Below are 144179 nucleotides of genomic sequence, written 5' to 3'. Positions count from 1 at the left end.
GCTTATACTCAAGAATATGTGGTACATTTATTATTTTTCTCTATTATTATTGGTATTATTACATTTATTATTTTTCTCTATTATTGTTGCTACTATTACATTTATTTTACTCTATTTTTATTATTATTATTTCACTCTGATCTTATTATTATTGCATTTATTATTTTACTCTATTTATTATTACATGTATTATTTTACTCTATTTATTATTATTATTATTATTACATGTATTATTTTACTCTATTATTATTAAAAGGATACATAAGCACATTTACATTGAAGAAGATGAGACTAATGATTTACTATTAATACATTTATTATTTCACTTTGATATTATTATTGCATTTATTATTTTACTCTATTTATTATTACATGTATTATTTTCCTGTATTTATTATTATTATTATTATTACATGTATTATTTTACTCTATTATTATTAAAAGGATACATAAGGGCATTTACATTGAAGAAGATGAGAATAATGATTTGATCAGAGTTGGACAGTCTTATCTTAAATTTGAGCTTTATGTAAATATTCAAAAACAATACCAATAATAATAGAGAAAAATAATAAATATACCATATAGACTTGAATATAAACCCACCAGGACCCTCACCCGAGTATAAGCTGAGGAGGTTTTTTTTCAGTCCTAAAAGAGGCTGAAAAACTAGGCTTATACTTGAGTATATACAGTAAGCAAAATACAATAAAATCAAGTATGAATACAAATGCAATGAAATAACAGTAAAAAAAAAACAATTTAAAACATGAAATAATGAGATAAAAGACCACCAATTTGTTGGAAGGGGCTTCAATCCAGTTCAATGCAGTTTATTCTGGATTATATGAGTCTACAGTGACTTTATAATCCAGTTCGATCTGCATTATATGGCAGCGTCGATAAGGCCTAAGAGTAGCTTTATTGACCTTAAGACATATTCCAAAGTCTGTATTATTTATTTATTATTTATTTGCGACATTTATATACCGCCCTTCTCACCCCGAAGGGGACTCAGGGCGGTTTACAAGTATATATATATACAATATATTATATTATACAACTATATCACAATATTATTAGTAATATTGCATGTAATATAAATATACAATTATAATAGTGAATAGTGAATTATAATAGTGAATATTATGGTAGTACCTTTATTAGGTCAACTCAAAAAAGGACAAAATCTCTTTTAAGATTACCTTATGTTATCTATATTATAGCTTCTGTGTATTATTTTATTGATATTGTAGTCCAGGATGCTAGGGTTCGATGAATAAGAGGACAACAAAACTCAATTGACTTTTGTTGGCCAGATGTCTTGTATCTCAGCAAGTTGTGAGAAGATTGGTTGAACTTCTTGTTGAAGTGGGAATGATTGTATATAGAGTTGTTTAAATGTAATTGAGTTATAGTGTTGCAATGTGAGCTGGAGATTGCATCATGCACTGTCTGCTGTCCACTATGCGAGTGTGTAAAGAGTTAACTGTGTATTGCATCAGACAGCAGAGGTGGTTATAAATAGCTACTTGTGTTATCTCTCTGCTCTCTGCTCTCTGCACTCTGTCTGTATATATCGTCTTGAGAGTTATCCGTTTGTTAGTAAATCTTTTGTAGATAGCCAAACAGGCTTCAGCCTCTTTATTAGTGCCAGTGATTCTTCGTTGATCTTCCGCTGCATGTGTGTTTATCCAAACCGCGCGCTCTGACACTTCTCTCATCTGACAGTCTCTAGTGTAAGTAAGGATTTATGAGAATTGTATGTTTAGAAAAATATAATTTTTCAAATTTGGGTCAACATGATCTGATTCAGATTTTCAGAGTCTTTAAATAGGGAAAAGTTATTGGGGAACATTATCTGAGGTTTACCAATGGTTAGATTTCCCACCGTTTGGGGTCGATCTGCATTAATTCTACAGTGTAGGCAAACTTGGGCCCTCCAGGTGTTTTGGACTGCAACTCCCACAATTCCTAACCGCCTACCGGCGGTTAGGAATTGTGGGAGTTGCAGTCCAAAACACCTGGAGGGCCCAAGTTTGCCCATGCCTGGTGTAGACACACCCTGGGAATCTCTAGTTCTCCAAGACATCTCTATAGTCAACATCCAGCAGAAGCGGAGAACCTAGAGATTGCTAAAGAGAGCGCCTTAATCAAATCCGTCAAAGTTAAACCCACAAATATGGGAATGCCAACCTTATCTCCACGATCGCCATGGCAAAGCAGCCCGGTCCCTCTCGAGGGCTGGCCGGACCCGAAGGCCTTGGTCTGAATGGCCAGGAGGATATTTGTACACACTTTCTCCGGTCTCTCCTAGCAGCGGCGGCCTCTTTCTCTCTCTCGACCGAGTGTCACATAACTCCAGATTTGGCCATCTCTTAAAAGGGGATTTGTTTGCAAAGCCCACTACACTTTAATAGGGCTTAAGCTGTTTCTGTCGAGGCTGTAAATCCTTCTTAGTTTATGTATTATTGACCCAATAGGCGCCAAGGGGGGCAAGTGGTGGCCCTTCTCTAACTCAGTGCATCAATCTCAAAGCTATCCAGCTCAGGGGAAAAGGTACTGTTCAACTACAACTCCCAGAAACCCTCTCCTCCTTAAAGGTTTTGTGAAATGTGAAGAAATGTGAAGTGAAATGTAAGAAACTGGTATTTATACTGGGTCAGATAATTAGTCCATGTGACACAGGGTTCATCTATGGCAGTGGTTCTCAACTTGTGGAACCCCAGATAATAATAATAATAATAATAATAATAATAATAATAATAATAATAACCCTCCCCCCCCTGCAGGTGCCGCTGTAAGAAAATCGCACAGACTGACTACAAACAGAGGCACAACTATGTGGCCCAAATGATTCATTGGAACTTATGCCTCAAGTACCACCTCCCAGCAGCAAAGAACTGGTGGGATCACAAACCTGCAAAAGTATTGGAAAATGAGCACGCAAAGATACTATGGGACTTCCGAATCCAGACTGACAAAGTTCTGGAACACAACACACCAGACATCACAGTTGTGGAAAAGAAAAAGGTTTGGATCATTGATGTCGCCATCCCAGGTGGCAGTCGCATTGACGAAAAACAACAGGAAAAACTCAGCCGCTATCAGGACCTCAAGATTGAACTTCAAAGACTCTGGCAGAAACCAGTACAGGTGGTCCCGGTGGTGATCGGCACATTGGGTGCCGTGCCAAAAGATCTCAGCCAGCATTTGGAAACAATAGACATTGACAAAATTACGATCTGCCAACTGCAAAAGGCCACCCGACTGGGATCTGCACGCATCATCTGAAAATACATCACACAGTCCTAGACATTTGGGAAGTGTTCGACTTGTGATTTTGTGATATGAAATCCAGCATATCTATCTTGTTTGCTGTGTCATAATAAAATAATAATAATAATAATAATAATAATAATAATAATAATAATAATAATAATAATAAAGTGTTACCAACCAGAGGCCTATAAATATCTGGGCATATTACAGCTGGACAACATTAAGCATGAACATGTGAAGACTATGGTCAGCAAAGAATACACACAAAGGGTCAGAAAAATTCTCAAAAGCAAGCTCAATGGAGGCAACACCATCAAGGCCATAAACACCTGGGCCATACCTGTCATCTATATATATATAAGAGTGATGGAATCACGGCACCAGACAAAACAACAAAACTACAGACCCCCAACCTCGAAATTTGACAACACAACCCATCATCCACGCCTCTAGGTTGGTACAACAAAAAGAAAAGAAAAATAAAGTCCTAATTAGAGGGAGAGGGATAATTGCTTTTATCCAATTGCTGCCAGTTAGAAGGCTAAGCTCCTCCAACTTGGTCTCCTAGCAACCCAATCAAAAATAATAAAAAACACTAAAAAATAATTTAAAACACTAAAAAATTAATACAATAAAATACTATAATAACAGAAAATAACTAAAAATAATACAAGAAAATAATAAAATATAATAAATAAAAAGATAACTTACAATAAAATTAATTAAAAAATACAAATAACATCAAATAAAAATTACACAACAATTTTTAACCAATATCACCACCACTTTGCCACAGCAATGCGTGGCCGGGCACAGCTAGTAAGATATATTATGATGCTGGTATCATAAACTGGACACAGGCACAACTGAACAATTTGGACAGAAAAACAAGAAAACTCATGACCATTCATCATTCACTGCACCTTCGCAGTGATGTTGACCGGCTATATCTGCCTAGAAGATCAGGTGGCAGAGGACTCTTGCAAGTAAAACAAGCAGTCAAAGAAGAAGAACATGCCCTGGCAGAATATGTAAAGCAAAGTGAAGAACCTGCTTTGATTGAAGTCAAAAATCAGAAACTCCTCAAAAAACAGCAGACAAAAAAAACAGTACAAGAAAACCGCACTACAAACTAGAGCTGAGAGCTGGCACAACAAAACATTGCATGGAAAGTTCCTTGACAAAATTGAAGGAAAAGCTGATAAGGAGAAGACCTGGCTCTGGCTCACGAATGGGACCCTGAAGAAGGAGACAGAAGGCCTGATCTTTGCAGCCCAGGAGCAAGCCATCAGAACAAAGGCAATTCAGGCCAAGATCGAAAAATCAGCTGATGACCCAAAATGCAGACTGTGCAAGGAAGCTGACAAAACCATGGATCATATCTTCAGCTGCTGTAAGAAAATTGCACAGACAGACTACAAACAGAGGCACAACTATGTGGCCCAAATGATCCATTAGAACTTAGGCCTCAAGTACCACCTCCCAGTAGTAAAGAACTGGTGGGACCACAAACCTGCAAAAGTATTGGAAAATGAGCACGCAAAGATACTGTGGGACTTCCGAATCCAGACTGACAAAGTTCTGGAACACAACACACCAGACATCACAGTTGTGGAAAAGAAGAAGGTTTGGATCATTGATGTCGCCATCCCAGGTGACAGTCGCATTGACGAAAAACAACAGGAAAAACTTAGCCGCTATCAGGACCTCAAGATTGAACTTCAAAGATTCTGGCAGAAACCAGTGCAGGTGGTCCCGGTGGTGATCGGCACATTGGGTGCCATGCCAAAAGATCTCAGCTGGCATTTGGAAACAATAGACATTGACAAAATTACGATCTGCCAACTGCAAAGGCCACCCTACTGGGATCTGCACGCATCATCCGAAAATACATCACACAGTCCTAGACACATGGGAAGTGTTCGACTTGTGATTTTGTGATACGAAATCCAGCATATCTATCTTGTTTGCTGTGTCATACAATGTCGTTGTGTCAATAATAATAATAATAATAATAATAATAATAATAATAACAATAACAACAACTTCATATACCACGCCATCTTCTCGAGAGGGCGGTTTCCAACATGAACATAAAAAACATTCAATACACCATACAACAAAGTTAAACTTGGTAAACATAATAAACAACATCATAAGACAGAACCAAAACAATTCTATTAAAAACAGACATAAAATTACAAATCCAAATCAATGCACTCCTTCAAGGATTCAAATACCAGTAAACAGGACTTCAAGGTAGACATGGTCCATTATAAGGGATAGGTAAAACTTGTGCGTAAATGTAATATATAATATACAATTATTACAGTGTATTATTATTAGTATTATATTGTATTACTTGATTGTATATTGTATTATTGATTAATAGTATTATATTGTTGGCTTTCTTTTGCTTGGATTCTGGGCACGTCATGTTGTAGCCATTAGGATCTCATCTGGCCAGATCCCGAGCTTTCAAATAAAACTTCTCGACCTTGTAGGATCAAGCATGGGCCAAACTGTAAAGTCACTCTTCTGTCGAATTGTTGTCAGATGTTTTGGCCTTCAACGTCCAGAAATCCTAACAGTTGGTAAACGGGCTGGGATTTCTGGGAGTTGGAGTCCAAAACACCTTGGTATCCACAGGTTGAGAACCACTGATCTACAGTATAGAATGAATGAGGTTTGACACCACTTTAACTGCCCAGATTCGTAAGATGTGTTGTCGAAGGCTTTCATGGCCGCAATGACTGGATTGCTGTGAGTTTTGTGAGGTCTGTTGGAATCTATAAACTATAAACCCCACTTGCCTAGTTTCCAACAGACCTCACAACCTCTGAGGATGCCTGCCATAGATGTGGGTGAAACATCAGTAGAGAATGCTTCTAGAACAATGATGGGCAACCTTTTGCACTTGGTGTGTCAAAATTCACCAAAAAACCTAGCATGACTTGGGTGGTGTGTCACTTTGAGAGAAAAAAACCCCATAATTTCGCAATATGTATAGTTTAAATAACAAAAAATGTATAATTGCAATGTATAACTGTATTTAATAAATCAAAAACTATTTACTACCATTATTTCCATGTACAACAATCTATGGTACCTCTTGCAGTTTGCACGCTGATTTCCCGGGCTGTGGCGCAGGCTGGAGATCAAGTCAGCTGCAAGCAGCTGCAATGAATCACTCTGACCAGGAGGTCATGAGTTCGAGGCCCGCTCGGAGCCTATGTTTGTCTTGTCTTTGTTCTATGTTAAAAAGGCATTGAATGTTTGCCTATATGTGTAATGTGATCCGCCCTGAGTCTCCTTCGGGGTGAGAAGGGTGGAATATAAATAAATAATAAATATTCTAGTTTCAATGTAGTCATGAGTAATGAATAATATAATAATAATATAATGGTAATAATATGATAATATACTACAACAATAATAATAGAATAATAATAGAATGATATAGTATATATATAAATGTAATGTGCATAATTCCCATGGAGTAAACAACAAAACCACTGGACCAAATCACACCAAATTTGGCCACAAAAGACATAGTCATCCAATCAATCTGCATGCGGCAGCGCGTCAGCAAAAATGGCTAGGCGTGTCAGTGCTAACACGCGTGTCATAGGTTGACCATCACTGTTCTAGAACATGGTCAGACAGCCTGGAAAATTCTTGGAAACCCAATAGTAATTTGGTGAGGCACCGGCACTTTTCAGCAGAGCAGACTACTGATCTTGTAAACTACAACTCCGTAGCATTGAATCATGATAGTTCAAGTGGTGCCAAACTAAATTTGTTCTACAGTGGAGCTGCGCCCAAAATCAACCTTATTGGAGTTATTCAATGTGTTTAACCTACTTTAGGGATACAGGAAAGGTGGTTTTGCTTTCCTTTTGCTACACATGGAATTTTTAGATTGGTATTTCCTACCAAATAATCCCAAACGCATGGCTACCAAAATGCAAGTTTAGGGCACATAATCCAGAATATCAAGGCAGAGAATCCACAATATCTGCTTTGAACTGGATGATCTGAATCCACAATGCCATACAATCCAGTTCAATGTGGATTTTATATAACGGTGTGGAAGGGGCCTTAGAAACCTGTGGCTTCATATGAATCAGTTCCTCTGTGGAAGCAGCTACATAGCGTTTGTTCCATTTGCATTCAAGGCAAGGAAGGCTGTGGAAGTGGAGTTACATACGTGTTGAGAGGGGACCTGATGGCCATGTTTAAATATTTGAAAGGATGTCCCATTGAGAAGATGACACAAGCTTGTTTCTGCTGCTTTAGAGACAAGGACACAGCAATGGATTCAAGTTGCAGGAAAAGAGTGTTAATGTGGGATTTGTGTATTGATAGTGTTTAAATGGAATTTGTGACATGCTTGTATTGCAGCTGATTGCATCATCCAGAATGCACCATAGTGTGGAAAGAGTTAATTGCCAAGAAGCTATGATGACCTTGGTGTGTGGCTGGGACTAGGGAGTATCCAGACACAAGTGTTTGTGCATAACGATTGCATCAGTGCAGTTCTGTTCAGTTGAGTTCTGTCTGCCTAGAGTTGGAGTCAAGTTCTGTTGGAGAACAGAGCAGTCCTGTGTTCGTCTGTCGTCTGCAAGTCTGTTTGTGTTGATTATTGCTGCATACAGTAAAACTTTGTAAATAGTTTTACCAACGTCTCTGAGTGTCTGCGTTCCACTGCTTCCATCCAACTACTGCTGTGCTGCAAATACTCTGAAAAAGAGATCCTACCTAAACATTAAGAAGAACCTCCTGACATTAAGAGCTTTTTGAAAGTGGAATATGCTGCCTCGGAGTCTAATAGAGTCTCCTTCTCTTGAAACTTTTAAAGCAGAGGATGAATGGATATCTTTCGGGAGGGCTTAGATTGTGTCTTCCTGCATGGCAGAAGGCGATTGGACTCGATGATGTCATAGAATTTGAGACACGAACAATGTATGAAAATAGTATGTAATTGTGCTTTCGGCAGCACATTCAGGTGTGCATTTGTTCACATCAAATTGCTGACCAACATAAGGGTTGTGAAATACAATCAAAAGCCAGTGGTTTGAGTGTTGGGCTACAACTCCGGAGACAAGGGTTTGATTGCCCTCTCGACCATGGGACCCGAGTAGGTGAACTTCAGCAAGTCACACATTCTCTGCCCCTAAAAACTCTGCAATAAGTTTGTACAGTAAAAAGTAACATAGTTGGTTTACTCACAAACTTCATGTATTTAGCATACAGGTACTTATCAATATAGTTACAGATAGGATTTGAAGTAGTTTTTCTGTAAAAATATTACTGTAATAAGTTGGAAGTGACTTGAAGCCACACAACAACAACTACATGATCAATGCATGTTTCCACACATGGAGATTTGTGACACTCAACTCTGATATGAGACCTTGGCCAATATTTGCCTATCTTGATCTATGTTGGTATTGGAATAAATGTTTGAAAATGGTTTTAAAAAATTGAAAAACATGTTCATCAAGCACTGAGAAACTCTGGCTGAATCCCCGTTGCCATGTAATGCAGCTAGAAACTGCATGATATATTCAGTGTGGACTCATATTGTGCAATTTAACGAACTTCATGATATGGGTCTACCCTGACTGTATCATTCAGTTTCAAATTACATTGCATGGCTTTACATTACTTTCTGGAAGCGGTATTTTTTCGCACAAAAATATTTTTGTGTGCAGAATGTATATCTGTGCTGAAAAGGCTGTTTCATCTGCAAAAAATGTACTTTTTCTGTGCAAAATCACACATACAGCACAACATTGCCTGTTCACTTTGCTTCCACAACCATTAACTGAACATAGGCATTGCATCATGGCCAAAAATGTATAGCCACATGAAGAAGAAAACTCTCCTAAAGGTACAAATATAAAACTATATACGAGGGTTGAATGAAAAGTAATGCCTTCACCTTCGTAACTCCTCAACAGATGGTAGCACTGGTCTGCGGCAGGTCCTGGCTTGTTCAGTAGACTCTCTTCTACAGTTCCATTTGGAGGGAAGCCTTAGCATTGAACGGTTGTGTTGTTAAAGTGCAAAGTATGGAACCCTGCGCAGACGGTCGGTCAATGCGACTTAAGCAACGTGCACTCACTGAATTCTTGACAGCAGAAGGTGTCACCCCAAAGGAGATTCATCAGAGAATGCCAGCTGTTTATGGGGATTGTGTTGATGTAAGTCCTGTGCGTTGTTGGGCAAGTAAGTTTAAAGATGTTGAGATGGGAACATCTGACTTGCGTGACAAACAAAGAGTTGGACGTCCTGTGACAACAACCACCATGTTTCACAAGCAAAATGTTGACAGATCGATTCAGGATGATCGTCGTATCACTCAGAGAGAAATTTCAAGCATAATCGGCATTTCACAAGAATGTGTGGGTCACTTTGTTGCTTTGCTTGGCTATCGGAAGATTATTATTATTATTATTATTATTATTATTATTATTATTATTATTATTATCGGAAGATCTGTGCACGATGGGTCCTGTGAGACGTCGGTTGTGGAAACAGAGTATCGACTTCTTCCGTGATGGCTTCAGAAAACTTGTTCAACGTTGGTAGAAATTTATCCAATTGTGTGGTGATTATGTGGAAAAGTGAATAGTGGTAGTTAAAGAGCACGTTCTAAGGATTATTTCTGCGTTTGATTTATTAAAATATTCCCATCCAAACCCAAGTAACGAAGGTGGAGGCATTACTTTTCATTCAACCCTCGTATGTGCCACATGTGTAAATCACTAGCAGGAAGCCTGTTAGGAATGGTGGGAGTTGAAGTCCAAAACACCTGGAAGGCTCAAGTTTGCCCATGTCTGGCATAGACCCATATAATGCAGTTTAACTATATTGGTCTTAATTACAGACCACATAATACAGTTCCAGATTGCATTATAAATCCCGCCTAAATCTATGTCACTTAAAAAATGGTTTAAGATGAAACATTTCTGCACTTGATTTCCCCCCATGTTGACAATGATTTATGAAATAATTAGGGCAGTTTTTTTAAATATACAAAATTGTACGGATGGATTTTATTTCTTAATATATTGTGCTCTATATTTTGTAAACTGCTTTGAGACCATTTTGGGAATTTTCATTCATAGCAATAAGGGTGAACTGAGAAAAAACGGAATGGACTTGCCTATTGTTTTGCAAAATGGAGCCAGTGCTTAGACAATAATGATCATTATTGCATCAAATAAAATATTTTGCAATCACTGCATTGTATATGTATATATAATAACCAGTTTGGACACATATATGCAAAGAACATTTACCTATTTTTTAAAAAATTCTTGTTGAGAAGGTGTGTCTTTTCTGGAAAATCAAACTAAACTTCTCCCAGAGAACAAAAAGACCGGTGATGCTATTTCATTTCTTTTAGAGAGAAGCATTGCATTTTAGTCAAAACATGCCATTTTGCTTCTAAAAGCATTGCATTTCCCTCTTGTGCACAAAAGGATTTCTGTGTGAATAATATCCACAATGTGAACATTACTTCTGTGCAAACCGAATTTTCGCAAAAAAAAAAAAAAAAGGTAGCAAAATATGAAATCCGACCAAAAAAAATGCAAATCCCTTTCACTCAGGAAGAAACCTGAACATGTGCCATTCCTGCTTGAGAGAATCAATTAGGGAGAAAACATTGCAGCACAAAAGACATGTTGTCCTTCAAATACCAACAAAGGTGATCATTGCTGCTGTGCAAATAGAATTTTTGCAAAAATAAAGTCCTGAAAAATGCAAACTGACTGAAAAAGTGCGAAATTTTCCCATAGATGAAGAAACTTTGATATGTTTTCTTCTTGATTGGAAGAAGACTCAATTAGAAAATCAAGGAGTTTTACTCCACACATTCTACAAAGGTGAAGATTGTTTTTGTGCAAACAGAAATTTCGCAAAAAATGTCTTGAAAGACGAAAACATGTTTCAAAATATGAAATATGTAGATTTGGCTTTCTACTTTTTGGGAAAGGTTGGTGTGCTGTGTCATTTTTCAATTCATTAGTATTGTTTATTTAATTTTTGTTCTATTTTTAACATAGTAGACTCTTAGTTCATTGGTACTCTTAAGCAACCATAAAAAAATTAAAGAAGTAATACTTTAAATACAAACCAAAACAAAATGAATTTCACTGTCATTTAACTACAATTGCATACTGCATTTGCACACCTGGTTTTATAATATAGTAAAACTGTATTGCATTCAATTAAGTTTTTCTTTGTCTTTATTTGTTTTTAGTTACTATATTTCAGTATTAATATCAAGTCAAGTGTTCAGTGTTTATATCATTTTTGATCACAAGTCAATACAGAGTTCATGGTATAGTATGAAGTGGTGTATGAGTTAGGCCTATTTTTACAATAACTCTCAAGCAAACAGAAATGACATTTATCCAGTATCTACCAATCCCATGGGTGCAGCTTAACTACGAGTCTACTGTATATGTATTTTTATCGTCCTTTGATCTATGTATTGGAACTATGCATTGTACATTGTGTTGTTCCTAGCATTGTTAGTCACTGTGAGTCTCTTTTAAGAAAAAGCAGGATATAAATTAATGTGATGACGATGATGGCCACGCATATCTTATTTTCAGGTGCTGCACAAGATGAGGAGTGGTGCAGTAGAGTCTACTGTATATATGTATTTTATGGCTCTTTGTTTTATTTTAACTATGTATTGCACATTGTATTGTTTTTAGCCACTTTGAGTCTCTTTTAAGAGAGAAAAAGTGGGATATAAATAAATTTTATGATGATGTACTCCCACCTCAAGCCGTGAAGAGAGGTAGATAACAAAGAAAATTTATTCTTATGAATATTTTTGTGAATACTTTCATGATTACTTTGTGAATTTATTTCAATATTTTTGTGACTAGTTCATGAATATTTTTGTGAATATTTTCATGAATAATTTTCTAAATATCTTCATTAATAGTTTTAAGAATATTTTTGTAAATATTTTCATGATTATTTTGTGAATAGGTTCATGATCATTTTTGTGAATATGTTTTGCAAATATTTTTGTGTATATATTTTATGCAAATATTTTTGTGAATATTTTCATGAATAATTTACTGAATATGTTCATGAAGAGTTCTGAGAATATTTTTGTGAATATGTTTTGTGAATATTTTTGCGAATAGTTTCATGATTAGTTTTGAGAATATTTCTTGTGGATATGTTTTGCGGATATTTTTGTGAGTATATGCGAATATTTTTGCGAATACAGTAGAGTCTCACTTATCCAAGCCTCGCTTATCCAAGGTTCTGGATTATCCAAGCCATTTTTGTAGTCAATGTTTTCAATATATCATGATATTTTGGTGCTAAATTTGTAAATACAGTAATTACTATGTAGCATTACTGCATATTGAACTATTTTTTCTGTCAAATTTGTTGTATAACATGATGTTTTGGTGCTTAATTTGTAAAACCATAACCTAATTTGATGTTTAATAGGCTTTTCCTTAATCCCTCCTTATTATCCAAGATATTCGCTTATCCAAGCTTCTGCCGGCCCGTTTAGCTTGGATAAGTGAGACTCTACTGTAGTTTCATGATTAGTTTTGTGAATATTTCTTGTGAATATGTTTTGCGAATATTTTTGTGAGTACAGTATATGCGAATATCTTTGCGAATAGTTTCATGATTAGTTTTGTGAATATTTCTTGTGGATATGTTTTGCGAATATTTTTGTGTACATAATTTTATGAATATATTTGTGACTATTTTTTGTGAATATTCTTTGCAAATATTGTCGTAATTATTTATGTGAATATTTTCATGAATATTTTTTGTACATTCTTAATTAACAAAATTAATATTAATTCTTATTTTCCATAACCATACAGGACGAAGAGCCGCACCGCTGTCTTTAATGAAACATAGCCTCCAACAACCCCATTCTTTGCTTTTTCCTCTTTTCAGAGAGAAGAAGCGGTATATAAATAAGTGTGATGTTGTTGGTCGTGGTGATGATGTTGTGAATCATGAACCATGTGGAGAGGTGGATAACAAATACAATTTATGCTTCTTTATTATGATTTTCCAGAGCTACGCAAGACAAAGAGCGGCACAGTTATCCGAAATGGAACAAAGCCCGCAACAATCGCATTCCTGCCTCTTGTATGGGAGCCAAACTTCAATGGCTATTCAGTTGACTTTCTAACTCAGAGCGCCGTCTTCAAATACGGCAATCAGACAGTGTTCGGGGTGCCTTTCTTGTATGGCGGATGGAGGGCAAGGTTTAGGGGAATGAAAGGTTTCGGTCCTAACGGTCCCCCGTCCCTCTCCGCCGACGCCGGGACCCCCCTCCCCTGGTAATCTCAGTTGCACTTTGTCAGAACGAAGTAACTGCTAGTTAAGTGAAATACCCTAGATCAAAGGGGGATTAATCACCAACTGAATCCGCGCTGAATAAACCTGCCATTCAAGAAAATTATTTCCAGTGAACTTAGCCGGCAAGGATTGGAGGCATTTGCATAACAGGGGCCCCGGTGCCTGCTCCAGCCAGGTTAAAAGGCTCCGAATCCCATCCATCCAGCGGCTGGACATTCTTCGCCTGCCTTTCTTTCCCCTTTCTGCCTCCCCGTACAATGGGGGGCTGCCTTAATCTGACCCCACGGACCCCCATCTCCGCCGTGTCAGGAAGACCCCGAGTCTTGCCAGGTTGGGGCCAGGGATGGATCAATTTCGGTTTCAGTAACTCCTAAATCTGATTTGCTGGAATTTAAGATGTAATCCGTCCAAAAAGAAGGAGAAGAAAGCGCTTTAAACTCAAAGGCTGTTTATTAACAACCCCCCCCTTCTTTCCCTTCTTTCTTTTCTCTGTCTGTTTCTTTTCTTCTTCTTCTTCTCCCTCTATTTAACCTTTGTCTTAGAAATAGTGTCACCCAGCCATTCGGCTACGGTCACATTCAAAGCCACATTTTTCAAAGCTAGGATACAAGGACATTTAAGTCGGTACATATATTTTGCGGAAAAAGGAAAAAGAGGAAAAGATCATGAAACCTAATGAAGTGGCCTGATTTTTGGCAAGAGGTCTTTGCATTCAATACGTGTCTCTGTTATGGAACAGCAAAATGTTGTTATGATCGAATGCATGCAAACCAACTGAAAAAAATCTCCTTTTTGGTTCCTATTCTTTCGGATTTTATACTGGGTTGAAATAAACCCACCTTGTGTTGGTATAAAAAGCCTCTGGTTGTCTTGAGAGCTAGCAGAGAATATTCTGTGAGAAGCAAAACATGTATAGACAGCTGCAATATAAAATAAAATATAACCTCTGAAATATAAAATACTGTAGAGTCTCACTTATCCAACATTCTGGATTATCCAACGCATTTTTGTAGTCAATGTTTTCAATGCATTGTGATATTTTGGTGCTAAATTCGTAAATACAGTAATTACTACATAGCATTAATAGTAATAATAATAATAATAATAATAATAATAATAAGAAGAAGAAGAAGAAGAAGAAGAAGCAAGCCATCAGAACAAAGGCAATTAAGGCCAAGATCGAAAAATCAGCTGATGACCCAAAATGCAGACTCTGCAAGGAAACTGACGAAACCATTGATCATATCCTCAGCTGCTGTAAGAAAATTGCACAGACAGACTACAAACAGAGGCACAACTATGTGGCCCAAATGATTCATTGGAACTTATGCCTCAAGTACCACCTCCCTGCAGTAAAGAACTGGTGGGATCACAAACCTGCAAAGGTAATAGAAAATGAGTACACAAAGATACTGTGGGACTTCCGAATCCAGACTGACAAAGTTTTGGAACACAACACATCAGACATCACAGTTGTGGAAAAGAAAAAGGTTTGGATCATTGATGTCGCCATCCCAGGGGACAGTCACATTGATGTAAAACAACAGGAAAAACTCAGCCGCTATCAGGACCTCAAGATCGAACTTCAAAGACTCTGGCAGAAACCAGTGCAAGTGGTCCCGGTGGTGATGGGCACACTGGGTGCCGTGCCAAAAGATCTCAGCCGGCATTTGGAAACAATAGACATTGACAAAGTTACGATCTGCCAACTGCAAAAGGCCACCCTGCTGGGATCTGCATCATCCGAAAATACATCACACAGTCCTAGACACTTGGGAAGTGTTCGATTTGTGATTTTGTGATACGAAATCCAGCATGTCTATCTTGTTTGCTATGTAATAATAATAATAATAATAATAATAATAATAATAATAATAATAATAATAATAATAATAATAATAATATATTCCTTGTTATCCATTTGGCATAAATACCCTAAAATCTGAAATTGTTGACCTGCTTCCTGATGGTTCCATGTGCACCTTCTTTCCAATATATACAGTCACATCTCCATGTTGACTGGGATGAGGAGCACAGGACCCCAGCACTGAAAGCGAAGGCTTTTTATTGCCTTTCTTGTTTGTTGGTATTATATAAATTTCTCTCTATGTATATTTAAAAACTATTCTTTTTTAAACCTTCGACCTTCCAACATGGCTCTGTGGTCAATTCTCACTGAAAGCTGAGCACAGAATTGCATTGGAAAACATTGATTCCTAAAAAGATGTTCTCTCTAGAAATGCCTGGATCAGGTGTGCACAACTCTGCAGTAATAAATGGCCAAAATTTTTAAAAGTAAACTTCTACTGCATACCATGCAGCTGTCGGGACCACCAAACACAGCAACAGAAAGGAGGAAACCATGAAAACGAACAATATCTGGCTAGGTAAAGGTAAAGTTTTCCCCTGACGTTAAGTCCAGTCGTGACCGACTCTGGGGGTTGGTGCTCATCTCCATTTCTAAGCCGAAGAGCTGGCATTGTCCATAGACACCTCCAAGGTTATGTGGCCGGCATGACTGCACGGAGCGTCCTTACTGTCCTGCCGGAGTGGTACCTATTGATCTACTCACACTGGCATGTTTTCGAACTGCTAGGTTGGCAGGAGCTGGGGCTAACAGCGGGCGCTCACTCCGCTCCCGGGATTTGAACCTGGGACCTTTTGGTCCGCAAGTTCAGCAGCTCAGCACTTTAACACACTGTGCCACCAGGGGCCCTAATATCAGGCTACCAGTATCCAAAAACTCTAAAATCAGGACAGTAAATAAAGAACAACACTCAGGGGAACAATAAGGGTCGGCTAACACCTCCCAACAAAGGATTCCCTCAGGTAGAAAGCAGCCAGGCTTTGAAGCTGCAAGGCCAATCAATGCTAATCAAGGTGGCCAACGGCAACATTCACACTTGCCTCCAACAGACCAGAGCTCTTTCTCCCACCCGGGACATTATTTCACCGGTAAATCAACCCTGCTTGCCTAGTTTCTAACAGACCTCACGACCCCTGAGGATGCCTGCCATAGATGTGGGTGAAAAGTCAGGAGAGAATGCTTCTGGAACATGGCCATACAGCAACCCAACCTTCCAAGTATTTGGTTTAGCCTTTACTTTATAAATAAAACGCTGCTGTACAGAATTTCTTTGACCCTCTTTGCCATCATTTAATGGGCAGAGAATTGATGCAGAGAATGGCTTGCAGTCTTCTTCGTGATTCTAGGCTTGGAAAGATGTTAAAATTTGAGAGACGTAGAGGCAGACTTGACGAATCTCTTTGGGACCTTGCTTTTCTGGAGTTCAGTCTTGGCTCGGATTCCCACTGACCCGAGTGTGCCCCTGAATCTGTGTCCTACACTCGTCCTCCTCGGACACAACACACGTCGGTGGGGGCTCAACAAACATCAGAAAGAGTCGGTTTCTTTCGGCGGCAGAAGGATTAGGCCTGCTGTGCTGGGAAGGCCAGTTCTGGTCCAGGGACTGAGCGGTGGACCCGAGATTAGATTCTCTTGGCTGCGGAAAAAGAGAGAGCGCTGGACACCTGTCTGGAAACATGTCAAAATATTTTACAGTGGTTCCTTAACCTATTTCAAGATAACATTTTCTGCATGCTAAGGAAATTCACAATGACTGATTCGGTAAAGGGAGGAATCTTTCCTTCTTTATTTCTTTCCTTCCTTCCTTCCTTCTTTCCTTCTTTATTTCTTTCCTTCCTTCCTTCCTTCTTTTCTTCTTTCTTTCTTTCTTTCTTTCTTTTGTTCTTTCTTTCCTTCCTTCCTTCCTTCCTTCCTTCCTTCCTTCCTTCCTTCCTTCCTTCTTTCTTTCTTTCCTTCCTTCCTTCCTTCCTTCCTTCCCTTCCCTTCCTTCTTTCTTTCCTTCTTTTCTTCCTCCCTCCCTCCCTCCCTTCCTTTCTTCCTTCCTTTCTTTCTTTCCTTCTTTTCATCTTTCCTTCCTTCCTTCCTTCTTTCTTTTTTCTTTCTTTTCTTCCTTCCTTCCTTCCTTCCTTCCTTCCTTCCTTCCTTCTTTCTTTTTTTCTTTTCTTCTTTCTTTCTTTTTTTTCTTTCTTTCTTTCTTTCTTTCCTTCCTTCTTCTTTCTTTCTTTCTTTCCTTCCTTCCCTTTCCTTCCTTCTTTCTTTCCTTCTTTTCTTCCTCCCTCCCTCCCTCCCTCCCTTCCTTTCCTCCTTCCTTTCTTTCTTTCCTTATTTTCATCTTTCCTTCCTTCCTTCCTTCCTTCCTTCTTTCTTTCTTTTTCTTTCTTTTCTTCTTTCTTTCTTTCTTTCTTTCTTTCTTTCTTTCTTTCTTTCTTTCTTTCTTTCTTTCCTTCTTCTTTCTTTCCTTCCTTCCTTCCTTCCTTCCTTCCTTCTTTCCTTCCTTCTTTTCTTCTTTCTTTCTTTCTTTCTTTCTTTCTTTCTTTCTTTCTTTCCTTCCTTCCTTCCTTCTTTCCTTCCTTCCTTCCTTCCTTCCTTCCTTCCTTCCTTCCTTCCTTCCTTCCTTTCTTTCTTTCTGTAAAACATTTGATATGTTGATTTGGTTTCACCGGCTTTCTTCCTCCAAATTTCATGCCCTTCGAAATACCACAAACAAGAATTGGGTAGGTATGCATGTGGCCAAAAATATCTCAGAACCTAGTCAAAATGGAAAGCCCCGGGCTGTGGCGCAGGCTGGTGAGCAGCCAGCTGCAGCCAGCTGCAACAAATCACTCTGACCAAGAGGTCATGAGTTCGAGGCCAGCTCGGAGCCTATGTTTGTCTTGTCTTTGTTCTATGTTAAAGGCATTGAATGTTTGCCTTATATGTGTAATGTGATCCGCCCTGAGTCCCCTTCGGGGTGAGAAGAGCGGAATATAAATACTGCAAATAATAAATAAATAAATAAATAAGATTTATTATTGAAGGAGAATAGGAGAGGCTGCAGCAGTTTGCTTTTGCCTGAGCCTACAAGGCAAGCAAGAGCCCACCTTTACTTCTCTTCTTCTGCTGGGTTACTTTTGCACTTTTGCACTTTGGAATTAGTTTGTAGCACTTGAACCAAGCTGCGAGCACAGAAACAGGGATGCTTTAAAAGTTGTTGAAAAGTGGGATGGAAGAGGATTTTGTCCCTGCCAAATCAGGGCAGTTGGAGCATTTGAAATTTTCTTAACTTGCCAAATTCCAGTTTTCCCAAATTTAGTTTCTGTTCAGTCATCAATTGGTGCCCCCAGTGGTGCAGCATTTTAAAGAGCTGTGCTGCTGAACTTGCAGACCTTTTGGTTCGAATCCGGGGAGTGGAGTGAGCACCCGCTGTTAGCCCCAGCTTCTGCCAACCTAGCAGTTCAAAAACATGCAAATGTGAGTAGATCAATAGGTACCACTCCGGCGGGAAGGTAACAGAGTAGACAAAGGATATGCATCCCATCTGAAATCTTGTGGCTGCCTCCTGCAGAATTCTGGGATTTGTAGATTAGTTAAACTCAGAAACTCTCTGACTGAGCATTTTAAAGGACCCTCCCCTTAACGACAAGCTCCATAATTCTGAAGGAGGCATCCACAGCATTTCAGATGAGGTGCATACTCTTTGCTTGCTCTTTCAGCTCTAGTGTGAAAGCTCTCCAGGTTTCAGGGAGTCCGGGGTCTTGACTCAAGCACTGACGTTGCCGCCAGCAACCAGATAGTAATTTTCAATCCCTCAAATCCTAAATGTTATATCACCTGGAATAATCACATGTCTAGTTTGAGAAAGTTATAGACAACATGGAAGAGGTCCAGAGAAAGGCAAACAAAATGGTCTTAGGTCTGGAAGCCATGAGTCCCTCTGAGGAACGGCTTTGGCTGCTGGAGATGTTTAGCTTGGAGAAGAAAAGGTGAAGAGGGGACATGAGAACCATGTTGACCTATGTCATGATAAAGTCAAGTGCCTAGGCTAGGCATGGGCAAACTTTGGTCCTCCTTCCAGATGTTTTGGACTTCAACTCCCACCATTCCTAAGGGCCTGAGGCTGTTAGGAATGGTGGGAGTTGAAGTCCAAAACATCTGGAAGGAGGGCCAAAGTTTGCCCATGCCTAGCCTAGCGCTACTAACAACAAAAATAGAATTGAAAACATACAATACATGAGCAATATTTTTGTAAAATCTGCCAGACATACTTATGTGATATTTTGGCAAGCTAGAGAAATTGGTTTTCCCATAATTCCTCGTTATGACTACCACACAATCAATTCCTCATTGTGCCTACCACACAATAAAACCACAATGTCAAACACACTTCCATGGCAGTGAATCCAATAGAGAAAAAGAACAAGGGTGGGGGTGGAGACCGAATTCTTATTTCTTGTGCAAATACAGGTTGTAAGTGATACACATTGCACCTAATCTGCATTGTGTATACATATCAGGAATTCAACTTTCCTCGACAGAGTTTCCATTAAATTTTATCACGCTGAATAATTAACACAGTATTAATTGATTAATTACAGCATCTCAAAACGGGTGCTTCTGCGAAGCTATGAAACAATATTTGTTTTTTCCCCTCAGGCAGACTCATATCCAACACCTCCCTAAAATGATGGACATCTTCAGTGTGAGAGCCATGAGGTCTACATTGCAGAATTAATGAAGTTTTGTTGAGTGATTTCAGCTCCATAAAAATTGCATGTTCAGGGCCCCGGCATATCTAACTATTCGAGAAGGCCAAATCAAATACAGAGGGGTAGAAGGCAAAACCAGAGGTTTATTCTCAATGGCCAGAGAGGATGTCAGGGGACAAAGCACTCCAAAAAACTGACATATTGCAATTGTGAATACAGAGCATTTTTACAGGGAGCATTCCCAGCTTAGCCTAGATCAGGGGTCCTCAAACTTTTAAAGCAGAGGGCCAGTCCACAATCCTTGAGACTGTGGAGGGACTGAATTATAATTTGGAAAAAAAATGGACAAATTCCTATGCACACTGCACATGTCTTATTTGTAGTGCAAAACAACAACAATGAAAGAACAATACAATATTTTAAAATGAAAACAATTGTAACCAGCATAAACCTATCAGGATTTCAATGGGAAATGTGGGCCTGCTTCTGGCCAATGAGATAGTCAAATGAATTAGGATTGTTGTTGTTGTGCCTTCAAGTCATTTCAAACTTTGGGCAAGCCTAAGTTTAAAATTATTTATTCATTTACTACATTTATTTATTACATTTATATCCTGCCCTTCTCACCCTGAAGGGGACTCAGAGCAGCTGTATGTACATACAATATATTATATTATTAGCATAGCACAATATATTACTATAAAGAACGATACCACTATACTGTAATATTATATGTAATATATAACATATAATTAATATTATTATATTGTATTATTAATGTTATATTGTATAACATTATAATATTATTATCAATATTATATGTATATACAATATATTATATTATTAAAAATCATATAAAAATATTATATTATAAAACTGAGGGCGGGGCCAGGTAAATGACCTTGGAGGGCTGCATCTGGCCCCCAGGCCATAGTTTGGAGACCCCTGCACTATACTGTAATATTGTATGTAATATATAACATATAATTAATATTATTATATGGTATTAGTATTATATTGTATAACATTATAATATTATTATCAATATTATATGTAAATACACTATATTATTAAAATGCTGTGGCGCAGGCTGGAGAGCAGCTGCAATCAATCACTGCAATGAATCACTCTGACCAGGAGGTCATGAGTTCAAGGCCCAGCTTGGAGCCTATGTTTGTCTTGTCTTTGTTCTATGTTTAAAAAGGCATTGAATGTTTGCCTATATGTGTAATGTGATCCACCCTGAGTCCCCTTTGGGGTGAGAAGGGCGGAATATAAATGCTGTAAATAAATAAATAAATAAAAAATATTATATTATAAAATTGAGGGCGGGGGCCAGGTAAATGACCTTGGAGGGCCGCATCCGGCCCCCGGGCCTTAGTTTGGGGACCCCTGGCCTAGATCATATCATGCCAGATAGATAAAGGAAACTCAAAGGGCTCTGACTCAGATTCCCTCTCTCATTCTTCCTAATTCATTGCATGGAGATATTGCAAGTCCCTTCTGCTGTGAGAGAATCAGCGGTCTACAAAGAAGTTGACCAGGGGACGCCCAGATGTGTTACTGTCCTACAGGGAGGCTTCTCTCGTGTCCCCCAACATGCCAAATCTTAAATCAAGACATAGCTTCCTAAGAGATACAGAGATACTCACAGGAACACCTCAGCAAGCAAGAGTCCAAAAGTGGCAGGTTAAAACCTGGAACCTCAGTCAGTGACTGACACCAGATGAGAAATTCTCTCCTGGGCACACAGAAGGCTAGGTGACTTGGAAGGTGTTGAACAGACTGCGCTCTGGCACCACGAGATGCAGAGCCAACCATAAGAAATGGGGCTACAAAGTGGAGTCCACGACATGCGAGTGTGGAGAAGAGCAAACCACAGACCATTTACTACAATGCAGCCTGATTCCTGTCACATGCACAATGGAAGACCTTCTCGCAGCGACACCAGAGGCACTTGAAGAGGCCAGCTTCTGATCGAAGGAAATTTAGTGTAATGCCAAGTTTTTAACTTTGTTTGTTGTTTTAAAAAATACATTATACAGTAGAGTCTCACTTATCCAACACTCGCTTATCCAACGTTCTGGATTATCCAACACATTTTTGTAGTCAATGTTTTCAATATATCATGATATTTTGGTGCTAAATTCGTAAATACAGTAATTACTACATAGCTTTACTGCGTATTGAACTACTTTTTCTGTCCAATTTGTTGTCTAACATGATGTTTTGGTGCTTAATTTGTGAAATCATAACCTAATTTGATGTTTAATAGGCTTTTCCTTAATCTCTCCTTATTATCCAACATATTCGCTTATCCAACATTCTGCCGGCCCGTTTATGTTGGATAAGTGAGACTCTACTGTAACTGTATTCTCAATTCTCTTCTGACACAATTAGTAAATAAATTGTATGGCGATTATGGTGATTTCCTCGGGGTGAGGGTGAGGCAAGTGCAAGGTGAGTTCATGTTCTGGGGAATTTCTAAGGAATTTCATAGAAAGGTTACTTTTTAGAGCAACTAGGCATGTGGCTGGCTATGGCCCCTTCCACACAGCTGAATAAAATCCCACATTAGCTGCTTTGAAGTGGGATATATGCCAGTGTGGATTCAGATAACCCAGTTCAAAGCAGCTATTGTGGGATTTTCTGCCTTGACATTCTGGGTAAAATGTCTGTGTGGAAGAACCCTATGTTTTCCAATGAAGCCACAGATTAAATCATTCATCATTTGGGATTCAATTTTTCTGTATCAGTTTAAAATCACTTTTACTACCATGGCTCAATGCTATGGAATCATGGGAGCTGTGGTTTGACAAGATCCTTAGCCTTCTCTGGCAAAGAGAGCTGGTAGCCCGGGGCTGTGGCGCAGACAGGAGAGCAATGAGTCACTGACCAGGAGGTCATAAGTTCGAGGCCCGCTCGGAGCTATGTTGTTCGTCTTTGTCCTATGTTAAAAAGGCATTGAATGTTTGCCTAATATGTGTAATGTGATCCGCCCTGAGTCCCCTTCGGGGTGAGAAGGGCGGAATATAAATGATGTAAATAAATAAAATACCTCACAAAACTACAGATCGCAGGATGCCACAGCATTTGGCCATGGCAGTTAAAGGGATGTCAAACTGCATTATTTCTACAGTTGTAGATGCACCATGTGATGCACACATGATTGAAGAGGTTTAAAGGAGGCTAGGAGCAACTAAAGCACTAAATAAAACCAGTTTTATTTATTTAAGAAATGGATGGATAAAGATATTTAGGCTTTTCAGCCCCCAACCTCCAATGACTCCTGGTATATTTTTTGAATTCTAACAGTTCATAGGGTTTACATCTAGACGTTTGGTTAGATCTTGGACACATTTACTTTTGAGGTTACAGCCCCCAGAACCCCCAATCTGTATGGTCATGCTATGGAATCATGGGAGTTGTAGTTTGGTGAGGCCCCAGCATTCTCTGGCAGGGAAAGCTAAAGACTTTGCAAAACTACAACTCTCAGGATTCCATAGCTTCGCGTCATGGCAGTTTAACTCATGGCAAACTGTATTTTTTTAAAATATATTTTTATTGAAGGATTTATTTAACATAAGATAAAAAAGGGGGAAGAATTTTTTTTAAAAAAAGGAAAAAAAAAAGGAAGGGGGTGCGATGGGGGGGGGGGAAGGGTATGGGGATTGGGGGGGGGGGTTCTTGACTTCCACTCTTCTCCTTTTTGTTGTCTTCCATTCTTTTGATTTTAAGTCTTGTCTTGCTTTCTTGTATTGCAGTCTTGCGGTTTTCTTATATTAATATTGGTATCTTTTCTTTCTTCAACCAGTCTTTTACTGGTTTCCAGTTGGTAGGAGTTCTTAATTTATTTTCAACCTTTGATAACAGGTAAGTTAAATGGTCCATGTTCATCATTTCGACTATTTTTGTTATCCATTCGTTTTTGTCTGGGATAATTTTCTGTTTCCATACTTTTGTGTATACTAATCTGGCAGCTGTCGTTAGATATACAAAACGTTTGTCTTCATTTTTTGACCAGTCCAAGTTTACCATTCCCAATAGGAAGAATTCTGGCGCTAGTGATATATTTACTTTTAGGATTTTCTGGTAGGCACTATGTATTGTTTTCCAATAGGTTCTTGTCTTCTCGCACATCCACCACATATGAAAATATGTTCCTTCAGTTTTCCCGCATTTCCAGCACTTATTATTTTTTGAGTATTTTGCTATTCGTTCTGGAGTCAGGTGCCAGCGATACATCATTTTAAGCCAATTTTCCCAGAGATCGTTAGCGTAGGTATATTTCAATTTCTTTTTCCAAATTTGTTCCCATTCACTGAGCATAATTGTTCTGCCTATGTTTTTAGCCCATTTTGTCATACATGGCTTGATGTAATCCATTTCCGTGCTCCATTCTAGTAAAATTTTGTAGAACTGTATTAATCCTTCAGTATAGAACTGTCATGGGCAAACTTGGACCCTCCAGGTGTTTTGGACTTCAACTCCCACAATTCCAAACAACCTACCAGCTGTTAGGTATTGTGGGAGTTGAAGTACAAAACACATGGAGGGTCTAAGTTTATCTATGCCTAATGTAGATGCTGTTAGTGTTTTTTTTGGGATATGGAGTGAAATGTATAATCTATTGTTGCTGTGAAAGTGTGTGCATTCATTCCGGCAAGCATTCCGTTTGTGCTACATGACAGGAAGATACATCACAGGCTGTGGAATGAAGAGGAGGTGCTTTGGTGTGCTGAGAACGGACTCTGAGAGAGACGGACAAACTCCATGTTTGATCTTGAATATGCAACATGTGTCCTGATAGCTTTGGAATTTAACACTGTAAATATTAATGTAAATAAAGCTTCAGTGCCGCTGGGATTCAGCAAATAAAAGCAACCAAGTTGTCGTTCTTGGTTGGTGCCACTTTCACCGTTTGCAGAGTGGTCTGACGGATGAGCAGAGGTGAGACCTGGCTCATCAATCATTCGGGGTCGCTGGTTCCCTGACAGATGCACCCTAGGACAGATGCACCCTAGCTTCAAACTACAGGATAGTAGCTTTTAAACAGTGGCTGGATGAACATCTGTCAGGGGTGTTTTGATTGTGTTTTTCCTGCATGGCAGGGGGTTGGACTACATGGCCCACTTGGTCTCTTCCAACTCTATGATTCTATGAGATGTAGATTAATGAAACTGGTGATACTGGTGTAATTGGATACAGTGGTCATAACATATGTACGAAGCTAGTTCAATTACAAATGAGTTGCAATGACGTGGCACAAAAAGACAGTCCTTGGGCATGTTATGTTTTTTCTGAGTCTGGTTCTAAAAACAGTAGCCTACATTTATTTTAGGGAGCATCTACACTGTAGCATTAATGGGGTTGATGCCACTTTAACAGCCAGTACTCAATTCAATGGAATCATGAGAGTTGTATTTTTATAAGGTCTTTAGCTTTCTCTGCCAGAGAGTGTTGTTGCCTCACTAAAGCACACCTCCCATGATTTTATAGCATCCAGACATGGCAGTTCAAGTGGTGTCAAACTACATTAATCCTACAGTGTAGAGGCATTCTTCAGCTGCTCTTTAAAAGGAGACTTGTTTACTTTCCCTATTTACCTGTTTTGCTATTCAAAGAGTGGAGTAATTCTGTTTTTTTCTTTTCTTTTTTAAATCTATGTATTTATCAATTTTTTCCAGCAATAGAAGAATTGCTATACAATGTATAAAGACAACAATTCTCCCCTATATGACTATTAAAGCCACTATATACATCAATTTAAACTAATCTTCCCACCCTCCCCAATGAAACACAATAATCAGAATGGTCGAATTAAAAGCTTAAAATGGACTTCCCATCTCTCGTCTCCAAGACGCACAATGAAAATATTATTGTAATCCTGCTATTCTATCATCTTAGGCAGTTCCTTCATTCTACCTCATTATCTTAATGTTTTTAGTCCATCTTCAAAACGCACAAGTATTTCTACATATTGTTTTTTTCTCTCTCTTTATAAATGATATAAAAGATACAGTAGAGTCTCACTTATCCAAGCTAAATGGGCCGGCAGAAGCTTGGATAAGTGAATATCTTGGATAATAAGGAGGGATTAAGGAATAGCCTATTAAACATCAAATTAGGTTATGATTTTACAAATTAAGCACCAAAACATCATGTTATACAACAAATTTGACAGAAAAAGTAGTTCAATACGCAGTAATGTTATGTTGTAATTACTGCATTCATGAATTTAGCACCAAAACATCATGATATATTGAAAACATTGACTACAAAAATGGCTTGGATTATCCAGAAGCTTGGATAAGTGAGACTCTACTGTACCAATTTTTAAAGGATCATAGAGTTGGAAGAGATCTCATGGGCCATCCAGTCCAACCTCATTTTGCCAAGAAGCAGAAAATCACATTCAAAGCACCCCCGGCAGATGGCCATCCAGCCTCTGCTTCAAAGCCTCCAAAGGAGCCTCCACACTCCATGGCAGAGTTCCACTGCTGAACAACTCTCACAGTGAGGAAGTTCTTCCTCATGTTCATGTGGAATTCAGGTCTTTTCCCAGAATCACCGCTGTTTGGGTTAGAGAGCCAAAAGGCCATAATACAAGAAGATTATAAATTGCTGTGAGTTTTCTGGGCTGTATGGCCATGTTTCAGCAGCATTCTCTCCTAACATTACGCCTGTATCTGTGGCTAATGGCATCTTCAGAGGGTTTGTTGACAGAGTGGGAGAAATAACCCATGTCTGGTTAAAGCAAATGTGAATGTAGCAATTAGCAAGCTTGAATTAGCATGCGAGTAGCTATGAAGTTTGCAAAGTCAATCAGTGAGGGTATCTGTATAGATGTAGGCTGGCTGTTGTTGCTTGGAGGCACCCTCTGTTTGGGAGGTGTTAACTGGTCCTTGATTGCTTTCTGTATGGAGTTCTCCTGTTTTGAAGCGGTGTTCTTTATTTACTCTCTTGGCTCTGGATTTTTAAAATTACTGGTAACCAGTTTTTGTTCATGTTCATGCTTTCCCCTTTTTATTGATATTGCCCACGTGCTTCTTGTGGATTTCAATGGCTTCTCTGTGTCATTTGACATGATGGTTGTCAGAGTGGTCCAGGATATTGTTTGAGAAAACAGAATTTCTGGACCAGTGATTCCGACTATGAAAGCCCTCAATAATGGATTATGCATTCCTTCATTCGGAATTGGCAACTGTGGTCAGTTTGTTCTTCATGCGGTGACACAATGGGTTAAACCCTTGTGCTGTTGAACTGCTGACCTGAAGGTGGGCAGTTCAAATCCGCGAGATGGGATGAGCTCCCATCTGTAAACTCCAGCTTCTGCCAACCTAGCAGTTTGAAAACATGCAAATGTGAGTAGATGCTTATGTATGTAAATGCCTTAATTCATTCTGAGTCCCCTAGGGAAGAAGGGCAGAATACAAATAAAATGTATTATTATTATTATTATTATTATTATTATTATTATTATTATTATTATTTTATTGTATGACACAGCAAACAAGATAGATATGCTGGATTTCGTTTCACAAAATCACAAGTCAAACACGTCCCAAGTGTCTAGGAATGTGTGATGTATTTTTGGATGATGGGTGCAGATCCCAGTAAGGTGGCCTTTGGCAGTTGACAGATCCTGCTTTTGTCAATATTTATTGTTTCCAAATGTTGGCTGAGATCTTTTGGCACGGCACCCAGTGTGCCCATCACCACCGGGACCACCTTTCCTGGTTTCTGCCAGAGCCTTTGCTGTTCGATTTTGAGGTCCTGATAAAGGCTGAGTTTTTCCTGTTGTTTTTCGTCAATTTGACTGTCACCGGAGATGGCAACATCAATAATCCCAACTTTTTTCTTTTCCACAACTGTGATGTCTGGTGTGTTGTATTCCAGAACTTTGTCAGTCTGGATTTGAAAGTCCCACAGTATTTCTGCGTGCTCATTTTCCCCTACCTTTGCAGATTTGTGATCCCACCCATTCTATTATTATTATTATTATTATTATTATTATTATTATTATTATTGACACAACGACGTTGTATGACACAGCAAACAAGATAGATATGCTGGATTTCGTTTCACAAAACCACAAGTCGAACACTTCCCAAGTGTCTAGGACTGTGTGATGTATTTTCGGATGATGCGTGCAGATCCCAGCAGGGTGGCCTTTTGCAGTTGGCAGATTGTAACTTTGTCAATGTCTCTTGTTTCCAAATGCCGGCTGAGATCTTTTGGCACGGCACCCAGTGTGCCCATCACCACCGGGACCACCTGCACTGGTTTCTGCCAGAGTCTTTGAAATTCAGTCTTGAGGTCCTGATAGCGGTTGAGTTTTTCCTGTTGTTTTTCATCAATGCGACTGTCACCTGGGATGGCAACATCGATGATCCAAACCTTTTTCTTTTCCACAACTGTGATGTCTGGTGTGTTGTGTTCCAGAACTTTGTCAGTCTGGATTCGGAAGTCCCACAGTATCTTTGCCTGCTCATTTTCCACGACCTTTGCTGGTTTGTGATCCCACCAGTTCTTTGTTGCTGGCAGGTGGTACTTGAGGCATAAGTTCCAATGGATCATTTGGGCCACACAGTTGTGCCTCTGTTTATAGTCTGTCTGTGCAATTTTCTTACAGCAGCTGAGGATATTATCCATGGTTTCGTCGGTTTCCTTGCACAGTCTGCATTTTGGGTCATCAGCTGATTTTTCGATCATGGCCTTGATTGCATTTGTTCTGATGGCTTGCTCCTGGGCTGCAAGGATCAGGCCTTCTGTCTCCTTCTTCAGGATCCCATTTGTGAGCCAGAGCCACGTCTTCTCCTTGTCAGCTTTTCCTTCAATTTTGTCAAGGAACTTTCCATGCAATGTTTTGTTTTGCCAGCTGTCAGCTCTAGTTTGTAGTATGGCTTTCTTATACTGGTTTTTTGTCTGCTGTGCTTTGAGGTGTTTCTGATTTTTGACTTCAATCAAAGCAGGTTCTTCACTTTGTTTTACATATTCTGCCAGGGCATGTTCTTCTTCTTTGACTGTTTGTTTTACTTGCAAGAGTCCTCTGCCCCCTGATCTTCTAGGCAGATATAGCCGGTCAACATCACTGCGAGGGTGCAGGGAATGATGAATGGTCATGAGTTTTCTTGTTTTTCTGTCCAAATTGTCCAGTTCCATCTGTGTCCAGTTTATGATGCCAGCAGTATATCTTATGACAGGTATGGCCCAGGTGTTTATGGCCTTGATGGTGTTGCCTCCATTGAGCTTGCTTTTGAGAATTTTTCTGACCCTTTGTGTGTATTCTTTACTGACCACAGTCTTCACATGTTCATGCTTGATGTTGTCCAGCTGTAATATGCCCAGATATTTATAGGCCTCTGGCTGGTGACACTTTATTGTTTGGCCATTAGGCATATTTATGCCCCCACTTTCAATGATTTTTCCCTTCTTCAATGCCACTGTCGAACATTTGTCCAAGCCAAACTCCATGCTGATATCAGTGCTAAAAATTCGGACAGTGTTAGTCAGAGACTGGATTTCAGTTTCCGTTTTCCCATACAGCTTCAGGTCATCCATGTACATCAGTTGCGAAATTTTTTGAGATTTCTTAGATGTTTGATAGCCGAGATTTGTTTTTTGTAAGATTGTTGACAGAGGGATCATGGCAATAATGAAAAGCAGAGGGGACAATGAATCTCCCTGGAAAATTCCTCTTCTGATGTTGACAAGTCCATAGCTTTCATTTCCAACAAACAGTTCAGTTTTCCAGTGCTCCATCATGTTTTCAATAAAGGTGCCAACGTTTTTACTAATCCCGATGGCGTCCAGGCACTTGATGATCCAGCTGTGTGGGAGTGAGTCAAAGTCCTTTTTGTAGTCAATCCACGTCATGTGAAGATTAGCTTTTCGGCTCTTACAGTTCTCCAGAATCATTTTGTCAATCAATAGCTGGTCTTTTGTGCCCCTGCTTTTCCATTTGTTGCCTTTCTGTTCATCTGGCAAGAAGTTTTTTTCTTCAAGATAGTCTTGAATTCTGTCAGCTATAATGCCAGTCAGTAGTTTAAAATTATTATTATTATTATTATTGGTACACACTCTTAAGATATCTTAACTGTTCCTCTACCGTCCATCTCAAAATGGCAACCTTGCATATATTTTTGAGGACTGTAAAGAAAATAGGATATTTGAAGTTGCGTGGGGTTCTAGATTATTTATGGGGAGTGGGCTATTTTATACCTAAACAGCCTTTTAAGATCTGTATCTTTTAGTACACAGTTACACATGTCTGGAAGCCTTTCTGTCCCATTTAGGGTCCAGATTTGTCCTGAAAGTGCATTCATTTTCTATCCTTTTCTCCACAGACTGTGGTTTTGGGGTCACAAAAGGGTGGTGCCAGGCCCGTGTGTGGTCCGCAGGCCACGCTTTGCCTTCCCTTTGCCTTAATTGGTAGAATATATGGGCATTCTTATTTCCGGATTTGACCATGAGGTTCACGCTCAGCCTTCTCCGTCGGGGTCCGGCGTCAAGATTGCCCCCCTTTCCTTCATCTTTTCGGCTCTCCGGCGACACGCCAGGCGATATGGCAGGTGTCCGATTTCCTAATCATCCTTTCTCTTTTTTCTTGACACTAGGTTTCGCTCCTTTCTGTCTCTCGGAGATGCCTGATGATCGTGAAAGTGGGATGGATGCTGGCATAGTTCATACTTGCTGCCAATGCAAAGCATCTCCCGATATATATATATATATATATATATATATATATATATATATATATATATGCAAAAATAAAAAAGCCAAAGAATGGCTATCAAAGAAAATGAATAAAATCCATATTGAGATAATTTTCGCGAAAATGATTGAAGTTTTAACCCAAGAAAGGACTCTAAGAGTTTCTTATAGCTTAGAATAAGAACGTGTCAATCACGCCTAAGCCTCTGGAATTGGAATCCCTTTGAAATGCAGCTGTTTCTTCTTTAATTGTGACAGCGGACGTGGAAGAAAAGAAAGGTCCGGCCTTCGAGATGAGTCAGGAATACAAAATAGCTCCGGATTAGTTGCGGGGTTCAAAGGTCGGTAATTACACTAAGGCGTTCCCAGACACAGAGAAAACATTAAACAGGTCACCTACCAAACGGGAAACAGACTTTTTGTCTTGCCTTCCCCCTCCCGCTCGCTCTTTCTTTTTTGTTGTTTTGTGAAAGAAATTATCTCGGGGAAAAGGATGGGTTCGGAGACGGCATCAAAAGGGACCTAGCCTTGGATGGCAGATCCCTAGAAGAGGCAAAGAAGAGCGCATTTGGCCTCCGAAGAGTTGCAAAAGGTTGCAGCCATTTGGTCATTTGGGTTGCCCTTCTCTGGACAGGACACATTCCAGCTTGTCCATATCCTTCTCTAATTCCGGTGCTCAGACCTAGACACAATACTCTCACTGAAGCAGAATAGGATGGAACTATTACTCCCTTCAGTCTATTAATGCAGCCCAGATACTCACAGGAACACCTCAGCAAGCTAGAGTCCAAAAGTGGCAGGCTAAAACCCGGAACCTTAACCTATGTCTGATTCCAGATGAGAGACTCCCCCCTGGGCACACAGAAGTTGGAGTTGTGGTAATCTCTGAGCGGTTAGACTCAATTTAACCCTCTCTGGGGGAGATTCCACCAAAATGCAGCAGAGTAGCAAAAGCAAAAGCTTTCAAATGCAACAGTTACTTACACGGGGTGAGCAAAGAGAAGCCTTTGTCTATTTAAGATTGCAATGGACTGCAATGGAGTCTCAGTAAAAGTTCAAAAAGTATTTATTCAGGTAAAAAGAACTCCATTGTAGATAGAAAGGCTTGGGAGCTGTCTAGTCTACTCTAGACTAAGGAAAAAAAAATAAGAAAGGAAAAATAACAAACATCTAAATACAGTAGAGTCTCACTTATCCAACACTCGCTTATCCAACGTTCTTGATTATCCAACGCATTTTTGTAGTCAATGTTTTAAATACATCATGATATTTTGGTGCTAAATTCATAAATACAGTAATTACTACATAGCATTACTGCGTATTGAACTACTTTTTTCTGTCCAATTTGTTGTATAACATGATGTTTTGGTGCTTAATTTGTGAAATCATAACCTAATTTGATGTTTAATAGACTTTTCCTTAATGCCTCCTTATTATCCAACATATTCGCTTATCCAACGTTCTGTCGGCCCGTTTATGTTGGATAAGTGAGACTCTACTGTAGTTACATCTTGCCAGGAGAGATGGCAGGACGTGTTGTTAGCTTGAAGAACAAAGAGAGAAGAGAGAACCAAAATGGTTCCAACCTCATGGTCCAGTTTATTGGGGCCATAAAACATTCTGACCAAAGAGAAGTTAGTGTCCTGAATATTCACATTTCTACTAACTTCAAAGTAAGGGATGTGACGTAAACAGGATAGAGGGAAACACAGTAAAGCCTATCTAGGCATGCTTTGTAAATGGGGAAAGGACTCCCTTAATCTAACTCCATCATCTATCTAACTACATTTAGACTTGAGTAGTCCAGGGTGATTCCCAACAGGAGTGACATGGAAAGTGCTGAACAGACTGCACTCTGGCATCATGAGATGCAGAGCCAACCTTAAGAAATGGGGCCACAAAGTGGAGTCCACAACATACGAGTGTGAATCCGCACTGCCATATAATCCAGTTCAATGTGGATTTTATGCAGCTGTGCAGAGGGGGTCCCAGTCTCCGAAGCAGCAGAAAACTAGGGGGCTGGGCTGTGGCGCAGGCTGGTGAGCAGCCTGCTGCAATAAATCACTCTGACCATGCGGTCATGAGATCGAGGCCAGCCCGTGGCGGGGTGAGCACCCGTCAATTAAAAATAAAATAAAAAATAGCCCCTGCTCGTTGCTGACCTAGCAACCTGAAAGATAGTTGCATCTATCAAGTAGGAAATCAGTGTGAAAAACCATGAGATGTAATGAATGTACAATAGTTTGATTCATATGTGCTTAGGTGCTGTATATATTTAAGGAGACAAAATTACATTTAAAGAGGGGGAATTGTTAATGTGGGATTTGTGTATAGATAGTGTTTAAATGAAATTTGTGTCTAGCATGTATTGCATCATCCAGGAAATGCTATAGTATGTAAAGAGTTAATTGGTAAGAAGCTGTATTGACCTTGGATATGTGGCTGGAGCCAGATAGGAGTGTCCAGACTACAAGTGTGTTTGTATCATAGCTGACTGCATCAGATGAGTTCTGTTCTGCCTGCTGAGAAGATCTGTGCTGTTTGTCTAGAGCAAAAGTCCTATGTCTATCATCTGCAAGTCTGTTTGTCTTGTCAAGTAAAACTTTGTAAATACTTTTTAACATCGTCTCCGACGTTCCTTCGTTCTGCGCTCCACTGATGTCATTCATCTGCTGCTACGCTGTGCGCATTACTCTGACAATTAGGTACCACTTATAAAGTGGGGAGGCAAATTTAACTAATTTACAACGTTGGAATGAGGAAGTGCCGTCACAGTGGATGATGAAGCAGCTGCTCCCCCCTGTGGCCAGAATCGAACATCCCCTCAGGAGAAGGTTAAATTACCTCTGCGTCTGTCTGTCTCTGTTCTATGTGTATATGGGCATTGAATGTTTGCCCTATATGTATATAATGTGATCCACCCTGAGTCCCCTTCGGGGTGAGAAGGGCGGAATATAAATACTGTAAATAAAGCTGGCTCCATTTCCAATGTGGCATTCTTTTGAGCATTTAAACCTGTCTGTCATATCTTTTCTCAATCTTGCCTTCTCTAAGCTAATCATCTCCAGCTCCCTAAATCATCCCTCATAGGGATTAATGGTTTCCAGACCTTTGACCATTTTGGTCCTATCTCTCATGCTCTGCCTTGCCATTATCATTCCAGCTTGTCAATTATCAGCATGCCAGCCTTCTTGTGTTGTTTGCCTCTTTTGAATGAGACTCATCACTTGCCATTGTTTTCAGACTGGGTTTCCATCTACACAACAGAGACACTGTGAGGATTTGTAAAAGAGGCACCATGATGTGGTGAGTTAACTGGAAAGGGCGTGTGGCGACAGGTGATTGGCTGAGCCAGTCAGGAGCCAGAATTCTGATTGGCTGCTGTCTCTAGCTTGGTGCTGAGACAAATGGTTTTAACTGCCATTTTCATCTCGGAGAGGGAAGAGAGCAGGGAGGAAATCGCTGCCATACTTTCCGAAGCCTGATTATTTATAAGTCAAATGAGGCATATTTAAAGGCTGTTTAAAGGGACTGTTTATTCTCTATGTTCCCTGTTTGAATTCAAAAAGACTGCTATATATATTGTTGCCCTGTTTGAACTTTTGAACTGAAGTAAAGATACTGTTACTTGTTGCACAAGCCCGAGTGACATTTTATTATACTGCAGGGTTTATCTTGATTCAAAAACTGTGGTGAAGCTTCTATTTATTTATTTCTACAAACCTCAACAGACACATGGTAGGATCTTACCAGATTCAGCCTACAGAAAGGGGACAATTGCATTTGACTGTACCTTGAGAAGGATGAAGTATTTCTCCCACTTATAGAAATCTAGCCCAGATTTCCCCCCAATATACTGACTCCCATCAGGGATTAATGAATCATGGAGAAAGCCAAGCTATGTTTTTATCTATGTCGCATTAAAATGTTCTTGGTCAGTGGTTCTCAACCTGGGGTCCCCAGATGTTTTTGGCCTTCAACTCCCAGAAATCCTAACAGCTGGAAAACGCAGCTGGAATTTCTGAGAGTTGTGGGCCAAAAACATCTGGGGACCCCAGGTTGAGAACCACTTTTCTAGGTTCTTCAGCACAATTCTATGATCAACTTCCATTGGATCTCTCTTCCAGTTGGGCTCTGTAATGGCAAAAGGCCATCATAACGTCACACTGGAGAACCCTGTGATGCCTAGAGATATTTTCATCATATCACCTATAATGTAATTAAATCGGGCCGGGCTGTGCTGTGGCGCAACTTGTTAGTAGCCAGCTGCAAGAAATCAGTACTGACTGAGAGGTCATGAGTTCGAAACCAGCCCGGGTCGGATTGAGTGCCCGACCATTAAAAAAATAGCCCAGCTCGTTGTTGACCTAAGCAACCCGAAAAATAGTTGCCTCTATCAAGTAGGAAATTTAGGTACCGCTTATGCAGGGAGGCTAATTTATTTATTTATTTATAGTATTTATATTCCGCCCTTCTCACCCCAAAGGGAACTCAGGGCGGATCACATTGTACACATATAAGGCAAACATTCAATGCCATATAACATAGAACAGAGACAGAGACAGACACAGAGGCAATTTAAACCTTCTCCAGCTTCCAGCTTCCTGAGGGGATGCTTGATTCCGGCCACAGGGGGAGCAGCCCCTTCATCACCCACTGCGATGGCAACTTCCTCATTCCAACGGCGGCTGGGTGATTTTTATGGTGTCGTAAATTAGCCTCCCCACATATAAGTGGTACCTAAATTTCCTACTTGATAGATGCAACTATCTTTTGGGTTGCTTAGGTCAACAACAAGCAGGGGCTATTTTTTTATTTTAATTGTCGGATGCACACCCCGAACTCATGACCTCTTGGTCAGAGTGATTTATTGCAGCTGGCTGCTAAACAGCCTGTGCCACAGCCTGCCCCCTAATTTACCATAAAAATCGTCCAGCAGTGTGTGGAAAGGAATGAGGAAGTAATCCATCAAGAACTCGGTGTCACAGTGGATGATGAAGCAGCAGTTCCCCCTGTGGCCGGAATCGAGCACGCCCTCATGAAGCCAGAAGCTGGAGAATGTTAAATTGCCTCTGTGTCTCTGTCTCTATGTATAATGGCACTAAATGTTTGCCATGTATATGTACATCATGATCTGCCCTGAGTCCCTTTCGGGGTGAGAAGAATGAAATATAAATACTGTAAATAAATAAATAAATCCGCAAAAGTCAACCCTGCAATTACGGGGGAGGAGCTGCTTCATCACCCACTGCGATGGCAACTTCCTCATTCCAACGGTGGCTGGGTGATTTTTATGGTGTCGTAAATTAGCCTCCCCACATATAAGTGGTACCTAAATTTCCTACTTGATAGATGCAACTATCTTTCGGGTTGCTTAGGTCAACAACAAGCAGGGGCTGGCCTCGAACTCAGGACCTCTTGGTCAGAGTGATTTATTGCAGCTGGCTGCTAACCAGCCTGTGCCACAGCCCGGCCCCTAATTTAACTAATTTACCATAAAAATCGTCTAGCAGCGTGCGGAAAGGAATGAGGAAGTAATCCATCAAGAACTCGGTGTCATAGTGGATGATGAAGCAGCAGTTCCCCCTGTGGCCGGAATCGAGCACGCCCTCATGAAGCCAGAAGCTGGAAAATGTTAAATTGCCTCTGTGTCTCTGTCTGTATGTATAATGGCACTGAATGTTTGCCATGTATATGTACATTGTGATCTGCCCTGAGTCCCTTTTGGGGTGAGAAGAACAGAATATAAATACTGTAAATAAATAAATAAATCTACAAAAGTCATCCCTGCAATTACGGAAACAACTAAATATACAAACACAAACTTTTTTTCTCACTGCCCAACTCTCCTTCACACACCCCTTTCAAACAAGCAACTAACTTCTGCCTATGTGGTATCTTCCAGATAGTATCTTCGGGAAGCAGGGGTTTTTAATTTCCGCACACCCTGGCCGTCTTTTCAGAAGTTGTGCCAAGCAGTTTCGGCTGAACGGCATGGTCCGCGCTAATCAAGGTATTCTTTGTGTGGTTCAACCAGCTATTAGATTACTATCTCCACCTGCTCTCTTTTTCAAATCACACTTAATTTTACTTTTTTAAGGTTCCGCGCCATATCCAGGCATTGATCTGATGCAGCACACAGCATACAGTGGAACAAAAACGTACGCTTTTGCGCCTGATTGTGGAAGATGCCGTTCGTCTTTTCTTTTGTGCTGCCCTCCAGGTGCCTAATGTTTTTGCCACCCACCTCTCATACAGTTGCTCATCTTTTTGTGAAATGGCTAGAAGCCCATTCCCCGTGGGCCGACAGATAAACAGATGAAAGAAACACACAAACCCAAATAGAATGATTGTGTGGCTTCTCCGGGTCCATTGTTCCTTAACATTCAGATCAGCCTGTTTCTTTTGTTTGCAGGCTTGTGTTTGGACGGGTCAGCAACTTTTGCAGGCGTTACGTAGCTTTGGATTTTTTAATATCCCTTAGGCATTAAGAGTTTGTCTTGTTTGCCTCCAAACACTACCATGTGGGGCCATATGGGAGCTTTCAAGGCTCCCATAAGAGGAGGAAACAAAATGCAGGGAACAAAACCAACTTCTGTACATGGCATTCATTGACCTTGCAAAGGCATTCGACACAGTGAATCGCAGCGCTCTCTGGACCATCCTCCAAAAAATCGGGTGCCCTGACAAATTTGTGAACATCCTGCGGCTCCTCCATGATGACATGTAGGCAACAGTCTTGGACAGCAACGGCTCCCAAAGTGACCCATTTAAGGTGGAATCAGGTGTCAAGCAGGGATGTTATTGCCCCTCCCTTATTTTCCATCTTCATCGCTACGATACTTCACCTTGTTGATGGGAAGCTTCCCACTGGAGTGGAAATTATCTATCGGCCAGATGGCAAGCTATTTAACCTCAGCAGACTAAGAGCCAAAACCAAGGTCACCACAACATCTGTTATAGAACTCCAATATGCCGATGACAACGTAGTCTGTGCGCATTCAGAAGAAGACATACAAGCCACTCCAAACACCTTCGCAGAAGCATACGAGAAGCTCGGTCTCTCATTGAACATCGAGAAAACCAAAGTGCTCTTCCAACAGGCACCAGCTAATCCCTCTGCAATGCCAGGAATACAGCTTAACGGTGTCACATTAGAACACGTTGACCATTTCCGGTACCTTGGCAGCCACCTCTCCACAAAAGTCAACATCGACACTGAAATACAACACCGCCTGAGCTCTGCGAGTGCAGCATTTTTCCGTATGAAGCAGAGTGTTCAATCACCCGGACATCCGTAGAGATACCAAGGTGCTTGTTTACAAAGCCATTGTCCTCCCAACCCTGCTCTACGCCTGCGAAACGTGGATGGTCTACAGACATCACACCCAACTCCTGGAGCGTTTCCATCAGCGTCGCCTCAGAAAAATCCTGCAAATCTCTTGGGAAGACAGGCGGACAAATGTCAGCGTGCTGGAAGAAGCAAAGACCACCAGCATTGAAGCGATGCTCTTACGCCATCAACTCCACTGGACTGGCCACGTTGTCTGAATGCCCGATCACCGTCTCCCAAAGCAGCTACTCTACTCTGAACTCAAGAACGGGAAACGGAATGTTGGTGGGCAGGAAAAGAGATTGAAAGATGGGCTTAAAGCCAACCTTAAAAACTGTGGCATAGACACCGAGAACTGGGAAGCCCTGGCCCTTGAGCGCTCTAACTGGAGGTCAGCTGTGACCAGCAGTGCTGAGGAGTTCGAAGAGGCATGAATGGAGGGCTTAAAGGAGAAATGTGCCAAGAGGAAGGTCCGTCAAGCCAACCCTGACCGGGACCGCCTTCCACCTGACCGCCTTCCACCTGGAAACCGATGTCCTCACTGCGGGAGAATATGCAGATCAAGAATAGGTCTCTTCAGCCATCTATGGACCCATCCCCAAGACGGAGGACCATCATCCTCGAACTACGAAGGATCGCCTAAGTAAGTAAGTAAGTATTAAGAGTTTGTCTTGTTTGCCTCCAAACACTACCATGTGGGGCCATATGAAACCTTCAAGGCTCCCATAAGAGTCAACAAGTGATTTTGTTCCAAATGCCCTCTACTAGGGTCTCTTCTACACAGCCATATATATATATCAAAGCAGAGAATCCACATGATCTGCTTGGAACTGGATTATATGAGTCAACATTGTCATAGAATCCAGTTCAAAGCAGATAATCTGGATTTTATATGGAAGTGTAGATGGGACCTAGGACTGTGGTTCCCAAACCTTTTTGGTCATGATCAATTCAGAAAACATTTATTTTCAGTGGAACCCTAACTCTATCCCTGATTTAGCTTAGCTTGAGGTTAGCTTTATATGCCGTCACACCCAGGCACCTTTTAAAGCTTTGAGATGTGCTTCTTCCTTTGCCCAGGTGAACTGCGGGGCCTTACTTAGAAGCTCTGGAAATCCCAGTAACCAAAGGCACTTTAAGTTGAACAATCAAACAAAATTTTATTTTCACAGTCTATGACAGACTTGGCACACGGAGTTAAGGTTGAAAAAATAAAAAAGTCAACTTATAAAACCTTGCAAATGTTCCTTTCTTGCTTTCCCCTTTTGATTGCTGGGTTAACTTCCACCAAAGGCAAAGAGATCCTGAGATCCTCTTTACCCTAGCCCTGAGCTGCTATCCGAAAGGTCTATAACAGGGGTCCCCAAACTAAGGCCCGGGGGCCGGATGTGGCCCTCCAAGGTCATTTACCTGGCCCTCACCTTCAGTTTTATAATATAATATTTTTATATCAGTTTTAATAATATAATATATTGTATATACATATAGTATTGATACTAATATTATGTTACACAATATAATACTAATAATAATCCTATATAATAATATTAATTATATGTTATATATTACATATAATATTACAGTCTACTGGTATAGTTCAATATAGTAATATTTAAGGCTAATATTGTGCTATGCTAATAATATAATATATTGTATGTACATACAGCTGCTCTGAGTCCCCTTTGGGGTGAGAAGGGTGGGATATAAATGTAGTAAATAAATGCAGTAAATAAATAATTAATTTTAGACTTAGACTCGGCCAAAGTTTGAAATGACTTGAAGGCACACAACAACAACAACAACAACAATCTAATTAACTTGACTATCTCATTGGCCAGAAGTAGGCCCACATTTTCCATTGAAATCCTGATAGGTTTATGTTGGTTAAAATTGTTTTCATTTTAAAATACTGTATTGTTCTTTCATTGTTGTTGTTGCTGTTTTGCACTACAAAAAAATAAGACATGTGCAGTGTGCATAGGAATTTGTTCGGTTTTTTTTTTCCAAATGATAATTCGGCCCCTCAACAGTCTGAAGGATTGTGGACCGGCCCTCTGCTTCAAAAGTTTGAGGATCCCTGGTCTATAACTATCGAAGCTCAAAGCTAGTTTTTAAGGCGAAGTTGGTAGGGCTTCTACCAGTGGCAAAGAAATCCGGAGATGTTCTCTGCCCCAGTGCCAAGCTACTATTTTTAGAAAGAACAGGTCTTTCCCTATCTATGCTCGGCACTGGTTTTAAAGGCAGGTCAGTACTTACTATGGCCTTTACAGAGATGGCCTCCCTTGGCCACACAAGCACGTCTAAGTTGTTTCTTCTTCAGTCTAGAAGGCAGAAAAGGCTTCTCAAAATGGAGCCTTCTTTCCCCAGGAAAAGGGGCGGTCTCCAGAACAAACTGATACATTTGCAGGCTGCAAGCAGCGAAGACTTTACTGAGCTGGCTACAAACTCTGCTAATAGCCTAACTATCAGACTGCTGCAGAATCTGCAGCAACCTTGGAGCAAATGCAAACAGGTGCTTTTGTCTACAGCTATGGAAAAATGCAAACCAAACCTCTGGGGGACGGAACACTTTAGCCAACCTCAAAAACTGTGGCATAGACAGCGAGAACTGGGAAACCCTGGGCCATGAGCGCTCTAGCTGGAGGTCAGCTGTGACCGAAAGTGCTGTGGAATTTGAAGAGGCACGAATGGAGGGCGAAAGGGAGAAACGTGCCAAGAGGAAGGCACGTCAAGCCAACCCTGACCAGGACCACTGTGGAAAAACATGCAGGTCAAGAATAGGGCTCCACAGTCACCTACGTATCCCAGGCCTTAGTTTGTCCATGCTTGTTTTATACTAATTAAATTACATTTCCAAATTTGATGTACACCATCTAATTTTTTGTAAATTTTTACTGATATTACAGTAGAGTCTCGCTTATCCAACGTAAACGGGCTGGCAGAACGTTGGATAAGCGAATATGTTGGATAATAAGGAGAAACTAAAGAAAAGCCTATTAAACATCAAATTAGGTTATGATTTTACAAATTAAGCACCAAAACATCACGTTATATAACAAATTTGACAGAAAAAGTAGTACAATATGCAGTAATGCTATGTAGTAATTACTGTATTTACGAATTTAGCACCAAAATATCACGATGTATTGAAAACATTGACTACAAAAATGCGTTGGATAATCCAGAACGTTGGATAAGTGAGACTCTACTGTATATGAATGATACCCCAAACTTCTTTTATCTTAAAAATTGAAGAAAAAAAAGAAAAAAAGAAATGTGGAATCAACATGAAAAACGGACTATGTACGAGTCGCTCTTATAAAATGTTGGAATGTGTAGCCAATAACTACATATGTCATATCAATACTTCTAGTACAAAATAACTATTACATAGTCTATGAATCAAATAGTTAGCCTCATGTTGCTTTATTTCAAAATTTGTTTTTAAATTTGATTTTAATTTTTCTTTATGGAATCCCTAGGATGCTTTTGTGGATCCTTAAGGTTCTGCAGAATATAGCTTGGAAACCACTGCTTTGGGATGCATTTTGTGGGGTTTAGGGAAGCAAGAACTCACAAAAGTGGAAAAACTATAAATAAAAAAATCACACTACAGGCAGTCCACAAGTTATCTACTTATCTACTCATAGTTAAGAACAGGGGTGAGACAACAAGAAGCAAGAGAAACATACCTATCGGAAGGGAAATTCACTCCTGGAAGAATCATTATCATGGGGAAAAGAGGTCTCCACTGAAGCTTTCTCACCAATCCTTGTTTCCACAAGCCACATTTTTCAAAATCCAATTCTCATAGGGACAGATGCTATTCAAACCTTTGGCCAACTCTGGAACATCTCCCATTTTTTCTTAACATGGGCTAAACCAAATTAACCCAGTTTACCCATGATAATCTTAAGAATGTCATGAAGGCAGCTGGGAACAAATGCATGTGAATATGGATTATTTAAGACTAGGAAGATGAGCCCATAGCTAGATCATGTTAGACCTATATACATTTGTGGGTATTTTCTACAAGTTAACAACTCCTTTTGTGTATCTCCATTAGAGGAGATACACCTATACGATTTGCTCCAGTTATTTTTAGTCATCTAATGCTTATATAGTCTTATCCAAAACAGTGAAGAAAACAGACATTTCAAAGAACAATGGAAATGTTTTTTTTTTTATTGAGTGGGTTGTTTTCTGCCTCAGACTGCAAATACAGTATATTGGTTAAAATATTTCAGGAAATTATTATTTTTCTCTTCCTAGTACAAAAATGAAGGAAAATTAGAAAAGTAAGGTTCTGTACACAACTGGTGCCGGAGCTTTGGAATTCCAGATGTAGTAATCCGAGGAAAGCACTTCTCGGGCTGAAATGTTAAAAGAAGGAAAAGAGAAAATGAGCTCACGGTCTTGACTTGAAGTACATGAAAGACACAAAGGAGTCAAATACGTGTATGTTAGCCCATGACACATTTATGGTTCCTTAAGATTTAGGGACTGAAGATGCTTTGTGATTTGTCAGCGAATCTATATCTGTATGAAGACTTCTTCCATCATCTTCTGTTCTCTTGGTTGCCCAACTTGTGACAAGTAATATGCCATTTGAAACAGGTACTGCTATCCCTTTATTCTTTTGTCATTTGTCATCTATTCTACATTGCTTGGAACACATGTGCTTTTCATGTTCTTTTCTATGGCCTTCCTCCAGATGTTGGACTACAACTCCTGTATTCCTCATCATGAGACATGATGACTATTGCTGATGGAAATTGAGATGCAGTTTATTTCATTCAGTCAGAAGATTGGCGTTTGGATTTAGATACAAGAATTGTGGATAGGATGTCCGACTTTAAAATGTCCTTTAATCTTTCCCCAACCTCCAAGTTTCAAGAGCTGTTGGGTTGCAATTCCCATTATCCCCAGATAATAAAAAGGGTTGGGAATTGTCATTTTACCCAATTTGGAGACCCAAACTGGGTAAAAACTAAAGAGCATCGACCAGTATGTAAAAAATTATAATTGGCCCTTTGTATCCATGGACTTCACATCGATGGATTCAATGGCTCCTTGAAGACAACCATAAGAAGGCTAAAGTGGCCCTCGATGACAATGAGTTTGACACCCCTGGATGAGAGGTTCTCTTATTTCACTTCCCAGATCTAGTTCCTCTGTGTGTAAAGGTAGAGATGACTCTTAAGACAAGAGAGAAAGCTTAAGTTCTTATGACAGTGTGATACCTTACCTGCCACATGCTGTATTGTAATGAATGTACAATGATTTTCTTGCAATGTAATGGAATGAAAGCAGTATGCCTAGACATTGAAAAGTAAATGTTTCCTCCTAAGGGAGGTGGTTTGTTTTGTGTCTTCAAATCACTTCTGACTTCTGGTGACCCTAACACAAGAATTCTTAGAATCATTTCTTCAGCAGGGGTGTGCCAATGCTTTCCTTTGAGGCTGAGAGAGTGTGACTTGCTCAGTGGGTTTCTACAACTAAGGCCCTTTCTACACTGCCATATAAAATCAATATTATCTGCTTTGAAGTGAATTATATGGCAGTGAAGACAATATAATACAGTTCAAAGCAGATAATTTGGATGTTATTTGGCAGTGTAGACAGCCCTGAGAGGGGATTCAGAGCCTGGACTCCAGAGTCATAGCTCAATACGCAAATCATTGAAAAGGAATATATGTGTGTATATCTATGACTACATAAATAGCCCACAAGATTAATTGAGAGCATACTAATACTCCCTTAAATGTATTTTGAGATTCCACTACTTAAGAATGTTTAAGCGGTGAGTGAATGCTAACTTTGTTTAGATCAGTAGTTCTCAATCTGTGGGTCCTCAGGTGTTTTGGCCTACAACTCCCAGAAATCCTAACCAGTTTACCAGTGGTTAGGATTTCTGGAACTTGAAGGCCAAAACAACTGGGGACCACCAGGTTGAGAACCACTGGTTTAGATGATACTGTTTGCTATGAGATGTACACCAAGGTAATGAAAATGATGGAAGGGACCTCCAGATTGATACAGATAAGGGGGATAATGGAAGAAGTCCTTTAGTCTCTCACTCAGTAACAGGCATGGGCAAACGTTGGTCCTCCAGGTGTTTTGGACCGGCTATTAGGAATTGTGGGAGTTGAAGTCCAAAACACATGGAGGGCTCAAATTTGCCCAAACCTGCTATACAGAATGGGGAATGACAAGTTTTTAAATCAGAAATATTTCGTTTTTTAAAAACCCCAATATGTTTATATGAGGGATAATAAAATGTTACTTAAAACATTTTATTTTGAAAGGCTTACTGCTAGATATTTCTATTTTTAAAGATACCAAGTGTATGTATGTGTGTGTGTGTACAGTATATGTATGTGTGTGTATATATATACAGTAGAGTCTCACGTATCCAACATTCACTTATCCAATGTTCTAGATTATCCAACACATTTTTGTAGTCAATGTTTTCAATATATCATGATATTTTGGTGCTAAATTCGGAAATACAGTAATTACTACATAGCATTACTGCATATTGAACTACTTTTTCTGTCAAATTTGTTGTCTAACATGATGTTTTGGTGCTTAATTTGTAAAATCATAACCTAATTTGATGTTTAATAGGCTTTTCTTTAGTTTCTCCTTATTATCCAACATATTTGCTTATCCAACATTCTGCCGGCCCGTTTATGTTGGATAAGTGAGACTCTACTGTACATAGAGACTCTACTGTAACTGAGACTCTACTGTTTTTGAGATTTTTTAAAAAGATATTTTAAATATGTTTTTAAATTGTTAGATTTTAGCCTTTCTTGTAAGCTGCTCCGAGCCCTAGGGGAGTGGCGGCATATAAGTTTAAATAATATATATATATATATATACACACACACACACACACACACACACACACACACACACCGTATATACTCGAGTATAAGCTGACCCAAATATAAGCCGAGGCACCTAATTTTACCACAAAAACCCCCGGGAAAACATTGACTCCAGTATAAGCCGAGAGTGATAAATTTCAGGAAAAAAATAGATACAGTAAAACCCCGCTTGTTCGAGCCCCGCTCGTTTGAGCCTCCGTGCAATCCGAGCAGGTGAACCTGCTCCCGTTCACCTGCTTGCTGGCGTGCGTGTTGCTAGGTAGATAGCAAGCTACCTAGCAACATGCACCGGGCGCTCGCCCCTTGGGAGGTGGCCCCTGCGTGTTGCTAGGTAGATAGTAAGCTACCTAGCAACACGCAGGAGGCACTTCCCAAGGGGCGAGCGCCCTGTGCGTGTTGCTAGGTAGCTTGTTATCTACCTAGCAACACGCACGTCCGACTCCTTCACCTCGCCGGGCACCGGTGTTGCCGCCCCGGCGGGACGAAGGAGCCGAGGCACGGGCAAGGGGGTGGGTGGGTGAACGGGGAGGGCTTTTGCGGCCCTCCCCGTTCACCCACCCGCCGAACGAAGGGGCTTTCCTCCTTTGGCGAAGGCTTGGAGCCAGGGAAGCGGGAGTCACTTCCCTGGCTCCAGGCCTCCGCCAAAGGGAGGGAGAGCCCCTTCGTTGCGGGGGTGCTCCCAACCGCGGGGAGGCCTCTCCATGGGGACGAAGGCTGGACTGGGAGGCGTTGCAAACAGCGCCTCCCGGTTCAGTCCTCGTCCCCACGGAGAGGCCTCTCCATGGGGACGAAGGCTGGACTGGGAGGCGTTGCAAACAGCGCCTCCCGGTTCAGTCCTCGTCCCCACGGAGAAGCCTCTCCATGGGGACGAAGGCTGGACTGGGAGGCGTTGCAAACAGCGCCTCCCGGTTCAGTCCTCGTCCCCACGGAGAAGCCTCTCCATGGGGACGAGGACTGAACCGGGAGGCGTTTGCAGCCCCTCCCAGTCCAGCCTTCGTCCCGCCTGGTAATCCGAGTTATCCGGTTGACCGAGTTGCGGTCCGCCGGTTTAACTCGGAGTACCGGGGTTCTACTGTACCAATAAAATTACATTAATTGAGGCATCAGTAGGTTAAATGTTTTTGAATATTTACATAAAGTTCAAATTTAAAATAAGACTGTCCAACTCTGATCAAATCATTATTCTCATCTTCTTCAATGTAAATGTGCTTACGTATCCTTTTAATAATAATAGAGTAAAATTATAGAGTAATAATAATAATAATAATAATAATAATAATAATAATAATAATAAATACAGGAAAATAATACATGTAATAATAAATAGAGTAAAATAATAAATGCAATAGTAGCAACAATAATTGAGAAAAATAATAAATGTACCATATATTTTCGAATATAGGCTGACCCAAATATAAGCCAACCAGGACCCTCACCCGGGTATAAGCCAAGGGGGGCTTTTTCAGTCTTAAAAAGAGGGCTGAAAACTAGGCTTATACTTGAGTATATAATGTCATTTTGGTCAAAACATGACACCATCCTCTTACCTGTGCTGATCTTTGGCTTTCCTGAGGAAAAGACCTGGATGGAATGCTGGTCTGTGTAACATCCAGTTAACGTGAAATCCAGGATCCTAAAATACAGCTAAAGATGCCAAAGAAGAAGAAAAAATAGAGAAAGAGAGATGAACTCTCAATGCTAGACTGGGAAATTTACGTGTGATTTTTAAACAAGAAAAAAGAAGAAACGAGAACCACACCAAAAGTTCCTGTAAAGTGGAGTGATAAGGTCCAGATTCCCCAGTCTGCTTAACAGAGCAACCCAACATGTTTACTCAGAATTATGTTCCTCTGTGCTCACTGAACTTTTCTTGGCAGTTAGTGTGTTTCCCCGAAAATAAGACAGTGTCTTATATTAATTTTTGCTCCCAAAGATGCTCTAAGTCTTATTTTCAGGGATGTCTTATTTTTCCATGAAGAAGAATTCACATTTATTGTTGAACAAAAAAAATGAACATTTATTATATACTAGCTTTGTCCGGCCATGCGTTGCTGTGGCTTATGGGAATCCTTTGTTGGCCAGGTGGAATAGTCTTGCAGTCTCAAAGCCTGGCCGTTTTCTGGAGCAGCTGGAGCTGTTTATTGTATGAACGTAGAGGCATGGATGAGGGGTTGTGCTGCCAAGTTTAGTGTTTCTGGGATATGTAGTTTTGTTGTTTTGTCCTAGGCTGAAATTTCATTACCCTTATATATATATAGACTGTACAGTAGTTGCCATCACAAACCAACATAACCAAACAAACTGAATCCTATCAAGAATTTCTTGTTACTACCATTATTTCCATGTAAAACACTCTATGGTACGTACATTTGCCGATCCTGCATGCTCTGATGTTCTGTTCGTTGGGCATGCTTCCAAACAAAAACTTTGCTAGGTCTTACTTTCAGGGGAGGCCTTATATTTAGCAATTCAGCAAAACCTCTACTAGGTCTTATTTTCTGGGGATGTCTTATTTTAGGGGAAACAGGGTACACTAGTGGAAATACCAGGATGTATTCATTACACAATGCTTTCTTCTCATTTGGACAATGGCAGCCATACAGGTCTGGACCCCTGGCCATTCATTGTTTATTGGGGTGCACCAGGATGCAATGAGGCTACTAATTTTCATTGAAACGAAAAGAAGCAGAGTTCATCTTTCTGGGCCTCCAAAATAAGGAAACTTGCAGTAGAACCTCTGGCCTCATCTAGAATGCCATATAATACTGTTTGAAACTGCATTATATGATCAGTGTAGACTAATATAATGCAGTCCAATGCATTGTATAAGTGTGGACCAGGCATGGGCAACTTTGGCCCTCCAGGTGTTTTGGACTTCAACTCCCACAATTCCTAACAGCCTATCGGCTGTTAGGAATTGTGAGAGTTGTAGTCCAAAACACCTGGAGGGTCAAAGTTTGCCCATGCCTGGTGTAGATTCATACAATGCATTATATGGCAGTGTTGATAAGGCCTTGGCCGAAGCTTGGCCAGGTCAGTTTTTCTGGAGCAGCTTAAGTTGTAGTCAATGTAAGAACTTCCTCTCCCTTCTTGTAAATGCTGGCCTGAACTTTCTGCTGCAGTGTACATTACATACAATATGGTACCCATATCTATGGGAGAATCCATTCCTGAACTATCTAAGTTCTGCTTTTGCTCAGGCCATAAATGAGTAGAAGAAAAGTAGGTACCGCTCCATAATTGCCTGGACCAAAGAGCAGAATAAAGCCCTCCCTCTATCCCAACTGCCACTACCCTAGCCTTGGAAGGAAGAGAAGACACAGACACCACTAAAGAAAACCAGAAAGAGATGAAAGGCCTTCCTGCCTTCTCAATTGCCACTGCCCTGGCCTCAGAGAGAAAGAACTGGCTGTATCTGCTGGACTTAATCCTTTCCTACACATCCAGACCCTTCTCCTTGTGCATCTTGTGTTATTTCGATTGTAAGCCTCAGGGCAGGGAACTGTTAAATTGACAATTTGTAAGCTGCTCTGAGAGCCTTTGTAGACTAAATACTCTAAATAAATATATACTGACAAAACCATGCTGGGCTTTCTCTATAATAAAGCAGCCATGGGTTGACCACTGAGGCATTTCTAGTGGATGTTTTCCATTTTTGTTTTCGTCTCTTATGGTTACTTCTTAGAGCCTGATGAAAGCTAGACACTGGAAAAGCCACTTCCATGATTGAAGACAACAGCTCTCAGGGCGCTTCCAGACAGCGCCAAAATGTGGGACAAATAATGGGGCAAAAAAAAAAATCACAGGAACTGACAGCAAGTACAAACACAGATCTGTCAGACCCAGTCAATGGTCCCCTGCCACCCTGACACCTTTGTTTGTAGCGGATTTTAGAAATCCACATGATGGATGGGGAAACATTCAGCTGAAGTTTTTTTTTTTTTAATTGATGCTCTGAGACCTCATAAGCACTGATGCGGATATTTAAATGTACACACAAGCAGGCTTCTTATTATCTCTCATCACCATCTTGTAAATTCAAGCTCTGTTTAGTTTCATAAACATCAAAACAAAGGTCTGATTGCAGAGAGTTCTCATTGTAATTGCTTTCCAATTGTGCTTCTGTTTAGCCACCTGTGTGTCCATGGCTCCATTTGTTTACAAAGTGTGATTTTAATTGATGTTCTAATGTTTATGTTTTAATTGGTTTGGATTTTAATGCATTTGTTTATTTATCGAGATATATATTGCAGCATATATATATATATATTGCAGTGCAGCACTGAATTGTTGCCTTTGTAAAGCTGCCCTGAATCCCTTTCGGGGTGAGAAGGGCAGGGTACAAGTGTAGTAAATAAATAAATACAGCCCTCATCAGCTGTTTTGGGATTATAAAATATGCACATGCACTGGAGCAGTCCACACCAGCATATAGGAACAAAGTCACGTGTTTTTCTTGACTTAAGGGATATACTGTCATGCGACAATGCACTTTTTTTTGTGGCTGCAATCGGGTTTTCAGTGTACCTTTTTAACATGTGTTTTTTGGCTGTTAATGCCAATCAGTGCACATTTTCCTTAAATGTCATTTAGCTACACTCCCCTTTTATCCCGATTTCTTCCGCATTTCAGGGCCTGTGTAGAGGAGTCCTCAGATCCCTGCAGTCAGTATGATCAAAAACATTCATGAATAGGGAACAACCCACTTCCCAGGGCCTGCCACAGCTAGACAGCTAAGATTTATCTCATCCGGCTCCTTTTGGAGACTATGGCTTACTTTGACATAGGCAGTGCTTCCTGCACACACAGGATCAACAGGCTGCTCCTGGCTCGCTGGACCAAAAGCAACAGTCCCAGTGAGGGAAACTTCCAATGATTTGGGAAACTTTTGCCCTTTGGGAGAGACAAAGAGAGATTTCACGTCAATATGGAATAATTACAGTTGTGGTATAGTGGCTTGAACATTTGGACTACAACTCTGAAGACCAGAGTTGAATTGCCTACTTGACCATGGAAACCCATTTGATGACTTTGGCTTGAGACACACATTCTCAGCCCTCAAAAAACCCTGTGATATGGCCATCATACTACGGAAAATACTTGAAGGCACACATCAGTAATCAATCCAATTGCTTTTATCAACTAGGGAAAGCATTAGCAAATTTCACCCTTCCAGGTGTTTTGGATTTCAACTCCCACAATTTCTAACAGCCTACCGGCAGTTAGGAATTATGGGAGTGGAATCATAGAATCATAGAATAGTAGAGTTGGAAGAGACCTCATGGGCCATCCAGTCCAACCCCCTGCTAAGAAGCAGGAAATCGCATTCAAAGCACCCCCGACAGATGGCCATCCAGCCTCTGCTTAAAAGCCTCCAAAGAAGAAGCCTCCACCACGGCCCCGGGGAGAGAGTTCCACTGTCGAACAGCCCTTCTCACAGTGAGGAAGTTCTTCCTGATGTTCAGGTGGAATCTCCTTTCCTGTAGTTTGAAGCCATTGTTCCGTGTCCTAGTCTGCAGGGCAGCAGAAAACAAGTTTGCTCCCTCCTCCCTATGGCTTCCCCTCACATATTTGTACATGGCTATCATGTCTCCTCTCAGCCTTCTTTTCTGCAGGCTAAACATGCCAAGCTCTCCTCATAGGGCTTGTTCTCCAGACCTTTGATCATTTTAGTTGCTCTCCTCTGGACGCTTTCCAGCTTGTCAACATCTCCCTTCATCTGCGGTGCCCAGAATTGGACACAGTATTCCAGGTGTGGTCTGACCAAGGCAGAATAGAGGGGGAGCATAACTTCCCTGGATCTAGACACTATTCCCCTATTGATGCAGGCCAGAATCCCATTGGCTTTTTTAGCTGCCGCATCACATTGTTGGCTCATGTTTAATTTGTTGTCCACGAGGACTCCAAGGTCTTTTTCACATGTACTGCTGTCTAGCCAGGCGTCCCCCATTCTGTATCTTTGATTTCCATTTTTCCAAATGGAAGTCCAAAACACCTGGAGGGCTGAAGTTTTCCCATGTCTGAACTAGAGTAACCCCATTGGCTCCATGGGAACACAGTGAACCAACACTTATATAAGTCTCAAGAACTTTTAGGACAGCTCTAGGTAAAGGATAAAGGTTTCCCCTGACGTTAAGTCCAGTCGTATCCGACTCTGGGGGTTGGTGCTCATCTTCATTTCTAAGCCGAAGAGCCAGCGTTGTCCATAGACACCTCCAAGGTCATGTGGCCGGCATGACTGCATGGAGCGCCGTTACCTTCCCGCTGGAGCGGTACCTATTGATCTACTCACATTTGCATGTTTTCGAACTGCTAGGTTGGCAGAAGCTGGAGCTAACAGCGGGTGCTCACTCCGCTCCCCGGGTTTGAACCTGGGACCTTTCCGTCTGCAAGTTCAGCAGCTCAGCGCTTTAACACACTGAGCCACCGGAGGCTCCAGGACAGCTCTAAATGGGGCTAAAGACTGAATTAAGTGATGCAATTGTGTTGTCCAAGACCACCAACAGAGTCAAAAGCTTCAGAGCCAAATGTTCCAAAAGCCCAATGCAAGTGGCATAGAATAGGGATTTTAGGGATGGCTTGGGACTCTTCTGAACCCAAATGAGACTTGATGACAGTTGAAAGAAGAAAGGTGGTTAAGCAACACTATAAGAAGTGGGTTAAGAAGTCCTGCTTCCTGTAATTAATTGGCTAGGATCAGAATTTCCTGAAAATCTCCAGTTAAATTCCTTTATGCCAATTCCCCAGTCAGCAACTATTTGCTTGAAAAGATGATACTGGAAAAGATGTAAAGTTGAGTGTGAGTCCTTATGCAATAAACTTAGGTTTTGTGTGTAGAGAGAATAAATGATAGCATCAGGAACTGCTTTAGCAATTGGGTTCACCCTTCTCAGACAGACAGATAGATATTAAGAGCAAGGAAAGTGAGAGAAAGAAATTGAGGTGATTTTTTTTCCCGTGTCAGGAGCGACTTGAGAAACTGCAAGTCGCTCCTGGTGTGAGAGAATTGGCCGTCTGTAAGGAACTTGCCCAGGGGACACCTAGATGTTTTGATGTTTTTACCATCCTTGTGGGAGGTTTCTCTCATGTCCCCGCATGGAGCTGGAGCTGATAGAGGGAGCTCATCCGCGCTGTCCCTGGGTTGGATTCGAACCTGGCAGCCTTCAGGTCAGCAACTCAACCTTCAAGTCACAAGACTTTTATCCACTGAGCCACCGGGGGCTCCAATTGAGGTGATAAAGTGAAGGTGGTAAGGAGGAAGAAACAGCAATGGGCTGACAGGAGGGAGAATAACAACACAATTACCTGTAGTCCTTTTCAAGTTAGCTAATCCTTCCTTGCTATATTCTTTTGAAGATGATCAGTATTATTATCTACATGAGAACTGAGGACCTGGCTTATCTCTGAGCCCTTCCACATTGAATTGGATTATATGGCAGTGTGGATTCAGATAACCCATTTCAAAGCAGATATGGTGGATTATTTGCCTTGATATTCTGGGTTATATGGCTGTGTGGAAGGGCCCCCAGTGACACTGCTTTGAGCTAATGTTTCACATTCACAGGAATGTTTGGTGGTTCACAAACTGATGAAATAAGTGAATAAATAGATCCTCCTGGTCAACTGGGTCTTCCCAAGGAAGCTCTGATATCAGTCCTCCATCGGCCTAGAAAAGATAAAGAAAAGGAGACTTGGCTTACCTATAATCCAAACCAGTAGGCTTTTCTCTTTCGACACCTCAAGTTGGCCATAGCTGACTTTGTATTCCAGGTGTATGATGGGTCCCCTATCACCAAGAAAAGGACAAAGAATCATGAGAAAGTCAGTGTAGTCCAGGCATGGGGAAACTTGGGCCCTCCAGGTGTTTTGGACTTCAACTCCCACCATTCCTAACAGCCGAGAAACTCCATCAGTACTTAAAGTTTGTTATGTTGGGCAAGTTTGCACTAGATGCATCATGGGTGGGGTTCAGTGTGCTCTCTGGTTGTAGAGTAAACTACAACTCCCACTATGGTGAGTCAGTCCCCTCAAACCTCTCTAGTAGGTTGAGTCAGTCATGGGGGTTTTGTGTGATGGTCCAGTGTTTGGTTTCACAATGCTCTCTGGATGTAGGTGAACTACAACTCCCCCAAAGACCTCCGGTATATTTTTGCTGATCATGGGGGCTCTGCTTCGAACTTCGCTAATATGCTCAGTTGGTGACAAATTCCTCTGTGTGCTGTGTGCAATAGAAAAGAATAGGAAAGGGCTATGGGAGAGGCAGTAGGCAGGGCCATGCAAATTCCAGACCAATGGAGAGAGTAAGAAACACTGGGATGCCTGTGGTGGAGGAAAAACAGAAAATATAGGATGAAATTGTCCCTGTATGAAAGCCTTCAATTGGGCGGTTGGGCAGTATGGTGTTTGTGGAGGACATTGGCAGGGCTCTTGGACATGTTCGTGGTGCTCACTATAAACTGCAATTTCATTGGAGGGAGGGCCTTTGGTGTCTCCTGAGTAGTGTGAGCTAGAGCTATGAGGGTTGAATGAAAAGTAATGCCTCCACCTTCGTAACTCCTCAGCAAGTGGCAGCACTGGTCTGCGACAGGTACTGGCTTGTTCAGTAGACTGTCCTCTACAGTCCCATTTGGAGGGAAGCCTTGGCATTGAACAGTTGTGTTGTTAAAGTGCAAAGTATGGAACCCTGTGCAGCACCTTCTGCTGTCAAGAATTCAGTGACTGTTGCTTAAGTCGCATTGACCGACCGTCTGCGCAGGGTTCCATACTTCGCACTTTAACAACACAACCGTTCAATGCTAAGGCTTCCTGCCAAATGGAACTGTAGAGGAGAGTCTACTGAACAAGCCAGTACCTGCTGCATACTAGTAATAATAATAATATAATAATATAATAATTTTATTCTTGTATCCCACCCCATCTCCCCGAAGGGACTCGGGGCGCCTCACATGGGGCCTTGCCCAAACATCACAATATAAAAACAAAACAAAAAACACAAGTTTACAACAATAAATCAACAATATTGGTAAAACAATCATAAAAGACAATCTTACAGGATAGTACTGACATCTGTTGAGGAGTTACGAAGGTGGAGGCATTACTTTTCATTCAAGCCTCATATTTGTGAAAGTGGGAGCTTGTCTGTGTAAGTGGACACCCCAACCACACACACATACATACATATTTTCAATTATGTGTGTATAGATTTTCAAGAAAATCATGGGAACCATTGTCAAAGGCCTTACTAAAGTCAAGGTATGCTACCGTGTTTCCCTAAAAATAAGACAGTGTCTTTTATTATTTTTTACTCCCAAAGATGCGCTAGGTCTTATTTTCAGGGGATGTCTTATTTTTCCATGAAGAAGAATTCACATTTATTGTTGAACAAAAAAAAATGAACATTTATTCTATACTGTACAGTAGTTGTCATCACAAACCAACATAACCAAACCAGACAAACTGTGACTTCTGTCAAGAATTTCTTGTTACTCCCATTATTTCCATATACAACTGGTATGTACATTTACCAATCCTGCATGCTATGGTGTTTTGTGTGGTGGGCGCCGGGCATGCTTCCAAACAAAATCTTTGCTAGGTCTTACTTTCGGAGGAGGCCTTATATTTAGCAATTCAGCAAAACCTCTGCTAGGTCTTATTTTTTGGGGATGTCTTATTTTAGGGGAAACAGGATATATCTGCAGCGTTCCCTTCTCTCTTTGTTAGCCTTTGCTATTGAGAACCGGTTTTTGCAAAGGTAGATCTTCTAGATTATCTGCAACAGCTTTCATCTACACCTAGAGAAACACCCGTGATGTGGTGATCCTTGAAAGCCTACTCACAGGGAGACGTGGAGGATGGTGTTATTCTCACCTGTTGAAAAAGGGAACCCGGGCTTCGCAGAATTCAAAAGCATTTTTCACGCTCTCGTGCAGCTTCAGGTGAACGGAGAACTTCCAATGCGACTCTTCTTCTTTCAGCTGGTAAAACCCCAGAATGGGAGGAACGGGGACCTAGGAAGGAAGTGGATTTTGTTTTTTCATATTACTGTTTTAAGATCACTTTCGTATGTTTTTAATCCAGGGTTCGTTTCTGGGTTTGTCTCCCCCCCCCTTTTTTTGGAATGTGGTAAGCTACCCCAGGGCTTCTTTGGAGGTGTGTGATAAGAGTGCCAATTCCAAAACGAAATAAATTAAAATGGGACGGCAGCTTCCAGATGTCAGATATCAACTCTCCGATTGCTAAACGGAGAGATAATTAGGCGGCGAGTGCTTAATTCTGATGGAAAATAGGAATTAACAACTCATTTGCAAGCTAGATTCTCTAAACCCCTGATCAGCAGGGCGCTGTAAACATTTCCAGGATGGAGGCCAAAAACTCGCCCAATGCCACACGCAACGCATATAATGACCGGGAGGACCATTGCTCACATAAAGAGATGCCTATCAGCATCCCGGAATTGCGGAGAGATCCTTTCATTGTTGTGAGAAGCCTAATGATTTTACAGGCAGGTATGGTGGCCATTTTGCCTTTCGTCCACAAAAAAAAAAAAATCTAGAAAAGATGAGCGCCTGTGTGTGCAAATTCCATATCAATTTCCTACTTCTTTTCAAACAATTGTTTTGACACAAAGAGGCAGGCATCTCTTTGTGGACTGATCCGCCATGAGCCTGCTAAGCGTGCGCCGCCTTAAATAATTCCAACTTCCGTCTGGACGCCATGTAATTTACGCCCCTCTACGAGTTTTCAGCTTGGTTTTATTTTAAGAATCTTCCGCAAGCCTCTTTGGGAGCCTCCAGGGACTCGGATGTAAGTATTCTAAATTAAATAAAAATAAAAATGTGTAACAAAAATCCCCTGTTCATTCTTCCTATCAACATCCCTTTCCTCCTTGCTTTATAGTAAGTAGGTCATGCCATCCAAGCCGAGCAGTGGGCAGTGGCTCCTTAGGTGACCCTTTTAAGGTGATCTAAATGCCCTCCTCGATGGTGCATCGGGTTACATTGAGCTGCTGAACTTGCTGACTTGCTGACTTGAACTTGCTGAAAATTTGGTGGTTCGAATCCAGGGAGCGGAGTGAGCTCCCGCTGTTGGCCCCAGCTTCTGCCAACCTACCAGTTCGAAAACATGCAAATGTGGGTAGATCAATAGGTACTGCTGTGGTGGAAAGGTAACGGCACTCCATGAAGTCATGCCAGCCACATGCCCTTGGAGGTGTCTGCGGACAACGCTGGCTCTTTGGCTTAGAAATGGAGATGAGCACCAATCCCCAGAGTTGGACATGACCGCACTTAATGTCAGGGGAAAACCTTTACCTTTACTTAAACGCCTTCCTAAAGACTAAGAGTAGGCACAAGGCCTTGAAAATGCTCTCTCAACTCCCTACAATGGAGGTGGGAGAGAAGATAAGCATTCTAATATGTTAAATAATTTAATAGTGTGTTTAGTTTTATACTGTTTTAATTTTGGGTGCATCCACATTGTAGAATGAATGCAGTTTGATTGATACCACTTTCACTGCCATGGCTCAATGCTATCGGATCTTGGGAGTTAGAATCATAGAGTCGTAGAGTTGGAAGAGACCTCATGGGCCATCCAGTCCAACCCTATTTTGCCAAGAAGCAGGAAATCGCATTCAAAGCACCCCCGACAGATGGCCATCCAGCCTCTGCTTAAACGCCTCCAAAGAAGGATCCTCCACCACACTCCGAGGCAGAGAGTTCCACTGCTGAACAGCTCTCTCTCACAGTGAGGAAGTTCCTCCTAATGTTCAGGTGGAATCTCCTTTCCTGTAGTTTGATGCCATTGTTCCGCATCCTAGTCTCCAGGACAGCAGAAAACAAGCTTCCTCCCTCCTCCCTATGACTTCTCCTTGTGGTTTTACAAGGCCTTAGCCTTCTCTACCAATGAGTGCTGGTGGCTCATCAAACTACACCTCCCAGAATTCCACAGCATTGACCCATGGCAGTGAAAGTGGTCTCAAACTGCATTCATTGTACTGTGTACACCACTTGGCTTAAGTCACCTTGGATCTCCTGCTGGGTGAAGAGCAGAATAGAAGTGCCATAAATAAATAAGGAACTCATTCTGCAGGAAAGATTGTGAAGCTAATTAGATTTCATGATTAGTAAACTAATTAGGAAGACTTCAAAATGTTTTTTTGGTACATCTGATTTCATGCAGTGCATCACATGAAATCCCCATCTCAGGTTGGATCTAGACTGCCCTATATCCCAGGATCTGACCCCAGATTATCGGCTTATCCCAGATTATCTGGTAGTGTAGAATCATAGAATCATAGAATCATAGAATAGTAGAGTTGGAAGAGACCTCATGGGCCATCCAGTCCAACCCCCTGCTAAGAAGCAGGAAATTGCATTCAAAGCACCCCCGACAGATGGCCATCCAGCCTCTGCTTAAAAGCTTCCAAAGAAGGAGCCTCCACCACAGTCTGGGGGAGAGAGTTCCACTGTCGAACAGCCCTCACAGTGAGGAAGTTCTTCCTGATGTTCAGGTGGAATCTCCTTTCCTGTAGTTTGAAGCCATTGTTCCGTGTCCTAGTCTGCAGGGCAGCAGAAAACAAGCTTGCTCCCTCCTCCCTATGACTTCCCTTCACGTATTTGTACATGGCTATCATGTCTCCTCTCAGCCTTCTCTTCTGCAGGCTAAACATGCCCAGCTCTTTAAGCCGCTCCTCATAGGGCTTGTTCTCCAGACCCTTAATCATTTTAGTCGCCCTCCTCTGGACGCTTTCCAGCTTGTCAACATCTCCCTTCAACTGTGGTGCCCAAAATTGGACACAGTATTCCAGGTGTGGTCTGACCAAGGCAGAATAGAATAAGGGGGAGCAGGACTTCCCTGGATCTAGATGTTATTCCCCTATTGATGCAGGCCAAAATCCCATTGGCTTTTTTAGCTGCCGCATCACATTGTAGGCTCATGTTTAACTTGTTGTCCACGAGGACTCCAAGATCTTTTTCGCACACACTGCTGTCAAGCCAGGCGTCCCCCATTCTGTATCTTTGATTTCCATTTTTTCTGCCGAAGTGAAGTATCTTGCATTTGTCCCTGTTGAACTTCATTTTGTTAGTTTCGGCCCATCTCTCTAGTCTGTCAAGATAGTTTTGAATTCTGCTCCTGTCTTCTGGAGTGTTAGCTATCCCTCCGAGTTTGGTGTCATCTGCAAACTTGATGATCGTGCCTTCTAACGCACTCCACTCCACTTGTCACTTCTTTCCATGATGAAGACGACGCATTGGTGAGCACCCTTTGGGTTCGTTCGCTTAGCCAATTACAGATCCACCTAACCGTAGTTTTGTCTAGCCCACATTTTACTAGTTTGTTTGCCAGAAGGTCGTGGGGGACTTTGTCGAAGGCCTTACTGAAATCTAGATACGCTACATCCACGGCATTCCCTGTATCGACCTAACTCGTAACTCTATCGAAAAAAGAGATCAGATTAGTCTGGCATGACTTGTTTTTGGTAAATCCGTGTTGACTATTAGCAATGACCGCATTTGTTTCTAAGTGTTTGCAGACCACTTCCTTAATGATCTTTTCCAGAATCTTGCCTGGTATTGATGTGAGGCTGACCGGACGGTAATTGTTTGGGTCGTTCTTTTTTCCCTTCTTGAAGATAGGGACCACATTCGCCCTCCTCCAATCTGCTGGGACTTCTCCTGTTCTCCAAGAACTCTCGAAGATGATTGCCAGTGGTTCTGAAATAACTTCCGCTAGTTCCTTCAATACTCTTGGATGTAGCTGATCTGGCCCTGGCGACTTGAATTCGTTTAGAGTGGCCAGGTGTTCCTGGACAACTTGTTTCCCTATTTGGGGTTGGATTTCCCCCAATCCTTCGTCCATTCCATGTTGCTGAGGTTGAAGATGGCTTTCTTTTTGTGAGAAGACCGAGGCAAAGAAGGCATTAAGCAGTTCTGCCTTTTCCCTATCCCCTGTCACCATCACCCTTTCTTCTCCTTGCAGTGGCCCTATCGCCTCCTTTTTCTTCCTTTTTCTACCAACGTAAGCAAAAAAAACCTTTTTTGTTGTTTTTTATGTCCCTGGCAAGCCTGAGCTCATTTTGCGCTTTGTAGACTCATATAATCCAGTTAAAAGCAGATAATCTGGTATCAGATACTGGGATATAGGGCCATGTAGATCCAGCCTCAGGAGGAGTTTGGATCTTGGTCAGAAAGTAAATTAAAGGTAGCAGAATATTCGGAGCAAGAGAAATGGTTCAACTCTACCTTGACAAGAATAAAAATGTCTCATTTAAAATAATACAAAACAATACAACCTATCTTGTCGAAGGCTTTCATGGCCGGAATCACTGGGTTGCTGTTTATTTTCCGGGCTGTATGACCATGTTCCGGAAGCATTCTCTCCTGACGTTTCACCCACATCTATGGGAAGCATCCTCAGAGGTTGTGAGGTCTGTTGGAAACTAGGCAAGAGAGGTTTTATATATCTATGGAAGGTCCAGGGCGGGAAAAAGTACTCTTGTTGAGGCAAGTATTAATGTTTCAGCAGACTGCACTGATTAGCAATGAAAAACCCTGCAGCTTCAAACCCTGGCTGATTCCTGCCTGGGGAAACATGAAAGGCACTGCAACCAGAGAAGTCAGCCATAACAGAACACTTGATGAACCAACCTGGAAACAGCATATTATTTGAGAACACAGAAATGCTGGACCACTCTCACAACTACCATGTCAGACTACGCAGAGAAGCCAATGAAATCCACAAGCACGTGGAGAATTTAAACAGAAAGGAGAAAACCATGAACATGAACAAAATCTGGCTACCAGTATTATAAAACTCTAAAATCAGGACAACACTCTGAAAATAGGGGAATTCTAGACATGAAACAATCAGATCCAGCTAACAACTCCCAACAAAGGATTCTCCTAAGCAGGAACCAGCTAGGCTTTGAAGCTGCAAGACTTTCCAACACGAACCAAGGTGATTAATTGAAACATTCATACTTGCCTCCAACAGACAAGAGTTCTTTCTCCCACCCTGAACATTATTCCACAGATATATAAACCCCACTTGCCTAGTTTCTAATAGACCTCATAACCCCTGAGGATTCCTGACACAGATGTGGGTGAAACGTCAGGAGAGAACGCTTCTGGAACATGGCCATACAGCCCGGAAAACTCACAGTGATTTCAGCCATGAAAGCCTTCGACAAAACAAAGTTACAGATGCTCACAGCAAATAGGAAATGCATAGCTATCAGATAGGAGAAGAAAAGTTTGGGAAGGTCAGGAAAGATCAGGGATGCTCTTGACCATGCTGGCCCTACCTGGCTAAAATCTCCAACCGTGCCACCTTACCTGGGAAGTATAAAAGCAGAGGTTGAACAGGTCGGGAGGAGGAATGAGAGGGAATTTGTAAGGTCCGCTGAAAGCGGAGTCATCTAAGATGTCCACGCTACTGGAGGTCAGGACGGCCGAGTCGAGGGACGTCACGCAAGGATGGACCAAAATGTCCTGGAGAGGAGAGCCGTTCGCGGGGAGGTTCAAGCCGACCGTCACGTTGGGAGCAGTGCCTTCGATATCACACTTGAAAGAGAACAAGGAAAGAAAGGCCTTCAGTGCCTTTTTGTTTACGCATTTCTATACCTCGTTCCCTCCAATGAGCTTACATAAGTCTCTTCTTCCCTTTTAATAAAACAACAACATTATGAGATAGGTCAAGCTAGGAGGCAGAGAGGACCCATCTACACAGACATATGAAATCCAGATAATCTGCTTTGAAGTGGATTATTATTATTTTTTCGTGTCAGGAGTGACTTGAGAAACTGCAAGTCTCTTCTGGTGTGAGAGAATTGGCTGTCTGCAAGGACGTTGCTCAGGGGACACCTAGATGTTTTGATGTTTTTACCATCCTTGTTGGAGGTTTCTCTCATGTCCCCGCATGGAGCTGGAGCTGATACGGGGAGCTCGTCCGCGCTGTCCCTGGATTGGATTCGAACCTGGCAGCCTTCAGGTCAGCAACTCAACCTTCAAGTCACAAGGCTTTAACCCACTGAGCCACCAGGGGGGCTCCAATTGAGGTGATAAAGTGAAGGTGGTAAGGAGGAAGAAACAGCAATGGGCTGACAGGAGGGAGAATAACAACACAATTACCTGTAGTCCTTTTCAAGTTAGCTAATCCTTCCTTGCAATATTCTTTTGAAGATGATCAGTATTATTATCTACATGAGAACTGAGGACCTGGCTTGGATTATTGGATTATATTGGATTATATGGAGGCTTCCCTCATGTCCCGCATGAAGCTGGAGCTGATAGAAGGAGCTCACCTGCGCTCTCCCTGGATTGGATTCGAACCTGGCAGCCTTCAGGTCAGCAACCCAACCTTCAAGTCACAAGGCTTTACTGTATTCAACATTGGTTATGTTAGTTGGGAATGCTGGGAGCTGCAGTTCAGTCACACCTGGAGGTCTCCACTCTACCCCCCCATCCAATCCTATGTCATACTTCCATGCAGAAAGGTATAATCAAAGCATTCCTGGCAGATGACCATCCAGGCCCTGCTTAAAAACCTCAAAAAAAGAGAGACTCCACCGGACTCTGAGGCAGCAGAATATTCCACTGCTGAACAAATTTCACTCCAGGAAGCGCTTCCTAATGTTTGGATAGAATTCCCCCCCCCCCCCCCCCAGTTTGAATCCAATGCTCCATTGTGTCCCAATCTGTATCTACATTGCCTTATATCCCAGCATCTGATCACAGATGATCTGCTTTGAACTGGATTATGTGAACCTCCACTGCCATATTCTGGAATAAGATCATCTGGGATCAGATCGTGGGATATAAGGACAGTGTAGATGCAGCGTAAATCTACTCAGCTGTGAAACTTCCATTACAGACATAAACACATTCTGCACAATGTATATAGTAGCATTTATTACCAGATCCTAATGGATCTTGAAGCTAAGCAGGGGCAGACCTGGTTAGTACTTGGATTGGAGACTGCTAACAAATCCCTGTGTCTGGAAGTTCTATTTCTGGAGAAGGAATAAGCAAAACTATTTCTGAATATTCCTTGCCTGAGGCCCCTTCTGCACTGCTGTATAAAATCCAAATTATTTGTTTAGAACTGGATTGTAGATCAGTGTAGACATAATTCCATATCAAAGCAGATAATGTGGATTATCTGATGTGATAATCTGGATTATATGGCAGTGTAGAAGAGGCCATAGTAAATAGTAGTTTGCTTTACCTACAATTCTCTAAACTGTATGTTGGGACATCCAAGTTAATGAAGTTTGCAACTACAGTAGAGTCTCACTTATCCAACATAAACGGGCAGGCAGAATGTTGGATAAACGAATATGTTGGATAATAAGGAGGGATTAAGGAAAAGCCTATTAAACATCAAATTAGGTTATGATTTTACAAATTAAGCACCAAAACATCATGTTATACAACACATTTGACAGAAAAAGTAGTTCAATACGCAGTAATGCTATGTAGTAATTACTGTATTTACGAATTTAGCACCAAAATATCACGATGTATTGAAAACATTGACTACAAAAACATTGACTAGTAAAAGGCAGACTGCGTTGGATAATCCAGAACGTTGAATAAGTGAATGTTGGATGAGTGAGACTCTACTGTAGTTGTTTCAACCTGTTTTACCTCTCTTGTCTATCCAGGGCTCTTTGGCAATGGCAACAGCTATAGTTTGATAATTCAAGTCAAATCAGATAGCATAAAGCACAGTTTTCAAACCATGTGTGCTGAAGACAACTAGTAAACACAAGAGCATTTCTATTCAAACACAAAGGCAACACACTGTTAATCTCATTTAACTATGATTTGATGTTATGTCTGCACTGAGCCACGGTCTCTCAGCTTAAACTATCTCACCGAGCTATTATAAGGATAAATAACATGAGGGTTGCTAGTTGGAAACTGTACAGTGAAAAGCGATACAGAAATGATAAATACATTAGCAGAAGCATCTTTCAACTCTGATTTAAGCCGGCAAAGCGAGGAGCAAGGTATGCAAGTGCATCACCGTAAAAAAAAAGAAGCAAAAAAGTGAGATTTTCATTCCAGTTTAATTCACCAATCTAAAAAAAGCAGTATCTCCTCTAAGACATGCTGAAGCATTAGAAAATATTAAGTTCAGCTTCCCGCGCCGTACGCCGAGATAAAAAAAAAATGAGCTGAATTTTTACTTTTCCAAGTGCATTCATGTGTCAAATAGGTTAGAGAGATTTGTCCTGGAAAAATTTGTCTCACCTTGCAAGTTACCGTTCCATAAACCTGCCACATGTCAGCGACGTCCCTTTTGTCGTATTGCACCGACTTGACTTTTTCAGTGATACAGACATTAACGTGAGGCCTTCCCTTGTAGGAGCCGGTTCTCCAAGCTGGCGGCTTCTGATGGTGGGTACTCGGAGTGGTGGGGCTGCTCTCCAACAGCGAAGGGTTCAAGTTTGTGTCGAGCGGGGTCCCCAAAGGACAGGCTTGCATGAGCAAATTTGGGAGCTGGCTGATTTTGGTGCCCCTCTCCGCTTCGGTTTTCTGGCCAGAGCTCATGAAAGCCAGCAGTCCGGACAAGAGGTCAAAAGCCTGAGAGATGCCACTGATGTTGAAAAGAGGTGGAGGAGGGATGATAGACTGCTCCACCAAAGGCAGGGCCACGTAAATTAACCCGCTCTTCTGGAAAGCCAACACGGGCCAGAGGTCTCCTCCTTCGGCTTGCAAAGCATACACGGAGGTCTTGTTGATCCGGGAGCAGCTGTCCCTTCGCTCCACAAAGTGTTGGTCTCCATCCGCCAGGCCCAGCTCAAAGAGTAACGCTTTGAGGAAAGGGCCGTCTTCGGGCACAGGGACGTAACTCGCTCCATTGAAGTCCTTGGCTCGCTTTTCAACAGTGGGATAACGCCTGGCATGCAAAAAGAGGACAGTTGCAATGTTAGAATCTGTCCTGTTTTGTCATTCAAGAACAGTCTCAAAACACTGTGGTAAGTAAATGAAAACTGCTTTACTTCAGCTAAACATAAATTACAGCACACTCACTGGAATAATGCAAAAGGAAGCAAGGAAGTCTTAGGGTAAACACAGTTCTTATTCTCTAATAAATTCCCAAATCAAATAGCAGTCTTACTTCAGACAAAGAAACAGCAATAAATCCTTAGGAGCAGTTTCCCAGATGCAGACTTGAAGCAGGCACAAAGGGAGCGAAGAGCCAGTTTGTTACCAGCAAGAGCTGGCCGCACCTGCTTCTGCTTTATAGCCCTGAGTCCTTTCATAGCTGCTACGGCAGTTCCTAATTACTCAGCTGCATTCCTGGCAGCTATTCTAGCTGAATGACATCTACGCTCTGTTTCTTTTCGTCTCTTTTGAAATGTGGGTACTTGCAAAATCTCCTCCTCAGATTCCAACTGCCCACTGATTCATGAACACTTTCCTGCTCCCCTTCCTCTTCTGAAGAAGAGGAATCCCTAACAGAATCCTAGAGTTGGAAAAGACCCCAAAGGCCACCCAGTTTAACCCCTAATACAATCCAAGCTGGACTGCTGTGAGTTTTTTGGGTGGTATGACCATGTCATAACAGTCAGAACGGACCACGGAACAACAGACTGGTCCAAGATTGGGAAAGGAGTATGGCAGGGCTGTATATTCTCACTCTACCTATTCAACTTGTATGCAGAACACATCATGCGACGTGCGGGGCTTGATGAATCCAAGGCTGGAGTTAAAATTGCTGGAAGAAACATTAACAACCTTAGGTATGCAGATGATACCACTCTGATGGCCGAAAGTGAAGAAGAGCTGAAGAACCTTATCACCAAGGTGAAAGAAGAAAGTGCAAAAGTTGGGTTGCAATTAAACATCAAGAAAACCATGATTATGGCAACCAGACTGATTGATAACTGGCAAATAGAGGGAGAAAACATGGAGGCAGTGACAGGCTTTGTATTTCTAGGCACAAAGAGTACTGCAGACTCAGACTGCAGCTAGGAAATCAGAAGACGTTTCCTTCTTGGGAGGAGAGCAATGGCCAACCTCGATAAAATAGTGAAGAGTAGAGACATCATACTGGTCTGCATAATTAAAGCATTGGTATCCCCCTAGTAACTTATGGATGTGAGAGTTGGACCATAAAGGCTGAGTGAAGGAAGATAGACGCTGCAATAGAATAAGATAGAATAACTGCGGCATTGAAGGAAAATCCTGAGAGTGCCCTGGACCACAAGAAGATCCAACCAGTTCATCCTCCAGGAAATAATGCCCAGCTGATCTTGGAGGTGAAGATGAAGTACTTTGGCCACATCATGAGAAGACAGGAAAACTTGGAGAAGAGCATAATGCTGGGGAAAATGGAAGGAAAAAAGAAGAGGGGCCGACCAAGGATAAGGTGAATGGATTGTATCCTTGAAGTAACTGGCTTGATCTTGAAGGATCTGGGGGCGGCGATGGCCAACAGGGAGCTCTGGCCTGGGATGGTCCATGAGGTCACAATGAGTAGGAAGCGACTGAACGAATAAACAACAAATGACCATGTTCCAGCAGCATTCTTTTGAAACGTTTTTCCGGCAACTGTGGCAGGAATCTTCAGAGGTTCTGTTGGCAGTGAAGCAAGTGGAGTGAATATATGCCTCTGCAATGTCCAGTGTGGAAGAAAGAACGCTTCCCTGTTTAGGATCGGGCTTTAGCACAGCTGGCTAATCAACAGCAGCAATAGATCTCTACCGACTACCGAGCCCAGCTCACTGTCCACCTAAGCAGTTCAAAAGCAGCTGTGAGTAGAGAAATTAGGCACCACTTAAGAGGGGAGTAATTTTACTCCACCATAAAAGAAAATGCCAGAAATGCTGGTGATCAAAGAATAGGAGGAAAGTTTGTGATCAAGAGCTCGTCATCATAGCAATTGGAGCGACACCACCTCCCTGTGGCCAGAATCGAGCACAACCTCCAGGACGCCGAAGTTGGAAAAATGCTGACATAATACCTCTATGTTGTCTGTCCTGTATATCTAACAGCATTGGATGTCTGCTGTGCATATGTTCTGTGATCCGCCTTGAGTCCCCTTTATTTATTTGCAACATTTATATACCGCCCTTCTCAACCCGAAGGGGACTCAGGGCGGTTTACAAGTATATATACATACAATATATTATATTATACAACTATATCGCAATATTATTAGTAATATTGCATGTAATATAAATATACAATTATAATAGTCAATTATAATTATTATTACATTGTATTACATCATAATATTATTATTAATATTACATGTATATACAATGTATTATAATATTAGTATAGTATAATATTATTAAATATCATTATATCATTAAATTGATACAGGAGACATGGTGGAAAGATGTCTTCCCGGCCCCGCCTTCTTCATTCTGCTCCAGATATAAAACTAGCATGGGGTGAGAAGGGCAGAATATAAATGATGTAAAGAAACAAACAAACAAACAAACAAACAAACAAATAATAAAGCAAGTGTGAATGTTGCTCAATTGTGTTTAGTTGTTGTTGTATGTAGTATTGTTATATGTGTTAGGTTACTGAATTTGCTTGATGTTGTTTTGTTGTATGATGTAGTGGCTAGTTAGACATCTCCAAAATAAAAATAACTGAGATCCAAAGTTAATGTTCTTCACCTTTCCATCTAAATCTGAGAAATAATGATAAATACCTGTGGACTTCACAACCTCTGAGGATGCCTGCCATAGATGTGGGCAAATATCAGGAGAGAATGCTTCTGGAACATGGCCAGACAGCCTGGAAAACTCACAGCAACCCAGAGATTCTGGCAATGGAAGCCTTCGACAACACATTAAACAATGACAAATGTTTGCTGAAATCGATGGACTGGACCTGCTTCAGTTCTCTCTCCTTATTAACCACAGTTTTGTGTTTAATTCTCTCCTTTTTCAGAGGTGTAAAAGAACTATCAAACCAACTGGAGAGCAGAATAACAGTAATTTTTTTAAAACAAGTCAATTTAACTACTACGTTATACAGTCTTTATTTTTAAAAGACTTCACTGTCAGAAACCAGATTCTCCCCCCGCCCCAAAATTAATGTAATTCCAAAATGTCAAGTTGACAGTGTTGCCTTAAAGTACAGTAGAAATAAACAAAAGGGGATAATTGGCATTATGTAGAATCGATGTGTGAACCTGGCATGGTGGAAGGTTTCCACTTATTCTCTCTAATTCCCTTTGGGGTTGAAGGATGGCTAAAGTGTTCCTGAACCTACAATGCGAACTGCAATTACTGTGCGCTGTACCTCGACAATCAGCATCACAGTTTGTGTAGAGATTATGGACTCTTTATGTTTTGCTTCTCAGCTCTCCAACATTTGCTGGAGCTCAGTGGAAGAACTCCTGCTTTGCATGGAGAAGGACTCAAGTCTCATTCTCAAATAGGAAAAACTCCTGCCTGAAACCTCACAACCTCTGAGGATGCCTGCTATAGATGTGGGCAAAATGTCAGAAGAGAATGCTTCTGGAACATGGCCATACAGCCCAGAAAACATATGTCGCACCTCAGGCTAAGTTCACCTTGATATAGATACCCAGTCAGACACACAGGTAGTCTTTTGAGGTTTTTATTGAGCAAAGCAGGATATAAATCAAGCAATCAATCAAAAGGTAGTTCAAAGTTGTAGTGAAAGAGTCATTAAGTCCAATAAGATCACAAGGTAAAGAAATGTCCAATAATCCAAAATGCAAGGTCCATGAGTCCAAAGAGCATTGTAAGAGCAATAATCCACAAGGCAAGGTAATAGTCCATAGAGTCCAAAGAACAAGGCCCAAGAATCCAAGAACACTGGCAAGGAAAACATCCACATAGATGAAGCGATGAATTGCTCTGACAAAGAGTGATCTGCAAAACCACACTTTAATAACAACTCAGGAAGGCGTTCCTTTTCCCACAGCTAGACTCCCGTTTGTGCGCTAAATGCTCACTTCTGCGAAACTGGGAACCCATCCAAGACAAACGGTCCTCTCTGGATAACTCATTGCTTGTGCTACCGTTATCTTGCACCTGGCCTGGAGCTAAACCATCTCCCTCATTATTTTCCAAAGCTGAAGTTTCTCCCTCATCATTTCTCAAGGGAAGAATGTCAGCCTGACCGTTATCAATCTCTCCTGGGGTCAGGAGTTCATCCTGCTTAAACTGAAACTGCATCTCTGAGCTGGCTTCAGCCTCAGACTGTTCTTGAATCCCAAAACCAGAATCCCCTTCATCTTCAACCTGAATCTGGCCAGCCTGTGTCTGGGATACAACAACATACAACAACCCTGTGATCCTGGCCATGAAAGTCTTGGCTTCCTTGATTGAATCTATCTGTCTGGAATAGTCTTCCTTTTTTTCTCTACTGCCTTCTACCTTTCCAAGAATTATCATATTTTCTAGTGAGTCCTGCCTTCTCATGTATGTCCAGAGTACGATAGCCTCAGTTTAATCATCTTGTCTTCCAGAACCTAACCATTACTGCCACTCTTATGGGTTTCTGCATGAATAATTTCTTTGGCTTCATTTCTCCATACTCATCCTCCTGCATTGAACATAGCCAAATGAATCAGACACTGCTGAAATGCATGCAGCAGAATTATACCTCTTGGTAGATTGCCAGTTGTGACTTTGCACAAATCCTTACACCCTCCTTCCCCATTCTGCCTGCACCAGGAGATAGTTCTGCTAAACTGAATGATGCATTTGTTTTAGAGCTTTATCTACCTCCGGGGACAAGCCGCTGGCTGTCTTTCTGACTCTGCGCTTGTTTCGTGATATCCAGGACCGGTGACTCATGCAGACACAAGAAGGGAGACTCCATTTATTTCTTTAATTCTTAAACTCGGGAATGACATGTGCATCTGGCTGCACATCAGGAAAAAATGTGCCTCTGCAAACAGAAACCTGGATTTATCACACACACTCATGTACAAATTGACCTCGTGTATAAATCAAGGGTAGGCTTTGGGGTCCAAATTGTGTATTTTGATATGACCCATGGACTAAGCTTTTAAAAATTATTTCTTCATGTCAGGGTTTGCAAAGATACTACAGTAGAATCTCACTTATCCAACATAACGGCAGAATGTTGGATAAGCTAAAATGTTGGATAATAAGGAGGGATAAAGGAAAAGCCTATTAAATGTCAAATGACATTATGATTTTACAAATTAAGCACCAAAACATCATGTTTTTCAATAAATTGACAGAAAAAAGCAGTTCAATACATGGTAACATTATGTAGCAATTACTGTATTTACGAATTTAGCACCAAAACATTGCAATGTATTGAAAACATTGACTACAAAAACATTGACTACTAAAAGGCAGACTGTGTTGGATAATACAGTAGAGTCTCACTTATCCAACACTCGCTTATCCAACGTTCTGGATTATCCAACACATTTTTGTAGTCAATGTTTTCAATACATCGTGATATTTTGGTGCTAAATTTGTAAATACAGTAATTACTACATAGCATTACTGTGTATTGAACTACTTTTTCTGTCAAATTTGTTGTATAACATGATGTTTTGGTGCTTAATTTGTAAAATCATAACCTAATTTGATGTTTAATAGGCTTTTCCTTAATCCCTAATTATTATCCAACATATTCACTTATCCAACGTTCTGCCGGCCCGTTTACGTTGGATAAGCGAGACTCTACTGTATATAATAATTATAACATATTGTATATACATATAATATTCATAATATTATATTGTAATACAATATAATACTAATAATACAATATAATAATATTAGTTATATATTATGTTTTACATGTAATATTACTAATAATATTACAATATATTGATACAGTACAATATAGTAATTTATTACCAGTATTGCACTATGCTAATATAATATTGTATGTAAATTTAATTTGTAAGCCGCTCTGAGTCCCCTTCGTGGTGAGAAGGGCGGCATATAAATGTAGCAAATAAATAAATAATACAGAATGTTGGATGAGCAAAGGTTGGATAAGTCAGATTCTACTGTACATGTGTATTAACTGGAAAAACAAATGCATGAAGCCGATTGGCTGAGTTTGCAAAGACCTGGGGAATTGGTTTGTAACTGTTGCTATCCTGCTGCTGGAGAGCCAGTTTGAACACAATTTTCTCTCTGTGTGTGAGTCTACTGAGTATTGGCTGGAAAGATGACTCTGTACTCAGAGAGGCCTGACTATTCCTGCGGCCTTGTTTGCTGCTGATCTTCACTGAAGCAGATTCATGGACTATTAATAATCTATCCCGTATTTTACTAGGTCCTTTTTTCTATGCACTTTAGCCATCATTTTATCCTGCATTGCTGCTTAGTTTCCCCACCCTTGGAGATGATAGAACTGTGCCTGGTGGTTGATTGATATATTACTAACTATTGTGATAATATTCCAGTTTTATATTATATTGCTGTTTTTATCGTTTATTTTGTGAATTGTGTATTATGCTTTTGTTTATTCTATTTAATTATGTCGTTGGGCCTTGCCCCATTTAAGCTGCCCCGAGTCCCCGCGGGGAGATGGTGGTGGGATATAAATGAAGTTATTATTATTTTATTATGACACAGCAAACAAGATAGATATGCTGGATTTCATATCACAAAATCACAAGTCGAACACTTCCCAAGTGTCTAGGACTGTGTGATGTATTTTCGGATGATGCGCGTAGATCCCAGCAGGGTGGCCTTTTGCAGTTGGCAGATCGTAATTTTGTCAATGTCTATTGTTTCCAAATGCCAGCTGAGATCTTTTGGCACGGCACCCAGTGTGCCCATCACCACCGGGACCACCTGCACTGGTTTCTGCCAGAGTCTTTGAAGTTCAATCTTGAGGTCCTGATAACGGCTGAGTTTTTCCTGTTGTTTTTCGTCAATGCGACTGTCACCTGGGATGGCGACATCAATGATCCAAACCCTTTTCTTTTCCACAACTGTGATGTCTGGTGTGTTGTGTTCCAGAACTTTGTCAGTCTGGATTCGGAAGTCCCACAGTATCTTTGCGTGCTAATTTTCCACGACCTTTGCAGGTTTGTGATCCCACCAGTTCTTTGCTGCTGGGAGGTGGTACTTGAGGCATAAGTTCCAATGTTAATATGTTAAGTTATTATTATTATTATTATTATTATTATTATTATTATTATTACTATTATTGACTATGAAAGGATTGCCTATAACTGCTGATTTCTGCAAGCAATCAGAGGGACTATTGTAAATACCATTGTTCTGTTGAACTTAGTAAAAGTTCCTGTGTTTATTTGTTCTGAAAAGCTGAGTGGTGCATCATTCTACAGGGTGACTCTGGGCTCACGGGCACACATAAGAGCTTCCATCTATCACCTACAATCCCAAATACTCCACTCTATACAGAGAAAGGGATGGTTCCTTCTTTGGTAAGAGTTAAGGTATTGTACTCACACTGATCTATGGATAAGTCGACCCAGTTATTTCAGAACACAGGAATGCTAGATTCTTAAAAACCACCAAGTCAGACTACGCAGAAAAGCCACTGAAATCCACAAGCATGTGGACAATTTCAATAGAAAGGAGGAAACTATGAACATGAACAAAACCTGGCTTCCAGTACGGTAGAGTCTTACTTATCCAAACCTCGCTTATCCAAGGTTCTGGATTATCCAAGCCATTTTTGTAGTCAATGTTTTCAATATTTTGTGATATTTTGGTGCTAAATTCGTAAATATATGAATTACAACATAACATTACTGCGTATTGAACTACTTTTTCTGTCAAATTTGTTGTATAACATGATGTTTTGGTTTTTAATTTGTAAAATCATAACCTAATTTGATGTTTAATAGGCTTTTCCTTAATCCCTCCTTATTATCCAAGATATTGGCTTATCCAAGGTTCTGCCGGCCCGTTTAGCTTGGATAAGTGAGACTTTACTGTATTTAAAAACTCCATAATCTGGACAGTAAATAAATAGCAAAACTCAGAAAATAGGGGAATTCCAGGCAAGAAACAATCATGGCCTGCTAACACCTCCCAACAAAGGATTTCCCCCCCCCCCAAACAGGAAACAGCCAGGCTTTGAAGCTGCAAGGCCATTCAATGCTAATCAAGGTGGCTAATGGCAACATTCACACTTTCCTCCAACAGGCAAGAGTTCTTTCTCCCATCCTGGACCTTCCACAGATATATAAACCCCACTTGCCTAGTTTCCAACAAACCCCACAACCTCTGAGGATGCCTGCCATAGATGTGGGCGAAACGTCAGGAGAGAATGCTTCTGGAACATGACCATACAGCCTGGAAAGCCCACAGCAACCCATCACAGATGGTTTAAAGATGATAGAAGGAAAGTGGGAAGGCTGACAAGTCCCAGGATCCCATAGCACTGAGCCATGGCGGTTAAAGTGGTCTCAAACTGGGTTAATTCCACAGTGTAGATGCACCCATGGATTTACCTGGAAAAGAGCAGGCTGCCCTGTGCTCCTTGTTCCTGGCTAACGAGCCACAGTCCCCTCAAAGCCATGGCAGGCTGATAAATCACTCCAAATCTCTTCAGAAAGACACCATCTTCCTACAGGAAGAGAGAGCGGCCGCTGCAGAGAGAACAGCTGACTGGCTGGTCACGGTATCACTCTATAATTATCGCTCTATGTTTCATGGCGCCTGCACATATGACGCTGGGGCTTGTAGTTTAATGATGCCTAAGCGTTGCCTAGCTGCACGTTCTAAGCGCCCCTCCCCTAAACTTCAAATCCCGGCATTCCAATCGGCGGAACATAGAGCTATAAAGATGTGTTTCTCTAACTCTTCAAATTTGGACTTCAACTCCCAGAAGCTCTTGTTATTGACCAAAGCAGCCGAGGCTTCTGGGAGTTGGAGTCCAAAGAACATGGAGACTCAGGCATACATTGAACAGGGTTATATGGCAGTGTGGACTCAATTAACCCAGTTCAAAGCTGATATTGTGGATGATCCGCCTTGATATATTAAGTTATATGGTTGCCTGGAAGGGCCATGAGAATGAATGGTGCGTAATAGGGTAGGCACTGGCGGAGCTTGACCTGCTGACTGATTGATAGCAAAGATGGACTTCAACTCCCAGAATCCTTATCCTTTAACTAAATTAGCCGAGGCTTCTGGGAGTTGAAGTCCGAAAATGTTGACAGGCTGGGAATCAGTGTTGAGAGGAAAAGGCGGGGCTTGAGCAGCTGATTGACAGGCATAACTTCTGATGGAACGCCGGGACTTGTAGTCTAGTGAGGCCCAAGTGCCGCCTAAGTGAAGGCGCTAAAAGCCACACAATAAACTCTAAATCCCGGCATGCATTTGGCGGAAAACATAGAGCTATGACATTGCAGTGTTAAAAGGGTTCTGACTAACTGACTGACAAGGGCGGAGTCGCCGCAGAGGCCTAGTCGGCGAAGATCCGCCCGGCGGTGGAGTTGTGCTCTCTGTCTGTCTCTGTCAGCGAAGAGGATGGAAGAGGCTTCGGCCTGGCGCCGGGCCCCGGGGAGCGGCCTGAGGGGGCGGCTGAGGGACAAAGACGGTGGCGGCACGGCGGGGCTGCACGGCAACATGGCCGCCGTCACGCCCGATCTCTTCGAGGTAAGCGGAGCAGGAAAGGCCCCGGTCTCGTCTCTGGAGCGACGGAGAGTAGGCCTCACAGGCAGGGACGAGAGGGAGGAGGCATATCTTCATCATCATCATCATCATCATAGGAAGGGTGAATAACAACAACAATAGTAATAATAATATTAATAGCAATAATAGGCAGGGTTATTAATATTAATAGTAATAAAGGAAATTAGTAATAATACTAATAAGTATATTCATAAGAGTAATAATAATTGTACAAGTAATAATAGTAATTGTAATAATAGGGAGGTTGAATATTAATAGTAATAATAATAGTAGTAAAATAATAATGTAATTGTTTTAAGAGTAATAATAGGGAGGGTGAATAATATTAATTTTAATAGTAATAATAGTAGCATCATAATAATAATAGTAATAATAATGTTAGTAGTAATAATAATAACAATACTAATAAGTATATTCATAAGACTAATAATAATTGTACAAGTAATAATAATAATAATATAATTGAGGTTGAATATTAATAGTAATAGTAATAAGAATAATAGTAGCAAAATAATAATAATTGTAATTGTTTTAATAGTAGTAGTAATAATAATAGGGAGGATGAATAATATTAATTTTAATAGTAATAATAGTAGTATCATAAAAATATTAGTCTAATAATAATAACAACAGGAAGGGTGAATAATAATAGTAATAATAATAATATTAATAGTACTAATACAGTAATAGTATTAATACAATTGTGATAATAGTAATAATAATAATAGGAAGGGTGAATAATATTAATAATAATAGTAATACGAATAGGGAAAGTGAATAATAGTAATAATAATATAATTATGGCGGGCTGCCTTAATCCTAAATAGGCAGGCAGGGGGAAAGAGATAATAATAATAATAATAATAATAATAATAATAATAATAATAATAGCCTTGGTTCTAAATAGGAAGGCAGGGGGAAGGATGAATATAATATGGTCCTAAATAGGGAGGCAGTGGGAAGGATAAATATAATAATGATAATGATAATATAATTTATCATGGTGTTTTGCTTTGGCCCTAAATAGGGAGGTGGGGGAAGGATAAATATTATAGGAATAGTAATAATAAAAATAATAATAGCAATAATAGATTATTTTATTATTGGGGCTCTGGTGATGATGTGAGTGGGGTTATAGGGAAGGGGAAAAGAGTGTCTTTCTGGCTGCCTTGGGCCCTCATAGTTTAGATTGGATATTATAATAATAATACAATAATTTATTATTATTATTATTATTATTATTATTATTATTATCCTTCCCCCTGCTTTCCTATTTTGGATTCAAGGCAGGCAGAAAAGCCCTCTCCTTCCTCAAGGTTGCTATGATTCTCTCTTTTTATTTATTATTATTGAGGGGGGCTATAATGATGTAAGTGAGGTTATAGGGAGGGAAAAAAGGTCTCTGGCTGCCTTGGGTCCTGCGTAGGTTAGGCAAGTGGAAAATAATACTATAACAGTAACAATAATATTAATAACAATACAACATTATAAAAATGTGAGGTGAGTTACAGCATCTGTATGGGGAGAGGAAAAGAGTGTTTTTCTTATTACTTTGGATTCTGCATAGGAAGGCATTGGGGACATGATGATGATGATGATGATGATAATACAATTTTAGAGGTTATAGGGTTTGTATGGGGAGAGGAGAAGAGGGTCTTTCTGGCTGCCTTGTGTTCTGCATAATAAGGTGGATGGGGGCGTAATAAGTAATTAAGATGATAATGTGATAGGGAGGCAAGTGGGATGATGATGATGATGATGATAATGGAAACTGAACTGTCATTAGGATATAAATATGATTATAATGATGATGGTGGGAGTTGTCACTAGGCATTGGAAGTATATGGAACAAATGTGGGGAGACACCCCCTTTGCCTCAGGGAGGTGCCTGCTGAATTGGAGTGTACTGTGGGAATTGCACCCCATGGAATAGAAGGCAGGCCAGATGTGAGTGGTGGGTGGGTTACAATATCTAGTTGGTGAGACGGTTTTTCTAACCACTTTTGATCCTGCACAAATGGGATGTACAAGATGAGAATGATACTAATATGGAGATGGAGGTTGTTAAGAGGAGTAGAGGTGAAGGTTAGAATAGAGAATATATAGTGGACCGCCCTTCCACTCAGGGCTGATCCCTTATGGTCAAGTCTAATTGCCTTCCAAGGGTAGAGTCTTGGAGGTGGGTCCGTAAGTGACCTTAGAGACCTGTTCTGGATCCACACGGTCTTTTGCAGTAAGGACTACTGTATATTGGAAGTGGCTGCACCCCACAGAATGGAGGGCTGGCCATTGTCACCAGCGTGATTGAGTTTATAAGGATTGCATAGGCAGAGGATCTTTCTGGCTGCCTTGGATCATGCATAAGGAGAAACAATATACCAACAATAATAATAATAATAGGAAGGGAGCTGTCATTAGGAGTTGTGGCGGTGGAAAGACAGAATACAATATATATGTGGGAAGATTCCCCTGCCTCCCAGTGATGTACCTGCTGAATTGGGCTATATTGAGCTGGGAGGGGACTACACCTATAGAATGGATGTCAGTCTAAATTTGAGGGAAGTGTGCATTCCCATTTGTGTAATGAAGGGGAAGAGAAGATGTTACTAATTTTGTCAATAAATAAATGAGCTCTGGGCCCACTTTTACCTGTGGGGTATAGAAATGGGTTCTGGAGCGCTAAAGCGAACCAGAGCTGCTCTTCTTGAGATCCATATTTATTACATTTCAGAGCTACCAAAGATTTGACATTTCTAAATTCTGTGAACTGTTCATTTGAGGTTTACATTGTTTCCTCCTCCAGTTCTGCATTACAGCTGCATATCAGTCAGAAACTAACTTGGCATGGAAATGGGAATTCATTTTCTGATTTTCTTGCATTGTAGTGATTCAGAGCACAGGAGCTTTACTAGGAAAAATGGCTATCCAAATTATCTATGCATGAATCTGTACAGCTACAATGCATGAATCAGCCAACTCACAACCAGAAAAGAAAACCTGTCAAGAGTCAGACGCCAGTTAACATACAAAACAGAGTTTATTCCGAAGATAAGCCAGAAAATAACATAAACACAGGAAATATCCTTGGAACACTTCACTTTTCAGTGTTTCGAGAGTAGATTGGACAATAATAACTCAAAAACGAGCCACGTTAATTTCCCATGCTGGCATTCAATAAAAAACTAAATAACGCTTCAATTCAGCTTTGGAAAACAAATAGAGTTAATTGCTGGAAAATAAACAAACTAGAAAAGCAATAAAGCTGCTTCCACGGTGCAGATAAGCCGAAAGCCTCAAAGGGATGATGAATAGCTGTCGTCAGAAGAATCCAAGGTCAGGAGGCAGCAGAAATTCCGGTCAGGAGGCAGCAGAAATTCCGAAAGACAAACCAATAGTCAGAAGCCGGGAGTAGCCGTCAGTCAGAGGGTGTAGACAGAAGCCAGGTCAAATTCAATCCAAAGTCCGAAGAGGGTGCAGTCATCCAAAACAGGTCCACGATAAGACACAGCGAGAGCCAAGCTAGGTGATATCAGCAGATACAAATCATAGTCCAAGTCCAGTCTTCACAGAGATCCCAATGGCGCCTCAGCAACACCTTGCCACACGCAAAGTGCAGTGGCCAAACATTCCCATTTTATTCCCCTTCCTCCTGGGTGACCAAACACTCACACCCAAACACCAGGTGTCCCAAATCTACTCGGAGTCTGAACTCCACACAGCTAGAGCTCGTGGATCTGGAGTACCTAGCAATTCGTCAGAGTCCCAATCATCCTGCCCACACTTAGCCCCATGAACACTTAAAGAACCATCCTCCCTTCTCCAAGCATCCCAATTGGGATCAGCTCCTGCAGAAACCCCAGGTTCAGAAGTATCCATAGGCCCCAAATCCCCAGACATCTCCGGTGGCTGTGCCCATTCAGTGCCCGCTTCCCCAGCCACCACCTGTTCCTCAGCATCCATCTCCCCATCTGAATCTTCCTCAGAAGATCCCCCATATAGTTCTCTAAGTCGCTTCCTGCGCAACTCCTCCAGTGAACCCTCATCACGAGGGTTTTTTCTTCCTCTTCGAATTCCATCACCATCAACCATAATCCCCGAAGGCGCAGTCACAACAAAACCACTATACCAAGCAGCCTACTAAAGTTGGGCCATAATTAATATCCAGAGTACAGATCACTGGCAACAGGCTATCCCCCTCTGGCTTGAAAACAGTGTATGTGGAAGGGGTTTAGGAATCTTGGTTGGTCACAAACTGAACATGAGTAAGCAGTGTGGTGCGGCAGCGAAAAAAGCCAATACAATTCTAGGCTGCATCAATGTCTAGATCCAGGGAAATGATGGCCCCACTTTCTTCTGCTTTGGTCAGACCTCACCTGGAATCCAGTCTGGGCACCACGATTCAAGAAGGATATGGACAACCTGGAATGTGTTCAAAGAAGGGCCACCGAAATGATAAAATCTAAACCCTATAAGGAGTAGCTTAAGAATGTTGAGCTTGGAGAAGATAAGTTTGAGAGGGGACATGATAACCATACTTAAATGTTGGTGTCATATTGAGGAGGGAGCAAGCTTGTTTTCTGCTTCTCTAGAGAGTAGGGTACAATGGAGCAATGGGTTCAAATTGAAAGAAAGGAGATTCCACCTAAAAGTTAGGAAGAACTTCCGAGTGGTAAGAGCTCTTTGGCATGGAATATGCTGCCTAGGAGTCCAGTAGAGCCTCTTTCTATAGATGTTTTTAAGCAAGATGCAGGGCCATCTATTGGGAGTGGGTTTTTTTGGGTGTTCTCAAAAGACAGAATGAGGCTGGACTGGATGGTCCTTGTGGTCTAACTCTAGAATTCTATTATCCAAGGCAGGGAGAAAACTGGGCTAGCAGACAAAGCTGGTAGCAGTCCACATAAGCTATTTCTGGGAATGATTCATCCAGGAATACCCCAAGCAACTTGTTTGCTTCTTGGGAGGAAGTGTGGCTTATATGTTCACTGGATTGTAATACCTCACCTGGACAAAGGAGTGAACTACCTGCAAAGCCTTTCTGCATCGGGTCTCATCTGTTCATTACTAAAGCCAGACGCTAGTTCAGCATTTCTGCAGTCAACACTTGCTTGAGCTGAAAAGAAGCAAAGTTGCATGCTGGCGGTACTGGCAGTATTACATTGCAACAGATTTTGCATCCCTTTTCCCTCACCCTTATAAAATGGGTCGGGAGTTCAACAGGTTCCTAAATTATCAGCAGATAATGGTACTTTAAATGTATATACTGTGCCAATTATATCATTGTGATCTCATTTGTCAAAACAGCAGATGGTATAAGTTGCCATTTTCCTGCTTCCTTGACAAGTTTGGAAGGCAAAATAGGGCTTTGAACTTGAGCTGCAGAATGTTATGTTGTCCATCTCTACCTGATTTGATCTTAATATCTTAGAGTCTCATATAATTGCAGTTTGACTAACAGGAATATAAATTAATGACTTAAAGATCAAGATTTGGCTGTTTTCTTTACCAGCCAATCTTGCAATACAACTTTGTGTACTGTAGGCATGAAGGAACTTGTGTATCTGCTGGGTTATGTCTTTCATTGGTAATTTAAAGAACTGAATACTCGTTCTTGCCCTAACCAGTTCTTGCAGTTATGAAATCTCCATGTACATTTATTTCTTCTGTTGAAATAATTTGATATCACTTTAGATGTTTTTAATAACATGTTTAGCCCATTCTTGACAAATTGTACAGCAATATATGGAACTAATTTGGCTAAATTACTTTAATGTGTTTTAGAAATGTAAAAGATATCTTGAAGTTCAAAGATAACACATTTTAAAAAAGGGTTTTGGGCAGTGTCAACAGTACAGTCATGGATGTGTAGAAAGATGAGTCTCTTCCATGGTTTTATCATGTTGGGATATGTATTTTATCAATGTATCGCAGGGAGGAGAGTATGAAAGAATGAGGATGACAATAATGGGGAAACAAGAACGTCAAGTTTGCTAGACAAATATTGATTTTGAGATGGGATTGGAAGAATTGGCTACTGAAGCACTTGGCTCCCCATTCTTAGAAACACTGAAGCATGGATTGTTTGGGCTGTTTATATGCTACATTGAGTTAGAGAAACAGGAGGAGTTTGGTGTGCATACTGTCTTGTATTGAGAGAAAGCATCTGTCTAACTCAGTACTCTTCGAGTTATGGCACCCTCTGAGATCTTGGGACGAGGATATTAGTCCTGCTACTCACCATTTTTTAAATTGGAGATACTAAGGATATAACTTGGACGTGTGTAAACCAAAGCCTGACATTTACAGCATCATTCTGCTCTCCATTCCTAAGGAGCATCAGGTTAAAAGGAACAAAATGAACAAATTGAATGTGGGACAGGCGAGAGCATGAGAAATAATTTTAGCAATTCCTTGTCCAATTTGCATTTTTTGAGCTACTAAATGGGAAGGGATCTGCCTCCAAACCATACTGGTCTTCAGTATGGACTCAGTTATAGTTTTACCATGTTTTTAGTCTTCTCTCTCAAAGAGTGCTAGTGCCTCACTAAACTAAGACCCCTAGAATGCTATGGCATTGAGCCATGACAGTTAAAGTGGTGTCAAAGTACATTACTTCTACTGTGTAGATGCACCTATTGTTGAAGAGAAACACTTTGAGCCTTTACCATGATAGATCTTTGAAGTAAATGATAGGCCCTAGACTATAAAAGGTTGAAAAGCCTTGTTTAAGGTGTTTTCCATTTTAAAAATATCTCATTTTTATACTTTGCGCACAAAAGTGAAATGTACTATTGGATATAAGATGAAGTATGTTTATCTATAGAAGGTATCTTCTGCAGAAAGGTTATGCGTTTTGTAGATTGACCTGTAACCAATATGTCCCTTGCATTTTCCATTGCTATTTGCTGTAAAAGAGCCTCTATGTCTTGTTTGGGCAGGAGCCGTTTGTGGCAGATGAATACATTGAACGCCTGGCATGGAGGACTCCTGGTGGGGGTTCGCGCGGAGGCATGGAAGCCTTTGATCCCAAAAGGTGAAAATAGTATTTTTTACCATCTCTCACATAAAGTACAAGTAGAAATCAAATACATCCCTGTGTTATTCTGGAATATCAGTGGGCATAGGGATTATGTAGCACCTTAGAAACTAATTTAGAGAATGAAATTGGTAGTGTAAGGTTATGTGGACTAAGGACTCATCTATATGGGCTGTGTATCCTGAATGGCAGAAAAGTCACTGTGGCATCTACATGATGCACAGGGCCTTCTCACCCCCAGCATGGAGCAAAGCAACAAGCATGTTATTGATTGATAAAGAGTTTTGCGGAAGAAACTGTTAGCCTTTAATGGCTTTTGAATCTTTGCTCTCTGCCCAGCCAAGGATTCCTTTAGTATAGATGTAGTAATAATCATGCACTTTATAGAAATGGCCCGTGGTCAACTTAAGATATGTGCCTCAGATTTATTTTCTTGTCTGGACAATTGCTAGGATAAGGCAATGCCTAATTATAGGTTATACCATAAAACCTGATGGGGCAAAATTTCTTGCTCTGTTTACATTGGTACAGAGACATGATGACCTTCATTAGTTTAATTCAAGGCCAAATGTTTGCTTAAGAAATGCCCTATAATGGGTCAAAATAAACGTCTTTTCATGTAACTACAGAGTGAAATTCATGACCCGCAGGGAAGGACAGTGACATAAAAATGTTGTTGGTAAAATGATGGTAACCTGTGGAAGTCAGAATTTTTTCAAAGCACATCAATTGTGACCATTTCCATGGTGTACCTATCTTAGACACTTGCGGTATTTGTAACATCTTTGTGATTCTGATATGCTATATTTTGTAATGTCATACTATGATTTTATTGTCACAGATAAGACTTTGTGTAATAAAATCTGTTGTTTCAAACATCTTTTTAAAAAATCAGATTGCAAGAAGAATTTGTAAATCACATAAACGAGCTGAAGTTACTAGATGAACGAATACAGAGAAGAGTGGAAAAGTTAGAGCAACAAGTCCAGAAGGAAGCCAAAGAATTTGCCAAGAAGGTTCAGGAGCTTCAGAAAAGCAATCAGGTATGCAGCTTAATCCATATTTGTCTTGTATTGCTGCTATGTGACCTTGTACAGGAAAACCTCTAGTTCCCTGAGGTTTTTTGGGAGGATTTTTTTTGTCCCCAGAAGGTTTAGTCTAGGAGCACTAAAGTCATAATTCAGTACTTACACAAAAGGCATCCCTTGCATTATGTACACCTAACAATAAACAAAATCTGGAGAAATTGCATCCCTTCTTTTTTTGTGTGAAGTTGTGGTGGCCTGCTTCAGTTAGAGGAATTAAGAGGACACCCACCAATACAGTGGAATAAACTTCTTTCCTCTCAATAGGGAGTAATGAGAGATGAGACACAGTTGCTCAATTTATCTTACTATCTATATAAGTATAATTTTGTGCATATGAGTATCTGTATATGCATGTGGATTTTTCTCCATTTGATTACCTCTCCAACCATGAGTTAGTCCTGCTGCTTGTACATGAGTCTGCACCTGTGGCACTGGAGACTGAAACTAGCAAAATCTGTGATTATGACAGAAAGCCTTGTATATACTGTACCATCGGCTCTCCACCCTTGCAGGTTTATGTTGGTTTGATTATTCATGATTTGATTAAAATGTTTTCTCTAGTTCCTGCGGTGTGACTCTATGACTGACCAAAGGATCATTCTGGAGGTTGTAGAAATTCCCTGAAGAGATGTTCTCTTGTGTAAAAAAACCCAGCAATTTCTTTGTTTTTAGTTTTTCACTTTTAGGGAGATCCTTTGCTCTGAAACCTGCCGAAATTAGAGGGCTGACTATATATAGTTATGTATAAGTTTAGAAGTTTTAGTTAAAAATCAATCTAGTAAACCTAAGTTGATATATCCACAGGTCAGTGTAAATTATGTACCTTAATTCTTATAAAAAAAGGAACCCTCTCCTTTCTGACTAGGTGAAATGCAATAGCTTATTCTATTCCACGAGAACCTAGAAGAAGCACTGATGTCCTCTCCTCGATTCTCTGCTGCTTCTGACCTTTTTTGGATGCCAGTTGGGAAGATGGTGGCTGCGGATCTTTGGCACTTTCAAAGCCGAAAGAGTAGAGGGGGATTGTGCTTCTTTTAGGTTCTACTGGGATGAACTAAGCTCTCAATTTTAGTCACTTTACTCCTTTTACTCAGAGAAGGAGATAGCTCCTTTTATGTTAAGAGTTAATTAATACTGTAACTTAGCACTTATCAAAAAAGGACCATCTGGCCCCTGGAGATAGCACTGGAACATGCTCCTCTCTAGAATGACCTTCAACTTCTATTAAAATAAATATTTTTGTCCTCTAAACCTGCCCTCAACTTGTACATGAATCTAGAGATTCACGTACAACACATTTTTCATCTTAAAGCTAACTGATAAGAAGTGTTTAATAAATGACAGGAAATCTTTTACACATTTCACTAAACTCTTAAAACCAGTTTGCCCAAATAGTTAAGCAGATAGGCACTTGAGGCAAATCATTGTGGCCATCCCTGCCATGCCTTTGATACCACTGGGATCAATTCACTTTGTGTAAATGAAGGCTCTGCTCTCTCATCCACTGAGTTTGGATTTTCATTGATGTTTCTACATTTTTATGTAAAGCTGTTGGCTGCTGTATCTCCCCCTGTATTGACTTTTGTGGGTCTCTTTGTTCTTTGACATGCTGGTTTTATAGGTTGACTTTATTTAATGACTGTAAACACCAACAGCCTTACTTTGCTCACATCCTTCTCCCAGGTTGCCTTCCAGCACTTCCAAGAACTTGATGAGCATGTCAGCTACGTGGCCACTAAAGTCTGTCACCTTGGCGACTTGCTGGAGGGGGTAAACACGCCGAGACAGAGGCTGGTGGAGGCTCACAAACTGATGAAGTACTTTAATGAGTTTCTGGATGGAGAGCTGAAGTCTGACGTTTTCACCAACTCTGAAAAGGTAAGACGCGGCAACCACATTGAACGGCATTGCGTGCAATAAGCTGAGCTGCCCTAATTACAACCCTTTGCAGTAACTTTTCCACAGCCTCGGCTCCCCAGTGAGCAACTTGTCTGAGCACCATTGTTCTGGTGTGCAGATTAACTTCATTTACCTGCAGATTCAGCTGTTTTCAGTGTGTCACATTTTCATTTTGCAAAATCATAAGCGACTTGGAAGAATTGCTGAGAGAGGAACTCTTTAGAATACCTTTAGAAAGCTCTTGTGTTCTTTTCTCTTTTTTCTGAACATCTCATCCTAATTCCTCTCACTTATGAATGAGTCTTTCTGCCCCATATAAACTCCTTGAGAGAGCTGTCTTCATAGAATTAAATATTGTTAGACTATCTTTTAGGCTCCAGAAAAACCTTAATGTGCTACTTTGTTTTTTTTCTGTGGGCATATAATGGAAACTGAGACACAATGTTGAAATAAATCCTGCAGATGTAGGAGTACTTCTTTGTGTGTTTGACTTCATAATTCTGAACCTCTGTTCCTGATACTGTGGTAGATATAATGGTTTGTTCAGCCAGTTTGTCATGATTGTGCATAAAGCAAAATTTCTGAATTCAACCTTCATCAAATAAGCCGGTCATATCAGTTTTCATTTGAGTCTTAAATGTATAGAACACTGGTTTACCTTCCTCAAGATGCAGTTGTGATTGTGAACCTTTCCTCTTAACAAATTCCAAGATTACTCCTCAATTTTAGTACATATGCTGCCTTTTTTGATCTATTTGCCATCATTTATACATATATGACAGTATTTTTGTGTTTTTAAAAGGGTTATTTTATATTGTATAAAGTTTCTCATTCATATATTTTGATTTAAAAGAGTTCCAATTTGAAGTATTGACTGTCATAATTTAAAATAATTATTTTAAGTTGATAACTGAGAGCCAGTGTGGTTTAATGTTTCAGTGTGAAAATAGGACTGTGAGTCTTGGGTCCAAATCCCTATTCAACCATAGAAACTCACTGCATGTCCCTGGGTAAGTCATGCTCTCACAGCCTTAGAGGAAGGCAGTGGCAAACCCCTTCTGAACAAATCTGGCCAGGTGCACTCTGTGATCGGTTCATTTTAAGGTCTTTATAAGTTAGGAACAACTTGAAAGCACACAAGGACAATGCCTCATTTTTTCCCCCTTTGTAATGACAGCATCTCTTCTGCTCTTGCTTTCTTAATTTGAATGGATAAGTTCATACCTTTTTCAGTCAGGTCTGTGTACTTTTTAATTCCAGAAGATGTGCCTATTTTAAGTCATCTGGTCTTCCACAGTCCTTTGAAATTTGGATTGGATGTCAAGGGAGAATTATTTGGAGATAAAACTCATCTAAATTTATCTGCGACATTCAGTAGGAAATTAGAGCTGACTGTTTCCATATTAATTATATCCTGCCTTTTAGATTTTCACTGCAGCACAGTTGGTGATGACATCCTGCTAAAAGTTTTGAAAGCCATATCCTACCCTTTACAAAATTCAATTCAAACAATGTTGTCAATATACAGTATATGTAATTTTATACTGTGCCTTTTTCCTTCCTATTTTACATAGTGGTTTCCAGGAATAGGACATGACGTATTGTGTCCTTCCCTCAGAATACCCTGTGCTTTTTTAAATGCTTGATTTGGGGCTGGTCAACTTTTGGAATTGTGTCACTAGTTGCAGATGGGTGAAGCAGTTGAGAGGACAAACTACTCACTATTTTATAGGAACAAAGAACAACCTAGGATCTAAATCATAACTTTGATGTTGCCTTCCATTTTTTTCTGTTCTCCAAGATCAGGAGCAGGGAAAGTAGGACACAATAGCCACATGGGGCCCCAAGGCTTTTTAAATTTTAATGTTAGTGAAAAGATCTCTTCTGGAGGTAAAACAGCCTAAGGGGACAGTCGGTCTGATACATGTTTTACAAAGATTTTGAGGGGCTAACTCCCAGCAATTACCCACTCTTGTCATAGGTGATGCTAGGGAACATTGGTTGCAAACACTCTTCCCCATTTGTGCAACTGAAACATTAATTTTGTCCATCTCAACTATTTTCTTCATGTTGAAAACAGTCTGTTTATCTAAATCTGATTTTAATTTTTCATCGTATTGAGTTGGAAGAGATCTCACAGACCATCACCTACCATGCAAGAAAAGCACATATTTCTATCTTTGCTGCTGTAACACACCTCACTTTAAATCAGTGGATCCCAACCTTTGGTCCTCCAGGTGTTTTGGACTTCAGCTCCCACAATTCCTCACATCTGCTGGGATTTCTGGGATTTGAAGTCAAAAGTTTGGGACCCACTGATTTAAAGAAATGAACAAAGTGAAATGAATCTTTTTATGTTAATTTAGACTTTTTGATCTGATGTCCTACAGCTGAGATAATACAACTCATAGAATCTTCAGGCAACGGGCACCATGTAGGTTCAGGGTGATGGAGGTTATAGTCCAACACATCTGGAGGACATCAAAATGCGGAATATTACATTCGTTAAACTGAGACATATCTCAAAAGCTGTGATTTTGTTGTATAAGTGGAAATTCCTTTTAGCAAATATTTTGGGTACTTAGGAAATATGAATGGCTTGTTTCCACTCCATGCAGTCAAGTGCTTTCTCTCATAAAGAAGTAGTCATTTTTTTAAATTACAAAAATCAATTTTACACAATATATTCTAATTAACCCAATCTCTGATTACAGCTAACATTCAAACTTCTTTGAATGCTAGGCCTTAGGTAACTCAAATAGCAGCACCAATACACAAATTGAACGTATCAGCTGACTTTGGGCTATTTCAAGGTTTGGAGAAACACAGTAGCATTTAAAGAACAAAACCGCAATGCCAGTTTTACACAGCTGTATAAAATCCAGTTTATCTGCTTTGAACTGTATTATATGGCAGTGTGGACTCAGATAATCCAGTTTAAAGCAGATACTGTGGATTATCTGCCTTGATATTCTGGATGATATGGCAGTGTAGAAGGGCCCTAAGTAGAGGCTGGTGAGTAGAGCAGGAGCAGTCAGAAAGGACTGTTCACATTTGGGTTATTGAATGCTGAGAGTCAAAGTGTGGGGCAGAAGACCAGGGCAACAGAGCATTAAACATTATATTGCAGTTCTGTTCTTTGGTACATAAAAGGCCTGTACTAGAGTGTGAGCCATAAATTTATACAAATGGAATTGGCCTGATAAGATAAGATGTACCTGACCCCTTTCAAGTCTCTGAAAATCTCATATAGAGTGCCAGGTGATGCTGAGATGAAATGTTGTGATGGAGAGGAATATCCCGAATATCATCTTTTCTGATAAGAGTGCAGGTCTCTGAAAGGCAGATACAACCAATTATCTCCATCTTTTAACGGTTGCCAGACACCCATTTTAAGAGTCTTTTCACTGCTTAATCAAAACCCTGCTCCAATACATGTCTACTCGGGAATAATACCACTTGTCTTTTAACACAATTAGTATAGCTGTGCTTAAATATTGGGAAGGATGTGACATTGAAGAGGCGGAAAGTTTGTTTTCTCCTCTCTGGAGACTAGGACACAATGGAGCAATGGTTTCAAAATGTAGGAAAATGTAGGGAGGGCTTTAATGATGTGTTCCTGTATGACAGAGAGCTGGATGGATGGCCTTTGTGTTCTTTTCTTACTGTGATTCTTGCTTTCCAGACAAATTAAAACTGCTGTTGTCTTGCATTTATGATATACTTTTAGCATGATTTCTTTGCACTGTGAATTACTCTTAGCTTTAACATCCCACATCCACAGTTCAATCATTTGCCTCGTGCTTCTTGCATGTAAGCTAGTTGCACAGGTAGTTGAATGAGATTTTACACAGAACAACCTTCTGTATCTTCATCAATCCCTCTCTCTTTGCCTAATCCAAGATGCTTTTGTTCAGGGCAAGGTTGCTAAACTTCCTGAAGTGGAGCTGCCCTGGAAAAATCTTTCTTCTCCATCTCTCCATCCCAGTAGTTTTTCCAAGTTTTTCCTTTTGTGTGAGATCTAGCAAGGATTTTTGTCACTACTTCCTGCAGGATGCCCTCCAGTTTCTTGTCTGCAACAAATGTCTTGTATGTCTCACTATGTTCCCAGGACCACTTTAGACTTCAAAGGGTTTTGATTGCCTACTAATCTTGGCAGTTTTCAAAACTGTAATTTTTGCCTATTTTTAAACCAGCTTTGCAAATCTCGCTCGCCTGGGTGATAAGAGCTGTTCAGCTACCCTTGCCTGTCATGACAAGCAGTCAGGAAAAGACAGATCTTTTCACTTCACTATTGCAGGATGCAAGTTAGAATTTTGGAGAAACTCTTATACATGTAGGGTCTATTGCCGCTACAAATGTGTTTGGGGAACAGTAGAAGACTTCCTTTTCACAGGCTTAAGACTGGTGCTTTAAAAATTGTATCTTTCCACCTAAACCTTAGGAAGAACTTCCTAACGGTATGAGCTGTTTGACAGTGGAATATGCTAATATGGCAGGGTCTTCTTCTCTGGAGGGTTTTATAGAGGGGCTGGATGACCATCTGTTGGAAGTCCATTAATTGTTATGTTCTTCCATGGCAGAAAGGGGTTGGACTGGATGGCCCTTATGGTCTCTTCCAACTCTATGATTCCATGAAAGTGCCAGATATTGCATGAGATCCTACACAGTTGAGCATAGTGTCTGAATTATAGTGGGAAGTAGAAAAAAACTAGAGAAACATCTGGCAATTTCAATGAACATTGCCATTTGTCCTCACCTGATTGTGGAGACATAGGCAGACACTTTTCTGATCCCTTTCACTTTTCATCAGCAACAGGATAGCTATAGGAGGCAAGTTCATATCCCATAACAATGAGTTTGAGCTAGAGAGCTTTGGTTGTTGAAGGTGGAAGAGAACACTAATCTATAAAGACATACACAGGTGGAATTATACCTGCTTATGTCACTAACAGGATTCCTGTTATTGAGTCAGCTCCATCTGGTTCAGCATTGCCAATACTGAATGGCATTCAGTTCTGTCTAGAGTCTTATTTATTTATTGACAACATTTTTATCCTGTCTTTCTTACCCAAAGGGACTCAGGATACATCTACTCTGTAGAATCAATGCAGTTTGACACCACTTGAACTGCCATGGCTCAATGTGGAATCTTGGAAGTTGTAGTTTGATGAAGCACCAGTCCTCTTTGGCAGAGAAGGCTAAGGATTTTGTAGAACTAAACTCTTATGATTCCATAGCATTGAGCCATAGCAGTTCAAATGGCATTGGACTATATTAGTTCTACAGTGTAGATGTACCTTTAGAATAGTCTTTCCTAGCCCCACAGTGCCAGATATTGAACTTGAAACATTATTCATGCAAAATTCTCTTCTCTATTGTTTGTATTGATTTTGGTATTTAAGGAAAGTCATCTTGAATGAAATTCAGTGGCACCACTGTTCTTTTAGTGAACATTATAGTTTACTGTTTTGATTTATCAGATAATGATTATACAGTAGAGTCTCACTTATCCAAGCCGCGCTTATCCAAGTTTCTGGATTATCCAAGCCATTTTTGTAGTCAAGGTTTTCAATATATCGTGATATTTTCGTGCTAAATTCGTAAATACAGTAATTACTACATAACATTACTGCGTATTGAACTGCTTTTTCTGTCAAATTTTTTGTAAAACATGATATTTTGGTGCTTAATTTGTAAAATCATAACCTAATTTGATGTTAATAGGCTTTTCCTTAATCCCTCCTTATTATCCAAGATATTCGCTTATCCAAGCTTCTGCCGGCCCGTTTAGCTTGGATAAGTGAGACTCTACTGTACTAAGTTTTAGCCTGTCTAGGATGATTGAATAAATGAATCAACAGCTGTGTAAAAGGAAGCTCTGTCTCCAGTTTAATAAACTGATAGGTACTTTGCACAAAAGTAGTCTTGTACTTCTCAACTTACCTGATGTGGGGATCAGCAATTGTTTTTCTTCATCTAATGTTCCATGGACACTATATTTGTGTCCATTGGTTATATCTGTTTATTCCTTTCCTGGAAATTTCCCAGAAACTGCCAGCCAATGACTTTGGAACCACCACTGGCACAGGGACAGTCACTTTTGAGAGCACTGGTGTAGTCCAGAAAAGGAGATGATTTCAAGTTTATGAACAGCACCAAGAAGCCAAATTGCAAAATCACAGTTTGCTATTTGGATTTTGAAAATAATCTTATTTTCAAACCATGAATGGTTGAATCCATAGATGTGTGATCTGTGGATATAGAAGACCAATTACACATTCTTTCCAAGCTACAGTCAGCCCTGTTACAGATACAGGGCTGTTTCAGATTGTTATCTGTAGTGAAAACATTATGAAAATATTGCTCAGAAATGTTTCAAATACATCATTTCTGTATATTAAGGAGGGCATTCAGAAATGCTTTTGGTTTGAGGGAGCAAATGATCTACTAAAATAGGTTGTTATTTTTTCACAGTGGATTGTATATCTTTTCCTTCTAGATCGAAGAGGCTGCTGATATTATCCAGAAGCTGCATCTGATAGCACAAGAATTACCTTTTGACAGGTGAAGTGTGACTGACATCTATAAATTATCTTTGATTTCTGTCTCATTCTGCCGGATTTCAGCTGACTTACTGGCTTTCTGGAGAACAAAAATAGTGACTGATAACCTGCAGGATTAAGGACTTGATTCATTTCAAGATGAAACCTTCATTTTCAAAGAACAGATAGCTTAGTCAAGAATCATAAGTCATACCTGACATTATGATGTTTTCAGAGACATGATAGGCGATTTACGGAACAGTCCTATTCCTGTTCACTCATAAGTAAACTCATTCATCCAGTAAAAGGCAGAATATCCCCAAGTTACTTCACATGTAAATATTTTTGTCTGCCTATATTTTTATTTATTTACAACATTTTTGTCTCTTCTAGTTTTTGAAGCTCGGTGGTCAGTACACATTATAAGCTAAACATTAGTGTACACAGATTTAAGACATATGATAATAAAATAAAAAACTATATAAAGCAAGTACAAAAACACACTAGGAAAAAATTGATGGCAGAGGACAACAGAAAGGTTGAATTATCTAGAAACATATCTTGTCAGTTATCATCAAGTCTCAATCAACAGTTACATTATTTGGTCTACTTTAAATTTCCATGAAGTTTTCAAAGGTAGCCTGACATACAAAACACTGTAGTAATCTAACAGAAAACCTTTAAAGCATGGATAGCTATAGCAAGACTGCTGGACTTTATCATACTAGACTTGAATGAATAAGTAAAGAGTGTGCATTCCACTTGAAATCCTGTGACTGCCTCTTGCAGAATTCTGGGGCTTGTAATAATTCCAGCCAATATATACGTGTGTGCAGGGAAGAGTTAAAACCCCTGTGGTGTTCGTTTTGCTGTCTGTGCCCCTGTTCAGGAGATTTTACCTTAATTTCTGTCCCTGTGATAATTGGATTTTGGAAGATGTGGCTTGTGGAAACAAGGATTGGTGATCAATCCTAAGTGGAGACACCTTTTCCGCATGATAACTCTTCCAGAAGTGAATTTCCCTTCCTATGGGTAGATTTCTCTCACTTCCTGTTGTCTAAACCCTATTCTTAACTATGAGTTGTTTGTAAGTTGGATGTTTGTAACTTGAGGGCTGCCTGTATATTCTTATTTCATTTATTTGCGGTATTTATATACCACCTTTCTCAACCCTGAAGGGGACTCCGGGCAGTTCACAGTTATTGCTTCAGTATGTCAAGCTTAGTTTTGATTTGCAGTTGGATTTAGGCTTTCTTTGCCAAATCGAGTGCTGTACCATCTTGAACATGGAAATATTTTCACAGTCAAGAGAAGATATAACTTTGCTAGTCACCTTCAGTCTAGAAGGTTGTTTTTAATAACTTGATTGGGAAGCAGAATTTGCAGGTATGAATTTGGTTGGGAATTGGCCTGGCAATAAATTATTTTTCAGCATCTGGTAGGAGTTTGTCTTGTGCATCTTCTGGTGATGTCTCTGAGCCCGCACCGCTAAAGGCCTCCTTTCACAGAGCTTGAATATAGAGGTTAACAAGTATGAGAATAATTGTAAAGACGAGGAACTGAAGTGATGTTTCCAAGTTCCCTGTTGAGAGTCCACAATATAAGATGCTAATTGAAAGTTGGTCTCCCAGGTCTAGCTCTTTGTTGACATGATTATATTGGTTCACTTGCAACACACCTTGTGCATTTCCTGTACTGGGATGCTACAGTGAAGTATAACTCTACAGGGCATGCCACATAATTATATGTTCGGAGAAGGTGTATGCGTGAGGCATTATTCTGTACATTTGTGGTAGATGTTTAAAATACCTTAAGTTGCAGTAGCTAAAAATGTAATGCTTAAAAAGGCTCTAGGTTGGTTAAAATGGATTGTAACAATATTTTTATTGTTGTTAACAGATTCTCTGAAGTAAAATCCAAAATAGCAAGTAAGTTTTGCTCTTTGTTATTCATATTTTGTTTAATTTACTTGAAAATGGCTCTATTGCCCTTGCTTCACCAATACTAGCATTGTATTTTATTTCATCCACCCTCTGTCTTTTCTCAGGTAAATACCACGATTTAGAGTGCCAATTGATCCAGGAGTTTACCAGTGCACAAAGAAGGGGTCAGATCTACAGGATGAGAGAAGTAGCCGCAGTCTTGCTTCACTTTAAGGTAAAGAAGCCATTCTTTGTAACTTAGCAGGGTGTAAGCCCCAGTGAACACAGTGAGCCTTACATCTGAGGAAACATCCGTACATTTGCAACTGCGCTGGCTACAATTTGAGGCAAGGTTTTTTGACCTGTAAGCATCTGAATGATTGTGGCTCAGAACAGGGCGTTCCGGCGGCTGTGCTTTTCCCTCGGCGACTGTGCAGCCATTGTTAATCCACCCAGATGATTTGGCTCCAGCAGGTTACTTCCTGGCGGAAAAATCAATATATTTTTCTGTTGGAAAAAGTATTTTCTTTTGCCCCTGCAAATTAGACTCTCGTGCTGTTTATTGTGAGGATGATAATTGCACTCATGTTAGCAGGCAACAGTGAATGGCCACTGTCGGTCACATCACCTTCTTATCTGTGCCATTTTGAAAGGGTCTGTATGTTTTTGTATCCCCACCAGCCCAAACTGTTCAAACCCTTGCCATTCTGCCCCCTTCTGAAAACGCCGTTCCCTACGAGCTTGTTTTCACTCTCTATCTTACTGTGATCTCTGCAGTTGATTAAAAACCATCTATTTGAGTCAAACCACTATATGTAAGTTCAGAATGCCAGAACCCTTAAAAAGGAACTATCGGTGGCTGATCTACAATTGTGGATGCCTTTTCTTTTAGACATTTTTCAAGATTCAGAACTGAGCATTGTTCATTGTGCTTGTAAGAGCACAGTTTGCCACGAAACCGAGTACCAAACAAGCCTCGATGTTTAAGGATATGTGTTATGCACTGTATCTCTCTTAAGATCAATTGAGCCTTTCCTAAATGAATATGGATGGATCCCTTGGTATCTGTTTGGTGATGTCTGAAAAGCTGTTCAGTTTATCAAGTTGAATAATCATATATCAATAAATAGTCCTCATGATAAACAGGATAAGTGGGGAACCTGTTGAACAGATGTCAAAGTTATTGAAAAGAAACAAAATCCAGATTTAAACAATACATTTAGATGGTTAAAACATGAGGGCCTGGAGAAGAAGGAAAAAGTCCCCAAATTGGTCATAGTTTCTGTAGACAGATTGACTTACCATATAGAATTGAGTTTTCAGTTTATGTTTTCTGTCTTCTTTGGGCAAAAGCTTGGCGGTAACTTCTGCAGGTGTGTTAGTTGCTGTAGCACAGTGGTTCTCAAGCCATTCAGTTTACCAGCTGTTAGGATTTATGGGAGTTGGAGGCCAAAACATCTGGGGACCCACAGGTTGAGAACCATTGCTGTAGCACAAGCAGAGAGGTTTTCAAATGGCGTAGAGCAAAATCTATTTAACTTACTGTCTACTTTCTTCTTCTGTTACCTTTGCTGGTGGTACAGAGTTTCTGAGAGGCTGGTGAATAACAAAGAGCCAGTGGGAAGGATGTTCCACACCTACTTGTCTTATTAAAATATAATGTGATAAGATTAATTAATAATAATAGCACTGTGACCCTGAGCTGCAATATTTTTTTCCTTTCACAGGGCTATTCCCACTGTGTCGATGTGTACATAAAACAGTGTCAAGAGGTAAGAGTTTGCATGAAAAAAGTGTCGCCTTTGTTTATGAAATAACTGAAAAACATACACAAAATATTATGGTTGCCGTTGTGGTAATATTTATTTATTGAAGATATTTCCTCTATCACCCTCCAATATAAATAAACAAGTAAAAACAATAAAAGCAATGCAAAGATAAAAATGTCTAAAAACATGCCATTAAAGTGCTCTTTAGAAAACTTTTTAAATCTGAAAACAACCCTAAAAGAAAATATTAAAATACTGGTAATTTCAGACATTAAAGGCCACACAGAAGAGCTCTGTTTTGACTTCTCACTAGATACTTAAAAGTGATGGGGCTAGCTTGGGTCCTGCTACCGAAATGAATAATAAACTTAATTTGTATCCTGCCCTGTCTCCCCGTGAACTTTTCCAATATTCAGGGTGCCTACTTGCGAGGCGACATATTTGAAGATACAGCAATTCTCTGCCAGAATGTGAATAAGCAGGTTGGCGATATATTTAGCAGCCCAGAGACAGTCATGGCCAAACTCATCCAGAATATCTTCGAAATCAGACTTCAGGTGATTTGCAACAATTCATACTTTTAAAAAGAGATTTGCTTAGTCCTAAATGTTTTAATTTTTTTTAAAGTGGATTATGGTTTTTAATTTTTTTTGTATATATTTTTGTAGTACATCCTTTGTACTGTGCATTACATGTACAAAAGTGAACATTTGAGGTTGAAAGATGTATTGTGTGATGCTTACCATGAAGTTCTGGAAGCAGTGTGACATCAGCACTGATGGATGCTTTCCATTTTTTAGAACTTGTGAATGTGTACAAGATACATGTATTCTTAAAGGAGATTTTATGTAAAACTGTTGGCCTTCATTTCACAGAGTTATATAAAAGACCAGCTGGAAGAACATAAGAAGTCAGATGCGGAACAGTATCTTCAAAGCCTTTATGAATTGTACACAAGGTAAGTGTTATGTTTTAGTTCTTCGAAAATCAGATTATGAGAGTAGCAGAACCTGTTTTTTTCAATACACTAATTCTTCATTATTGGGGACTGCCTGTACTCTTTTCAGAATGTTAGGCTAGTGTCTGAATGCACAGTTCCTTTCATCAATTGGTTTCTAAAATAAGGGCTGGCATCTTGCTCCTGGTGTACACAGCATTACATCTTACACCAATCGACGTGTTTTTGGCCATTGTGGAGGTTGGTATTCCCTTCTACTCTCCACATGGAGAAACCCAGGCCCTCACATCAATGTTGAGCCACTGTAGCAAATCCACCACATTCCAGCCATTCTGTGGCGGTAACAGATGGAATTGGAGAAGTGTCTGGCTTTGTCCTTGCATCAGATGCAAAAGTGTCACAGCATTCTCTTGGGACCCTTGGAGGACCACAGACAGGTCCACTGGCTGTTAAGTTTGTTTCTGGGTTCAATTTGTTGTTGGTTATGAGCTATCAAGCTTGATATGACTCAGGTCCAGGCTGTTTGGCACTACTGTATCTCTATGAGTCTGCCAGAGCCCAAGATTATCAAGAGAGGCTCTTTTCATATTCTTATCACCATTGGAAGTGTGGTTGGTGAGAATACAAGAGAGGGCTTTCTCGGTGGCTCTCTCTGGATCGATTCAGGAACCCTATTGATAGAAAGGCCAGAATGGCCCCTTCCTAGCAGTCGTTCCATTGACAGTCTAAATCAGACATGAACAAACTTTGGCCCTCCGGGTATTTTGGACTTCAACTCCCACAATTCCCAGTAGGCTGTTAGGAATTATGGGAGTTGAAGTCCAGAACACCTGAAGGGCTGAAGTTTGCATATAACTGGACCCTAAACCGGGCTGTGGCACAGGCTGGTGAGCAGCCTGCTGCAATAAATCACTCTGACCATGAGGCCAGCCCGTGGCGGGGTGAGCACCCGTCAATTAAAAAAAAAATAGCCCCTGCTCGTTGCTGACCTAACAACCCGAAAGATAGTTGCATCTATCAATTAGGAAATAAGGTACCACTTATAAAATGGGGAGGCAAATTTAACTAATTTACGACATTAGAATGAGGAAGTGCTGTCACAGTGGATGATGAAGCAGCTGCTCCCCCCTGCGGCCAGAATCGAACATCCCCCCAGGAGAAAGTTAAATTGCCTCTGTGTCTGTCTCTGTCTCAGTTCTATGTGTATATGGGCATTGAATGTTTGCCCTATATGTATATAATGTGATCCGCCCAGAGTCCCCTTCGGGGTGAGAAGGGTGGAATATAAATACTGTAAATAAATAAATAATAAATAAACTATTTTTATTCTATCACACTTTTTAAATAATGAGATGGGAAGTGCTGTATTGTTTCAGTAAAACTGTTTTTAGCAGCTATTATATGTATTTTTAAATGACTTTTTATTGTTTTAGGTGGCAATGTCTATTTAGTAGTGTAAATAATTTCATTTTAATGTTAACTTTGTATATGTTTTTAATTGTATTGTTCTTTTCAATTGTGAGTCACTTGTGACCCAGAAAGTTGAGAAAAAGTGGGATGAAGATAATGGTGGTTTGAATTTACCATTAGTTTTGTACAAGAAAACAGTAAATGGTTTCGATGCATTATCAAATAGATCTTTTATTTCTTCTTTTGCTAATAATAATTTATAGGTTACTTTTTCTGATAGGGATGTAGCCCATATCTGTTTAATCAATTATTTGACAAATTATCTGGTTTTTCCCAGGTTCTGACTTTTACGAGTCTTGACATGACATGAACAATATATGATTTTTCTTTATCAAATCCTTATTTTTACTTTAAATACTGAAATTATTAGTAGAGCTCCCATGAAGGTATAATGTTTCACCCACTGTTTGGCTTATCCACCAAACAACCAAGAAAGGTTGGAGATGAACAATTAGAAAATATATTTAAATAATTATATGCGAAGGGTGAAATTAGAATAAATAAACTAATAGAACTGATAGTTGTATTTATAATGCCATATGGATAATATTGGAGGGTGGGTGGGGCATGTATACATTTGGGAATAGACAAGGTAACCAGGCAATTGTAATATGTTAAATGTTGTAAAATAAGTAAAGTTTAATTTTAAATTTAAAAAGATGATAATAGTGGAGCAGATGCCTTCACTTTGTCAAGAGGATGGGGCCCTCAGAATTACCATTCTTGCCCTAAGCAAAAAGGAAAAGACTGATTCCCTGAGTGTTTGTAGTAGTCTGAAATCCAGCAGACTGACCTCGTTCACCTTTGTTGAGTTTTGACAATGCCTCTCTCTGAACCCACTAAGAAATGAGCGTCCTCGCAATTGCTTTCTGCCTGTCTTTTACCTCCTACAAGTTCATTGCTTCCTTCTCTCCCTTTGCCTCCTATCTGCCCCCGACAACATAAAGGACTACTAATCTGTCAAGCAAATTGATGGAGTTTAACTTGGGCACTGATAAGCAGACTTTCTTGTCTAAGCTTATCAAATCCATCTTCGCTTCCTACTTGGAGAATTACATTGAGGTGGAAATTGGTTATTTGAGAAGCAGGAGCTCCATGATTTTGCAGCGCTATTATGACTCAAAAAACCACCAGAAGAGAGCCATTGGAAGTGGAGGGTAAGTGGAACCTCTCTCTTTCTCTCTCTCTCGCTCTCTCTCTTTTTTTTTTTGAAAAAAAAATAATCCCACACGTATTCTTACCATTTTAAAAGTGCAGTATTCTTGAATGTACTTTAAGGATACCTCTGTAAAAAAATTAAACTATTAATGGATACCTAGCACATACTGTAAGATTTCCTTGCATATCTAAGATGGATTCTAAAAAATGAAGGCATTCTGTGCACTTATTTCACATATATAATAAATTCTTATAGCTTTAACAAGATATTTAGTCTCTTTTAAATTGTGTATTTAGCAGCCAACTCTGAATATCTCGGAGAGTAGGAATAAAAACAGAAGGCTCATGCATGACAGTATGCATGCCATATACAGGCAGTCCCTGAGTTAGAAACATCTGACTTACAAACTATTCATAGTTAAGAATGGAATGAGACAACAGAAAGTAAGAAAAATCTATCTCTTGAAAGGGAAATTCGCTCCTGAAAGAGTTATCATGGGGAAAAGGGGTCTCCACTGAATCTTTCTTACCAATCCTTGTTTCCACAACAAGCCAAAATTTTCAAAATCTAATGATTACAGGGACAGAAAGTAAGGTGAAATCCTCTGAACAGGTGCATGAAGAGCAAAGCAAACACCACAGGGGTGTTAACCCTTCCCTATGCTATCCAAAGCACCTATCTATCTATCTTTGGATAGCATATATATACCCTGTTTCCCCGAAAATAAGACATCCCCGAAAAATAAGACCTAGTAGAAGTTTTGCTGAATTGCTAAATATAAGACCTCCCCTGAAAGTAAGACCTAGCAAAGTTTTTGTATGGAAGCAGGTCAAGCGCCTGTCAAACAGAACACCAGAGCATGCAGGATTGGTACATGTACATACCATTGAGTGTTGTACATGGAAATAATGGTAGTAAGAAGAAATTCTTGATAGGATTCACAGTTTGTCTGGTTATGCTGGTTTGTGATGACAACTATTGTACAGTATATAATAAATGTTTATTTTTTGTTCAGCAATAAATGTGAATTCTTCTTCATGGAAAAATAAGACATCTCCTGAAAATAAGACCTAGCATATCTTTGGGAGCAAAAATAATATAAGACACTGTCTTATTTTCGGGGAAACACGGTATATATATGGCTGCAGTTACACCTGAAAACGGACTTGTTCTGAGTTACATATAAATCCAGATTAATAACAAACCTACCAAGCCTATCTTGTTTGTAATTTGGGATTTGCCTGTATATGCAGTTCATTTTGTACATCACTAGCATATATACCTGGTATTTCCAGTGTTTGTATTTTCTCTATGGGTTATGTGTGCCAAGTTTGGCCCAGCTTCATCAAGCAATGCAGAAGCCTTTGTAGTACAAACCGACCTACCAACAAATCTACATACATACTTTAACTTCTATAGATAGATAGATAGATAGATAGATAGACAGACAGATTGCTAGTTATGGTCTTTGTATGATTGAAATATGATCCATACTAATCCTTGATTTGGATGAACATTCTTGTTTGGTGAATCTCTTTCTAGCATTCAAGATCTCAAAGAGAGAATACGGCAACGGACAAACTTGCCACTAGGCCCAAGTATTGATACCCATGGAGAAACGTTCCTGTCCCAAGATGTAGTGGTGAATCTCTTACAAGAAACCAAGCAGGCTTTTGAAAGGTGTCACAGGGTATGTATATATATGTACCTACTCAGTTTTACTTTTATCATAGGGGTTGTTGTGGGGGAGTGAAAAATAGCCACCGAACTTCCACATTGCCCACCCCAAGAATATGTGTGCATATAAACTATTTTAGGTTATTGTCTTATTTCAGTGATCTCTCTTTAATCTTCTTCATTTTTAATGATTTTGGTGGGCCACATTGTGAATGAGTTTAGTACCTCCACAGTATGACTATGTTCCCATCCTCTGGAACTATACAAAGGTTGCCATTTCAGAGATCAGCCTTTAAAACTGATTTCTCAGTGTGTTTTCAGAAGTAGTTGAAGGAAAACATGATACTCTTGATCCTAGAAAGGGAAAGAGAAAGATAAAGAGGAGGTAAGAATTTCAGGAGTTAACATAAGTTAGTTGGAAAGAATGTAGTTTTTGAACCTATAGCATAGGAATGATTTTCTAAATGCTGAACGATTATAAATCTCATCTGTCCCCACCCTCCTCTCCTTTAAGAAACAGTTAAGACATATCTATGCACCTTAGCGTATGGCGAGGAGGAGGACGAACATAATTTTCACCCCGTAGCAGTTATAGTCTAAGTGAAACTACAACAAATACTGAACATTTTCTTCAACTTGGTCATTTAATTCGGTCCAGGTCTATGCCTGCTCTGTGCAATAATGTTTTTACTGAGTGTCATATTAAAATTTATTGTTTTTTCTAATTTGGAATTTTTATTATGATTAGTATGTTATCATCATTTTATACTTTTAATATTAAGTGCAGTAGTTGTGGCATTGAATGTTTGCCATTTATATGTATGTTAACCGCCCTGAGTCCCTCTGGGGAGAGAGGGCAGTCTAGAAATAAAGTTGATTATTATTATTATTATTATTATTATTACTACTACTACTACTACTACTGCTACTACTGCTACTACTGCTACTAGTGTAGGGTGCATTTACACAACAGAATGAATACAGTTTGACACCACTTAGGACAATTAAAGTTGCATTTTTACAACATTTGCTGCAGAGTGCCTAACCAAGCTACAAACTGCTGAATTCCATAGCATTCAGGCATGGCAATTAAAGTGGTCAAACTGCATTAATTTGATATTCTACCTCTCTACAGTTAACCTGGCTCATTTGGAAACCATGCAAAACCATCTGTGGTTGGAGGTTCCCATATCTCAGTGCTAATGGACTCTTGTCTTTTCTTTAAAGCTTTCTGATCCTTCAGATTTGCCGAAGAATGCCTTCAGAATTTTCTCTTTGCTTGTGGAATTCTTATGTATTGAGCACATTGATTATGCTCTGGAAACTGGACTGGCTGGTAAGTGCAGTCATGCTGCCTTTGTTTACTATCACAATAAAATAGCTAAGATGTGTGACTGCATTGGAAAGGGATTTCTAAGAGCCGCATTTGTAACTACTGAGCTATATGCTTTGGAAAGAACTTGAAGTATCATTTAGTTTGGACCCAAGCAGTGTTCTAACTTAACACATTTCATTTCTAACTTGTTTCTTTTTTAGCCTTCAAATAGGTAACTGGAGTAACATGTGTTCTTAAAATTTGTTAGTTTAACTTTCAAAGATTTGATCACTAATTTGATTGATATGTTCTCTCAAGGAATATCTAGGTCTTCCAGTGTGTCTGTTGACCATAAAATCATGCTGGAAGACCTAGAAATTTCCAAAGAGATGCTCTCTTAGATTAAAAATAGTGGGGAGGGGGGTTATTCCCATTTTCCCACTTTTGTAGAGGTCCAGCACCCCTAATCGCCACAAAAATGGGAGTGTACTGTAGTAGCATGCTTAATATATTTTGTAAAAATGTTTAATAAAGAGCCTCCAGCCATTCTGAAATCATTTTTCTTACTCTCTTATCTCATTGACAAAGGTTGCTTTGTATTCCTCCTGCTTTGAGGGCAATGCTAAAGTTACTTAGGAATGCTAATACTTTTTGAGATGGATTGTTTTCTCAGTCTTTCAGATATTTTTATCTGTATCCCTTACTTGCTTTTAGGTATTCCTTCTTCAGATGCCAAGAATGCAAATCTTTATTTCCTGGATGTTGTGAACCAAGCTAATACAATTTTCCATCTTTTTGACAAGCAGTTCAATGACCATCTGATGCCATTGGTTAGGTAAGCAATTCCTGGAAAATTCAATTCTCCCCAAAGTGTCTGGTTCTAGGATTAAAAAATGGAATTGGGCAAATTATTGGAACATAAAACTACAAATAGCTATGAGTGGTGATGACTACAGTCATCCCTCCACATTTGTGCTTTTGACTTTTGCAGATTTGATTATTTGTGGATTTGATTAAAAATGCTCATTCTAGGAATCTCTAGAACCTCCAATGCTAGTCTGTGTTCAGCTTCCAGTGGAGAAATCTGATTGGCTGTCAGTTGCAAAAGACAATTGCTGAGATAGATCAGCAGGGCATTTCTTGTGTCTTCGTGGATATGCAAAGCATTTAATGTATATCACTGGGTCCCCACTCAAGGAGAAAGGTGATATATACATTAAAATAACACATAAATAAATAAATATTGATTCCCTGTTATTCAGAATTCCGAAATCTGCAATACTACAAAATCCGAAATTGTCCACTTGGGTATCTGAAATAGAGACTTTCTGGTGGCTCAGTTACCACAAACCTGGTTTAATCCACAAAATGAGTAAAAGTATTGTGTATACAATTACCTTCAGGCTTAGGTAATAAGGTGTACATGAAGCATAAATTAATTTCATGTTTAGACATGAGTCCCATCTCCAAGATATCTCATAAGGAAGTATATGCAAATAGAGGTATTCTAAAATCTCTCCCCCACCTCCCAAAAAAAAACCAACCCCAAATCCACTTGTGGTCCCGGGCATTTTGGATAAAGAATACACAACCAAATAAATAAATAGATTTTAGACTGAATTTTAATTTTATAGGTATGCATGATTTTAATGTGCATTTCAATTTATGGTTTATGCAGTTTTATTTTGTTTGCTTGAAATAGTTTTATGTTTTTAGATATCTGTTGCATTTTAATGTTGTGTTGCACCTTTCCTTAAACCTTGAGGAGAGGTAGGTAAGAAATATAATGGATTCCGATGATGGTAATGTTGTCTTGACTTCTCACAGCTCTTCCCCTAAGCTCTCTGAATGCCTTCAGAAGAAAAAGGATATCACAGAACAAATGGAGGTCAAACTGGACATGGGCATCGACAGGCAAGTGAAGACTTTGCTCCTCCGTTTCTGCTTCTCCTTCCGCTCTATTAATTGGTCTGGTCAAAAAATGACCAAAAAATTGCATGTGCATGTATTTTTTTGTGAGAGGTATAAAGTGTTTATTCTTCCTGATATAAAAGAATCTTTGATTCTCTCCAGTGGTCTGCCATTTCTGGAAGGCCACTTCAGCCCAAGTTAGCTGTCGCTTTGATAAGGGAGGCCATTGGCTGGGGCTCCGCGGTGCGCAGAAATGCTCTCTTTTAAAACAACCACCTGCTATTTTAACTTTGAAGGACGCTGAATTGCATGATTGGGCAGATGAAGCACATCTTGGCGGCAGAACAAAAGAAGACTGATTTCAAACCAGAAGATGAGAACAATGTTCTGATTCAGTACACTAATGTGAGTAACTATATATAGATTAGTCAATGACAAGTGGCACAGCAAGTAATTGGACTGCCGCTGGCACTTTTCCTTGTGGGCTGCCGAATCTGCTTTGTGTATATGTTTTATCGTACGTCTGCCTCATTTAATTGTCAAGTTTTCTTTCAGTCTTATAGGAATTTAGTTGCATTTCTGCTGTGGGGTTTTAGCTGAGGGGAACACTAAGCATCTTTAGTGATTTGTGACCTGTTGAGGGACAGAGATTTTTTTTGTAAAAAATGGGTCACCGTTTCGGGTGAGACTTGCAAAAATGTTGATTTTCTGCAATAAAGCTATATCCTCATCTATTGTAATCACTGCTATGATTTAGCATTTCCATACTATTCATTAACTCCTAGTGCCTTCACTCTAGTGTTCCACTAAACAAAGGGCAGAGCAATTATATTTCCAATCTCAAAAATGAAGGAGGATTGTTCTGATACTGCTCTTAATGTGATATTTTAATCTATAGAGTTGTTACTTTTTTGAGCAATGTATCATTATGCAATTTGTAAAGATAGTAATTTTCCAATATGTCACTTACCGTCTATACTCCTAGTATAAGCCGAGTTTTTCAGCCCTTTTTCAGCCCCCTCGACTTATACCCGAGTGAGGGACCTGGCCGGCTTATGGCTTATACTCGAGTATATAGGTAATCAGAGTTTGACAGTCTTATCTTATAAAAGTCTTATTATTATCTTAAATTACAGTTTTATGTAAATATTCAAACACATTTAACCCATCAATGCCTCAATTAATGTAATTTTATTGATATCTATTTTTATTTTTGAAATTTACCAGTAGCTGTTGCATTTCCCACCCTCATCTTATACTCGAGACTATAAGTTTTCCCAGTTTTTTGTGGTAGAATTAGGTGCCTCGGCTTATATTTGGGTCGGCTTATACTCGAGTATATACGGTATGTCACCAATACACTATTGACATTAACTGCTAGCTACAAGCAATAATCATGAATTAAGCAAGTTAAAATTGACTTCTCAGCTCCCACATTAATGCTATGTGATGGCTACCTTCTTTCTTCTCTTGCCATCATGCTAACTTGTTATCGTGGACAATTTCTTTATTCTACTTTGTTATCTCAATACTTTCCTTAATCTTCAAAACCAGCAAACATGTTTACATTTGCTTTTTTCTTTAGAAATGTTATAAGTGGTTCTCATTCTTTAAAATAAAGCTGTCGGTGGACTTCTCCTTTATCAAACAAGACAACTTGTCTGCTTCTGCCAATTCTAGAACTTTTATAATCCAATTTTCTTTTGATGGCAGTTATTTATTTTTCCATTGTTGTGCCCTTAATGTTCCTTGGTCTTTGTGGTTGTCATTAACTCAGCCACAATATGTTAGGAGAGTGACATTCTGTACAACCTCATAATGAAGCATATATTAAAGCATAAACCTTATATTGCTAAGGGCTATATTTCAGAAGCTGTATTTTTGCCTGTATTTATTTGATTGTTTAATTTCCATCCTGATGTCTAACCTTGTGCATTATGCAGAATAAATATAGTATAGTTTGGGGGTTCTGAATGGATTTTAAAGCAGCTGAAATGTTTGGATAATTGTAGTATATGTCATTTCTTTGTGTAGTGAATAGGAAGGGAGGACACAAAGCAATACTGCAAAATAATACTGGCTCCCAAGTGAAGCCTGAAGTCTTAAACAGAATTATTGAGTATTATAGTCCCTTTGGTACCAGCAGGTTTTACATTTAGGTAAAATTTTTGAGATACCCATGTCAAAGGACTGCAATCCTTTGAGCTACATAGAATGTCTTCTACATTGTGGGAGATCTGTTAAGTTGTTTGTATTTCTTTTGTGCAAATTAGCTGTCAGATCACAAAAAACATTTTTCTACTTTATATATAGTTTATTGCTATGCTAATAAAAGCTCAGTAATTAAATTATGTGAGTTTTGTAACCAACAGAATACCCTGATTTTACTTCCTAGTACAGATTGAGCATCATTTGTCTGGAACTTTGATTTATGCACAAAATTATTTCAAATAGTGTGTATATTACCTATGGCCTCTATTTAGGAGATGTAAATGAAACATTTTTTTCCTTATATATACTTGGGTTTTATCTCCAAGATAGCTCGTTATGTACTCTGCATGCAAATGCAAGTATTCCAAAATCTGAGAACAAAATCCAAAACATGGGACACTCAACCTGTATTGTAATCTAAAATTATTATAATGGTCTTCTCTGGTAACTGGAAAAAGAAGTGGCCCCTAATTTTTGATTCAATATGCAAGTATGTGGATCTGAATTAATCCAATAGAAGGCAATGGTTTACCAGTTGGGCCCTTTTCAGTTTCCTTTCTAGCTTCCAGTGGCTTTGAAGTTCTGTACCTTCTCCATTTTCCCTTCAGGCTTGTGCCAAAGTCTGTGCCTATGTCCGAAAGCAAGTGGAAAAGATCCGGAATTCCATGGACGGCAAGAACGTGGACAGTGTGTTGATGGAGTTTGGGGTCCGTTTCCATCGGCTCATCTATGAGCATCTTCAGCAATATTCGTACAGCTGCATGGGAGGGATGCTGGCCATCTGCGATGTGGCTGAATACAGGAAGTGTGCCAAAGAGTTCAAGGCAAGTGGCAGTTGTACTTAAGCTGGGGGCAGTACGGGACACAGGCCTTGGTTCTGTTTTTAACTGCAGGCCTTTTTGTGAAGCTGCAGTTGTATATTTGTAAAACGGGAGTAAGGAAATGACCTACCGCATATACCAGGAATAGGCAAACTTTGGCCCTCCAGGTGTTTTGGATTTCAATTCACACAATTCCTAACAGCCAGAATTGAAGTCCAAAACACCTGGAGGGCTGAGGTTTGCCCATGCCTGGACTATACTCATGTATAAATCAAGACTAAGTTTGGGGACAAAATTATGAATTTTGATATGACCCCATGGATAGGTCAAGGAAAGGGGAAAGCACTAGCACCATGTTTTCAAACCTGTACGTAAAGTCTTTTCCCCCTCAGATATGTACAGTAGAGTCTCACTTATCCAACATAAACGGGCCAGCAGAACGTTGGATAAGTGAATATGTTGGATAATAAGGAGGGATTAAGGAAAAACCTATTAAACATTAAATTAGGTTATGATTTTACAAATTAAGCACCAAAACATCATGTTATACAACAAAATTGACAGAAAAAGTAGTTCAATACGCAGTAATGCTATGTAGTAATTACTGTATTTACGAATTTAGCACCAAAATACCACGATGTATTGAAAGCATTGACTACAAAAATGTGTTGGATAATCCAGAATGTTGGATAAGTGAGTGTTGGATAAATGAGACTCTACTGTATTGATAAGATTGTTTACATTCTTCTAAGAATGTGTCCAGTGACTTATCATTCAGCAACATTGTTAATTTGTCCATTTCTATTAATTCTATCTCTCTAGCATTTAAAAAAACGTTTTGCTACTCTAATCAGAGAAGGGAATTGTTCCTTTTTTAATAAAGTTTAGATAGAGTATTAAATTTATTCAAATTGTATCAAAAAGAAACTATTTAAAATAGCACTCTACATACTCATATATGAGTCTAGAAAATGCAATTAAAATTGATTTTAAAAAACTGGGTCATCTTATCCACAGGTCAATGTAAATACTGTTCTCTCTTATCAAAAAAAGGAGCCATACCCTTCTCTGAGCAGAGCTGCTAAAATCAAGTGGTTAGTCCGTCTTGGGAGAACCTGAAAGAAGCACCAACCTCCTCTGTTTTTTCCTACTTTCTATTGAGAAGAAGGGTCAAAGAGCCTCCACCATTTAGAGACCTGTATAGGTATATACCAGGCATGGGCGAACCTAGGCCCTTCAGGTGTTTTGGACTTCAACTCTCACAATTCCTAACACCTGGAGGGCTGAAGTTTGCTCATGTCTGGTATATACAGTTCCTCCTAGGTTTTCTGTGTGCATGACCAAAGCAGAGCCCACGACAGAACAGTACTAAGACAGAACTTACTACTGAACATTTTCAGGTTAATCTCAGACATGTGAGAAGCGCTGTGTGATAATTTGCAATCACCTTTCCCCCTTTGCCACAGATCGCATTGGTGCTGCAGCTCTTTGACACACTCCATTCCCTCTGCAACCTCCTTGTCGTAGCTCCAGATAACTTGAAGCAGGTCTGCTCAGGAGAGCAGCTGGCCATTCTGGACAAGAACATCCTCCATTCCTTTGTACAGCTCCGCCTGGACTACCGATCCACTCGTCTGGGCCGCCACTTCAGCTGAGTGGCAGTACCAGAAGCAAGAGCCATGCTTTTGCTGGGACTCAACTCACTAGATGTCACGGTCATGGCTGCTTTTTGAGGGGGAAATGAAATGGAGGTGAGGAGTACTCCGAAACTGAGTTTGTCCTCTTTTTAACTGCCTTGTGACATAAACAGTCTGCAGAGACTGAGCAAAATGGCTTCCAGTTGCTGGTTTGTGATAAGGTGGCAAATAATATGCGGAAACTTTTGTTTGGAATGGAAAAGAAATGAAATTCCCAGCACTTATCCAAATGGAAAGACTTGGACATCTTCGTGGAAACAAAATGAATTCTTGTACTACCATATTTTCACTCTTATGCCACATACTAACATTGTACAGTTATGGAAGTAGGGGTCCAGGGAAACAACACCCTCTCATTGATATTCCTTAAATGGTTTTGTGTGGTTTCACAATGGAATCCACCACATGTAAAAAAAATTGCTTGGGATCTGTTTTGAATGAGGTTGCAATATATTGGGGAGGTTAATGTTCATGGCTTGGCCACATTTGGAGAGCTGTAATTTGCTCATCTTGGTTGTTGAAGCAAACAATTCTCTTCCTATTAGTTTCTGTTCACTTGAAATAATTGAGGTTTTCCCACTCCTGTATCTTATTTGGGATATTGAAGGTTTTTGTTGCCTTATGCTTCTCAACCTGTATTTAGTGGAGCTTCTTATGCCCCCTCCACACTGCCCTATAATGCAGTTTCAAACTGCTCAGTGCAGACTCATATAATGCAGTTTAACAGTATTGTATTGCATTATATGAGTCTACACCAGGCATGGACAAACTTCGGCCCACCAGGTGTTTTGGACTTCAACTCCCACATTTCCTACTGGCTGTTAGGAATTGTGGAGAAAAGTCCAAAACACCTGGAGGGCCGAAGTTTGCCCAGGCCTGCTCTACATAGTTTCAAACTGGGTTATATGGCATTGTAGATGAAGCCTTAGTGTTTCCTTTTGTTTGGGGGGGGGGGGGGGGTTAAGGCTGTTTAAAGTATTGCCCAGCAGATTGTTCATCACGAGCATTCACTTTAAAAAATATTTTGGGATTTAAGGGAATGTATATGACAGGGAATGAATATGTGGCTTTATTTCTTTCCTGATGCATTTTGTTTCTTTTTGCCCCCTCCATTTGCCATTGAGGGCTCGTTCCTTGCAGCCTCCTTTTCCTTGCAGTTTTCTTTCCCTCTGTGCTCCTACCTGACAAATAGATGGTGATGGGGCTTGGTGTCCTGTAAGCATGCGGAGCAGGCGATAACAGGCACGGTTTCTCCTTTTTGTGTGTGTCCCTGGCAGAGTCCTTGTGCCTTTGACAGCTGCATCACGGGCAGAAATTCAACAGCCAAGCCTTTTCCAGACACGGAGACACAGCGGTGGGGCTGGGGGAAGCGTCTCAATACCCATTTAGTGCTTGATATATGAGCATTAAAAGAGATGTGACATTAAGAAGTTAGCTGCAGCAGACGGCAGAGTAGGGCTCCTGTTCCTGAAGTTGGTAACACTGCCTTTTTTTAAAAGGAAAAAAAAACCCCACTGTCTTGTCTAATGTCTGAAGGCTTTGGAGGTCAGAGCAAGAGTGTTTCTGAGCAGAAACTATTTTGTTGGCTTTGTATTGCACGCAGTTCAAGACAGAAGCCTGTTCTGTTTTTAAAAAGGCCTGAAATTGAGCAAAGTTCACGTTTCTTGGTCACTGCATTATTGTAATAGGAGCTGCCCCAAGCAACTGTCACTTTTCTCGAGAGTTGTCAAAAGGGAACTGAACTTGCAGTCCTTTCAGATTGTGGGTCAGGGTAACATCTGTATAGTATCTCCTTTCATTTTTAAAATGGTTCAATGGCATTAAACTAATAAACCTGACTATGTTTTCATTCTTTCCTGTAAGACCAAGAAGTAGCTAATGCAACATTTCTTAAGACCTCTTTCCCTTGATAGGCCTACATTCAGTGTAGGACAAGAAATAACATTGACTTGATTTTTTGGCATCCTGAAGTTCTAAACAGCTCCTTGAAGAGGAGTGCAACTCTTTTGGGACAGGTTGATTACCCAGTTCCTGGACCCCTCGAACCCCCATCGTCCTGGGATTCGGTTCCAGTGTATTGTACTTGTTCAAGCATTTGGCATTGGATGTTTTCAGTCACTTCTCTTTCATAATTGACATAAACCCTCACTCTTATTGGGCTTGAAGAGAGTGGAAAAGTGAAAATATCAGTGGAAGGTATGCTGAAAAAGTGATTGTCTCATGACTCACAGATAGCTTCTGCTTTTGTTTCCAGTGAATTATAAAAGAGTTCCTAAGCAGGCAAAGATGCCAAGCCACGGTGGCTCTAAAGAAATTTCTTGGTATGAATTAGAACTATTATCTCTATGGCAGGAATGAAATGGTGGTGGGCACATTGACATGTGGCATCAATCGGCCTGCAGGGAATAAGGCAGAAGTAGCAGCAACTGACTAAAATCAAACCAAAGGAGATTTTAGTTTGACTCACACACAAGGGAGTACGAAATGTTCACCAAGGCAAAGCTGCAAAGGTTTGCAAAGGGTTTAGGTAGGAATGTTGTGTCATTCCACATGGAATGCATGTACACCAGGCATAGACAAATTCCTACTGGCTGTTAGAAATTGTTGGAAGTCCAAAATACCTGGAGGACCGAAGTTTGCCCATGCCTGATCTGCAGTGTAGACTCAATGCAGTTTGTCTCCATTTTGACTCCTGTAACTCAGTGCAAGGCAATCCTGGGATTTGAGTGAGTCATGAGCTCTCTGGCTAAGAAGGCTTAAGACATTGTAAAGCTATACCTATGATTCTATAGTAGTCATAGCATTTAAAGTGATGTCAAAACGGCATTAATTCTACAGTAGATGCCCCTTTGGATTGTCTCCATGTATTTATTCTGTCATTCAACGGGACTCCTCTCTCGCCACTTTAAGCATCACTCTGCTTTTGACATTTCAACCTTCGTGTTTCCTCCCACAAGCTTTCAGATATCTCCAGGCTTGGCTAAGTAGGAGCATGATTTATAGTGCTATAGATTAATGTTTTTCTTAAAAAGCCAACCATCACCACAAACACCAACAAAATAAGCCCAGTATTATAGTGATAAAACCAGGAAGGGAAAAATGTGCCAGGCTTTCTGGAGCATTCTGGGAAAGCGCCTGCTTTGTTCCGTTGCGCTGCTCTCTTCGTTGGCCATGGCAGGCGCACAAAGGCTTCTGTGGACATTGGAGGAGGCGCTTGCTGTACAGCTGCCATTTTCTAAAGCTGTGATGTGGCTTCCAAGCCTACCTCTCTGATACCTCTGAATCGGAGTGCCAGCGTTTTCAAGACACTGCTTCCCTCACCAGTCCAAATCTTTTGTACCAAGAAGGATGGGGGGAGAGGGGGAGTCCATTTGCAAAGATTTCTAAATAGCAAGCAAGTCACATCTGGCATAACTCCTAAGTTGGCAAATGGCATCAGAAGAACACTTCAAAACTCCTTGTGTTGTGTTTTCTTCTCCCCCCGCAGCTTCCAAAAAGTTTTCCACTTTGTAGATGTTCTTTTACTCTTGTTTCATAAGGGTTATTCTCCAAGCACGTCATCATCCATGCAAAACCAATAATGATACAGTTGAGACATGGATGGTTCCTTTACATTAGTCATATGCCCAGAGTGTCCTCTGGTTATGGTTGGAGAAGGACAACCAGGATGGGAAGAGAGATGGAGAACAAAACATGAGGGGAAGAAAGAGTTGGACATGTTCAACATGGGGAAGTGAAAACAAGAGTATTTCAATGATTCCAAAATGCTAGTCTTCCAGATGTTTTGGACTTCACCTTCATTGTTGACTAAGGCTGGATCTGTGGCGCAAGCTGGTGAGCAGCCAGCTGAGACCAATCACTCTGACCAAGAGGTCATGAGTTCGAGGCCAGCTTGGACCCTGTGTTTGTCTTTGTCTTTGTTCTGTGTCAAGGCATTGAATGTTTGCCTTATATGTGTAATGTGATCCGCCCTGAGTCCCGTTCGGGGTGAGAAAGGCGGAATATAAATACTGTAAATAAATAAATAAATAAATCTATACTGCCATATAATCCAGTTTCAGAGTGCAGATTATCTGCTTTGAACTTGATTATATGTGTCTACAGTTCAAGGAAACTCATCTGCATTCAGAAACTGGATTATATGGCAATGTAGATGGGGGTCTAAGGTGGCTGGAGCTGCTTGGAGCTGATGTCCAAAACATCAGGGAAGCAAAAGTCTGGACACCACTGATCTAAAGGGGTTGTTCTCTGGTCTCCCAATGGATAGGCCCAAGTCTAATGGTTTGAAGTTACTGTAGGGGAGATTTCATGTGAACATCAGAAGGAACTGAGTGATGGTAAGAGCAGCTTCGTAGTGGAGCCAATTGCTTAGAGAGACGAGGTCTCTATCTTGGGAGGCCTTCAAAAGAGCCTTTACAGGGTAGATGCTGGAGAGCCTGCACTGAACAGGAGGTTGGATTCCATGGTCTATGGGCCATTTCTGACATGATTCCATGGTCCAGAGATGACACGTGGCAAGGTCCAAAGTCTGCAGGTTCTACCAAACTGGAAAGTCATGGACTACCATTGTGGCTTGCTTGTTTGCTGTCCAAAGACTGATCTAGTTATGTGCAAGGGCAAGTCTACAGGCAGAAGGGGGGACATCTTGACCTGCAATTTGATCACGTAATAAAAATTAATTATAATTGTAATGCTAAATTTATTTTATCATAATTTTCATGCATTGATCCTTATGGTATGGGACCTAATAGACTAAAGTACAGGTGGAATATCCAAAATGCTTGAGACCAGAAGTTCTTTGGAGTTCCGTCTAAACATATAATTAATTGGTCTTTCTGTATACCTGGAAGCTGTCGTTCTACAAGTTCTTTCACCTTCTTGGCCAAAGAGTGTGGGCACATCTACAAACTACAAATCTCAGGATGCCATAGCACCGAAACATGGCAGTTCAAGTGGTATCAAACTGCAGTAATTCTACAGTGTAGGTGCACCCTATATATTCAAATAATCTCAATGCAATTGTTATAGGGGAGCTGGAATTTCTTGCCAAGAAACCGCTCATTCAAAAGGACCCTGTAATTCCAAGTCAGTTGTTCAGAAGGGCTGAACATTTGGAGGTGTGTCACATGTTCTGTAAAGACTATGCCTCACTTCCTACTTATGCCATCTTACTGTTGAAGCAATAAAAATATTAAGGAGAAACAGCTCAGCAGAGATTTGCATTTTAATGCAACCTTACCTAATTCCACTTTCCTGAATCACTCAAAACTAAAACACAGTTACGCTTCAAGATTGAACTTTCCCTGAATTTTGCTGTGTTTAGGCAGAATATCTTTTCCTGTAGTTTGAATGCATTGCTCTGTTTCTTAAGGTGCATCTACACCAGTCAGAAACAACAATGCTGATCCAGAGTGAGGTACTATACTACATATCCCAGAGCCAGCTCAGGAGCTGGATGATGGCCACACTGTTTGGCTCTGAACCGGCCCAATAGCCAGATACCAGCTGGATGGCCAAATGGCACTGGGACCAGTTTGATACTGCTCAACCACTAGCCTTACTGTTCTCCCCTCAATTTGGCATTTGCAGTTCCCATTGGGAATAAAATGTTGGAAGGGAAGAAGTGACAATACTTGAATATAGATCAATTATGGAGAGAGGGAGCAAGTCTGCTGTCTCTGTTGTCACCTTTGCTAGATCTATGAACTCAAGGTGTTTTGCCTCCTGCCTGTACAGAGAGGTCACAGTCCGTTATTCCCAAAAGTCCTCAGTACTTTATTAACTTTTGTTTGAGAAGGGAGCACTATGAAGCTTCTCTGCTTCAGGATGTTCGAGATGGGAGCACCATGAGATCTCTCTGCTTCAAGATGACAGCCTTAGAATCTCATCCACCTAAGTCAGATAAACTTTCTTTTGTCTACTCAAGCTTTTGCCTTTTTAAAACCAGAGCACCCTACATATTTCCTCTCCTGTTTCTAACCATACTTTCCTATACAGCATTGGCTGCATTACACTCTGAAATAGACACTAAATATTCCTGTGTGAAAATGGCTGCCCAATTCACTCCCTCCATTCAGAGACCTAATACGATATTACGGGAAAACTCCCCATCAGATGAAAGCCAATTCACAAGAAAAATTAACTTTTCCCCTGTTGCTAAGGAACAAACATTGGGATCCAAAACATCTTGGTTTCTTGGGGCCGGGCTGCGGCGCAGGCTGGTGAGCAGCCTGCTGCAATAAATCACTCTGACCATGAGGTCATGAGTTCGAGGCCAGCCCGTGGCGGGGTGAGCACCCGTCAATTAAAAAATAAAAAATAGCCCCTGCTCGTTGCTGACCTAGCAACCCGAAAGATAGTTGCATCTAAAAGTAAAGGTTTCCCCTGACATTAAGTCCAGTCATATCTGACTCTGGGGGTTGGTGCTCATCTCCATTTCTAAGGCGAAGAGCCGGCGTTGTCCGTGGCCGGCATGACTGGATGGAGCGCCGTTACCTTCCCGCCGGAGCGGTACCTATTGATCTACTCACATTGGCATGTTTTTGAACTGCTAGGTTGGCAGGGCAGTTGCATCTATCAAGTAGGAAATAAGGTACCACTTATAAAACGGGGAGGCAAATTTAACTAATTTACGACGTTGGAATGAGGAACTGCCGTCACAGTGGATGATGAAGCAGCTGTTCCCCCCTGTGGCCAGAATCAAATATCCCCTCAGGAGAAGGTTAAATTGCCTCTGCGTCTGTCTCTGTCTCGGTTCTATGTGTATATGGGCATTGAATATTTGCCCTATATGTATATAATGTGATCCGCCCTGAGTCCCCTTCGGGGTGAGAAGGGCAGAATATAAATACTGTAAATAAATAAATCCTTTGTCTCATCTTCAACTGCCTGCACTTCTCTCTGATTTAAGGTCTAAACATACATAGACCCCTTAGTTGAAAACCCATCACCTCCCTTGTAGAATCATAGAGTTGGAAACGACCTTGTGGACCATTCAGTCCAACCCCAATTTGCCAAGAAGCAGGAAAATTGAATTCAAAGCATCACTAACAGATGGCCATCCAGTCTCTGCTTAAAAGCCTCCATCTCAATGAGAAAGGTACAATAAATCAAGGAAGTCAAGATCACAAGCATAAATTCATAAGCATGATGGATTTATGTACCTCATCCTGTGAGAAATCCTCAGCCTCTTGTTGAGCCCTAACAAAGGGGGCCGGGCTGTGGCGCAGCTGGCTAGTAACCAGCTGCAATAAATCACTACTGACCGAGAGGTCATGAGTTCGAAGCCCGGGTCAGTTAAGCCTCCGACCATTAATAGCCCCGGCTTGCTGTTGACCTATGCAGCCCTGAAAGACAGTTGCATCTGTCAATTAGGGAAATTTAGGGACGCTTTATGCGGGGAGGCTAATTTAACTAATTTACAACACCATAAAACTGCCAGCAAAACATGAGGAAAGGAATGAGGAAGTACAGCCACTACTGGACGGTGAAGCAACAGCTCCCCCTGTGGCCGGAATTGTGAAGCTGGAAAAAATGTTAAAAATGCCTCTGAGTCTGTCTACTGTATGTTGTTTGTCTGTTGGCATTGAATGTTTGCCATATATGTGTTCATTGTAATCCGCCCTGAGTCCCCTTTGGGGTGAGAAGGGCAAAATATAAATACTGTAAATAAATAAATAAATATGTTTAAACATTTGGAAGGATGTTACATTGAGGAAGGAGTGAGACTGTTTTCTGCTGCTCTGGAGACTAGGACACAATGGAGCAATGGGTCCCAACTGCGGGAAAAGAGATCCCACCTAAACTTTAGAAAGAACTTTCTGGTGACAAGAGCTGATTGACAGTGAAATACACTGCTAGGGAGTCTGGTAGAGTCTCCTTCTTTGGAGGCTTTTCAACAGAAGTTGGATGGCATGGATACATGGCAGAAGGGGTTGGACTGGATTGCTCTTGTTCTCTCTTCCAACTCTATATACATGAGAAAGGATGGGAATTTTGGGATTCTTTAGCCCAAATCCCATGCCTTTTGTGGATCTCCCTTTCCCTTCTTTTTAGGAGCAAGATGGCCTGCAATACAACAGAAGCCAAGCCACTCTTTCCAAGCATAAACAAAGTTATTTGAAAAATGAAATCTGGGTTTCAGAGATGGGGGCTTTTTCCAGCTGCTGTGCATTGCCGAGTATTATAGCTATTACGGCATGCAATTGAGGCAAATATTTCCAGTAGCACCTCAATATAATTTAAGTACTATCGACCGCTAAATTTTTTAAAAGTGGCTTTTTTTATTCCCAGGTAATGAGTTAAAAGTGCTGCTTTTCTAAGGCTCCTTCTCCTAATAGTGGCTTTTAATGAGCGGCAACCAAGTGAATGCTCGAGAGGGGGAGTTTGTATGGATGTGTAATTATACGCCTCCCAATTGGTTAAAAATGGGAAATTGCCAATAGGGCGGAAAATAACACATGTGATGTTTTTCCCCCTTTACAAGTCCTATAATTTTTTAACACAACTTGATATTTGTATTCAGTTTGCCTTGCAGTCGAAAGGGCAATCATAATGGAAACCCAGATGGGGAGAAGCAGGGAGGTTCGTTTCCACCCCATCATGCAAGTTGCAAAAAAAAAAGAAAAATATATATATTGTGAAAGGGAACGGAGGAGGGTTGCGGGAAAAAGAAAGATATATTTAAATGCTTAGAAACAGGCTGATGGAAAGCCGTGAAGGGTGAAAGCAGCCGTAACATTTTCAGAGTACAATGGAACCGCTTTGATAATTTTCTTGTTTTCCTCCAAACACAAACATATATTTTTTTGGACTTGGGGTGAACTCTGGGTGGGTAGATGGAAAAATGTATTCGCCTTCCTTTAATTTTTCCCTTTTGAAGATGCTTGTTACGGTCATGTCCAGCTGGGATTTGTAGAGCTTGGGGAATGTGTAGATCTCTGGATGGTGAACTACAACTCCATAGTGTCCCATTTGTCAGGAATGGTCCCATTTAATCCTTGGTTTGGCAGCAACAGTCCCAATTAATCCTCCGCTGTCCCATTTTTAGGAGATGCTGTTAGAATGTCCCAGTTTCGTTCTCCTCCCACTTTCTCCCTTTGTTCCTGACTTCCTTCAGCTGCTGCAAAGTGAATTACAAAGTGCAAAAGTAGTTTGCAGAAATGGGGAGAAGAGAGGCGGGGTGAAATCTCTCACTTTTTACTGCAGACTTTCCTGGCTCATCTTGATCATACTCTGATGTTGCTTAGTGCCATGTCTAGGTTTTCACCTGGGAAATATTGGAGGGTATGTAACTCACCCGTGGTGGCACAGTGTGTTAAAGCGCTGAGCTGCTGAACTTGCAGACCGAAAGGTTCGAATCCGGGGAGCGGAATGAGCGCCCGCTGTTAGCCCCAGCTCCTGCCAACCTAGCAGTTTGAAAACATGCAAATGTGAGTAGATCAAAAAGTACCGCTCCGGCGGGAAGGTAACAGCACTCCATGCAGTCATGCCGGCCACATGACCTTGGAGGTGTCTACGGACAACACAGGCTCTTCGGCTTAGAAATGGAGATGAGCCCCAACCCCCAGAGTCGGACACGACTGGACTTAACGTCAGGGGAAAACCTTTACCTTTACCTTTATGTAACTCGCATCTTTCATTTCTATTGGTGATGCTAATTTGGGCTAATGGGGGTAGCAGTCCAATAATATTTGGATGACGAGTCATGTATTTGCCACCACCCCATTGCATTCTACGCCTGCTGACTTCTCAATATGACATCCATTCAACTATTTAAACATGTATTGTCGAAGGCTTTCATGGCCGGAATCATTGGAATATTGTGCGTTTTCCAGGCTGTATGACTGCGTTCTAGCAGCATTTTCTCCTGACATTTCACCATCATCTGTGGCTGGCATCTTCAGAGGATCTGATGGTGGTAGAGCAAGTGGAGTATATTTACTTGTGGATTATATATACGTTTTTAAGGTTTTATAATGTGTTTTAACAATGCTATTAATAGATCTGTTATTGTTTTGTTTTTATGATTGTATTTTGGGCATTAAATTTTGCCAATTTTTGTAAGCCGCCCTGAGTCCCCTCGGGTGAGAAGGGCGGGATATAAATGTTGTAAATAAATAAATAAATAAATACCATGGCTATGCTGTCTTCTCTGAACCTTCTCTTCTCCAAGCTAAACATCTCCAGCTCCCTCAGCCGTTCTTCAGAAGGTTTAGCTTCCAGACTTTTGACCATTTTGGCCACCCTTCTCTGGACACCTTCCAGCTTCTTCATCTCCTTCTTGAATTGCTTGGCCCAGAACTGGACACAGAATTATTCCAGGTGAAGACTGATCAATGCAGGATAGAGTGGCACTATGGCTTCCTTTGCTCTAGATACTATATGCCTATTGATGCAATCCTAGAATCACATTGGCCTTTTTAGTTGCTGCATCACACTCCTGACTCATATTCAGTATGTGACCTACTGAGACTCCCAAATCCCTTTCCCATGGATTGTTTTCAAGTCTGGTGCCACTCATCCTATACCTGTGCATTTCATTTTTATTGCCAAGGTGTCATCTCACGTCATCTCACTCGTTCAGTCGTTTTCGACTCTTTGTGACCTCATGGACCAGTCCACGCCAGAGCTCCCTGTCGGCTGTCACCGCCCCCAGTTCCTTCAAGGTCAAGCCAGTCACTTCAAGGATACCGTCCATCCATCTCGCCCTTGGTCAGCCTCTCTCCCTTTTTCCTTCCATTTTACCCAGCATCATGATCTTTTCCAAACTTTCCTGTCTCCTCATGATGTGGCCAAAATACTTTATCTTTGCCTCTAATATCCTTCCCTCCAATGAGCAGCCATTGGGCATTATTTCCTGGAGGATGGACTGATTGGATCTTCTTGTGGTCCAAGGCACTCTCAGAATTTTCCTCCAACATCACAGTTCAAAAGCATCTCTCTTCCTTCGCTCAGCCTTCCTTATGGTTTTCTGCCAGGGATGGGAGGAAGGTGGCGGTGTGGAGGAGCTCACCATCGCTCCTTTGCCATGGACCGACCATCACCTGATCAGGTTTAGAATCAATGCGCCCCCCAACCTCCGCAGGGGTGGAGGACCCAAAATGGTCCGCCCCAGGAGGCTTATGGATCCGGATGGATTCCTGACGGCTCTTGGGGAATTTCCCGCCACCTCGGCTGGTGACCCTGTCGATGCTCTGGTCGCCCTCTGGAACAAGGAGGCGGCTAGGGCAATAGACATGGTTGCTCCGGAACGTCCCCTCTCAAGTACCCGAGCTAAACCATCTCCTTGGTTCACCGAGGAGTTGGCAGCGATGAAGCGAAAGAAGAGGGGACTAGAGGGTGTGTGGCGTTCGGAGCCGAGCGAGCCAAACCGAACACGGCTGTGTTCCTATCTTAGGGCATATGCCGCGGCAATAGATGCTGCAAAGAACATTTTCTTTGCAGCTAATATTGCGTCTGCAAAGAACCGTCCGGCAGAGCTGTCCCGAGTTGTCAGAGGTTTGTTATATCCCGTCCCTCAAGACGGGATCCCTGACAACTCGGCAGCCTGCTGTGAAGCATTTGCTTGGTTCTTTGCGGACAAAGTCGCTTTGATCCGTTCTGGCTTTGACACCATATTAACGGCAGTCTCCGAGGATATAGCAAGAGCACCTGCTTGTCCTATTTTGATGGATTCGTTTCAATTGGTTCAGCCTGAGGACGTGGACAAGGTGCTTGGAGAGGTGAGGGCTACCACATGCATCCTAGACCCCTGCCCATCCTGGCTGGTGAGAGAAGCCAGAGGGGGATTGGCCGAGTGGGTGAAGGTGGTGGTGAATGCCTCCCTTCGGGAAGGCATATTTCCAGCGAGCCTTAAATTGGCTGTGATCAAACCGCTGTTGAAGAAGCCATCACTGGACCCCACTCAATTGGATAGCTATCGGCCTATTTCCAATCTCCCCTTTTTGGGCAAGGTCGTGGAATGTGTGGTGGCCGCACAACTCCAGGCATTCTTGGTTGACACTGATTTTCTAGATCCGGCGCAGTCTGGTTTCAGGCCGGGGCATGGTACCGAGACAGCCTTGGTCGCCTTAGTCGATGATCTATGCCGGGAACTGGACAGGGGGAGTGTGTCCCTGCTGGTTCTGCTGGACCTCTCAGCAGCCTTCGATACCGTCGATCACGGTATCCTTCTGGGGCGCCTTGCCGGGATGGGTCTCGGAGGTACTGTTTTGCAGTGGCTCCGGTCCTTCCTGGAGGGGCGTTCCCAGATGGTGTCATTGGGGGACACCTGCTCGGCCCCACAACCATTGACTTGTGGGGTCCCGCAGGGTTCAGTACTGTCCCCCATGTTGTTCAACATATACATGAAGCCGCTGGGAGAGATCATCTGGAGTTTCGGGGTCCGGTGTCATCTGTACGCAGATGATGTCCAGCTCTGTCACTCCTTCCCACCTGTCACTAAGGAGGCTGTTCAGGTCCTGAACCGATGTCTGGCCTCTGTGTCGGACTGGATGAGGGCGAACAAATTGAAACTGAATCCAGACAAGACAGAGGTCCTCCTGGTCAGTCGTAGGGTCAAACAGGGAATAGGGTTACAGCCTGTGTTGGACGGGGTCGCACTCCCCCTGAAGACACAGGTTCGCAGTCTGGGGGTTCTCCTGGACTCATCGCTGAGCCTGGAGCCCCAGGTCTCGGCGGTGGCCAGGGGAGCATTCGTACAACTAAGACTTGTGCGCCAGCTGCGCCCGTTCCTTGGGAGGTCTGACTTGGCCACGGTGGTCCACGCTCTGGTTACATCCCGTTTGGACTACTGCAACGCTCTCTACGTGGGGTTGCCTTTGAAGACGGCCCGGAAGCTCCAACTAGTACAAAGGGGCGGCAGCCAGATTAATAACTGGGGCGGCTTATAGGGAGCATACCACCTCCCTACTTAGTCAGCTCCACTGGCTGCCGATATGCTACCGAGCCCAATTCAAAGTGCTGGTTTTGACCTATAAAGCCCTAAACGGTTCTGGCCCAATCTACTTGTCCGAACGTATCTCCTCCTATGAGCCAGGAAGATCCCTAAGGTCATCTGGTGAGGCCCTGCTCTCGGTCCCGCCTGCCTCACAGGCACGGCTGGTGGGGACGAGGGACAGGGCCTTCTCGGTGGTGGGTCCCCAGCTGTGGAACACCCTCTCCAGAGAAATACGGCACGCCCCAACCCTTCTGAGTTTTAGAAAAGCCCTGAAAACATGGCTATGTGCCCAGGCTTTTGAAGATTAAACGATAATGACGACCCGGACTGATTTACGGCTACAGCACGAGGATTTTGGAGGAATGGATTTTAATCATATGTTTTTATATTTTTTATATTGTTTTAATTGTTTTATTGGATTTTTATAGCTGTTTTAATTATGTATAGGCATCGAATTGTTGCCAATTTTGTACGCCGCCCTGAGTCCCTTCGGGTGAGAAGGGCAGGATATAAATGTTGGAAATAAATAAATAAATAAATACTATGGGGAATACCATGGCTTTAACTATGCGGACCTTCGTTGCCAGTGTGATGTCTCTGCTCTTCACTATTTTATCAAGGTTGGCCATTGTTCTCCTCCCAAGAAGGAAACGTCTTCTGATTTCCTGGCTGCAGTCTACATCTGCAGTCATCTTTGTGCCTAGAAATACAAAGTCTGTCACCGCCTCCACGTTTTCTCCCTCTATTTGCCAGTTGTCAATCGGTCTGGTTGCCATGATCCTGGTTTTCTTGATGTTTAACTGCAGCCCGGCTTTTGCACTTTCTTCTTTCACCTTGGTGATAAGGCTCCTCAGCTCCTCCTCGCTTTTGGCCATCAGAGTGGTATCATCTGCATACCTAAGGTTGTTAATGTTTCTTCCAGAAATTTTAACTCCAGCCTTGGATTCATCAAGCCCCGCATGTCGCATGATGTGTTCTGCGTACAAGTTGAATAGGTCGGGTGAAAGTATTCAGCCCTGCCGCACTCCTTTCCCAATCTTGAAACAGTCTGTTGTTCCGTGGTCTGTTCTTACTGTGGCTACTTGGTCTTTATACAGATTTCTCAGGAGACAGACAAGGTGACTTGGTATCCCCATACATGCCAAGGTGTAGGTAAAGGTAAAGGTTTCCCCTGACATTAAGTCCAGTCATTTCTGACTCTGGGGGTTGGTGCTCATCTCCATTTCTAAGCCGAAGAGCCGGCGTTGTCCGTAGACACCTCCAAGGTCATGTGGCCGGCATGACTGCATGGAGCACCGTTACCGTCCCACCAGAGCGGTACCTATTTATCTACTCACATTGGCATGTTTTCGAACTGCTAGGTTGGCAGAAGCTGGAGCTAACAGTAGGCGCTCACTCCGCTCCCGGGATTTGAAACTGCGACCTTTCTATCTGCAAGTTCAGCAGCTCAGCGCTTTAACACACTTCGCCACCAGGGTTGGACCATACATTTCTCCCTGCTGGCAACTCCTTCCCCACAAAACTCTGCCACCTGCATCCTCAACTCAGCGTTTTGGAGACGATGCGCAGCTGGTTGAGGATGCAAGCGGCAGAACTTGGTGGGGGAGGAGTTGCCAAGCTCATTCATCGCTATGATAAGTGCCTAGATTTGAATGGCAACTATGTTGAGAAGTGGTATTTGGGTGTAGCTTTCAACTGCATATGGTAAATGTTTTCTCCTATACTTTGTTCATTTTTTAATTCCAAAACGTAATCTGAAATGTCAGGAGAGAATGCTGCTGGAACATACCCATACAGCCCAAAAAACTCACAGCATCCTAATTACAAGGAATATCTTGTCAGTGAGAAGCATTTGGCAAAGGAGCCAGTCTTCTAGAGAAATGATAGAGCTTTCTTCTCTGGACTGTTCTGAAGAGAGCCCGGTCATCTACAATTTGGAGATTCTCTAGCTGGGGATCCTGCCTTGAGAAGGTAGTTGGACTCAGTGGCCCATGAGGCTCCTTTATGCTTCTAGGATTTTGGCGATAATACTGATGGTAAATACTCTTAGAAGCAGTAGCATTGGGCTTGGGCACCTTGCCCACTGTTCAGTACATTGCCCAAACACTGTGAGATTGGCCAGCCCATCTGGCCATCTTTCTGGAAGGGTTTTTTTTTTGTTATTTATTTTCCTTGCAACAGTCATTTGACTGTAAACAATTCATTAAAATAACTTGCTAAGTCTCACACAAGTGGATTTTTGAAGGTTGCTCAATCTACTTACTTATCCGTCCAAAGTCAATTTGAGTATGAATACGGCGCATTGTGCCCGTAATGGCAAACAGCTTCTCCGAAGAGACATTTATTCCGCCGGAATGGATTCCAACTAGACAGCAATGATGCATTACAAATATATAATTATTTGCACTAATATTTGAGCAGGTGGAATGGATTAGTACACAGTCAACAGTACGGTGCTGATAACATGTATTTTTCTATATTAATATGTACTGTGCAACATGTATTAAAATTGTCAATAATTCATTTCCACGGAGTTAGCATTATTTATATTGCTGTGTTCTGCTGGCAGGAGGGGAGTGTGCAACCAAGGGGGCAACAGAACAAATGGGGCAGAATGTGCAAGGAGGATGAACTTTTTAAAAATATTGAAAGATGGGAAGTTTTCCTACTTTGTGCACAATATTTGCATTCTGGTTTGCTTTGGATATGTTCCCAATCATTTATGCTACTCTTTGAAAGGGGATGGAAATCCAGGAGAAGAAGCTTCTATTTAATAGCATTTATGGGCTCACAATTCTTGGTTGAAGAACCATCTTCCAGGGAAATTTCCATGGTAGTGAGGAGGTGAATGTGTCCAATACTGGGCACCACCATTCAAGAAGGATATCAACAAATTGGAAGTTGTCCGAAGAAGAGCCACCAAAATGAACAAAGATCTGGAAGGCAAGCCCTCTGAGGAACGACCAAGAGAGCTGGGTATGTTTAGCTTTGAGAAAAGAAGATTGATAGTCATGTCTAAATATTTGAAAGGATGTCACATTGAGGAAGGAGCAAGGTTGTGCTCTGCTGCTCTGGAGACTAGGACGCGGAGCAATGGATTCAATCTATAGGGAAAGAGATTCTCCTAAACATTAGGAAGAACTTTCTGATGGTTAGAGTTGTTTCATAGTGTTCCTTCATATGTGATAGAACAAGTATGGGCAAACTTGGGCCCTCCAGGTGTTTTGGACTTCAATTCCTAACAGCCGATATTATTTATTTATTTATTTACAGTATTTATATTCCACCCTTCTCAACCCGAAGGGGACTCAGGGCGGATCGCAATGTACACATACATGGCAAACATTCAGTGCCACATGAACATAGAGACAGAGATGCAGAGACAATTTAACCTTCTCCAGCTGTCAGCTTCCTGAGGGGATGCTCGATTACGGCCACAGGGGGAGCAGCTGCTTCATCATCCACTGTGACGTCTTGATGGATACTTCCTCATTCCAAACGGCTGCTGGATTATTTTTTTGGTGTCGTAAATTAGCCTCCCTGCAAAGCGGTATCTAAATTCCTACTTAATAGAAGCACCTATCATTCGGTTGCTTAGGTCAACAACGAGCAGGAGCTATTTTTTTTAATGGTCGGGTGCTCACACCTACACGGGCTGGCCTCTAACTCATGACCTCTAGGTCAAAGTGATTTGAACAGCCCAGTGCGGGAGAGGATCTACCCTAGCAAACCTTTTGTATCGTTATCCCAATACCCCCATGCATATGGGATATATTGAGCATGGTGATCAGATCATGATATGAATAAACACGTACCACGTGCCACATACCAGTAAGGCCTTCTCGCGGACCACCCTGTGAATGCTCGGCAGCTGGCTATTTAACCAGCTTAACAACCCAGAGTTGTAGTTCTAATATCTAGCTTTCTCTGCCAAAGTGTGTTTGTGCCTCAACAAACTCATAGCAATGAGTCCAGGCAGCTAAAGTGGAGTCAAACTGTTATAACACTGAAGTGTGGATGGTCTCCAAGTTGCCCTTGATTGAACATAGCTGATTAAGTTGGGAGTTAGCAATTAGATTTAGTGAAGAAATGAGAATTTGGGGGTGATGGTTATTAGTTATGTAATTGTGCGAGTTATAGCCTAAAACACCAAGAATAATTCACTGTTACATCATATTAATTCTACAGTGTAGATGCACCCCAAGTGGAATGATTGTTGTTGCTATTAAAGTTGTGTGCCTAAAGTCATTTCTGATTTATGGCAACCCTAAGGCACATTTATCATAGAGTTTTCTTGGCAAGATTTGCTTCCTCTGAGGCTGAGAGTGTGTGACTTGTCCAAGGCCACCAAAAGAGTTTTCGTCGCTGAGCAGAGATTCAAACCTTGGTCTCCAGAGTTGTAGTCTAACGTTTGAATCACCCCACTATAACTAAATAATCAGGCCCACTTAAAAATAATAGAAATGAATCATGTCCTGATATCCCACTGCATTACAAATTTTCTAGGACATATACTTTGTCAGATGTGGCTTCTCCCCTGATCTTGGGAGCTTCATTATGCAAAACCGAGAACAACGTGTTTGAAAAGCTCCCACACAAAAAAAATACAAAAAATATCAGGAATCGAAAATGAGAAAGGAAAAGGTAAAGGTAGCCTGGTATTGCTACCAAACTGTCGTCAGTGTGAAGCAAGAACCCCGTTGAGACCAAAATTAAAGACTTAGCTTCGCCGCTGTGAATTATCTTCCTGAGCCGGCGTTCTTTCCCCTTCCGTTCGAGGAGGGAACGAATAAATAATAATGAAGAACAGGCCACGTTTGCCTGAATTTAAGAAATCACGGAGCAGATTTACAGTTCGGTCTGGGTTCCAGTTTGGATGGGGTTGAAGCCAAACTTTAAAGAAAAGAGATACCAATAAAGTGAACCAAAAACATTTAGGGCGACCATGGGTTTGATAAAGGGCTTGTCAGGACTGTCATAAAGCCCTGGGATTTGGTGGAGATTATTTCTGGAAAACGCAGGTTGACCATCCCTTTTCCAAAATGCTTGGGACCAGAAGTGTCCCGTGTTTCAGATTCTGGAACTCTTGTATTTGCATATATGTACATAATGAGATACGTTGGAGATGGGACCCAAGTCGAAAGGGAAAAAAGATTCGCTCTGGTTGAAGTTGTCTATTTTGCGGATTGATGATGATAAATGGAAGCTATTACATGTGCCTGCAACCCAGAGTCACCCGCAGAACAATGACGTACCACTCAGGTTTGCAGAACAAAAATACAGGAACTTTACAAGAGATCAAAAGAACAGTGGTATTTACAGTGGGCCCTCCCATTGCTTACAGAAGTCCACAGTCAAAAACAGTCCTTTCTCAGTCCACACATCTGCTTCAGAGAAGAATACAGTCCTGGTTCTTCTCCCTCTTTTCTCAGCAGCAAACAGGCCTCAATAATAGCAAGGCCTCTCTTAAAAAATATTTTTAAAAATTTATTTATTTATTTATTTACAGTATTTATATTCTGCCCTTCTCACCCCGAAGGGGACTCAGAGCGGATCACATTATACACACATAGGGCAAACATTCAATGCCCATATACACAGCAAACAGAGACAGACAGACGCAGAGGCAATTTAACCTTCTCCTTTTTCTTTCTCTCTTTCCCTCTTCATGTCTTTTTTCTTTGTTTGTTTTCTTCTTCTTTTTTAATGTCTTGCTTTCCCCTCCCTCTTATTTTCTCTCTCATGCTGGGAGGATACTTTTAATGATTTGTAAAACCAATAAAGATTATTTTATATATATATAAAAAAATAATAGCAAGGCCTCTCTGAGTACACCACTCTCTTCTCCAGCAGTAATCAATCAGCACTGAAAAGAACTTGTCCAAAGTGGTTCTACAGCAGCAGAGCAGAAACAGTGTCAAATCAATTCCCAGGTCTTTGCAGGATCAGCAAATCATTTTCATGCACTTCATTTTCCAGTTAACACACATATAACACAGTGCATTGCAAACCATGACACTCTAGGGAGGACTTAAAGGTTCCTCGGGAGGTGTTGTTTAATACCTATATGAAAAAATATGGAGAGTATATTGTAATAAGATTGGGAACCAGTGATAGCTGGTGACACATATATCAGTGTAGCTATGAATCTACACTAGGGTTTCAACAAAACTTTAAAGGAGATATGGGAGGTATTGAATCCATTTCCAAATAGTTCACCAACTCAAGGGCACAGCTAAAGAGGAGGCAAATTGAGATTGCCAGCCTCCAAAGAATTCCTGGCCCCCAACATGAATTTTCCTTCCGATCCCAAATTTCTAGCATTGAAGGGAGTGAGGCATTGAAATTAATCCAAAACTACTATTTATTTATTCATTCATTTGCAGTATTTATATTCCACCCTTCTCACCCCAAAGGGGACTCAGGGAAAGTCATAATGCTCATATACATGGCAAACATTCAATGCCATTAAACATACAACATATATAGACAGACACAGAGGCAATTTATCATTTCAGCTTCCAGCTTCATGAGATTATGCTCGATTCTGGCCACAGGGGGAGCTGCTGCTTCATCATCCACTGTGACACTGAGTCCTTGATGGATACTTCCTCATTCTTCTGCACGCTGCTGGAAGGTTTTAGCCTGCAGAAGAAAAGGCTAAGAGGAGACATGATATCCATGTACAAATACTTAAAGGGAAGTCATAGGGAGGAGGGAGCAAGCTTATTTTGTGCTGTCCTGCAGACTAGAACGCGGAACAATGGCTTCAAACTACAGGAAAGGAGATTCCACCTGAACATCAGGAAGAACTTCCTCACTGTGACAGCTGTTCGGCAGTGGTGGAGGCTCCTTCTTTGGAGGCTTTTAAGCAGAGGCTGGATGGCCATCTGTTGGGGGTGCTTTGAATGCGATTTCCTGCTTCTTGGCAGGGGGTTGGACTGGATGGCCCAGGAGATCTCTTCCAACTCTACGATTCTATGATTCTATGATTCTATGGTGTTGTAAATTAGTTAAATTAGCCTCCCTGCATAAAGCGGTACCTAAATTTCCTACTCAACAGATGCAACTGTCTTTCGGGCTGCATAAGCTAACAGCAAGCTAGACTATTAATGGTCGGGAGCTTACTCTGACCCTGGTTGGATTCGAACTCATGATCTCTTGGTCAGTAGTGATTTATTGCATCTGGCTATTGACCAGCTGCACCATGGCCTGGTTATTCTATTTATTTGCTGGGTTCCCATTCCCTTGGTCATTTTGGCCAAATGACATTCCTAAAAACTTGACGTTATGGTGTAATACTGGCATCATACCTGTGCATGACCACCTCCCCATTGCAATAGACCAGGCATGGGCAAACTTCGGACTTCCAGGTGTTTTGGACATCAATTCCCACAATTCCTAATAGCTGGAAGTTGACATTCAAAACACCTGGAGGGTCGAGGTTTGCCCATACCTGTACTAGATGAAACATTATGGGGATTGTTACCCAAAAAGTACAGTAGTCTCACTTATCCAACATAAATGGGCCGGCAGAACATTGAATAAGCGAAAATGTTATTTATTTTATTTATTTCCGGTATTTCTATCCGCCCTTCTCCCCTGGGGGACTCAGGGCGGCTTGGATAATAAGGCCTATTAAATGTCAAATTTTGTTATGATTTTACAAATTAAGCACCAAAACATCATGTTTTACAACAAATCGACATAAAAGCAGTTCAATACATGGTAACATTATGTAGTAATTACTGTATTTACGAATTTAGCACCAAAACATCACAATGTATTGAAAACATTGACTACAAAATCACTGGCTACTAACAAATTGACTACAAATAAAGATAGAATTGAATAAAATGAATTTAGAGTAACATTGTCGAAAATTAAATCTGCAAAAAGTTCAGTCCTTGCTGCCTAGAGAAACAGCTGTGGATCCGGGTGGGAGGCAGACTGCATTGGATAATCCAGAACGTTGGATAAGCGAATATTGGATAAGCAAGACTACTGTATTGTTTCCTCGGAAAAAGACAGTACAAACTCCATATTCACAGGGATCTGTTCCTAGACTTCATGTAGACATATTACATGGCAAATAATAGTCAAGCCTATTGAAATGAAAGACTTCCAGACCAAGAATACCATAGGGATGTGCTGAAGGATCTAGAAAACATCTTGAGGACTCATATTTTTTCAGATTTGGATAAATAAAACCATTGGTACATTGGATACCAGGAATACTGGGAGTTGTAGTTCGCCAACTCCCATAAGGCCAGACAGTTCCTAGCCCTGCTTTATGTGCAAAGGCTTTCTTGACAGTACAGTGTTGGAAATATTCACATTTAACCCACAACAGAAACAAACAAACATAATAAACAAAAAGATTCAATGAAATGAATAGTGGAAATCCTAATGCTGTCAGGGTTTCCAACAAATATTGTACATTGCGATGACACATAGACAGAAAGTCTCCATTAGAAGCGGGAAGGTGAGAAACAATTCCAAAGAAGCCCACTGTGAAGAACTATAGAGGAGCAGCATTAATGTCTGGAAAGGACACAGGTTCCTTCTGAGTGATGTCGGAGCAATTTTGATTTATCATTTCTCCAAATTCTAGAGAAGGTTGGAACAAATCACACAGTTAATGCTGGCAAATAACAGCTTTCCATAGGACAGTAACAATTTTTACAACTTAAAGAGCTGGGCATGTTCAGCCTGCAGAAGAGAAGGCTGAGAGGAGACATGAGGAAGGCCATGGATCAAAATGTGAGCGGAAGTCATAGGGAAGAAGGAGCAAGTGTGTTTTCTGCCTCCTTGGAGACTAGGATGTGGAACAATGACTCCAATCTACAGGAAAGGAGATTCCACCCGAACATTAGGAAGAACTTCCTCACTGTGAGTGCTGTTCAGTGGTGGAACTCTCTGCTATGGAATGTGGTGGAGGCTCTTAAGCAGAGACTGGATGGCCATCTGTCAGGGGTGCTGTTGTGACTCAGCCACATCATAGCCAGAGTGAGGATGAAGAAGGGGATTCTGAGTTTCAGATACAAGAGTCAGATGATGGGATGCAGGATGAATTTCAGGATGATGGCATGGGAATAGGAATGATACAGGCTGATTCAGAGGCTTGAGAAATGCAGCTTGAGCAGAATGAACTATTGACCCAGCCGGCCATAGATAACAGCCAGGATGACATTCCCATGGGAATTAATGAGCAAGAGATGTCTCAAGCCCCGGTGTCTTCAGCCCCGGTTCAGGTGCAAGATAACGAGGACCTTAAAGGGGCGCCATGATTATCTAGGGCAGACCGGTTGTTATGGAAGGGAGTTCAGCCTTGTAGGAGTGTAAGATTGGCGGGGAAGAGAGAGGCCTCCACAGGAAAGAGAAATGCATTTCTGGGTTGCTTTTAAAAGTGTGTGTTTTGAGATAGATTTTTGTCAAAACAAATTCTCGCCTCATCTGAGTGGATGTTCCTGCTTCATGCCTAAGAGAAGATTCCTGTTCCTGGATCTTTGAAACCTTTGGACCTTTGTTCTTTGGGATCTATCATCTACTGTACTGGCTTATGGATTATTGGATTGTTATGGCTTATGGACTCATGGATTTTTATGGCTTATGAACTATTGGATTCCTATTGAATCTTTTATTGCAATCTTGAAAACCTTATTACTGCCTGCTTTGATTTATATCTGCTTTTACTCAATAAAACTACAAAAGACTTCCTTCTGTGTGTGACTGGGTGTCTATAGCAAGGTGAACAATTCTGAGGTGCGACAGGTGCTTTGAATGAGATTTTCCTGCTTCTTGGCAGAATGTGGTTGGACTGGATGGCCCACGAGGTCTCTTCCAACTCTAGGATTCTATGATCAGCCATCTTAGAAGCCAGGCCCTAGATTCGGAAACTCTTTTTTTTTTGGGGGGGGGGGGTGTTATCACAAAATGCTTTTGGGTTGTTCTGGTTGTGCTGCTTTGCTCCTCTTGCTCCTTCTCTTCCCTTTTTCTTTTATTTCTTGGAGTCAATTGAGTGCAAGCAAAGGGGGGGAGGGTGTTTGTGTGCATTTGCAAAACACAAGTCAAGAGAGAGTTAAGTCTGTGCAGCTGAGCAAAGCAAAAATGCACATATTAATTAAAGATTCATTTAAAAAATAATAATATTAATGGAACGGGGAAAAATGATTGCTGACATTTTTTCAGAGGGGAGGACAAAAGGCGGCGCAAAAACCGGCTGTTCTAGGTATGCAAAAAATGCTTTTCCCTTTTCATACATATTGACAGCTAGAGGGGGGTTATTATTGAGAATATGGGCAAAGTTGCTGCCAAGGTTCGGCTGGTACTCATGTTTAAAAAGAAACTATGGAAACCAGGGCTAGGAATATTAATTAACTCCAAATTTGGAATTTCTTTGCCAAGTGTGGCGGCTTGAATTCAATGAAGCGACCTGTTGAGCCTGCCATTCACAATGGCGCGAGCAATTTAAACAAGTGCCAAACGTCCCCCCACCATAAATTAACATGTTGTTGAAATAATCAGATTAAAAGGTGAGGTGTTGATAAGATTAGACTTTTTTAAAAATGCACATTCCCCCCACCCCACACTCCTGCCCCTTTGTTTAAACAACTGGAGTGGATTTGCGTTCCTGTAAATCCACCCCCTGACACAAATTAGCCTTTAAGGACCAATATTGTATGAAACATGGGATTGGACTTTTATGCTTTCGAGGCATCAGAAATCACAGGCTGACATTCTGGTGGTGTTGAATATGTGTGTCATTTCACTTACCCATATGCTTGTTTTAACATTTTATCTTGTAAGATTGTCCGTTTCGTTTGTTTTACCGATATTGTTGATTTATTGTTGTAAATTTGTGTTTTTGTTTTGATTTTATATTGTGATGTTGGGCAAGGCTCCATGTGAGCCGCCCCGAGTCCCTTCGGGGAGATGGGGCGGGGTACAAGAATAAATTATTATTATTATTATTATTATTATTATTATTATTATTATTATTATTATTATTATATGCTTGCGCTTTTGGGGCTATTGGGTTTCCACTTGACTCTCTGTATTTATAGGTTTGACTTGAGTCCATCATGTAACAAAATTTGACAATTTTTCTGTTCCTAGTTTGAAAGTGTTGTGTCCTGTTTAACTGTGTAGTCCTTACTTTGAAAGTAGTTGTCCTATTCCAAAAACTTTGTTTTTGTGGCTGCCACAAACTATGTTGTATTGGTTGAGACTCTAGAAGATTATTCATTGAATAACTATAACAAAATATATTGCAGGATATCCTGCAAGGCTAAAGTTTTATAAAAGTTTAATAAACCTTTTCCATGAGTTGCTGTGTTTTTTCAGGCCATGCTCCAGAAGCATTTTCTCCTGACATTTTCCCCACATCTATGGCAGGCATCCTCTGAGGTTGTGAGACATCAGGAGAGAATGCTTCTCGAAAACATGTCCATACAGTCCGGAAAACTCACAGCAACCCAATGATTCCGGCTATGAAAGCTTTCAACAACACAACCTTTTCCATGTTATTATGATAGAAGTAGTTAGGAAATGACATTTATAGGGTTGTTGTGTGTTTTCCGGGCTGTATGGCCATGTTCAAGAAATATTCTCTCCTGACGTTTCACCCACATCTATGGCAGGCATCCTCAGAGGTGAGGTATACCTGCCATAGATGTGGGCGAAATGTCAGGAGAGAATACTTTTGGAACATGGCCATACAGCCCAATCTACTTGTCCGAACGTATCTCCTCCTATGAGCCAGTAAGTTCCCTAAGATCATCTGGTGAGGCCCTGCTCTCGGTCCCACCTGCCTCACAAGCACGGCTGGTGGGAACGAGGGACAGGGCCTTCTCGGTGGTGGCTCCCCAAAGATATTCGACAAGTCCCAAACCTTTTGGGCTTCAGAAGAGCCCTAAAAACATGGCTATGTGCCCAGGCTTTCAAGGAATAAACGACAAAGACGACACGGACTGACTTATGGACATAACATGAGGTTTTTTGGACAAACGGATCTGATCATATGTTTTTAAATTTATACATTGTAATTTTATATTGTATTTAATAGTCTTAATTGATTTTATGCATTGTTCGATATCGAGTTTGTGTAGGTATCAAATTGTTGCCATTGTTGTAAGCCGCCCTGAGTCCCTTTGGGTGAGAAGGGCGGGATATAAATGCTGGAAATAAATAAACAAATTAATAAAACAGTGGATTTGACTCTTAATGAGACATGCCACATTATCACAGGATATCTATGCCCCACACCGCTGGAGAAATTATAATGTTTATCCAGTATTGCACCTCCTGATATCCATCGGGCAGTAGCAGCTAGCAATGAAAGAACCAAGGCATTGACATCTCCAGCCCATCCTCTGTTCAGATATCAGCCAGCAAGCTTCCTAAGATCTACAGAGATACTCGCAGGAACACCTCAGCAAGTGAGAGTCCAAAAGTGGCAGGCTAAAACCTGTGATGGGGCGAGAGGCGCCATCTATATGTGGAACTGTAAGTTGCAAGATTTGAATTGTTGTATCATGCCTGATTTTGCCTTTTTACCCTGTAAATGTAGTTGGACTGATTGCTTATTTATAGCTGTCAATCAATGTTGTTTGCACCAGTTATATTGCTCCCTCAGCTCAATTGATTGGCTCCACCTCTTCCTGGAGTAGGACAGTGTTTCCTTTTTCATTCCACCATCAAGCTCTCTATCAGATGGACGTGAGCGAGGGACTTGGCTCTAAAACCCTTGATTAAGTTACCTCTCAGCACCAATTCTGAGGTTCTTACACTTGAGACTTATGCTTCATGTTCAGGGCCAAACTGAACGACGAGGAGGAGTCTCAAGTGCCTTCAAATCAGTTCTTTGGCACCAGAGGAAGACTGTGTCTTCAAACATAGGCCATTTGGACTGAGGCTGAGGATTGCTCCGGCATTCACAGCCATTGAAAAAGAGGGACCTGGAAAAGCTTCTCAGCTGCAGAGCTCCTTGGACTTAAGACAACCAAAGCCTGTAATGTATATTTTCCTTTACCCCTTTGAAACTTCCAGCTTATTGGGATAAACATTTTGTGAACAATAAGCCCAGTTTTGAGTTATCCACAGTGTTTTGGTCCTTGGGAGTTCTAGTTTCCCTAAAGGAGGGCAAGAAGCAATCCCCTGGGGAAAGATGTCACGTCCATGCCTCTTTCGCTAAGAGTTATAGCCCCAGGCGTGACGTCACAAAACCTGTAACCAAAATCCATTGCTGATACTGGATGAGAAACTCCCCCCTGGGCACATAGAAGACTGAGCGACTTGGAAGGCACTGAACACCACGAAATTCAGAGCCAGAAATGGGGCTACAAAGTGGAGTCCACGACATGCAAGTGTGGAGAAGAGCAAACCACAGACCACTTACTACAATGCGGTCTGAGTCCTGCCACATGCACAATGGAGGACCTTCTTATAGTGACACCAGAGGCGCTCCAAGTGGCCTGCTTCTGATCAAAGGAAGTGTAGCATAACGCTAAGTTTTTAACTTTGTGTTTTTTATACATTATAGTTATATTCTCAATTTGCTTCTGGCACAAGAAATAAATTCATTTTTAACGCAAAGCCAAGAAGAGAGATGGAGAAAAGAAAAAATACTAATTGCAATTCCTTCTTGTGGTAGAAAGGAGGCAGCCTTGACTCAAGCAAGAGGATTTCGGGTCCATGGGTGTACAACATACATATATATAATCCAAAATGCACAGTAGGCAGAAGTTAAAAGGAAGTGTTCTCTCTCCCTCTCTCTCTCTTTTAGGTTTTTAAAAACTATATCCCTTAATCCTGGGCAATGATTGACAATCATGATTTAGAGAGCACAAGGTTTCCCCCTCTCTAATCCAGCAAGTTTGATGTTGTGTGCATATATATATATATATATATATATATATATATATATATATGCCTCCCTCTTGTGTGGTGTTATTCAACTCTGAGCTAAATGCAAGGCCGGCGCAATTGATGCTACGGCGGTGGCGGCGCCGAGATGCTTTTCTGGACCAGGAATCTATTTACAGATTAGTCCACGAACAACAGTATCCATCCGGGAGGGCAGTGGAGGGAAAACAAAAACCAAGCCAATCCCATAGCAGAAGGTGGGGGGCTTGAAAGACCTCCCCCTCCTCTCCACTTACATTCAAAAGGGTCTATAGGGAGAAATATCAGGCTGGGAATGGGAGAGGAAAGGAAGACATTTTGACAATTTCACATCACTAGGGAGAGAGGCAACATCTTAATCCTGATGATATTACGTTACATATACAGTACGCTCTGTATCGTTGCAGAATATGTTGCATGACTCCATGTAGATATAGCAAATCCTATCGAATGAATGTGTGAATAGATCCTCTATTGCAGGCATGCACAACTTTGGGCCCTCCAGGTGTTTTGGACTACAACTCCCACAATTCCTAACAGCCGATAGGCTGTTAGGAATTGTGGGAGTTGCAGTCCAAAACACCTGGAGGGTCCAAGTTTGCCCATGCCTGGTATGGATAGATACCAAGGGCCACCCAGTTCACTCCTTTCTGTCATGCAGGATCATCCAATCAAACCACCCCTGACAGATGGCCATCCAGCCTCTGCCTAAAAGCCTCCAGAGAAGGAGACCAAAATGATAAATGTAAAGATACAGAATAGGGGACGATGCCTGGCTCGACAGCAGTACGTGTGAAAAAGATCTTGGAGTCCTTGTGGACAACAAGTTAAACATGAGCCTACAACGTGATGCGGCGGCGAAAAAAGCCAATGGAATTTTGGCCTGAATAAATAGGGGCATAACATCTAGATCCAGGGAAGTCATGCTCCCCCTCTATTAATAATAATAATAATAATAATAATAATAATAATAATAATAATAATAATATCCTCAGCTGCTGTAAGAAAATTGCACAGACAGACTACAAACAGAGGCACAACTATGTGGCCCAAATGATTCATTGCAACTTATGCCTCAAGTACCACCTCCCAGCAGCAAAGAACTGGTGGGATCACAAACCTGCAAAAGTATTGGAAAATGAGCACGCAAAAATACTGTGAGACTTCCGAATCCAGATTGACAAAGTTCTGGAACACAACACACCAGACATCACAGTTGTGGAAAAGAAAAAGGTTTGATCATTGATGTCGCCATCCCAGGTGACAGTCGCATTGACGAAAAACAACAGGAAAAACTCAGCCGCTATCAGGACCTCAAGACTGAACTTCAAAGACTCTGGCAGAAACCAGTGCAGGTGGTCCCGGTGGTGATCGGCACACTGGGTGCCGTGCCAAAATATCTCAGCCAGCATTTGGAAACAATAGACATTGACAAAATTACGATCTGCCAACTGCAAAAGGCCACCCTGCTGGGATCTGCACGCATCATCCGACAATACATCACACAGTCCTAGACACTTGGGAAGTGTTCGACTTGTGATATGAAATCCAGCATATCTATCTTGTTTGCTGTGTCATAAAATAATAATAATAATAATAATAATAATAATAATAATAATAATAATAATAATAACTTTATTTATACCCCACCACCATCTCCCCACAAGGATTCGGGGTGGGTTACGATGTTACAAAACAACACACATACATTAACACAATATGCACAGGATAAAACACAATATGCTAATAAAATCAAAAGTTAAAACAAAAGTTAATACAACAGTAATAGTATCAAACAACCACCAATACAATTCAATCAAATTCATAGGTGGGGGGTCTGTAGCAGCAATATAAATATAAAAATAGAATCATTAGATTAAAATACCCAAATAAGAGGGACCTAGTAGAATTCAGTATAGAGTTATAGTGAGGCTGGTCATCCAATTGCTATTCTATTCCGCCTTGGTCAGACCACCTGGATTCACACTGTGTCCCATTTTTGGCACCACAATTGAAGGGAGATGTTGACTCTAAGCTGGAAAGTGTCCAGAAGAGGGTGACTAAAAGGATCAAGGGTCTGGAGAACAAGCCCTATGAGGAGCGGCTTAAAGAGCTGGGCATGTTTAGCCTACAGAAGAGAAGGCTGAGAGGAGACATGATAGCCATGTACAAATACGTGAAGGGAAGTCATAGGGAGGAGGGAGCAAGCTTGTTTTCTGCTGCCCTGCAGACTAGGACGCTAAACAACGGCTTCGAACTTCAGGAAAGGAGATTCCACCTGAACATTAGGAAGAACTTCCTCACAGTGTGAGCTGTTCAGCAGTGGAACTCTCTGCCTCGGAGTGTGGTGGAGGCTCCATCTTTGGAGGCTTTTAAGCAGAGGCTGGATGGCCATCTGTCAGGGGTGCTTTGAATGTCATTTTCCTGCTTCTTGGCAGAATGGGGTTGGACTGGATGGCCTGCGAGGTCTCTTCCAACTCTATGATTCTATGATAAAAGAAGTGACCATCTGTTGGGAGGCTTTAGATTGTGTATTCCTGCATGAGAAAATGGTATTGGACTGGATTGCCTTAGAGGGGGTGATGTCTTCCAACTCTAGGATTTGATAAAGCCTCATCCTCACCAGAAATCATAAAGAGAGACAGTGGTTGATTTGTAATGAGTCTGGGGTTTGGGGCTCAGGTAGCCCTTAGCTTCTGGTGCAGGATCTTAGCCACTATTTATTGGAAACACAAATACCAATTATTGTACTTTTTAAAGTGCTATTTTTTTTCACAAATGCTACATGATACTGATCTACAAAGAAACTCTGATTTTGCCACTTTATAGAATTCAAGCAGGGGGCTGAATATATGAACTGGTAGCCCAAAACGGTTTATTCATCATCTGTATAGAAATTTTCCACAGATCCTTTCCTCCCATTTTTCTAGGGGGGAAAAAGCGATACATTAGAGCAAGGGTCCCCAAACTAAGGCCCGGGGGCCGGATGTGGCCCATTGAAGTCAATTATCCGGCCCCCACGGCACAAGGGGCGAAGGGGGTTGGGCTAAATGACCCAAGGGGTCTCTTCTTCTCTTACAACCATTATTATTATTATTATTATTATTATTATTATTATTATTATTATTATTATTACACAGCAAACAAGATAGACATGCTGAATTTCGTATCACAAAATCACAAGTCGAACACTTCCCAAGCATTTAGGACTGTGTGATGTATTTTCGGATGATGCGCGCAGATCCCAGTAGGGTGGCCTTTTGCAGTTGGCAGATCGTAATTTTGTCAACGTCTATTGTTTCCAAATGCCGGCTGAGATCTTTTGGCATGGCACCCAGTGTGCCCATCACCACCGGGTAATAATAATAATAATAATAATAATAATAATAATAATAATAATAATAATAATAATAATAATAATAATATTTATTGAGGCTGGGAGGCCATCTGTCAGGGGTGCTTTGCTTGTGCTTTTGGTGCACAGAGGCAGAAGGGGGTTGGACTCAATGGCCCAAGGGTCTATTATTATTATTATTATTATTATTATTATTATTATTATTATTATTATTTATTAATATTGCTCGGTTGCCAACTATAGTCCGGCCCTCCAACGGTCCAAAGGATCGTGAACTGACCCCCTGTTTAAAAAGTTTGGGGACCCCTGCATTAGAGTCTCACTTATCCAACATTCACTTATCCAACGTTCTGTATTATCCAACACAGTCTGCCTTTTAGTAGTCAATGTTTTCAATACATTGCAATATTTTGGTGCTAAATTTGTAAACACAGTAATTATTACTACATAACATTACTATGTATTGAACTGCTTTTTCTGTCTAAAACACGATGTTTTCGTGCTTAATTTGTAAAAATCATAACGTAATTTGATATTTAATAGTCTTTTCCTCAATCCCTCCTTGTTATCCAACATTTTCACTTATCCAACGTTCTGCCGGCCCGTTTATGTTGGATAAGCGAGACTCTACTGTAGTTGGAATAAGATGGGAAAGATCATATTTTTCTGTTTCCTTCCCGAGCCTTCACATCTGTAGGCAGAGCTCCACTTCCATGTCTTTGAATTGAATGTGGATGCTTCACATTGGGGGAAACCAGCCTACCATTTTCTTGTAGCTTTCTTGGAAGTAACCCATTGCAAATGCTAGTTTCATCCAAGCTCTGTACTTGAGTTGCTTCTATCTGCAGCCCTTTCAAGAACCCCAGCCTCACATCTGCATTTTGGAATGACTTAATGGCAGGAAACCTGATGTGTTTGGAATAAGATCTTCACCAACTTGTTGTCCAAAATGTATTGCCATTGATCGGCTGGACTCGTTGCAAACTTCAGGCAGTATGTACTAGCAGCGTTGTTTGGAAACAAAGAACTGCAAAAGCCTTCCTGGGGTAATTCAATGTCACCAGGAGCTGAACGGCATAAACAACAACACCACGGTGGCTCTGAAATAAATTGGGTATTTGGAAAATGTCCCATTTTTTCTAGTATTACAATGTGTACTAGGGAAGCAGTCCGACTGAAGCTTTACAGCAGTGTGTCATTTGCCAAGTAGTTGTATTTGTAGAAGGGTTGTGCAAGTCCTGTTGCATTGATAAAAAACATTGTGCAGTCCATTGCATTGTCTTGAACAGAAGTGTCAAATGCATTTTCATAAGGGCCGCCTCAGCCTTATGATTGCCTTCAAAGGGCTTTTGAATCCATTAATAGAAAAACAATATATACAGAAGGACAACTGTATATATTTTTACATTGCAACCCAACAGCACTTGTGACTCTTAGGTTGGGGAAAGGTTAAAGGGCATTTTAATGTCAGATGTCACATCCACAAGCCTTGTATCTAAATCCAAATCCCATTCTCTTGACAGATGTCCAGATGTGACTGTATCCCAACTCCCATCAGCTCTAGTCATGATGTATAATGATGGCGAATACAGGAGTGTTAGCCCAGAATCTGGAGGGCCACATAAAAGGACATGGCGGGTCGAATTCGATCCATTGCCCTTAAGTTTGACATATGTGGCCTAGAAAGTTGTGTAATTGTGATCCTTAGCAGGAAACTGTATTGTCTGCTGTACAACACGAGAGCACATAGTTATGTCATCTATTGTGTATTGGTGTGAAGGAAAATAAATTGCTCATGTATTGGATAGCTTGGAAGGAGCACTTGTAAATAAATACCTTGTGGTCTAAGCAGGGGCGGCTGAACCGGTAAGCAAAGTACACAAATGCAGAAGCTGCCAATCCCCTGGGGGCGCTATTGAGGCACCCGGTTCAGTGCCAAGAGAGAGAGAGAGAAGTAGTCAAATAAAGATTCTAGGAAACAGCAACGCGCCTCACATTTCCCTAGGCCGGGCCTTTGCCGGAGGGAGGATCCAAAATCAAAAGAATTGATCCAAATTAAATGAAAAATGATTCTACCTAAGCAGGTTAAATAATTTATTAATATTGGAATAGGCTACCTCAGAGGGTGATGTAATTTCTTTCTCTGGAGATCTTCAAATAAGTGGGATAGTTGCCTCCCAGGATTGCTTCAGTTACTGCTGGTGTTGAGCTAGATCAGTGATTCCCAAAGTGGGCGCTACCCCCCCCCCCCCCGGTGGGCTCTGCAGCGATCCAGGGGGGCGGTGATGGCACCTATTAGGACATGGGGGTGGGGCCAGGGGAGGGGCGTGGCTTCTTCTCAAGAGCCCAAGACAGGGCTGAGCCTCTCTACCTCTTCTGAGGTGCTTGTTGGGACACAGAGGGTGGAGCTAGGGAAGGGGCCTCCTTCCAAGAGACAGGGCTGAGCCTCTATACTTCTCCTGAGAGGCCTTTTAGGACTAAAGGGAGGAGCGGGGGCGGGACCTCTTCCTAAGAGCGCGAGACAGGGCTGAGCCTCTATATACCTCCCTGAGGCACTTGTTACATCATGGGGGTGGGGTATAGATGCTCAGCCCCGTCAGGCACTTGGGAAGAGGCCCCGCCCCTTCTCTAGCTCCGCCCCCTATGTTTTGGCAGGTGCCGCAGGACAGGGATAGAAGCTCAGCCCTGCCTCAGAGCTCATAACTCAGACCATCCCAGTCCTGGCCGCCCATTTGTGGCCCCACCCCCTCCCTCTCACAGCCCTGCATCTTGGACTAGAGGAGAGGCTCAGCCACGCCCTCTTGAGCAGGAGCCACGCCCACCCCTCTAAGCCACGCCCTCCTTTCCAGGGGGTGCTGAGTCATATTTTTTCTGGAAAGGGGGCAGCAGGCCAAATAAGTTTGGGAACCACTGAGCTAGATTGTCCCACTCTGGGAGAAAACTAGCATGCAAATGCAATCAGTAAATACAAAAGAGATGTAAAGACTGAAACATAGAGAAAAGAGTGGAGGAGCTGGGCATGTTCGTCCCAATCAGAAAATCATCCCTAGGAATTTGAAGGGATGGAAAAATTTTATTTTGTATTGCTCCAGGGACTAGAACATGGACCAGTGGTTTAAAATTACAAGGAAAGATAGTCCACCTAAACATCAGTGAAAACAACCAACAAAGAATAAATTGTGTAAAAGATCAATGAAGATGAGAGTGGGAACATGAGGCAGGAGGCATTATAGAGTGGAGCATTGGGAAATGGAATTTTATTGTATTTCGACATATTACGAACATGTCAGAAGTGTATGCCCTCCAATGATCCTGATTTGTCACGGACAGTCCTGACTAATGCTTTGTCATCCCACTTTCTCCAGCTATTTTTAAAATGCCCCACTTTCCATCTCCTTGGACTTGTCTTCATTGATAGAAAGAATTCTGTTTCAAAGTGTTCGCCTCCCTGCTCCCCATCTCCCACAGCAGGGACATTCTGCACCTGAATCCCATAATTCCCATCAGAGTTATCTTGAAACCCATCCTGAACCTGAATCCCATCATCTTGAAACTGCATCCCAGAATCCTCACCAGAGTCACAACAAATTTTTCTATTGAAATGCACTGAAATGCTATGAATCTGTTCCGTCCCACCAAAAACCACCTCAATTTTTTGTTATGTGTTTTTAAATAAGAAAATGTACTTTATAATTAACAACATTCAAAACATTAGATGATCTATTATGAAAATTTGTAAGGGAAAAATGTTCAGAAATAGGCAGTGCTTGGTTCCATCCAGCTGCTGTGGCAAGGAAGCACATTTGAGGCAACAAAATGTGTGTTGACCAGAGTGAGTGAAAGGAAGCAGGAATAAATACCATGCAAAATGAACTTCTTCAAAGTGGACAGCAATCCTAAAAAGGAGACAATAGACAAGCAGGCAGCAATCTCCCAAAGCATAATAGAGCACGTGGCATGCAGACAGAGGCATGCAGGCAGAGGCACTAAGCATGAGGTACAGAGGCTGCTCCCTTGAAGCCCTATACTCTTGCATGAGAGCTCCCTCTGGCACTTACACACATGCTTCACCTGTCACAAGCATTTTCTCTGGTGTGAGCACTCTCTCTCTCTCTCTCTCTCTCTCTTTGGCGTTTGCACAAGTACTCCGTCTGGTGTTGGTTGCATGTCAAAATGGTGCTCGGATGTTAAATCAAAATTGGGGCTGAGCGATGGCTCAGAAGTAAAAACGTATGTATACTGGGACATTCGTAAGTGAAGATTCCACTGTTTTTTCTACTGGCCACTTTGCTTCCCTTCCCCTGTCATGCAGGCAAACACACATGCCTCCTAATGAACAATACTGATATACAATTATTGCACCTTCATAAACAAACAAATAATTAAAATTCATACCTCACAACCTCTGAGGTTGCCTGCCATAGATGTGGGCGAAACGTCAGGAGAGAATACTTCTGGAACATGGCCACACAGCCCGAAAGACATACAACAACCCAATTAAAATTCATACTGGGCAAGAATCAATACCAGGTAGAAATAGCTCAGGTAACCTCCCACCAGCCTCTTCAGCTTATTGTTAACTCTTTTTCTCAACTCTACAGCAGTTTGATGCTGCCTCAGAGGGTTGGCCTCATTACAAAAAAATCTGAATTTTCTGGAAAACCGTGGAGTAAAAGGAAAGTAATTTTTGGACTGCATTAAAACTCAAAGAAACCTGGAATACTGTGTCCAGTTCTGGGCACCACAATTGAAGGGATATGTTGACAAGCTGAAATGTATCCAGAGGAGGGCGACTAAAATGATCAAGGATCTGGAGAACAAGCCCTATGAGGAGCGGCTTAAAGAGCTGGGCATATTTAGCCTGCAGAAGAGAAGGCTGAGAGGAGACATGATGAGGGCCATGTATATACATGTGGGGGGAAGTCATAGGGAGGAGGGAGAAAGCTTGTTTTCTGCTGCCCTGGAGACTAGGACACGGAACAATGGCTTCAAACTACAGAAAAGGAGATTCCACCTGAACATTAGGAAGAACTTCCTCACAGTGAGGGCTGTTCGGCAGTAGAGCTATCTCTGCCCCGGACTGTGGTGGAGGTTCCTTCTTTGGAAGCTTTTAAGCAGAGGCTGGATGGCCATCTGTCAGGGGTGCTTTGGATGCGATTTCCTGCTTCTTGGCAGGGGGTTGGACTGGATGGCCCATGATGTCTCTTCCAACTCTATTATTCTATGATCCTATGATTCTATGATTCTATGAATTGCATTCTAAGCTAATTGTCTGAAATGTTGTGTATCTTGCTCACAGTGGCAACAAGGTGAGCATGATTTTTTTTAAGTTCAAGTAGAAAAGCACACTCTCCTTGTTTTTGCTCAGCTTACCTCAATTGCTGCAAATTGAGTACAAAATTCAAAAGGAACTCAATGAATTCAATGGTGAGAGAGACGAGAAGAGGGGCAGAATCATGCCTTCCCAGGAGACTTAGGAAAAAAGAAACTGCTGCAGTCCTTTCTGACTTTGTGAGTACTTCCTTATCATAATACTTGCCATTTTGACCTCACACTGATATTACTTGGCCATACATATCCAGTTTTCATCTGTTAAGTGTATGAGGGCAGTGTTAGCCTTGGGGGGGTAAGCCAAAACGATGTGATTTCCATGCCTACTTGGTGTTGTGGTAATCTCTGAGCGGTTAGAGATTCCACCAAAAGTAAGAAGAGTAGCAAAAGCAAAGCTTTCAAATGCAGCAGTTACTTACACGTGGTGAGCAAAGAGAAGCCTTTGACCATTTAGGATTGCAATGGACTGCAGAGTCTCAATAAAAGTTCAATAAGTATTTATTCAGGTAAAAAGAACTCCATTGTAGATAGAAAGGCTTGGGAGCTGTCTAGTCTACTCTAGACTGGTTTCTAAGGGAAAATAAGAAAGGAAAAATAACAAGCATCTAAGTTACATCTTGCCAGGAGATATGGCAGGACGTGTTATTAGCTTGAAGAACAAAGGGAGAAGAAAGAACCAAAATGGTTCCAACCTCATGGTCCCCCGATTGTGGAACTCACTGCCCATTGAGATTAGGCAAGCCCCCACATTAGTAGCCTTCAAGAAAGACTTGAAAACATGGCTCTTCCGTTGTGCTTTTGGAGAGTAACTATGTTATATTTCTTTTCCGTTGCTCCCTCTAATATCTATCCTCTAGACTACACCACTTCCTTATGACCCTGTTCACTATGGTTTTTATTCTTATGTCTTTCTCACCCCGAGTTTTAACTTAATGTTCATGTGGTCCGCCCTTGTTTTCATTGTTTCCTTGATTTGTATTGTAATGGATATTATTATTTATTGTATTGTTCACTGTGTTGTGATGTGTTGTTCTTTTATATGCTGTTTATACTGTATTGTTCTGGGCATGGCCCCATGTAAGCTGCCCCGAGTCCCCGTTGGGGAGATGGTGGCGGGGTATAAACAATTTTTTTTATTATTATTATTATTATTATTATTATTATTATTATTATTATTATTAGGTCCAGTTTATTGGGGCCATAAAAGACATTCTGACCAATGAGAAGTTAGTGTCCCTGGAGACTCACATTTCTGCTAACTTCAAAGTAAAGGATGTGACGTACACAGGATAGAGTGAAACACAGTAAAGCCTGTCTAGGCATGCTTTGGAAACAGGGAAAGGATTCCCTAAATCTAACTCTATCATCTATCTAACTATATCTAGACTTGAGTAGT

The 144179-nt window shown here is 41.0% G+C and overlaps 2 protein-coding genes across 2 annotated transcripts; one reads left to right on the top strand and one right to left on the bottom strand.

The window, feature by feature from the left end:
• Window positions 1-42422: 42422 nt before the first annotated feature.
• ap5m1 (adaptor related protein complex 5 subunit mu 1) lies at window positions 42423-72769 on the bottom strand. Its single transcript, XM_003225791.4, has 8 exons — window positions 72592-72769; window positions 63411-64059; window positions 60489-60716; window positions 55024-55163; window positions 52857-52942; window positions 49934-50049; window positions 46704-46800; window positions 42423-42633 (listed from the first exon to the last, which is right to left on the bottom strand). The coding sequence occupies exons 1-8, from the start codon at window positions 72657-72659 to the stop codon at window positions 42551-42553; spliced, it is 1467 nt and encodes a 488-aa protein (XP_003225839.2). The 5' UTR covers window positions 72660-72769; the 3' UTR covers window positions 42423-42550.
• A 673-nt stretch (window positions 72770-73442) lies between these two features.
• Window positions 73443-109090, top strand: exoc5 (exocyst complex component 5). Its single transcript, XM_003225792.4, has 18 exons — window positions 73443-73741; window positions 80713-80807; window positions 81706-81853; window positions 83582-83776; window positions 90300-90364; window positions 92242-92270; window positions 92390-92499; window positions 93992-94036; window positions 94450-94590; window positions 94909-94991; window positions 97409-97618; window positions 99163-99310; window positions 100525-100633; window positions 101327-101447; window positions 102440-102526; window positions 102820-102928; window positions 105343-105558; window positions 107022-109090. Exons 1-18 carry the CDS (start codon window positions 73613-73615, stop codon window positions 107208-107210), a joined length of 2229 nt encoding a protein of 742 aa, XP_003225840.2. The 5' UTR covers window positions 73443-73612; the 3' UTR covers window positions 107211-109090.
• The last annotated feature ends 35089 nt before the right edge of the window (window positions 109091-144179 follow it).

Source organism: Anolis carolinensis, chromosome 1 (genome assembly GCF_035594765.1).
Source record: "Anolis carolinensis isolate JA03-04 chromosome 1, rAnoCar3.1.pri, whole genome shotgun sequence".
NCBI classification, from domain to species: domain Eukaryota; kingdom Metazoa; phylum Chordata; class Lepidosauria; order Squamata; family Dactyloidae; genus Anolis; species Anolis carolinensis.
This window is presented reverse-complemented; position numbering and strand designations above follow the sequence as displayed.

What these genes read in the sequence shown, in the direction of transcription:
- ap5m1 (XM_003225791.4), bottom strand. Translation starts at nt 72,659, where the DNA reads ATGGCTTTGAGGGGACTGTGGCTCGTTAGCCAGGAACAAGGAGCACAG. An exon ending in ATGGAACGGTAACTTGCAAG is followed by an intron (nt 60,717 to 63,410) that starts GTGAGACAAATT and finishes TTCTCTTTCAAG; the next exon opens with TGTGATATCGAAGGCACTGC. An exon ending in GAAGCACTGCCTATGTCAAA is followed by an intron (nt 46,801 to 49,933) that starts GTAAGCCATAGT and finishes TGGCATCTTTAG; the next exon opens with CTGTATTTTAGGATCCTGGA.
- exoc5 (XM_003225792.4), top strand. Translation starts at nt 73,613, where the DNA reads ATGGAAGAGGCTTCGGCCTGGCGCCGGGCCCCGGGGAGCGGCCTGAGG. An exon ending in GAAGCCTTTGATCCCAAAAG is followed by an intron (nt 80,808 to 81,705) that starts GTGAAAATAGTA and finishes TTAAAAAATCAG; the next exon opens with ATTGCAAGAAGAATTTGTAA. An exon ending in AGCTTCAGAAAAGCAATCAG is followed by an intron (nt 81,854 to 83,581) that starts GTATGCAGCTTA and finishes TCCTTCTCCCAG; the next exon opens with GTTGCCTTCCAGCACTTCCA.